Source organism: Sorex araneus, chromosome 5, assembly GCF_027595985.1.
Source record: "Sorex araneus isolate mSorAra2 chromosome 5, mSorAra2.pri, whole genome shotgun sequence".
NCBI lineage: Eukaryota > Metazoa > Chordata > Mammalia > Eulipotyphla > Soricidae > Sorex > Sorex araneus.
The window spans coordinates 161,447,647-161,591,825 of NC_073306.1; the positions used below are offsets into that span (position 1 = coordinate 161,447,647).

At 44.6% G+C, this 144,179-nt stretch overlaps 2 protein-coding genes across 4 annotated transcripts in view; one reads left to right on the forward strand and one right to left on the reverse strand.

The window, feature by feature from the left end:
• The first annotated feature begins 6,271 nt into the window (after window positions 1-6,271).
• RBPJ (recombination signal binding protein for immunoglobulin kappa J region) lies at window positions 6,272-105,810 on the forward strand. Of its 2 annotated transcripts, XM_055139594.1 has the most exons (12): window positions 6,272-6,516; window positions 47,179-47,358; window positions 63,667-63,705; window positions 71,877-71,972; window positions 82,370-82,535; window positions 87,794-87,968; window positions 93,201-93,338; window positions 93,477-93,589; window positions 99,506-99,646; window positions 100,607-100,762; window positions 101,263-101,366; window positions 101,494-105,810. In XM_055139594.1, the coding sequence occupies exons 2-12, from the start codon at window positions 47,342-47,344 to the stop codon at window positions 101,807-101,809; spliced, it is 1,461 nt and encodes a 486-aa protein (XP_054995569.1). In that variant the 5' UTR covers window positions 6,272-6,516; window positions 47,179-47,341; the 3' UTR covers window positions 101,810-105,810. The 2 variants fall into 2 exon arrangements, with proteins under 2 accessions (XP_054995569.1, XP_054995568.1); XM_055139593.1 differs by lacking the exon at window positions 47,179-47,358 and having other exon boundaries at window positions 101,494-105,809.
• Window positions 105,811-136,210: 30,400 nt separating this feature from the next.
• The window catches only part of CCKAR (cholecystokinin A receptor), a 10,761-nt gene continuing 2,792 nt past the window's right edge, over window positions 136,211-144,179 (reverse strand). For both annotated transcript variants that reach the window (XM_055139445.1, XM_012932604.2), the window contains 3 exons: window positions 142,389-142,650; window positions 139,243-139,370; window positions 136,211-138,133 (listed from right to left, as the gene is read on the reverse strand). In XM_055139445.1, the coding sequence (XP_054995420.1) occupies window positions 137,613-138,133; window positions 139,243-139,370; window positions 142,389-142,650 (911 nt within the window). In that variant the 3' untranslated portion in view covers window positions 136,211-137,612. The remainder of the gene's footprint in view (window positions 138,134-139,242; window positions 139,371-142,388; window positions 142,651-144,179) is intronic.

A 144,179-nucleotide genomic window follows, 5' to 3' on the forward strand; every position in this document is an offset into this window, starting at 1 on the left:
CCAGGGATAATCCCAGGGCACCTCTGAGTGTGACTCAATACTCTCCCCTCTCAGCCCCCCTAAATGTGGGAGCACACCAGCATAATAACCACAGACATCACAACCATATTAACAGCAATGTAGGGAAGGACATGGAAGGGAGGGAGGGAATACAATGATTAAAAACAGAAATGGGAAAAATATAATACTACTATAGCAATTACATTATAGATATTATTCTATGTACTTTAGGCTTAATTAACTTTTTTTTGGGGGGCGGGGGACACACCTGGCATGCTCAGCAGTTATTCTTGCCTCTGCACTCTGAAATTATTCCTGGCACACTTGAGGGACCAGATGGGATGCCAGGGATCAGACCTGGGTTGGCTGGGCAAGCTGCATGCAGGACAAATGTTCAACCCACTGTACTCTAGACCTGGCATAATTAATTCTTAGAATCCTCAGGACAACCCTACGAATTTTGCGCTATAATCAGCACTTTATGAGTAAACTGAGGCACCAGCAGATAAATAACTAATCCCAGATCTTACCTAGAATACACAATATTTTGCTAGAACTTGTATTCTTTATTATGAGGCTGTTTAGTAAAAATTTTAGTGTTTTGTGACCAGGGATATAGTACTGTGGGTAAGGTGCTAGCTTTGCTCATGCCCTACCTGGGTTGGACCCCCAGCACGGCAAGTGGTCCTCTGAGGACTGCTAGGAGTGACCCTTGAACAGAGTCAGGAATAAGTCCTGAGCACAACCAGTATGGCTTCAAAACAAAACAAACAAAAAATGTTAATGTTTCAGTGAGTTATGGGTGGTACAACTTAATTTTGGAATAGCACTGTTGAAATGTGTTGTTGTATTTAAATTACCACAGGAAAACATTATGACTCCTCTGGGATGCGCTGACATCCCATGTCCTATGTCCATTAAATGGATAGTCAGACTCCTCAGAATAATTTCTTTAAAGTTTAAACATGCTATTTACGTTTGGAGTGATAACTCCGTGGGCTGAGAGTGTGCTTTGCAGGCTGGAAGCCTGGGTTTGATCCCAATACCACAAGGCTCCCTAACATTGCCAGGTATGACCCCCCCCACCTCCAACCAATGAATAAAGGTTTTAAAAAGGAAAGAACATTTTATTATTTTTCTATTTTCTAATCAAAGGAACAATATGCCATTATTTCCAATCAAAGGAAGGAACAGTATGCCATTATTCCCTTTAGTAATCCAACAAAGAGTCTTAGAACTTTCTTTAAGGACAATGGCATTAAACTCTCTTAGAAGAGGCTAAAAATGCCTGTTATAGCCAGAAGTGGAGTTTTGGCCCACATGTTCTCTTTGAGGATGTAAGCTGGTGGGACCCAGGTTATGGGGATACCACTATTGTGCCAACCCCTCTTTTCACTCTGCGAGGATGCCTAACCCCCTCCTACAGGCACCCAGAATCCACCAGTACTGAGGCTCTTTCTCACCTCACATGCTGTTTCCTGTACTTCTTTTTTTTTTTTCTTTTTGGGTCACACCCGGCGATGCACAGGGGTTACTCTTGGCTCATGCACTCAGGAATCACGCCTGTCGTTGCTCAGGGGACCATATGGGATGCTGGGAATTGAATCCCAGTCGGCCAGGTGCAAGTCCAATGCCCTCCCTACCTGCTGTGCTATCGCTCCAGACCCTCCTGTGCTTCTTATGCTTCCTCCTTCCCCGTCTTCTACACTCCCACTTCACAAGTCACCTCAGAAGTTGTCTCTGGAGCTTGAAATGCTGTGCAGTTGGGGTAAAGCACTTGCCTTGCAGGTGTGAGGCCTTGAGTTTGATGTCATAAAACCAAACAAAAGTCATCTTGGCAAGGTTTCCCTGGATGCGTTTGGCACAAGATTCCAGTTTCCTCCTCCGGTGCTCAAGGCCATCAAACTCACAACTCTGAGAATCACACTGCAGCCGGTCTGTTGGGTCAGCCAGGCAGGCCCCGAGGTCTCTGAGTCATCTTTGCAACCCTAGAGATGTCTTACATGGACACAGTGCCGGAGATTTTATCCCCCCATCCCTCTGTTGTTGCAGTTGTTCTGGTATTCCATGGTCCTGGACCTGGTTTCAATGCCTTCACACTGGTGTGCTGTGAGGTGGTACTTGTGGCATGAGAAATCCACCAACAGTGCCAGGGATTGCACCAAGCAACTTAGGGTAGTGCCGGGAATTGAAGTTGGGCCATGTCCCTGCAAGACTAGTGGAGGTTTCTTTGTCTATTTATGCTTTTTGGGAATTCACACCTAGCAGTGTAGATGGAGGGCTACTCCAGGCTCAGAGTTTGGGAATTGCACTAGGAGGAAATTGGGAGGCCATATGGTGCCAGAGCTCCTGCAGGCAAAACATGGGCTCAGCCCTTTGAGCTGCCTCCCTGCCTGCACCATTACCCCTGCCTTTTCAGTGCTAGAAATCTAATCTGGAGCCTCATACACAAGGCAGATGCTATACTGCCGAGTCCTAGTAGGGATTTAAAAGCTGTTTGAATAGACCATGAGTTCAGAGTGACCAAAAAACTGAACAGTGAAGTATGGTAAGTTTTGTAGTTTTTGTTTTAAGATGGTAAACCAGGCAAATAAACTTTCCCTTTTTTCACATAACTTCTATTAGAAAATGATTCTAGGCGAGAGAAATGCCTCAGTGGGCTGGAGTGGATGCTTTGCATGGAATAGGCCTGCCTTGGATCCCTGGCACTGCAGAGTGCCCCAAGCACTGCTGGGAGTAGCCCCCGAGCATCACCAGGTGTGAGCCAAATGACCTAAGTAATAATAATGTAATGACCATTACATTATAATAATTGCTATAACAATTATAGCAATGGAAGAAAGGAAAAACAATTTAATTCATTATTTTCTTCTTGCATGTTTTCTTTCTTGCTTGCTTGCTGTTATATTTTGAATAGACAATTTATGCATTGGTACAAAATTCACTCTAGATGACTGTAAGTTACCTCTGCACCTCTGTTCTCCAGTGCTCTGACTGCTGAGGCCTTTCTCAGAAGCATTCACTGTGAGTTTCTTGTATGTACACCTTCCAGGGTACTTGGGACACCTATAGGAAGAAAGTGTATCTCTCACTGCTTTGCACTTACTTGCACTGGGGATCAAATCCAGTGCTGCACACATGCAAAACATGTGTTCTATAACTGAGACACATCCCCTGTACTTAAAAACAGCCCTGCTTTTTTTTTTCTTTTTCTTTTTTTTCCTTTTTGGGTCACACCTGGCGATGCTCAGGGGTTACTCCTGGCTTTGCACTCAGGAATTACTCCTGCCGGTGCTCAGGGGACCATATGGGATGCTGGGAATCAAACCCGGGTTGGCCGAGTGCAAGGCAAACGCCCTTCCCGCTCTGCTATCTCTCCAGCCCCCAGCCCTGCTTTTTAATGTTATACCACATCTAAAATGGAATGCCTATTTACACATACACTCACAGAGCAAGGAAAAACAAAACTTTTAAAATTTGTTTTTATTTCCCACCTGGCTGTGTGTTCAAGCACTTACAGCTTGCTCTGCATGCGCAGCAACCACCTTACTCCCTATCTCCTTCACCTCCAAAAGCAAAATGTATTTGTTTGTTTGGGGGCCACACCCAGTGCTTCTCAGGGCTTACTCCTGGCTCTGCACTCAGGAATTACTCCTGGCTGTTCTTGGGGGACCATATGGGATGCCTGCAATCGAACCCAGATCGGCTGGATGCAAGGCAAGCATACCGGCCATGCTACCTCTCCAACCTACAATCTGTAAATCATATTAGTGAGGGGAAAGAAGATAGGAGCAGGGATATAGGTCTGCATACTTACATTTGTGAGACCCCGGTAATGATCTGCCGCACCATGAAGGAAAAACGGAAACTGCTATATGCCGTTTGCTTTATTTTATTAAAATTTTTAAGTGAATCACTGTGAGATACAGTTACAGAACTTTCATAATTGAGTTTCAATCTTACAACGGTCCAACACCCATCCCTCCACCAGTGCACATTTCCCACCACCAATCATCCCACCTCCCATGGCAAGCACTTTTCTTCTTATGCTCTACTTTGGGGTATTATGGTTCGCAACACATACACTGAGAGGCCATCATGTTTGGTTCTTTACCCACTTACATCTCCCATCCAGAGTGATCCCTCCAACCATCACTGTCACAGTCGTCCCACTCTATCCTAGCTGCCCTCTGGCCCAGCACTTGAGGTGGGCATCCCCATCCAACGTGGACCAATCCTGGCCCTTGTTTTTACTCTCCTTGGGTATTAGTCTCACACTATGCTACTTTATATCTAGGGCGATTGTTTCCCCTTAACATTTCAAAGTAACCACCCTAGATATAAAATCTATACAATGCGACAAAACAGCTGCTAGCCCCCTCCTTCCCCCCTGGAGGTCAGCGCATACATGAGACAGAAAATCAATGCTAGTAAGAGAGTCACTAAGGGAACTCGAACGTATTTTAAGGCAAGTAAAGTGGTGGCTAGACTGGGTGAGTCAGAGGCATGACTCAAACCGGACTCTGAGGGCCATCAACTACCCGAGGCCCGTCGTCTATCACATTTAAGGAAAGTACCAGGTTCGTGGAGGGCGACAGGAAACCTGGGGGGCGGGGGGGGGGGGCGTAGAGGAGGGGCGCCTCCTGCCCTGCTGGTAGCACATCAGCGCAGGCTTCCCCTTCTTCGTAGGGGCTCCCCGTACCCTTTCATCTGCTACGAGGCGTGTCCGGGCGTGCGTGAGCGTTCGGGATATGGGGGGGGGGCACACCCCCCCCCCCAGCCCGCTCCGGCGCGCGCGCCCGGAGCTGCTCCCGGGCAGACACCTGTCCCGCCCGAGCTCCGCGAGATTTGGGGGGAAAGCCTAGGCAGCAGCGGGCGCGCTCTCGCGAGGTTTAGGAAATTTCCCACGGCCCGTGTTGTGTCTGGGCCGCGTAGTGGAAGGCGGTGGGAAGGAGGTGTAGCGTGAGACTGGGCTGCCCGCGCCGGGCACATGCGCACAGGCGCTCGCGCGGGCCGCGCCGGTCCCTCGCAGCGCCTCGGGCAGGTTTCGGGCAGCCGAGTCCAGTTCTCCGGGTTTTGGGGCTCCCTGCGGGAGGCAGTGCTGGATCTGGGAATCTCGAGGAATTGAAAGGGCAAGGGTGGGGGCGCAGGTTGGGGGGGGGCGGGAGACAGGCGTGTTGCAGGTAGGAAGGAGGGGCAAGAAGGGACGTGACACTGTTGTATGAAACGCCCAGGTTTGTTCAGGGGGCTTCCAGATTTAGGTCACCCGAAGAACAAGTCGGGCCCCCAGCGTCCTCCTCCTCGGCTGTCCCAGGCCCACCGGAGGACCTGGTCTGTTTGTGCCCCCCCACCCCCCAATCCGCCTGGGTTCTCACTAGGCTGGAGGTCGGCTGCAGCCGCCGCTTTGCACCAAGAGGAACCTCTGGCCCGAAAGCGGGGTGAGGGCGTGGGGGAACCCTCGCAGGTTTTGCCTCCGGTGAAAGCGACGGAGCGCTCGGGCATGTGTCTGCGCGGCGCCCGCCGAGACCTCGGCCTGACCGGATCTCACACGCGAGGACTTGAGAAAGCGAAGGCGGCGGGCTCAGCCCGTCCCAAGTTTTCCGTTCGGAGCGCTCTGGAGGGGCGCGCCACTTTGCAACTTGTCTCTGGGTTAGCTGAAGGGGCTGGCGGGGTGGGGTGGGGGTAGGACGGCGAGAGAACGCACGAAGGTGGCAGTAGTAGTAATAGTAGTAGTAGTAGTAGCAGCGGCAGTAGTAGTAATAGTAGTAGAGCGAGAGCGAGTAGTAGTAATAGTAGTAGCAGCAGCGGCGGGCCGGCGCCTCGCCCCAACTCGGGGCGTCCCGGTGGCTGCAGCACCTATCGCTGACATCCGTGTCCCGGAGGCGCCCAATGAACGTGTGAATGAATGAAAAGGGCTGGGAACCCGAGGGAGCGGGAAGCCGCTCGGAAAGCACGCAGCAGAGGAGGAGTTTTCTCCAGGCCTGTGCGGCGCGGCCCATTTTCCCAGGACCCCTCCTCCCTCCCGCGCGGCCCCGCCCCCTGACCCCTCCATTCCCCGTGTGTCCCCCCCCACCCCAGTGCAATCCCCTCCGGTTTTCCTCCGGCTCCGCGGACGTCCCTCCGGGCGCGTCCCAAAACCCGGAGAGAGGAGCGCGCCCCATGGCCCAGCGGCCGGGCCGGCCGGCCGAGGCGCCGCCTGCGCATGCTCCGGCGCGGGGGTAGGTTTCCCGGGACGGCGGGCGCGCAGCCTTCCCCGGTCGGCGGGCGGCGCGCGGCGGGCGGCTCCCGGCGGCGGCGGCGGCGAGGGGCCGAGGCGCGCGGGGGGGCCGGGCGGAACCGAGGAGTGAGGCGAGAAAAAAAAAAAAGAAAAAAGGAAAAAGAAAAAGGGAAGGGGCGGGGGAGGGAGCGAGCGAGCGAGAGCGAGGGAGCGAGGGCCCCGGGCTGGCGTCCGGGGGAATCTCGCGAGGGTTGGAGTTTTGGCGAGAGTTTGTGGAAGATGGCGCCTGTTGTGACAGGGTAAGTCTCGGGGCAGCGGAGCGCCGGGCACCGGGAAAGTTGCGGGCGTGTCGGAGCCCCCGGCGGGCGGCGCGCGGGGCGCGGGAGGCGGCGGGGGCGGCGGCGCGCGCGCGCGGCGTTGCCGACGTTGGCGTTGGCGGCGGGGGCGGCGGGGTCGCCGTGCGCTGTCCCGCTCCGCGCCGCGCCGCTGGGCGCTCGCGGGGCTGCGGCGCGCGCGCGAGGGCGGGCGCGGGGCGCGGGGTCCCTCGGGCGCGGGGCCCGCCCGCCGAGCCTCCGCCGGCCCGCGGCAGCTTTGTTTCTCGCCGCCGCCGCGGGCTGCTCGCCCGGCCGGTGCCCCCGCGGCCCCGGGCGCTTTGTCTCGGCTCGCCCCCCGGCCCCCCCCGCCCCGGCCCTTTGTCTCGCCGCCGTGGGCGCTTTTGTCCCACCCGGCGCGCCCCGCATCCCTTCTCCATCGCCTCCCCGCCGCCCGCGGCCCCGGCGCCCGCCCGGGCCCCTTTGTTGTGCCGCGCTCGGGAGCGCCGGGACCTGCCCCCCGCCGCCGCCGCGGCTCGCTCCTCTGCCCCTGCCCTGCCATTATCCTCCCCCCGTGTGGCCCCTCACCTGTCGGGCCCCGCTCCCCCCGGCTTTGTCTCTCCCGCCCACTGGCTTACTCGCCGGGCACCCCCTTCCCCCGCCGTCAGCGGCCGGTTTCATCCACTACCCGCGGAGCCCGCTTGGCCGAACTGTCGCAGCCCCGGGGACTCCCAGCTGGTGCTCCTCGGCCACAGGCAGACCCTTCGTTTTTTTGGGGTGGGGTGGGGTGGGGAGGGTTTGTTTCAGTTCAGTTTGATTTCCTCGGAGCTCCTCCTCTCTGCACCCCCTTTCTCTCGGGATTACGGGCGCTCACACCCCCGCCACCCGTTTTTTCCTCTCGGGAGTACAATGTCTAGTTTTCTGTGCCGTCCCTTTTGGGTCCGTGGTGGTTTGGCTTGGAAACGGCAGCCCGGGGAAAAATTTAAAAAAAAGAAAAAAAAAGCCTAGTTTCCTGGTTATTGCACGTACACCCCCCCCCCGCCCCCGCGCCTCAGCCCAGCCCCCTTCCCCACGCGCGCGCGTCCCGTTTGGGGTTTGACTGCCCCCGGGCCAAGGGCAAGCTGCGGAGCCGCCGTGCGTCCGGGTTACCCCGAGGGTGTTGTGGGGAGGCTGGAAAGAGGTGCAAGGTGTTTCTGTTTTGGGGTGGCAGGAAAGTTTCAGGGGGATTTGCGTTTGGAGGTGTGATGAGCCGTCCGTGCGTTTTTGATGTTCAAGGCTTGGGAATGTTTAGGTGCAGAATCTCGGTGGGCGCTTCCCCCCCACCCCCCGTTCCCCGTCCCTCTTCCTTTTTTCTGGACCTCGGGTTCTGAATATAGTTCTCTCCGGGTAACGTCTGGCCCGACAGGAAAAGGGAAGGCATCCTGCTTGGGAAGCTGGTAGCCTTGTCTCAGTTGTGAAGAATAGGTAGTTTGCACTCGGGTGCTTTTTCACTCCGCCGTTTGTAACTGCCGTCCAGCCCCATCCGTGGAGTGGAAACGAGGAGAGCGCGGAAGTGTGTTCGCAGTTGATGGATGCGGCTGGTTGAATCTTTATGGAATACATTCATCAAATGCAATTAAAAGACATTTAAGTAATAGCCTTAAGCCAGGTAAAGAGACTTTCTGATGTTAAGGGAGCTTTAAGCTGTTCGTAGTTCTTATAGTAATGTTAAGAGCTTGTAGTTGTGTGAGTATTGGGAGAGGTGTGGGTGTTATGGCTTGAAGGTTCAGGTGTTGAACTTTTAGGATTACCGGGACTGTTAGGCTGAATAAATTGTTTAGGAGTATCCCTGTCCCCATCCCCTTTACTGGTTGATCTTTACTTTTAGAAGATACGTTTACCCATTAAGTCACTTGAAGTGAATACACCCATCTAACAGGATGTACAAGAAAGATGTAGTGTGAGGAATTTTGGTACACTGGAAAGCATTCTTGTTTGGGGGTTTTTGGATTACACCGCTGCTGGCTGTGTACTCACGGTTCGCTCGTGGCCTTGCTTAGGAAATTAGGGCCCAGGTTGAATTTGGAGACGGCACTTACAAGACCAAGTGCTTTATCCTCTGCGCTCCCTCTTTCGTCCTGGAAAATACTCTTTCTGAGAACCTTGATAAGAACTTGTTTAAATTTTGGTATGGGAAAAACATGTCTGAGAATTGGTTCATGTGGTTTTGATGAAAATTGGCAGGCTGGATTCTGTGAGTGCATTTTCTCGTTTGTCTACTTTTCTCCACTGCATAATGGTTCATTTGAAGGCAGATTACAAGCACTGTATGCACAGTGTAAATATGGTATAGCTGATGGCAGATATTCTGCTTTAACCTATGAAGGATGATCACACACAAAAATAGTATTTTCAATTTGAGTTTTTTGTTTCTAAATCATCTTAAGGCCTTAATTTGCACCTCCACTGCCCTTCTCTAAATTATTTCAAACAGGATATTTAGGAACAGGATGAATTGTGGCTGGGAAAGTTTCATTTTAAGAAACGAGTATTATTAAGGCTTTGAATTTATTGTTCATTTAGATAGCAGTGTGTCTGAGGAAAGGATATTTGATAAAAAATACGAGGCCCACCAGCACTATGTTCAAGTCTAATATGCTTTTAAGTATTAAGTTTCAAGTGCTTATTTTGCTAAAATATTACTTATTGTTCTAGACCAACGTATTTTCTATCAGTGCTTTTTAAGTGGCTAAGATAATAAATGGTTTTGGGAAAAGTCACTCTTGCCAGCTGTTAATTCATTAGATAATCCTTGGCGCAATGGGTGAATAAGGCATTAAGGGGAAAACGGTGTTTGAAAGTTCTTTCAGGTCATATTTCTCGTATTTGGTCATTAAAAAAAATTTGAAAAACCTAGGGGTTGGCTTTAAGCATTATTTTGCATTTTGTTTCTTCCTAATAGTAAATTTCATGTTATTTCAACTAGGGGCAGTATTTTCTCATAACTAAAAGCTGTTATTTTTGGCAACTGGCTTTGTGATTATTTCCAAGTTACTCTACTTCCCCTGGGCCAATTTCCTAACTCTGTAGTAAAATGGGAATCATAACTTGCCACATCTGTACAGGATTGCTGTGCTTTAGGGTTTATAGAGAGCATCTTTGGATGAAGGTGTAGTTAAAGTCTAGGAATTATTACTGAAACAAATTGAAGTGAAGTAGGTCATATTTTATAAGAAGTGAAGTAGAAGGTTATGAACTAAGTTCTTGGCAAGACACGGTGGTGATAGTGAAGAAATCAAAATATCTATAATAACTTGGGTAATAAAATAATAAAATTGTGTGTCCCTGTAAGCTTAGTGAGAGGTGTAAGTAAAACTGTGTATATTCTGTATAAGAGACTAAAGATCTGTCAAACAAATGAATTAACATTGTAAGATTATGGGATATATATATGTATCCTATAATCTTATATATCTCTCTCTCTATATATATATTGCTATTTGGGTCACATCCAGCGATGCTCAGGGGTTACTCCTGGTTTTGCACTCAGGAATTACTCCTGGCAGTGCTTGGGGGACCATATGGGATGCTGGAGATCGAACCCGGGTCGGCCGCATGCAAGGCAAACACCCTACCTGCTGTGCTATCGCTCCGTCCCCGATTATGGGATATTTTTGCTCTGTTTTCTTTATGTATAAAAGTGACAGCAAGTATTTTCACTGTTACAGGCCAAGTCTTTTAATACAGTAAAGACTAATTTTGAATACATAGTTTCAAAAATGCCTTGTCATTTACTTATGGAGTTAGTTTCTAACTACCAGGAGCATAATTTCTGATTTTGCATTTGGGCGATTGAACAGACAAAACTGGTTGCTTCTCTTTCCTTGGTAATTGATATCCCCTCCCAGCTCCTTCCCCAAAACAGGTTTCTGGATTTCTCTCTCAGACTAACTCTTTACATCTAATCGCTGGAACTGATAATTTTCTCTCCTGAAAAACCTGTCTCCTTCATCCTCACTCACAGTTTGTGCTCTCATCATTTCTTACCTGGATTACTACAGCCTGGCAGACTCTGACAGCTTCCTCTTTCTGCCACTAGATCCGCGCAATCCCCCTCCCCCCTCCCCCCTCCTTTTATATAAAATCCAGCTTCTCCACAGTCTTTCTGTGGAACAAATCTGGGCACTTTACTCCTTAGCTTAAAAACCTTTCAATGGCTCCCCCTAGCAGCCTTCATTAAGAGAGGCAGCAGAGTGGAGAATTTATACACATTGAGATTTATTCTGAACTGGATCCTGATTCTGTCTGTTACTTAATCTGAACTGGGTTCCAAGTGGGGTCTCTGATACTCTGCAACATAGACAAATGACAGAACTTTTGGCATCTTCCATCAGTAGTAGGATGACTAGTCTTAGATCAGTGAATTGCCTGTCACATAGCAAATACATATTCAGAAAACATTTGCAGAGCATGCAGGGTTCTTCAGTCCAGTGCTCCCCTGTGCGTGTAAATGTCATAGTTACGGGGTGATTATTCAAGACTCAGCTCTGAGGATGTTCTAACCGGATCTACCAGGCTGACTTAAGTGCCTCTCCCAGGTGTTGCTGGTATAATTCTCTAGGACATGTCCTGCTGAATTTTAATTGTCTCTCACACCCAAATGCTGTTAGTTACTTGGTTGTTGATATCATTTATATATTCTTTCCAAAGACATTTCAAAAGAGTGTTTAGAACATTACAGTGAGTCAATAAAGTTTCATGAGTCAAGGACTCAGTCCCAACTCACCCCCCACCCGCCAGTATTGGGGGATCAGGGAGGCGCCTCAAGGCATGGGGCTGAGCGAGAGTACAGTGGGTAGGATGTTTGTCTTACATGCAGCCTACTTGTGTTCGATCCCCAGCATCCCATATGGTCCCCCAGTCACTGCCAGGAGTAATTCCTGAGTGCATAGTCAGGAGTAACCCCTGAGCAAAGCTGGGCATGACAAAAAAAAGAAGACTCAAGGCATGGGCCCTCACACTTGCCAGGAAGGTGCTCTATTGCTGAGCCGAATCCCTTCCCAGGGACTTGATATTAGGTTAATTATTGTAGACAGAATTAAATAGTGCATGTTAAATATATTTCAGTATGTCATAATATATATCTTAAATTCCCTATGGAGCCAGAGTTTCGAGCTGGAGCAGTAGTACAGCAGGTAGGGGGCTTGCCTGGCATGCAGCCAACCATTTTTTTTTTTTTGGCTTTTTGGGTCACACCCGGCAATGCTCAGGACTGACTCCTGGCTGTGCACTCAGGAATCACTCCTGGCGGTGCTCGGGGGACCATATGGGATGCTGGGAATCGAACCTGGGTTGGCCTCGTGCAAGGTAAACGCCCTACCCGCTGTGCTATCACTCCAACCCCTTCCCCCCCTTTTTTTGACTGCCAACCTGTGTTCTATCCCCAGCATATATATGCTTCCTCCAGCCCCACTAGGAGTAAGTCTGAGCACCGTTGGGGTCTGACCCCAAAACCAAAAAAAAAAAAAATCCATAATTTCATTCAGTAGGGAATTGGTGATTTTAGCCACACGCAATCTCAAAGGTCCTATGAGTGTAATAGTAAGACTCTTAGACAAATATTTTTAGATTAATAGAAAATACTGTTTCATTTGTGTAGAACTGATAAGCGCATATCATCATTTCTGTTTTTAATTGTTTTGGTTCTGGGAGTTGTACTCAAGGCCTTGTATGTTTGTATCATACTATCACTGAGCTTTATGGCCTTGACCCCAGAAGTTCATTGTTTAAGTTTGGTTTTTCAGGGCCACACTGGCAGTGCTCAGGATTTACTCCTGGCTCTGTGCTAAGATCACTCTTTGAAGGGCTTAGGGGACCATGTGGGGTGCTGCGGGTAGAATCTGGATCAGCCCCATACATGGCATGCACCTTGCCTGCTATACTGTCTCTCCAGCCCAGAGTTTCATTGTTTTAAAGTTTTTAAAGGATATACCTTAAACGCGTCCTTTAAAAAAAAAGACTGTTTTGGGGGACCTATGCCATTGAATCTAATAACCTTGATAAAATAGAGAAAATCATTTTTGTTGTTGTTGTTGTTTTGGGGGCATGCCCAACAGTGCTCAGAGGTTTCTCCTGGCTCTGCACACAGGAATCACTCCTGGTGGGCTTGGGGTCCATATGCAATACTGGAGATTGAACCTGGATTAGCTGTGTGCAAGCCAAGCACCCTACTCTCTGTACTATCCTCAGTCCTCATTTTTGTTGTATTTATCTGTCAGGCACATATGACTACTAAGAAAAATATGTGGCACTATAGAGGTCAAATTAAACTTTGTGTAAGTGATTTGTAAATAGTAAAGTATGCTGTACAGATACTTTAATTATAGCAGTTGGCTTCTGGTAACTTTTCACAGGTAGAGTTCAAGGTGGACATTTTAGATTGTGCTCTGTAGTTTGTGGGTCATGCTTTGGGAATGCAGCAGAGGCCATAGCCCTTGATGTCTGTCCTCGGCATTTTGAGGAGATGTATTTGGTATGTTACTGCTTGTCATATATGCTTGAGAACTATAGCTGTCATTGAATCACCCTCAACTTCTCAGGGCTTACCTCTTATTAGTCTTGCTTTTTGAAGAACTTTTATAAAGTTGATGCCCAGCTACTGCCAAATCTCAGACACTGCTGGTAGTTCCGGATATCCCCAAGGTCTGGCACATCCTGTTGCATCTCTTCTGGCTCTTTAGACCCGCTTCCCCCTTGGAATGATATGTATCTGAATGGTGTGAAAAGGGAAGTGTAATTCTCAAACCCTGATTTAGTACTAGGGAAAAAGTAAGCAGAGGAGTCACTGTGGCTTAGTTTGGGGTGACTGGTAATAATTGCCTGTTCCTGCAAATACCTGTGTAGGTTTGTGAAGGTTTATGAAAATGCATAGCAATAAAAAGGACGACATTGCAGATTGTTCATGTTCATTTGCAGTAGTAGTCACGTCTTTCTATGTTCACAGAAACAGAAAGAAACCACTGCTCCGTAGGCACCCAGTCCTTGTAGAAGGACGTTCCTAGAATGAAAGATGCTGCACTGTGTTGCTGGTGAGCTGGGATGATACCTAGAAAATCAAGTCCACCCTTTTTATTTTACTTACAGGCTTTCAGTAAATCCTTATGAGATACAGTTGCAAAGATATAGTTACAAAGTTGTCCATGATTGGATTTCTGTCATATAATGTATCCATCCCTTTGGCTTGTGTACATTTCCCTGCCACCAATGTCCTGGTTCCTCTGGGATCTCTCCCTCTCCCTCCCTACCCCCCCCCCCCTTTTGGGGCAAGGTGTTTTGCAATGCTGTTACTATCACGTATATCACTGTACCTCCTTTCAGCACTGAGTTCTTATCCAGAGGGATCATTTCCAAAGGTCATTGTCATAGTAGCTCCTTCTCTGTACTAACTGTACTCCCCCACAACTTGTGGCAAGCTTCCTACCATGGACCAAGTTGACCCTTTCTAGTTTGCCTCTACCTCCTTTTCTGTATTCTCCAGTTTTAACTTGACCGTGGCTAATTTATTGTGCATTGTTAATTAGATGATAGAATTATAAATGAATAGGAAGTTTCCCATAATAGGTTTAGGTTGCTTGACGTAATTGAAATAGGATATTTCTCCCTTCTTAAAAACTGCTCATTGGACTCATTTGAGGGATATAAAAAATATAGTACAAGACTAATCCCCAAGGATAGTAGAAACAGGGATCAGGAGGAATGTCCCAAGGTTGGAAGCTTGCCACAAGTGGTGGGGGGGGGAGGACCACTAGGATAGAAAATGGGCTGCTGTGACAAAGATAGTTGGAAATGATCACTCTGGAAGGAACTGAGTGCTGAAAGTAGGGAAAGGGACAAACATGATAACCTTTCAGGACCTGTGTTGCAAACGATAATGCCTGCATATAGAGGGGTGGTGGGGGGGAGAGAGAAAGAGAGGAGAGAAGAGAGAAACTACAAGAGAGACTGGGTGTGTAGGGAGTGGGAGGAAAACTGGGGCATTGATGGTGTGAAATGTGCGTGAAGGGATAGATGTTGAAACATTGTATGACTGAAACCAGGTTGTAACTGTATTTACCCATAAACAACTTTGTAACTGTATCTCTCAGTGATTCAATAAAAAAAAAAAAACTAAACTAGAAGTAACAACTGCTGGCCCACTAAGATTGCATTAGTTTTATTCAGCATTTTTAAAAAATCTGACTTTTCAGAGTATCCAATTGGCTCGCAGCAAAATGGAGTGGAAGGTACAGAGAGTGCCTCTGGACCCATTGCACTAACATATAAATTGCTGTTATCAGTATACCCGTGTAGGAATACATTTGTTAAAATTGATTACCTTAGTATGACAGTGACACACAATATGTTCTCACAGAGCCCAACATTTACATTATTAGGGCTCATTCTTGTGGGGGTTGTACAAAAATACAGTGTATGTACCATTTAGTATCATCCCGAGTACCCGTATCACCCCTCAATCTTGTTTTCTATGCCTGTTCTATTCCTCCCTTCTCCTGAATCTCAAGCAGCCATGGAAGTTACTTTTTTTCACAGTTTTCAGTGTTTGTAAACTTCTCAGGATATATTTACATTTTGTTTTGAATTTGAGATTTTTTTATGCAAAAAAAATCTCAAATTCAAAAAATTATATAGTCCACAGAGTTCCTGACATACACACCAGCTAGAGGAAACCAGAACATTGAGGTCCCTAGACATGAGGTAAAGGTTAAGGGGAATGAAGACTCACCGTGCTCCTGAGGCTTCCCTTTAACACTGCTTTCCTACAGTGTATTTAGGAAACAGCCGAGTACCGCATGGGTCTACAATGTTGCTATTTATTACCTGGCAAAGATGGCTAAGAATTGTCTGGGGAAGCTCGTGGTTTAGGCAAGGGAGGGAGAAGTGCTAGCAGGTGTGTATTACTGGTGGGAACACAGGTGTGGATGATTTTTGCGTGAGAATTTGTGAAAGAGATTTGAGAGTTAAAGAGTGGAGGAGATATGGCTGGATAATGGTTGGGGGCCTCTTGGGGGAACTTCTGTGCTCACCTTAGCAATATCACGCAGGGGCGAAGGTGGGTGGGAGAGTGCCCAACGTTTGAAAGAGGTGAGGCTGAAGGTAAGGAGTGAAAAGGATTGGAATTGGTGGGAGAGACCACGAGAGAAATAAAAGAAGCTCACGTCTTGGTGTTAGGTCTGGGAATGGAAGGATAATCGGTGGCCAAGAGGGCGCCACTTACTATGTCTTAACATTGTCTAAACAGTGGGAGAAAATGAACACTTGATGGTAGTGGTGTTCGGGTTAAATTAGGTAAAGTAGCATAAGATGGTTTTTTTTTTTTTTAATTTGTTTTTGGGGCCTGGGGAGTAGTTGTAACTAAAATGGGGAAAGTCTGAGTGAGGTGGAGAGAACCTACCTGAGTGCCTTGTTCTTTTTATTGTTGTTGTTTGGGGGGGGGCACATCCGGCGATGCTCTGGCTGTTCCTGCCTCTGCACTCAGGAATTAATCCTGGAAGTGCTGGCACTGGGGGACCAAATGTGATGCTGGGTCTGACCCAGGTCCAGCACATGTACGGCAAGTGCCTTATGCCATCCTATCTTTCCAGCTGTGGTTTCTTTTAGTTTTTAAATAAACGGGGAGTGCTATCATTTCATTTGTCTGATTTTCGGCCATACCTGGCTGCACTTAGCGGTTTCACCTCGCATGATATGCAAGGGTGGTTCCCAGAGGTGCTGGCCAGACCGTGTGGTACTGAGGATTAAACGTGACCTTTGAATGCGAAGCATGCTGCAGTCCAGCCCTTTTAACTATCGCTGTGGCCCCGAGTACTTTTCTACTTGCTTGTTTTTGCCGTAATATTTGACACTGCTTCACCTGCCATTGCTCAGCTGCCAGGGCTCTGCTTGGGGTGGGGAGGGAAACTCAACCCACCCACTCCAAGGGGCCCCTGTGAAGACAGCCAGGCGCGAGGGCAAGAGACTCTGACAAGTTCGGACGAGCCTCATGCATGAAGGAACCGGCAGAGGAACCCAGGTGTTCGGGACCTGGGGCTGAGATCTCCAAGCCTGCTTAGATGGGGACTGGGCCTCTTCTGCTCAGATCCCCCATTTTCCAGTAGCTAGGCGGTCACACCCAGCAACTGCCCCTGGCGCCATGTAATCCCATCAGTGATCAACATCCAGAGACTATAAAACCAAGCTCCCAGAAGCTTGGACATCTTACAGCCTAGTTCTCCCTCTCGGAGAACCTGGCAAGCTACCGAGAGTTTCCTGCCCATATGGGAGAGCCTGGCAAGCTCCCCGTGGCATATTCATATGCCAAAACCAGTAACAATGACGGGTCTCATTCCCCCGACCCTGAAAGAGCCTCCAATGCGGCACTGTTGGGAAGGATGAATAAAGAGAGGCTTCTAAAGTCTCAGGGCTAGAACTAATGGAGATGTTACTGAGATTGCTCGAGAAAATCGACCATCAACAGGATGATGATTTGACATTGCTCTGCAGTTACATGACTGTATCTCTGTTGATTAGCTCTGTGTAGTCAGTGAGCTCTGCAAGGACAGAAGCAATCTAGCTTACATAGTTATGGAGCAGCCGAATGTTCCTTGCTTGATGAGTTTGATTTGACTGGATATCATAACATATAGCACTAGCCACTAGGTGGCACTTCTTCTAAGTGTTGAGGTTGACAGTGTAGATTTGACTACCTTTATTTGTTTTGGGGGACTACACCTGGCAGTGTTCAGGGGGCCATGTGTAGTGCTGGGGCTCACACTGCAAAGCATGCATCAGTCCTCTGAGCTCTCTAGCTCCTGCTATAGACTTGTTTCTTCCCGGGGTAGAACCCAGGGAGAAGTTGGCTTTCTTGGATTATGATACAGTTTTTACCATTTATGCTTTATACTTTTTGAGGTGGAATGTAGTAAATAGAAAACTCTGTGTTAGAAAATAGAAAAATGCAATGACATAAGAATACTGTTCTGTAGAAAGAAGTGAGAAGAGACTAATTGAAAGTTACCTGACCAAATGCATTATCTCTAGATGTTTATTTATTCATTTCTTTAGCTTGGTTTTGGGGCTGTTCCAGACTGCACTTGCAGGTTGCTCTCAGCACGGTGTTCAGTGACTACGTGGTGCTTGGGAACTGAACCTAGCACCAGCCCTTAGTTCAGTTTTTATTTATGTCAATTAATCATTTATTGTGCTTTGCCTTAACTGTACAAGGCAAGTACTTTACTGCTCAACACCTAACACCACACATTCATTTTTTTTTGGGGGGGGGGCGGGGAGGAACATACCTGGCACTGCTCAGGGGTTACTCTGGGCTCTGTGATCAGGAATTACTTTTTACCATATGGGATGCTGGTGACAAATGCAGGTTGGCCACTTGCAAGGCAAGCTCTCTCTGTAGTACTATAGGCCCCGATTATGATTTTAAGAAATTCCCCTTTTCTTTTTTGTTGTTGTGGTGATTGAGGATTGTAAGCCCTTGGTTGTGCTGTGTGAGAGATTCTACCATGACATGGTGCTGCCAGTCCCAAATAGCAGAGCCATTGGAATTAAATTCACTGCCTGTGGATGTTACCAGGATCATACTCTTGGCCTTACATTTCCATGACACTTTCCTCTTGAGCCATTCCTGGACTTTAGGGTAATAAAGTGTTAAATTGTTTAGATATAGGAAACTTCAAAGCTGGAACATAGTTTTGTATTCATATGTTTTCAAGGCATCACTTAAAAAAAAACTTTTTTTAAAAAATTGAGGGGCGCACCCTTCATTTTCTTCTTTTTAATTGAATCACCATGAGATACAGTTACAAAGCTTTAATGTTTGAGTTTCAGCCATACAGTGATCAAACACCCCTCGCTCAACCGGTGCACAATCTCCGCCACCAATGGGCCCCAGTATACCCCCCCTTTCCAGCCCTCCCCCTGCCTCTGTGGCAGATAATTTCCACCATACTCTCTACTTTTGGGCATTATGGTTTGCAATAAAGATACTGAGGGACTATCACGTTTGGTCCTTTATCTTTCAGCACACATCTTCCATCCCGAGCAATCCCATTCCTTCAACCATCATTATCTTAGTGATCCCTTCTCTATTCCATCTACCTTCTCCCCCAGCTCATGAGACAGGCTAACAGTACTCCTGGTTCTTGTATCTACTGTCCTTGGGTGTTAGTCTTATGTTATTTTATATTCTACAAATGAGTGCAGTCCTTCTATGTCTGTCTCTCTCTTTCTGACTCATTTCACTTAGAATGATACTCTCCATGTCCGTCCATTTATAAGTAAATTTCATGACTTCATCTCTATCAGCTGCATAGTATTCCATTGTGTAGATATACCAAAGTTTCTTTAACCAGTCGTCTGTTCTCAGGCACTCAATACCCTTCATTTTCTGGGACTACTCCAGATCCTGCTTGGAGCCCATCCTGCATGCAGAGCGTGGACTCCAGCTGGTTGCATTACCTCTGCCCCAGCAATCACATTTAAATAATAGGTAGAGATTTTAAAAAATGACATATGCTCTGGAGTGATAGCACAGTGGGTAAGGGCGTTTGGCTTGCATGCGGCCGACCCAGGTTCAATTCCCAGCATCCCATATGGTTCCCTGAGAACCGCCAGTAGAAATTCTTGATTACAAAGCTAGGAGTAACTCCTGTGCATCGCCAGGTGTGACCCAAAAAGAAAAAAAATGACATATATTCAGTGATTGAGTTGGGGAGTAGTTCCTGGTTTGTTGTTTTGCTGGGATATGTATGTTGATTTTTCTATTCTTTGATTTGTGTACCACTCATCTCTTTTCCCATTCATGTGTACCTTGACCAAGAATACCTGTCTCTTAGCCCCACACCTGATGGAGCCCTCTTGCTGGTATTGCATAATAAAGTGTGAACTCTGAGCCTTCCAGTTCTTTCCTTCTTTGCTGCTTTCCTGTGCTTTTTGAGTGTGTGTGTGTGGGGGGGGAGGGTGTGTGTGTGTGTGTGTGTGTGTGTGTGTGTGTGTGTGTGTGTGTGTGTGTGAGACATCTGCTGGTGCTGGGGATTCAAGATTCAATTTGGGTGTTCTTCATAAACCTCAGGTCCTGTTTCCTATTCTTTCTGCTGCTTGAGTTCTTGTGTTTGACCTGCCGGGTTAAGCGTCTTGGAGAAGAGTCCTTACTGCATACCGCTTCTGCTCTCTGCCTGTCCTCACCCTTGGGCTCACTCTAGGCTCTTCTGCTGTTCTCCCTACCTTTTTAGTTCTGCTACTTGTGCGTTTAGCTTCTGAAGTCTCTGGAAGAGAAAACGAAAGTACAGAGAGGGGAGTAAGGGGGGGGGGGAAGAGACTTAGGGATGGAGGATGCAACTTGCAATTTCTCACTGAAATAGGAGCTGATTTTATGGCCTTGATTTTCATACAGTGATTTTCCTGATGTGGGTTTGTTGCTGTTTTGTTTTGGAGCTACACCAGAGGTCTCTGTGGCTGCTCCCAGCTCCGTGTTTGGGGAATCTCCCCAGGCTGTGCTATTCTCCAGTGGCTGGAGCTCTGTCTTCAGCTCCTTCGTGCTGTGATCTTCCAGACAGTACTACTCTGTAACTGTGCAGTTCATCACATCTGTCATCAGTGTTTATCCAAATGTCAAGGAACGGAATCCATTTCAGTATTCCAAAATAGTAGGGATAATATTTGATAATTTACTTATACTTTATAATAGTATTGAGTCATTCGATTAAGTGTATATTATTGAATTGCTAAGAGCTGCTGCTGCACTATTGGAAAGTTAAAAATATAAACCTCAGTAGCACAAACTCTCAGGTCATAGAACTTTTTTTTTTTTTGCTTCTTAGGTCACACCCGGCGATGCACAGGGGTTACTCCTGGCTCTGCACTCAGGAATTATTCCTGGTGGTGCTCAGGGGACCATGTGGGATGCTGGGATTCAAACCTGGGTCAGTCACATGCAAGGCAAATGCCCTACCCACTGTGCTACCACTACAGCCCTGAAGTTACTCATTCTCGCCTTCAGCCATGTCATAATATGATGCACAGTTTTCACATACAGTCCCAGTGCAGTGTGTCAGTTATTAAGCATTTTTAAATTAAGTACCTTAAATCGTCAGCTTAGGTGTGTAGTTACTTTTAGCCTGTCTTTATATGTTCTGGGGTAATGATTGCAGTTTGACCTAAGTTAATGTCATCCGTCTGCTCTTTTGGTGGGGGCACACCAAGATGTTCTGGGACTCGCTCTGGGTGGGATTCACAAGGCAATACAGTGCCGAGCTTGTGCTCAGTCCTTTGTGCTTTCCCCCCTACCCCATGTTCTCCTCTCTTGATTACTCTTGTGATTGGAAAGATAATATTTAGAAAAATTCAAAAGTTATTTGTGGATCACATAGTCAACTGCTACAGTCTTTCACCATGACATTAAATATAATAACATCTTTAATTTTGTTGTGTTTTTAATGCACAAAAGAAAAAGGAGAAAGAAGGAAAGTCCCTCCCATAGAGGGAGACTGGGGGTGGGGGATGGTGGTGTGGAAACAGGGACATTGGTGGTGGGAAATTACACTGGTGGAGGGATGGGTGCTGGGTCATTGTATGACTGAAACCCAATTATGAACAGCTGTGTAATGGTCTATCTCACGGATATTCAGTTAAAAAAATTCTTTTTTTATAAGTAGTGTGGAGTTCATGCCCACTTCAGTCAGTTTAATCAGTGACTGAATACATTGCAGTACTCCTATGTTACAAAAAAAAAAATTATTCTAATGGAAATTCCAAAACTACTTGTAAAAAGCATAAATATTCTGGAGCTGGGAAGATAGCTTCGAGGGCTACTTCACATGCTATGCGTGTGGGACACTTGACTCTCTCCCAGCACCACAGTGCTCCCCGAGCACTGTGTTGGGAATGACCACCAATCTGCTGGGGGTGAGGGCCCTTCCCTCCCCGACTCTCCCCTCCCTGCTCCTCTGCATAATTACAGCAATATTAATTGAATGCATAACATTTCATTGTATGGATGTCACAGTTTATTTGCTCAGTCTTTGGCTCGACAGTTTTGTAGTTTGACAGATGTCCTCACGTTTTTACTCACGTTACAAATATTGCAAGTATAGTGCCTTTTTATTATTTTTTTGGTCTATATGCATATAGCCAGTTTTCAGCATTTTAGAGTCATGATTCTACTAAAAACTTACACCTGTATGGACCACAGTGACATGGCTTTTACTAACAACCTATCAAAAGAAAGCTGAAGAAAATTTTCCTTGTGCAGTGACATTCCGAGTCAGGGAGCCTCCTGCATGGGGAGGGAGGCCAGCGCCAGCCCTGGGCACTACTTCCTACTCGCTCTTTCTGAGTTTATTAGTGGGGGGTTGTGTCCTTCATGTAATTTTATATAACCTAGCAGGGTATTTTGGGGCTGGGAATGCTAATTTAAAAAAAATATAGATCAGTGGTAATTATTTCTTTTTATTTTACGTGAAATAATATTTTTATTTAGGAAATGAGAGTGGCAGAGAGGTGGGAAGGGAGAGAGAAGAAGTTACTTTGCCTCCCAGGAGTCAGGCGACTCTAGAATTAAATTGAGTGTTTTACAAGGACTTAAACAGGCTCACCTGCTATTTGATAAGAGTTGGGACTGCGACCTTGGTCTCACCTGGCAACTCCCAGTGATTGAGGATATGTGGGCATTCCTCGCTGAACACATGGTCAACCTTTAGGTTCCCATCAGCATAGGACTGGGTGTGTTCACGAACCAAAGCCAAGAGAACAGATTTGAGGCAGGAAGGTAAAGTTGAACGAAGAATTTCATTTATATGGACTTAAAAAAATTCTTGTTTTTGTTTTGGGGCTTCATCTGGCAGTACTCAGGGGCACTCCGAGTTGTGCTTAGGGGACCCTGTGCATTGCTGGGGATCGAACCAGACTGGCCACATGCAAGGCAAGTGCCTTATCTACCCCCCTCCCCCCTACAGGGCTCTCTGCTCCTTAAATAGATTCTTCTTTTTTTATTTTATTTTATTTTATTTTTTTTATTAGTTTATTTTTAATTAGAGAGTCATCGTGAGGGTACAGTTACAGATCCATACATCTTTGTGCTCATGTTTCCCCCATACAAAGTTCGATAACCCATCCCTTCACCAGTGCCCATCCTTAAATAGATTCTTCTAAAGAACACGATTATGTGGGATCTTTGTTTTCATATTTCAGTATGATATTGGAAGGAAGGTGTGAAAAACACGGATTTGTTAGTGGTCCTGAAACAACAATCTGTTGAGGTCCAATTTGGTGATACCTATGGTTTACTTTCCCCCTCTTTTTAGCATAATAATATCTTTTTTATCTAGGCACTAAGTTAAACATGATACTTTATGAGTCATACAACTGAGAAAATTAACTCCAGTACCATATAAATGAAAGATGTTGCTATCAGTAAATACTTATTACCAGTAAATATCAGTAAAAAGTCTCAATTGAAATTTGAGTACCAAAATTACTCTGATACATTTAACAAATTATATTGGTATGCTTTTAAACTTTGTTGGACTATACTGTAAATGTTATTTTAAAGTTTTTCCTGTCAAATTCTATTGTTTTTCTAACACAGCAGCTGTGGACGTGATTTTAAAAACTGATGAGCATGTAAATGATGAGCCTTTATGGAGCAATGAAAGACTGTTCACAAATTGTAGCCACAGTTGGAATGAATCTGTGTTTGTTATCTGTGAATCCCTAGGCGTGAGTGTGTTGGGGAGTGGAGGAGGGGGGTGGTGGAGTGTGTGTGTGTGTGTGTGTGTGTGTGTGTGTTGGTGTTGGGGTATGGCACAAACTGAGGGAATGCTCCTATTCTGGTCATCTTCGGGCAGTTATTACGGCTACTACTCTTAGTACTTTGAAGGAATTTGGGATATTTATTTTGAGAGTGTTTTGATGAATTTTTTTAAATGTGTTTGGATATGCATTGAGGTAAATTGTAATTTCAGGATTTCATGGATATGGTTTCTATCATCAGATACTTTTGCTCTCAACTGCTGTGAGATATTGTACTGTGGATATTGTTTTGCCTACACTTACTGCCTACCTTTTTAAACCTGTGACTCAGGACATAAATTGAATATGGAGGGGGTGTCATAGAAAGCTGGCAAAAGTGAATGATTTCTGAATGCTACAGCCAAAAATTTATTAAAAATCTTGTGCTCCTCCCATGTTGCATTTCTTGGGTGAAAAGGGGTGCTCTGTTCTAAAGCAGATTTTTTTTCAGGCCATACAGTCCAAGGACAGGTAACAGCCTCAGGTGCAATTGGGGCATTTTCTGTTTCATAGATTAGGGTCTCTGGTGTGCTGAGTAATATATATTTTTTAATTCCTTGAAAAGCAGACAGCAGGCCCCAGATGTTTGGGAACCTCTAGCTTGGAGTGAAGTATTTTATATGTGGTCAAGTTATTTTGTTTTTGCAGCTTTTAGTCTAGTGTAACAATTATAACAATAGCCTGTTTTTTTTTTTTTGTTTTATTTTGTTTTTTCTTGTCACACCTGACGATGCACAGGGGTTTCTCCTGGCTCTGCACTCAGGAATTACTCCTGGCGGTGCTCAGGGGACCATACGGGATGCTGGGAGTTGAACCCGGGTTGGCCTCCTGCCCGGCAAACGCCCTACCCGCTGTGCTATCGTTCCAGCCCCCAAAGCCCCCAATAACCTGTTCTTAACAGGTTATTGTACTGTACAGACTGAGATACTTAACTGCAGAGTGCTAGAAATAGTTTTACTCGGAGAAAGCAAAATACACCTGCAGCTGAGCTATAAGAATGTGATATTTTTTTCAAGGCAATTAGAAAATAAGTTTCTTAAAGGAGGCATGATTCTTAAAACGTAATGTTTGCAGGACGTTTATTAAAGAAAGAAGAAGTGTGAAATAGTAGAAACAAGTAAGGACCAGCTAGAACCCACTATAGATATGGGGTTATGGCCATAATTTCTGAAAGTTAACATATATGTTTACAACCTGAATTATCTATGTATCTAAACTTTCATTGTGGAACCCTTTATTTGTAAAGACTGCTTAACATTCCTCATTATCATAAATTAGAAGTACTTTAAAAGTACAGGTTGCATGTACTGTTAGCAGAACTTTCTGTTGTTAAAGTTAGACTCTAGTAATTAGAAGAGTTGAAACCTTGATAGTGACATCTGTTCTTTTATGCGTGGGACATGTTTTCAGGAGAATTTTATGCACACTAAATATAAAAATTTTGTGAATTGTAGTTACTATCCACAGTTACTTTTAGATAGAAAAGCATTCCTGGTTACTTACTTGTGATTCATAATCAAATTTTTGTGGAGCAGATGCCAGTTACCAGTGGAATCATTAGCCAGAAAAATATTAGGTGGTTAGAGAGCCCTTTGTGTAACATTTAATGTTAATTTCTTGGCTAGTTTATGTGAATAATTAAAGTTTTGAGGCAGTTACAATTTCTTTTCTCCTTCTGGGGCTTCACAGTTGTCATTGATAACTGTAATCACTAGGGAAGTGGAAATATTACTTCCATCAGACAGATGGCTTTCCTAGCGGTAGGCCTGACAGTGCCTACTGAGGTTCTTGTTGACGTTGGACGCTTTCCTAATCACACCAACCTAGTGTACTTTTGGAAGCTCAGACCTATTCATAGAATAGAATGTGGATGTTTCAGTGATTTTAGTAAACTTGAGAATTCTGTTAGCTGGGAGTGTATAATTCAGTGCCTTCCTGGGCCTTCCTGGGCCAATCTTTTTCTGGGGAGAGGCATTTCCAGGTAACGATGACTTGTTGCGATGCTGAGGGAAAGGCACATGGTGGGGGGAGAGAAATGAAACGTCCATGGGTGGGATGAGGTCCTGGGTTTCCTCTTTGATTCCACAGTACTACAAATACACTAAGACCCAAAATGGAACTTAGGTTGAGTTAGTGCCGTTTCTGTAGCGTTGTGTAGTGTCTCATATATTAACGGGAAGTCTGCATTAAGGAGTTGGTGGAGGGAAAACACATTCATAAATTAGATTATTTCTGAGGGAGTGGGCTGAGACTCTACTTGACTTCTCCTCAGGAATGACCCAAGGTGGTGTTCAAGAGACTGTATTTAATAGCTGAATCTGACTGTGGTGTTAGCAAGGCCACTAGCCTTCTCTCAGGAACCACTGTTTAAAAAGAGAGTTTCAAAGGTGCCTTTCTGCTGTTATTTTTTCTCTTGTTTTTAGGTAGTTTTTTGTTTGTTGCTCTGCCAGGGCTACAACTCAGGTCCTTACTTATTGTGAGGGGTGAAGTGTGCTACTGACCATCTCCCTGACTCTTAAAGATACTTTGAATAGGATGGTGGAAATCCTTTTTTATTTTTGCAAGTGGGCGTGTGTGTGTGTGTGTGTGTGTATGTTTGTGTAAGGGTATTTGAATAACATTTTATCTTTTTAAAAAAATTTTAGTATACATAACCATCCTCATTATTTTTATATTGTTTTTTTGGGTCACACCCAGCAATGCTCTGGGCTTGCTCCGGGCTCTGCTCCCATATAGGATGCTGGGGATCAAACTCGGGTCAGCCGTGCACAGAGTAAATGTCCTACCCACTGTCGTATCGCTCCAGCCCTCCTCATTATTACTATTTTATTGTGGTGTCTCTGCAGAGGCCCTGAAATATCTGGCTGGCTTAAGGGCTCAGTGCTTGACCCAGGGTCACTGATGCCTGGGGGGCTGTGGAGGAACACAGGGATCTGCTGCAGTGCTGCCCTGTCTAAACTATACTCCTTGCCCAGATTCATTGCCAGTAAATGTGTATCTAGACACTTGGGCTTACGATAGTGTCAACACTGTGATTGCACCAACCCTGCCATCAGAATGCCAGCATTCCTCCAGCACCATCTCCAGGTCCCTTCTTGTCCTCTCCCCGTCGCCAACTCACGGTACACAGACATACACACAGACACACACACACACGTGTTCTCACACACACAGACACACACTCGCAAACACACACGTTCTCCAGGCAGACACACACACACACACACACACACTTGTGTTTTACAGGCAGACTCGGTCAGGTTCAGGGTCTGTTATCATTGGCTAGTTGTTTTTTCCCTTACTGCCTTTCTTTAGTCTACTTGTGAGATCACTTGACATTTTTGTTCAGATTCTCCCTTTCACTGGGTGTGCTCAGTGTGCTGCCTCCTTGTAATTTAACCCAAGTTGCAGCTAACCACAGAATTTCTACTGTGGAGCAGTATTCTGTATTTAGTGTATATACACTGCAGTTTCTCTACAATTTCTTTATCCACTTGTTTTGTGGTACCTGGGCTTGGCTAATGTGACATGGAACAGCTTTTTGAATTAGTGGTTTTTTTTTTTTTTTGAGGTGGGGTGGGGGGATATGCACCATAAGTGGACTCGCTGGATCATATGGAAGCTCTAATCTTAAGTTTTTGAGAAATCTCCACATTGTTGTCCATAGAGACTGAGCTGGATGCCGTCCCATAACAGTGAATGTGGCTTCCTTTTTCACCATGTTTCCCTCGAGTCCATCCATAGTAGCTGTTCCTTTCTGATAGAGGTCTTTTTTTTTTTTTAATTGAATCATCATGAGATACAGTTACAAAGTTTTCCTGTTTGAGCTTCAGCCATCTAGTGTCTGTTGGAGGTCTTTCGCACTAGTGTGAGGAGATTGCTTATGGTTGTTTTGGTTTGCCTTTTCTTGTTGATAAGTATTTTTTTTTGCTTTTTGGGTCACACCCAGCGATCCTCAGGGGTTACTCCTGGCTTTGCACTCAGGAATTACTCCTGGCAGTGCTTGGGGGACCATATGGGATGCCGGGGATCAAACCTGGGTCGGCCGCGTGCAAGGCAAACGCCCTACCTGCTGTGCTATCGCTCCAGCCCCACTTGCTGATAAGCATTGAACACTGTTGTATATACGTTTCTGTTGGCCATCTGTCCTTCATTATTAAACAAGTTTTTTTGGCTAATATTTGATAGTCATTTGAAGGTGCAATCCCTTTTGATCTTTATTGCTATACAAATACAGTGGCTTTTGCAAAGTCGTGGTGCAGTGATGGCTCAGTGCTCGACCCTGGATTCCTGTTGTTTTAACATTTTAATGTTGGATAGAAAAAAACCACAAAGTAATTTTTCACTTCACTTGCTAATATATTAGTCATGGTGAAATTTATACCTAGGTTTAGGCTGTTGTTGATTATAGATGTCAATTTATTTGAACCCCTTTTGGACTATTTTGCTGTTTGCATTTTGGTCATGTTTACTCATTAGGAGCCATGTGCTAGATGAAGAGGAGGCAGAGGCTTCCTGCCCTTTACTTACTGTGTCTGGGATGTTAGTATTAACTCTACTACTTGTTTTGCAGGAGTAATCTGAGGGTTCAAGCATTGAAAACAGGCAGTTGGGTCTGAGGCAACAGATCTATGAGAGCATCATTGTACGCTTTCACTTTGTGGGACACCTGTTCCCATAGGCTGCAATCATCTGACATAAACTTGAGTTGGACTGATACTGTCAGAGATTTTGCTTTTTTTTTTTTTTTGGGTCACACCTGGTGATGCACAGGGGTTACTCCTGGCTCTGCGCTCAGGAATCACCCCTGGCCGTGCTCAGGGGACTATATGGGATGTTGGGATTTGAACCCGGGTCGGCTGCGTGCAAGGCAAACGCCCTACCCGCTGTGCTATCTCTCCAGCCCCAGATTTTGAGTGCTAACTCTGTTCCAGGTACTAGGCTATATAGGAGGACAAAACAGACACACACATACAGTTCTCTTGCAAGTGACCCACTTTTTAGTGGGAGAGTTTAGATAAAAAAAACAAACAAGTAAAATATTGAGATAAGGGCTATGAGAGAAGAGGAAGTTGCAGGGCATAGGATGGGACTATCAGGAAGTTACTCCAGCTAGATAACATGTTCCTGGAAGGGATGAGATTTCAGCTAAGAGACCTTAAGGATAAATTGAGAATTTGAGGCAGGTATATATGTGGGGGAAGAACATTCCAGCAAGCAGGAACAGCAGATGTCAAGACCCTGAGGCAGTGTGCCTAGATTAGGTAGTATGGAATGTGAACACAGAATACAGATGCCATCAGAGATGACTTGTGATATGGACCTGAACAGTGGCAATTACAGGGTGGCCATTATTTGATAGGAGAAATAGATTTGAATGTGAAATTGGGGAGTGTACAATAGAAAAATTTCCTTGAATGACTGAATTTTGTACAGCAACATAAAAGGTCAGGCTTGCCAAGTCTTGGTAAGAAATGTGACTTTTAATTTTTTTAATTTTTTAAAATGTTTTATTTTATTTTATTTTTTTTGCTTTTTGGGTCACACCTGGGAATGCACAGGGGTTACTTCTGGCTCTGCACTCAGGAATTACTCCTGGCGGTGCTCCGGACCATATGGGATGCTGGGAATCGAACCCTGGTCTGCCGCGTGTAAGGCAAACGCCCTACCCGCTGTGCTATTGCTCCAGCCTCAAAATGTGACTTTTTAAACAGCTATTTTACTTTGCTGTTTAAACATCTATTATTTTAAACATCTACTATTTTATTTGCCTAAGTCAAAAGAAATTATATAGGAAGTAAACTTGCCTGGAGTAAACAAAAGTGTCTTATGCATTAGTTTGGTGTAACATAAATAAGCACTTATTTACTTTATTGTGTTAAATACATAAATTTTCAACCAGCTCTGTTCGTTTAAATGATAAATATGGTAATGTATAGGTTAGTGTGTAATCTGACACTACAGTATATGCTAAAAATATTTAAGTAGAAGCAAATACAAAGTCTAGTACAAAGATTCATGTGAAGAATTCTTTTTTTTTTTTTTTTTTTTTTTGCTTTTTGGGTCACACCCAGCGATGCTCAGGGGTTACTCCTGGCTTTGCACTCAGGAATTACTCCTGGCAGTGCTTGGGGGACCATATGGGATGCTGGGGATCGAACCCGGGTTGGCCGCGTGCAAGGCAAACGCCCTACCCGCTGTGCTATCGCTCCGGCCCCAAGAATTCATTTTTTGAACAACATACTCAAGTATCCAAAAAGTATGTGAAAGGGTTTCTTTGAGAATGGCTTATAGTATGAATAGTTAGCAATGGAAATCTGTATCAATGTATCTGCTTATGTACCTTTTTTTCTATATAAATAATGTTTTGATAGGATATTGATGTTTGGAAATGCATTCATACTGGATACTTTCTCTTGGGTCATCCAGTATATTAACTCATTAAGATCCCTTCTATGATACCGTCTTCTCTAATTCTTCAGTTTAAGAAGGTATATTAAGTACTTCGGGTATGTACAGTAGTGGCGGGGTGTTTGTTAGCTCATTTAAATGTCATTCCATGTCTGCTTTGGGACCGCAGTGAGTTGTCATTGGCTTTTAACAAAGATTAGCACAAAAACTGCATTTTCATCCTAATAGTAGCAGATGTAACACTGAGACACTGTGCCTCAGTATGTTTTATATGTACACACACACACACACACACACACGTATTTTTTCCTGTGATATATTCCGAGCTTTGCTCAGGTCCTTTTCCTGATTCTGCTCAGCAATGATCCCTGGTACTGCTCAGATCATGTGTGGTGCCAGGGATTCTGATCAGGATTGGCTGAATGCAAGGCAAATTAGTGCCTTACTTCTGTACTACTTCTCTGACCCACACATTACTACTCTGTAGATTTGTATCTACATACTAAATTCATGGGGATTGTCTTGTCAAATGCCTACAGGGGTTTCTTCCATAATGCCATATATTTCTTAATACATCTTGTTTTACAAAGTCACTGTCATCCTGTTGCTCATCGATTTGTTCGAGCAGGCACCAGTAACGTCTCTCATTGAGAGACTTATTGTTACTGCTTTTGGCATATCCAATATGCACGGGTAGCTTGCCAGGCTCTGCCGTGTGGGCTCCATACTCTCGGTAGCTTGCTGGGCTCTCTGAGAGGGGCAGAGGAATCCAACAAGGGTCGGCTGCGTGAAAGGCGAACACCCAACTGCTGTGCTAAGTCTTCGGAGCTGAGATCTGAAACAGGCTACTCGAAACCTGGTGAACTCCGATCTAACCAAGCAACAGCAATTCTAATTTTTAAAAAGTTTGGGCTGGAGAAGTATAGGGGTTAATTCTCTGTAGGTTCCTGTCTCTTACCCCGGGTCTGATTCCTGGCACAGCATATATAAATCCCTGAACGCTGCCAGGGATCAATTCTGAGCCCAGAGCCAGGAATAACCCATGAACACCACCAGGTGTGACCCAAATACTAAATAAAATAATAAACACTAGCATTTGTTTGTTACATGAACAGCTATCATTTGAGTCTTAAACCGTGGGCCTCCTCCTTTCCATATTTTGGAAGGGCACTGCTTCTATGAACTTAGTTTCATTAACATTAAAAATCCTGTATTGGCTGGAATGATAGCACAGAGGGTAGGGCGTGTGCCTTGCATGCGGCCAACCCGGGTTCGATTCCCAGCATCCCATATGGTCCTGTGAGCACTGCCAGGGGTAATTCCTGGGGGGCGGAGCGCGCCTCATGCAAGCGCCACATGCTCACTGCTGCACTGCCTGCTCCCGGTTTCCAGACATCAGTGACCGTTGGGTCCTATGTCGCGCCGGGCCCTCCAGAGGCTGAGAGGGGGAACAGCACGGGCAGGAGGAGCCCCTCAGGCCCAGTGCCCTGCAGTTCGTCCTCCGTGATGATGACAGAGCGGAAGAAGAAGCCGACAAAACGGAAGAAGATGGCCCCAGATGGGAGCCGGCCGGCCGGCGCTCCCGCCCCCCCAGAGAAGGAGGGCATTCGAGTCAACAACCGCTTCGAGCTGATAGACATGGAGGACCTGGAGGAGGGCCCGTGGTGAATGGGGAGAGAGCTGACTGTCTGCTTGTTACCCCCACTGTGACATCGGGCAGCAAGAGGAGGGCCCGGAGCAGAAGTGCGTAGCCCGGGAGCGATGGAGGGGTTTCTGGCAAGGCCACATCCCTCGAGCAGTCTAATGGCAAGTGGCAAACTTCGAAAGAAGAAAAAGAAACAGAAAAATATGAAAAACTCTGCAGGAGAAAGCTGGGAAAATGGGCTAAAAGATATTGATCGCATCTTGGAGAGGATCGAGGACAGCAGCGGCCTGGCCCAGCCTGGCCCGCCGCCCCTAAGCACCAAGAGGCACATCCTCTATGTGGAGCACAGACACTTGAATCCAGACACAGAACTGAAGAGGTATTTTGGTGCCCGAGCAGTCCTTGGGGAGCAGAGGCCTCGGCAAAGACAGCGTGTGTACCCCAAGTGCACGTGGCTGACGACCCCCAAGAGTACCTGGCCCCCGTATACCAGACCAGGCTTATCCATGCGACTGCTGGAGTCCAAGAAAGGCCTGTCGTCCTTCACGTTTGAGCACAGCGAGGAGTACCAGCACACGCAGTACAAGTTCCTGGCTGCCGTGGACTCCATGGAGCCAAACAACATCGTGGTGCTGCTCCAGACCAGCCCCTACCACGTGGACTCCCTCCTGCAGCTGAGTGACGCCTGCTGCTTCCAGGAGGACCCAGAGATCGCCCGAGATCTTGTGGAGCGAGCCCTGTACAGCATGGAGTGTGCCCTGCACCTGCTCTTCAGCCTAACCAGTGCTGCCGGCTGGACCACAGCAGACCTGAGAACAGGAGCTTCTACCTGGCTCTCAACAAGCAGATGAGCTTCTTAGAGAAAAGAGGCTGCCCCGGCACAGCGCTGGAGTACTGCAAGCTCATCCTGAGTCTGGAATCCGAGGAGGACCCCCTGTGCATGCTGCTGCTGGTGGACCACCTGGCCTTGCGGCTCGAAACTACAAGTACCTCATCCGCCTCTTCCAGGAGTGGGGGGCGCACCGGAAACTCTTCGTGCTCCCCAACTTTGCCTTCTCTTTGCCTTTGGCCTATTTTCCTGCTGAGTCAGCAGTCAGACCTGCCGGAGGAGGTCAGCTCTGCCCGAGACCAGGCGTTTGTCCTCATCCGCCAGGCTTTCGTCTTGTTCCCTGGACTGCTCATGCCATTGTTGGAGTACTGAAGTGTGCGACCCGACTCTGCTGTGACCAACCACCGCTTCTTCCAACCTGCGGCTGAGATAAGCCAGCCTTCTGCGGTGAGCCAGCTGGTGAGCCTGTACTTCGGGCAGTCCCACTTCCTCTGGAAGGAGCCGGCCACCATCAGCTGGCTGGAGCAGAACGCCCACGTGGTGCTGCAGGCTGTGGACGCACCATATGGTCCCCCAAGCACTTCCAGGAGTGATTCCTGAGTGCATGAGCCAGGAGAAACCCCTGTGCATTGCTGAGTATGAACAAATAACAATAAAAAATAATTCTTTGTATATAGCCTTCTGCCTTAATTGTTTTGGTAGTTGGGGATGTTTTGCAGCCACATATTCTATATTTTGTCAAGTATGTTAACCTAACTTAAATAGTATCTTCTAAAGCCACTAAATCAAACCTATATACAGTGAAAGAAAATGGTTTTGTGGATTTTCAGCTTTCTCTTAAAATGCGCATTTACTTCTAATTAAATTTTTAATTGTGGGACTAGAGCACAGCAGGTAGGGCGTTTGCCTTGCATGCGGCCAATCCAGGTTCGATTCCCAGCTTCCCATATGGTCCCCCGAGCACTGCCAGGAGTAATTCCTGAGTGTATGAACCAGGAGTAACCCCTGTGCATTGCCGGGTGTGACCTAAAAAGCCAAAAGATATATATATTTTTAATTGTGAGGGCTGGAGTGATAGTGCAGTGGGTAGGGCATTTGCCTTGCACGCGGCCGACCTGGGTTTGATCCTCAGCATCCCATATGGTCCCCTGAGCACTGCCAGGAGTAATTCCTAAGTGCAGAGCCAGGAATAACCCCTAAGACCGCTGGGTGTGTCCCAAAAAGCCCCCCCCCAAAATTGTGAAAGGTTTGTTTCCATTCTTCTAAAATATTAATATGCTAGGAAAGATCATTTATGACCCACCGAAACTTTCTTTTATCCCAACACTATTTCTCTATTACTCAGCTGCATAAGAAGTAATTTACAGCAGAGAAACCCATTACATTAGAAAAGACTTTTTGTTCTGATTTGAATTGTTAAATGCATAGGTGAGTGGCATAGAAGTATTAGTTTTGGAATTAGAAAGATCAGACATTGAATTGTGGCTCTGCCATTTAAATGTCATTTTCTGCAAGTTACTTGACTTATTGAAGCTCAGATTCTCTTTATATAATGGAATTATCCGTAGAATGGCAGTAAAAAGTGAGATAATGCTAGGCAATATTTTTTACACTCTGAATTTAATAATGTTAATTACCTGCAATTGTCACTTATAATTCACAGTATTCTTAAGAGCATGACATAACATTTACCACTACTAAAAGGCTTTCACTAAATTGAACTTTTTTTTCTTGCCTTCTCTCCTTTGTCATTGCCTTGTCTCTGTTGATGTGGTGGTAGCTGCTCCGTTGTAGTGTCACATGGGGCACCCTGCCATCGAAGCTCTGGGAATTCCCGGACAGCAGAATTGGTAGACTGGGTGCAGGTTGGCATCAGTGATTGAACTCAGGGCTTCATGCTTTCAGGGTATTTGCCGGCTAGCCATTGCTTGGGGTGACCTGAGTTCTCTCCTTATCCTATGTTCAGCATCACTTTGTTTTGAGTTATTCCGTGTACTGTTACATATTTGTAATATAGGTAGGCTAGTTTATGTAGCTGCTCCCCATTTGATGTACAGTTGTGTTTTTCTTTTTGGGAAATGATACAGTAAATTTCTCTGTACCAAATAGATGTATTTTTGTAGGACTTAGTAAAATTAAGAGCTGTAAAGATAGACACACATATGCAAACATGCATGCATACATGCATACACCTTAGATTTGAACAAATGCTTCCAAATTGTTCTCCAAATGATGGTCATAATAGCTAACACCCCTGTGCATATGTTTGTGTGTTTACACGTATATAGTAGGGCATAATACTAGATTTCAGTAGGAATTGGAAAGAAGGGGAAAGCATAAAGGCAGGGCAGCATAGTAGATGAAAGTGGGAGTAAAAAAATCTGGTTGGTCTGGTTGGAATGTAGGAAGCACGAGAGGCAATCTTAGGGAAGATGAATCCAGAAAGGTGGGTCGGGCTGTAGGTGTCTTCGTAGTATGCTGTTGCTCAGAACCCCAGACTTGAATAGATATGGAGGTCTTTCAACTTTATACTCAAGCTCTGTTTCAGAGATGTGCGCAATAATTGTGTGAAGGCCAATTTTTTGGTGAAGTAGATTGGCTCTGAGGCTATTGTAGCAATATTAGGCCATGGTTAAAGTTGTGGTGTTAGCAGTGAAGGAAAGAGCGTAATCACATATGAGCAGTGACTCCAAGTTAAAGTCATTATAAGATTTGGAGGCTTAGAGTAAGAAGAAAAAAGATAGAAATAGTGTAACTGTTTTTTAAGTGACTAGGGGTTGCTTTTAAAGAAGATAATAAAAAACAGAATGAAAGATAGGCTTGGGAAATAAAGGGGAGATTTGCAGAAATAATGGAATAAGATAAATTTTCTTGTAGATATAATTTTACAAGATGTGTTCAGCTTTATTGTGGTAATCACATAGCAAAATTAGATAACTGTGCTATTCATTGGTTTTAAGTAAATTCACATTGTAAAATTTTCACCACCTATATCATCTTCCTAATCTGGAACTCTGGCCCATTAAACAGTAGTTCCCCCATTTACCTGTGCCCAGAATCCTACTGTCTATGAATTTCACTGGTTTCAGTTGTTCAGATACGCAATATTTGCCTTTTTGTGAGTGATTTATTTTGCTTAGTGCAGTGTCTTCAAGCTTTATCCAAAGTATGATAAAATATTTCAGACTATTTCTTTTTGGGGGGATGGGAGACATACCTAGTAGTGCTTAGGGCTTCCTCTTGGCTCTATGCTTAGTGATCATTTCTGCTGGAGTTCTGGGGACCATATGAGGTGTGGAGAATAGAACCCAAATTAGCCACATGCAAGGCAAGCGCCTTGCCTGCTATGCTCATAGATTCTGCCCCTGAAATATTCCTCTGTGTGTGTGTGTGTGTGTGTTTGTGTGTGTGTGCGAGCGAACTTGTGCTTGTACGCATGCATGTGTCTGTGTTTTGTTTTGGGGCCACACCCTGTGATTACTCCTACCTTCTTACTCAAGAATCACTCCTGGCTATGCTCAGGGATGTCAGAATCAAACCCTGGTCAGCTATGTGCAAGGCAAGCGCCTTACCTGCTGTACTGTGGCTGTGGGCCAGTATATTTCTTTTTTTGAAAAAGGGGCCCAAAGACCAGGTAGTGTGCTGAGCAGGGCTTATGCTTATACATTGGATAAGATAAGTGATCATAAAAATAGGGATGAGTGAGTTTGCCATCAAGTAAGTGCACCCTCTTAATTGTGAAATAGTCTCCAAGACCATGATTGGTCTGTGACGATAATTTTCCAGTTTAAAACGAGAACATGAAGTAAGAATAAGTCCATTTTTATTTTAGCAGAGTTGTAATTTAGACCCACGGCCTGAAATTGTGACATGCATTATTAATACTTTCAGCGCTGCTCCATCTCCAGAAAATGTGTTATGCTTTGGAAATCATTAACATACAATTTTTCTTGGCATTTCTTTCCTATTAAAACATACACCTACATAAATTGCGGCACATCAAAATGTCTTAACAGTTGGCCTTGGAAAATTGAAATCCATGAAGAGAATACAAAACATATATGAAGAATAGCAACAGAAAATTAAGACAGTAGATCAAAACAAGTGTCCCAAGAGATTTTTTTAAATTAGCTGTCTCAGGGGCCAGAGGTGGTACAGCAAGTGAGTCATGTGCCTTGTACACAGCTGACTCGGATTTGATCTATGCCCCTGTATATTCATGGCTCTGAGTGCTTCCAGGGGGCCCAGTCATGCCCTTCTTCCCCCACAAACTTAGTTGTTATTGCTTACTTTCTTTTGGTGTGTTGTTGCAATGGTATGTGTGTAAGGGCAGGATTCCTGTATACATGCTTGGTTGTGGTGCTTATGCACTTGGCTGTGGTTCATACATCTTTTTAGTTGTGGGGCTCGTATAAATCTGATTGGATGTGGCTGTCAATTTCTGTGGTCCCAGGGATCAAACTCACAGTCAACACTTGCAGTGTAAGTTCTTTAGTCACTGAGCCAGCAGCCACCTGGATTTTGTCTTTGAATTAGTCTTCATAATTAGAGGATTTTTTGGTTTTTAATTTAGTTTTGGGTATGTAACTGATTCTGATATTTATATACATTGCAGAGTGATCACTACAGTAAGTCAGGCTAACATCCATAACTAACTACAGTTAATATTTTTTTCTTATCATGGCTTTAAGTTTTACTCTCTCAGTAACTTCCAAATACACAATGCAATACAGTGCAGTATTAGTTACAACACTATCTGCTCTGATTTACCTATTTTGTAGCTTGGAGTTTGTGCTTTTTAACTACCTTCTCTCATTCCTCATCAGCCCCCACTGCTTCTCTTCTGTTAATCAGCAGTTTTGATTCTGTGAGTTTGGTTTTTGTTTGTTCGTTTTTCAGATTGCTCCTATGAAACTGTAAGGGTTTTTGTCTCTGTGTGGTGTATTCAGTTGCATAATGCCTTTGAGCTAAGGTTCATTCGTTTTGTTGCACATGGTGTAAGATGTCATTGGAGGGGGCGGTGTCTGGAGGTGTGGTGTTGTAGTAAAGAGTAAGCCTCTTTGTACACGTTTAAAAAATTATTTTTTTAAATTTAGGGCGGGAGGTTGATTCTGTTCCTGGGTATGCTCAGGGCTTACTCCTGGCTCTGCTCAGGGGTCACTGTTGGTGGTGGTTAGGGAACCACATGTGGTGCTAGACATTGAACCATGTGCAAGGCAAGCCTTAAACCATGTACAAGCTCTGACCCTCATACATATTTTCTTACTTAGTCCATGGATGTATGTGTGTTGGTTTATAAATCATGTTTGCTACTGTAAATAATGCTGTAGGGAGCATGGGGCTGCATGTGTCTTTCTTTCCGAGTTAGTGTTTGTTCTCTTTAGGTTGTTACTCAGAAGTAGAGCTGTTGCATCAGACAGTGGTTCTGTTATTTTGTGCGTGAGAGGCACACGTAATGGTGCTCAGGGCTTGCTCCTGGTTCTGCACTCATTTCTGGTAGTTCTTAGGGAATCCTATGGGGTTCAGGGATCAAACCTAGATCTCTTACATGTAAGGTAAGCCCCCTACCTGCTATTCTCACTCCGGACATGATGGTTCTATTTTTCAGTGTTTGGAGACTCCCTACACCATTTTCCCATAGCACCTGCACCAGTGTACATTCCCAACAGTAGTCCAAAAGGCTCCCTTTTCTCCACATCCTTGCCAACACTTTAAGGATAACTTCTGACAGGCAAAGTGATAGCTCATCATGGTTTTCTTTGCATTTTTCTCACGATTAGTGATATAGTGCTCTTTTCTATTTATGTTTTGACTTTTTGTATATCTTCTTGAAAAAAATTTGTTCCAATCCTCTGCCCATTTTTAAATTGTTTATTTTTTTGCTATTGAGTTTGTGAGTTTTAAAAATATAATGATTAAAACCCTTTGGAAATTTTCTTAGACATTCTTACCTTTCTTTCTTTCTTTCTTTTTTTTTTTTTTCTTTTTGGGTTACACCCAGCGTTGCACAGAGGTTACTCCTGGCTCATGCACTCAGGAATTACTCCTGACGGTGCTTGGGGGACCATATGGGATGCTGGGAATAGAACCTGGGTTGGCTTCGTGCAAGGCAAATGCCCTGCCCACTGTGCTATCACTTCAGCCCCTCTTATCAAATTTTTAAACTCTTGACAGGTTTGGCTAATTATTAAAGCACTTGTTTTTAAAAAAATTTCAGGGGCTGGAGCAATAGCACAGCGGGTAGGGCATTTGCCTTGCACGCGGCCAACCTGGGTTTGATTCCCAGCATCCCATATGGTCCCCTGAGCACCACCAGGGGTGGTTCTTGTGCAGAGCCAGGAGTAACCCCTGTGCATCGCCAGGTGTGACCCAAAAAGCAAACAAATAATAATAATGAAATAAAAAATAATAATTTTATTCATCAAAAGAGAAATTCTAACTTAACGCAAGAGTGATGTGTCACATCTCCCTACATTTTGAAGAACACTGATTAATCGCATTCAGTTCTGTGAGAGGAGTCTTGCAGGTGTGAGGCTGGCATGGCCATTAGTCCCATCCTTGGCGTCTCACCACAGCCTTGAGCCCAGTAATTCTGCTGTTTGGGGTTCCCTCTGTCACAGCAGTGGGTGTGAGTATTACAGTAAAAAGTGTCAGCACTGCAGCCAGGTTTGTGGGACTCCCCATACCTGTCACTGTAGAAACAGGGAAGGGACCAAAATATCAGAGCAGATGGAGAGGTGGGATACTTCATGAAAACTACTTGAGTGGCATCTAATACCAACTGCTGAAGACGTCTCAGATCTTCATTTCTCTCCTTTGGACTTGGACTACAAATCTTGGAGCCGTTGTTGTTTTCTTTTTTCTTTCATCTGCATGGTCCAGTATGTCCTAAGGTGTTGCCAGCTAGTTTTGTCTAATAAGTTCACAGTTGGACTGGGATGGTAGCGTAGAGGGCTACTGTGCATGTGGCAGGAACTCCTGGCACCTTGTGGGCCCTGGAGCAGTGCTGCCAGGAGTGACCCCCAAGCTGTGTAGGGGTAGCCTTCGAGTACCACCCACCCGTGTGGTCCCATATAAAACTTCAGAAGCGTGCAGTTGTAGCCCGTGACACTTCTGCTTAGCTGCTTCCCTGGTCCCTACCGCTTCCTTATCTCATGCTCAGCAGCCGGTCTTGCAGATCTTGCTCTGCCTAGATCTGTATCTTCCCCATTTAGAAAATTCAGAGTAAAATTCCCTAAATCTTCTTGATCTGTTTGTTGTCTTTCCCATGTCCAAGTGGGAGTATTTACACTCCCATACCCAAACCCACCTAAACACACACAAACTCAGTTAAACTCTGAACTCCTAATGCTCTTTGTAGGTTCTGTGTGATATCGCTGTCTCCTGACTGAAGCACTCATAACTCCTGTTTATCCACCTCGGTGAGGGCTCACTTAAAATTGCACCCATCCTTGTCTTCTTTGTCTCCATAGCATTGACCACCACCTGATATGATGCTCTAATTCAGTTCTTAGCTCTGTGTTGCCAAGTGTGGTCTGATTTGTATATACGCTGAAGCATTTTTCAAAGGGACCAACACATTATACATATTCAAATAATTGTTGCACTAATTTGTCAAGAGAAAGACTACATGAAGGCATAAGAACCACAGATTGGATCATCACCCACAAGATTGGAATGTATTTAATGTGAGGTTTGTTTTTTCTTTTTGCTTTTTTTTGCATCACACCTGGCGATGATCAGGGTTTACTCCTGACTTTACACTCAGGAATCACTCCTTGGTGGTGCTCAGGGGACCATATGGGATGCTGGGAATCCAACCCAGGTTGGCCACATGCGAGGCAAACACCCTACCTGCTATGCTATTGCTCCAGTCCCTAATGTGAGTTTTTAAAATTTAAAGCTTGGGGCAGGAGTGATAGTACAGTGGGTAGGGCATTTGCCTTGCATGCAGCTGAACCTGATTTGACCCCTGGCATCGCATATGGTCCCCTGAGCACCACCAGGAGTAACTCCTGTGTGTAGAGCTCTGAGCATTGCTGGATGTGACCCAAAAAGATAAAAGAGAGGGGGGAAAAAGAAAATGTAAAGCTTAAGCATTCTTTGAATGTTAACATATCCCTAGGAAAATGTATTGCTTTATTTTATTTTTACGGTGCTGGGGATTGAACCTAGGTCTTTTTATGTGCAAGGCATGTGCTGAGCCATATCCCCTGCTGTTTTGTTTTGGGGCCACATCCAAGAGTACGCAGGCTACTCCTGGCTTGGTTGGTCAGGGTGCCGGTTGCAGTGGTGCCAGGGATCGAACCTTAGGCATGTGCTCTAGCCCTTTGAGCTGGCTCCGAAGCCCCTTCATTTGGATTTAAAAATTATGGCATTAGCCTACATGTACCTGATTGTGCGTTCAGAATTACTAAGTCCTTTTGCTTGCTGGAAGCAGTGTTTTAAGTTTATGCATTATTTAGGGATTATTGTGGGCTTGTGCAGGTATTATCTATAAGAGAAATTGTGACGAGTCCGAAGTTCCATATCCAATAAGTTTCTATTCCAAATACAGAACATGGTCAGCACATTTCTTATATTCATGACCTCAAATCTTTCAAGTGACCACACTTCACTTCTCTTTTTCTTTGGCACACCTGGCGGTGCTCAGGCTCTCCCCCAGCCTGTGCTGGGCTCGGAACCCAGGGCTCCTGCGTGCGAAGACTGCTTCAGTGCCTGGAGCCATCTGTCCAGCCCCCTGCTCTAAATTCTAATTTGAGATGTAGAATTTTTGGCATTTTTCAGTATTTTTTCTCAGTCCTAAAAATGAAAGAAGCGCCTGTTGATGTGTTTGATTTGAACAAATACACAATAGTGTTGATAAGTTTACTACATTCCTTCCCTTCTCATCCTTGTCACTTTTTTTTTTTTTTCTTTTTGGGTCACACCCAGCGATGCTCAGGGGTCACTCCTGGCTCTGCACTCAGGAATTACCCCTGGCCGTGCTCACGGGGCCATAGGGGATGCTGGGAATCGAACCCGGGTTGGCCGCGTGCAAGGCAAACGCCCTACCTGCTGTGCTATCACTCCAGTCCCCCTTGTCACTTTTTGAACCACTGTTATTTCTATTGTTATTTTCCCATTTTTTGGGTGGGGCACACCTGGCAGTGCTCAGGCTTGCTCTTGACTCTGGGTTCCGTGATCACTCCTGGCAGTGCTCCGGGAATCATAAAGGATGCCAGGGATTGAACCCAGGTCTGCTCGTGTCAGGCAAATGCCCTCCCTTAAAGCTTAAGCGTTCTTTGAACGTAATTACTCGCTGTACTACATCTTCGGCCCCATGAACCACTGTTCTTTCAGCTCCTGATGTCCCACTTCCTGGTCTAGCTTTAGACTCCTGCGAAGATAACAACTTGTCAACACTAATCCAAATGAAAAAGGATTGGGGAGCCAGGAGTAAGCCCTGAGCACCACCGGGTGAGGTTCCCCTCCACATCCCAACCACCCTTCCCAAAATACAAGTATGGGAATGTGCACTTGCACCCATGTATTGTCAGCTGTATTTATATTTAAATCATCTTTGCTGTGCCACCTAGAGTTCAAGGGGAAAATGCAGGTGTATTTAGGTGCTTCCAGCTTTTAAAGCTGTATCAGTGGTACCCAAGAGTGCGGGTGTTAAAGCACTTGCCTGGCACATGGCCAGCCCTGCTTTGATTCCTGGGATTGTATCTGGAGTGACCCCATCCCAGCACTGCAGCATGTCTCCCCAAAGCCTGAACAGATACATAGACATGAGGCAATTTTACTGAAAATTAGGAGTCTGCAGTGTTTTATAGGGACCATGGACACTGATGCTTAATGAGGTGGGCCTAGTGCTTTTTCTGTTCATGCTTGCCTGGTGGTGCAGGCCTGGCATTTCAGTGCTTGGACAGTGCAGTGGGTTGGCTGGATTATGCCTGGTGACTATATTTGACTAGGATCTAACTCAGGCCCTAAGCATGACAGACATCCATGCTAGGTATGCACTTGACCACTGGTGCTTTCTCCCATGCATTCTGTACATTGTTATTAAGGCCATGTCCAGTGATGGGACCCTGGAGAATCTGGGATCAAACTGGTCATCACATGTATGGCACGTTTTCTTAATGTGTGAGCTACATCCCTGGCCCCAGGATTATTTAAAGAAAAGAGCTTTCCAGTTGGAAGTTCATTAAAAGTGAAATTATCTGAATAACTACTGTAATTGCTAGATTGCAAATGTTATTTTAGTGACAGGTCCCACTGATTCTGAGGTTAGCTTCTTGGTGCTATGTAGTTGACACCCGCTTACTTGCAGGGTGTAGTTAAAGAATACAGTCGGGGCTGGAGTGATAGCACAGTGGGTAGGGCATTTGCCTTGCACGTGGATGACCCGGGTTTGATTCCCAGCATCCCATATGGTCCCCCAAGCACCACCAGGGGTAATTCCTGAGTGTATGAGCCGGGTGTGACCCAAAAAGCAAAAAAAAGTAGTCTTAGGATTGGGTAGATGGCTTAAAGGGCTGTGAGAAGCCCCAGGTTTGATTTCTGTGCACCACCATCAGATGTGACCCAAAACAAAACGGTATAAAACAAACTCAGGTTTACTGTCAAGAATGGAAATCAGACTTGGTCATGATTCTAGAAAAGAGCCACTGAATGCTACACATCTGAACCAGTTCCGGGTTTAGTTTTACATTAGAAATTCTTACTGTATTGGGGCCGGAGCGATAGCACAGCGGGTAGGGCATTTGCCTTGCATGCGGCCGACCCAGGTTCAATCCCCGGCATCCCATATGGTCCCCCAAGCACCGCCAGGAGTAGTTCCTGAGTGCAAAGCCAGGAGTAACCCCTGAGCATTGCTGGGTGTGACCCAAAAAGAAAAAAAAAAAAAAGAAACTCTTACTGTATTACCTTTGGTAAAAACTAGGTCTTTGGTTGAAATTCCTATATTAAGTGGTTTTCATACTTTTGATAATAACAATGGTTACTTTTCTGTCATCCTTTAGAGTATTTCTAAATACTTGATAAAACTTGCCTGAAAACTAACATCTGTAGATTTTGCTTCATCAATTTGATATTTAGTATTTTTCTTTTTTTTTTTTTCTTTTTGTGTCACACCTGGCGATGCACATGGGTCATTCCTGGCTCTGCACTCAGGAATTACTCCTGGCGGTGCCCAGGGGATCATATGGGATGCTGGGGATCGAACCTAGATTGGCCTCGTGCAAGGCAAACGCCCTACCCGCTGTGCTATCGCTCCAGCCCCGATATTTAGTATTTTTCTTATAGTTTTATTTTGGAGGGGGAAGGTGCCAAGGAGTGGGCTCAGTGCCTCATGCATGTGAAACATGTGTTTTCCCCACTGAACCACAGCCCTGGCCCCTTCGTGCAGATTTCTTGTATCTAATATGCTTGTGTGAAGTTGATTTTGGTTAAAACACCACCTTGAGTTGGCATGTCCTGGATTGAGTTGAGGCACTTAGGTTAAATTTGTCTGTCATTCCTAGTCTCATTTTTGCACCTTACTCATATAGCATACTCGTATGATAGTTTTATGTCCCTGTTCCTGCTGTTCGGGGGGTGGGGCGGAATAGTATGTGCAAAGACCCATGTATGTGCGAAGATGGAAATACCATGGGGATATTTGGGAAACTGTACAAAGTTCTGGATTGCTGAAATGAGCTTTCCTCTACCCCTTTCCCGCTGCTTTTGAAGTGACCGGGTCTTAAACCTGCTTGCTGGGAGTGACTGTGATACTCTGATTCTGGTCCCAGCACTTGGTTTTGTTGCACTTGCCTGAGTTGCACTCATGTGGCTACGTCAGAGAGCATATACTTTGTCACAGTGCTCCTCAAACTGTGCTCAGCACAGGGGATAGCACCAGAGATGGAACTCCCTGCTTGCAAAGCACTTTTAGCCAGAGAACCATTCTCAGCACCTGTAATATAGATCATATTTGCGTGGTCGGAAAAGACCTGAGTCTGGATCAGAGAGACAGTGTGAGAATGTATTGTCTGGGTTGGTCCTAGGGCAATCTGCATCTCATACCTTTTTTTTTGGGGGGGGTCACACCCAGAGAGGCACAGGGGTTACTCCTGGCTTTGCACTCAGGAGTCACTCCTGGCGGTGCTCAGGGGACCATATGGGATGCTGGGAATCAAACCTGGGTTAGTTGTGTGCAAGGCAAACGCCCTACCCGCTGTGCTATCATGTCACTCCAGCCCCATGCATCTCATACCTCTTTCTTAGTTTTGTATACTTACTAAAACACAACTCTTTCTTGGAGTAAGTCTACCTCGGTACATATTAAAATTGCAAATTTCTCTAATGTCTTTTAATGATTTCAGGTTTTTCATTGAGATTTCTGGTGTTTTGAGAGTAACCATCTAATTGATGGTTGAAATAGCAAATGTATGATTAAAGACTTTCTGAAATACTTTCTGACTTTAGATTCTTTATTTAAAAATTTGTTCTGTAGGGGCTGAGCGATAGCACAGCGGGCAGGGCATTTGCCTTGCATGCGGCCGACCCGGGTTCGATCCCTGGCATCCCATGTGGTCCCCCAGGCACTGCCAGGAGTAATTCCTGAGTGCAAAGCCAGGAGTAACCCCTGAGCATCGCTGGGTGTGACCCAAAAAGCAAATAAAATAAAATAAAATAAAATAAAATAAAAATTTGTTCTATTTGTGTGGGTTGGGGTTAGGACCACATCTACCAGTGCTCAGGGCAGTTCTGGCTCAGTGCTCAGGGAGCCATTTGTGATACTCAGGATTTGAAACAAGGTTATCTGCATACAAGGCTTTAATCTCTAGACTGGCTCCTCTTAAATTTTGTTACCTTTTGTTAAGAAAAACAAAGTACAGAAATAAAGGGGATATCACTTCTCGGTCCATTATTTAGAGGGTGACCCAGTAATTGGTTTTGTATTGTGTAATCAATTTTGTGTTTTATTATGTAATCAATTTTGTGTTTTATGACCAGCATTTTAGCACACTTATGACAATAGATTCAATGTTTGTTGGGTCTTTATGTAAATACTTTGGCTGCAATAAAGTCAGAAACCTTGTTTAATATTTGTGTATGGTTAAAAACATTTTTATTTGTACTTTTAAAAATAGTCTTTGCATTTACTAGGTATTTGAGGATCCTTTTCTCCCCACCAGTAGAACTGAAAACATACTTAAGAGGGTCCACTTGCTAAATGTTCCCCTTTTGTCCCAATTTGTCCATTAACCCACCAATTATTGAGACCAATCTTGGTTTCATTAGAAAAGGAGCAAATAGCTATGTGTAAGAGCCCACCGGGTTATTCAGCCTGATACTTATCACTGTATCACTGTCATCCTGTTGTTCATCGATTTGCTCAAGCGGGTGCCAGTAACGTCTTCATTTGTCCCTGTTGCGTGCTAGTGCAGCCCAGTGGCATCTGCTCGCTCCAGGAACATGAAGAGCACATTGCTGTTACTGTTTTTTGGCATATCAAATACGTCACAGCTTGCCAGGCTCTGCCGTGTGCTTATTTAGAAATAAAAAATATATGCCTATAATAAAATAGGAGTCTGAGAGATAGAACAGGGGTCAAGGTTCTTACCCTAATGGTGGTTACATTTATTTGGAGTAACAGGACATGGGAAGTAGTGTTGCTCTCTTCCCAGGAGGTTGTACACATGCACTGTGTGATCAGGTGGTTTGGCACCAGAGCAGGGAAGGGTGGGATGATCTGTGTTGGGGTGTGTCTGAGTGTGTCTGGGTCAGGGCCCTTGTTTTTGCATTAGTTTCTTCCCACTTACTCTGGGTAGGTTTTCTTCAGTTCTTCTGCCACTATCAGCTTTCTAAGAATGAACTACCTTTGTAATCTGTATGCCTCACAATATGCAATAAATAAAAATCTCAGGAATATTTAAATTTTGTGTGTGGGGTAGCACCAGTTGAACCTGGTGCCTTACACATCAAGACAAGTGCTTTGCTGCCCAGCTCTATCCCATATTTGGATCTCCCCTTTTTAGTTCCACTTTTTACTTTGCACATACTTTTTTAAACCCTGCTGGGAACCTTTATCATCTTTTTCTATTAACCTTTAGCCAGCTATTCTGCAAAGTGAAAGTATCAGAAAGTCTGCCTACTTTGTTTCCTTGGAAGCCCCTTTTATGGCTTGCTTTTATTTAAAAAAAATCTGATTAGTCATTCTAACAATTTTAATTGCTATATGACATAAATGTTTGTATATATTGATGATTCATCAACTAGTTTTATTTTGTGTAGCTTGTTTACTTTATTTGTAGAATGCCAAACTTGCAAAAGTAGAATGAATGCTTAGATTTCAAATGTGCTACATATAGACTTCCTACTGTAATCGCTTTAATACGAGTGAAATATTTTTCATGGCATGTATGTAAAAATGGTAGGGTGGGGAAAGGAGGAAAGGACAGATGACTGCCAGGTCAGGCACTGAGCAGCAGTAAAACTTAATAACTGTCTATCTGGACATATAAAGGAAGTTTTAGGAGCTCCAGCACTTTCCAGTGCAGTGACATCCGTGGAGTTAAAGTGATTCACTAGTACTAACTATGGGAGCAGGGTGCTGGGAGGACCCCTGCTGTGTCTTAACAAGCTCCCAATTTAGTTGTGATTTTTCTGCTCTCAGTCAACATGGAAGAGAATATTGGTCTGGCAGCGGTGTGTTCACACCTTCTTTTGGGTTATTTTTATTCCTTGGAGAAGAAAGCTGAGGAATTTTACAGAGTTTTGATTATCAAGAAAGCAGGCGATGGCTGAGATTTTGACCCATGCCTGTAGCTTTCCTTCAGGGAAGTCGCAGGAAAAACAACTCGGTTACATAGCAGTAGCAACAGCAGCATGTTTCTCTTAGTCATGGCAGCAGTTAACACTGTACTAGTGGCTTCACATACCAACACTTAAGTCCTTATGTTTTGTTTTTGTTTTTAAGTCATTGAAATTATGAGACTATCATTCAAATGGAAGCATTATAGTTCTTCGGAACCATTATGATCTCAAAAGGAAAGAATGATACAGATACACTGGCTGAGGTGTGTTGAGGTGCATCGAAGTGTTCCCAGCTGTGCCTTCCCTTAACATGTTCTTGAAGTACCATGGCGTGGATTAAAAGGTATGCTTTAGAAATCTCCTGGTGACCCCCAGGTTCATAGAATGAATACTCATGATTCCATATTTAATACGTATTTTAAGAATTTTTTGGTATTTTGATTGCAGGCATGGTTGATTTATGACAGTGTTTTGTTTAAAAATATCTCACAGGCTGGATGTGGTTTTCCTTGGTTGGTTTTTGGGGCGACACTGGCAGGACTGCAGGGCTGCTCTGGATGTGTGCCCCATGCTTGCTCCCTGCAATGCCCGGGACCCTGCGTTCAGTTGCGAGCCAACTTCCTGGCCCTGAATGCACGATGTTTACACCCCAGCCCCCACTTCTTTTTTTTAAATTTGAGATAGGGCTATAGAAATCACTAGGGTAGGCATTTTCCCACATTTATTTACTAGATACTTGAGGGATTATTCATGTGTTATAATTATTCTTGTAATTATCTTTCTGCTTATAGACTAGTTTCTCTACTGTGATGCCATTTTATGGTAGCCCACCCTAAAAGAAACAGTTGATATGTTCCTTCATTTGGGCGCATTAATTTGACCAACCAGATAACTCTTGCCTAAAGCAATTATATTTATAGTTTGTGCTAGGTTTTTACGGAGACTTTTTACTGAGAGGAGAGTGAGTATAAATAGTGTGATTCTTACCCCTTCAGTGTATGTGTGCAGTGAATCTTCTCTCTGCTTGTGGTATGCGGTTCCACTGTTACTTGTGGTTTCCAATAGTGGTAATTCAAGGCATCTTGCTACCCACATTACCATCAAAATTCTTTAAGATGTTTATGTTCATAACATTTTATTTGAGTGATGTAGTCACAACTATTTCTTAATTATTTGAAATCTTGGAAACCTTGTAATTTTGTACTATCTGCTTTCTACTCAGTATTTTCTTAAGGGTGGTGGAAATGAATCAACTCTGGAACAATGCCAAGTTTATGTTACATTGACTTCAGAATTGTTTATTTTATAGGTAATAAAGAAAATACATTGGGAAGACAGAGGTTGAAATCATGGATAGATAAATTGAATAGAAATACACTGGTGCAGCCTATAATTTACCAAACTATTTTATATGAATACTCTTTTGACATGCCAACAGTCAAATTGTTTTTCTAAAATGCCAGCAGTAAAACTTTTTTTGGGTCACACCTGACAATGCACAGGGGTTTCTCCTGGCTCTGCACTCAGGAACTACCCCTGGTGGTGCTCAGGGGACCATATGGGATGCTGGGAATCAAACCCAGGTCGGCTGCATGCCAGGCAAACGCCCTACCCGCTGTGCTATCACTCCAGCCCCAGTAAAACTCTTTGGGGTAAGGGCACCACACTCAGGAGTGCTTGAGGGGTCCCTCCTAGGGGAGCCAAGCTGGGCTGGGGTTTGTATCAGGACTTCTGGTATGCAGAGCATACGCTCTTGCTCTTCGAGTAGTCACTCCAGCCCCTGAATTCTTATGGAATTTGGTTATTAAACTTGTGAAAAGACAGCTTTATATTAAATTCCAGTCTATCATGACAGTGATCTAATCAAGCTCCACAGGAAAGCTCATTGCTTATTAACTCAGGCTTTGTTCCCCCAACCAGGTATTGTATAATAGCAGCTGCCCTCTGAAAAGCTCTCCTGACAGTGGGCTGGGAGTTCACAAAATATGTTTCTCTGTGATATTTGCCATTTCAACTTAAAATCTCACATTTGGGGGGATAGCAGTTCTGTGTCTGTCTGTTTGAAGAACACAGTTGAGAAAGCCTGTTCCCTTTGAAAGTTGTAGCTTAGTGGTTTAAAAGCCTTAACTTAGTTGCCAACCTGTTTTTCAGGTCTAACACTTGAGGTTTTTTTGGACAGGCTGTAAGAAGGATCGGGGAATGTATACATATTTATGTCAGAGTTACACACAGTACAGTTTTGATCAGGTAGGAAGCCATTATTAGGTAAATGGTGATGAGTAACTTTCATGTCTTTAACCTCTTGCGGGGGAGAGAAGGGTGTTTTATACATTGAATCTTATAACTTCTCTTGTGATCTGCCTGGAATTAAATAGTCCCTATTTCATGTTCCCAATTCTTTGATTTCTTCCCACCTTATTTCCCCACCCTCTTCCCAGCTCATTGCTTGGGGCCCATGCTGGCTGGGAGACCCCCATGACACCCGAGCCCATTGAGCTCTCTCCCACCCCTTTTAGTCTTTGTTCTTTTCTTTTCTTTTTTTTTTTTTTGCCTTTTGGGTCACCCTCGGCAATGCACAGGTGTTACTCCTGGCTCTGCACTCAGGAATTACTCCTGGCGGTACTAGGGGGATCATATGGGATGCTGGGAATTGAACCCGGGTCGGCCGTGTGTAAGGCAAACACCCTACCTGCTGTGCTATCACTCCAGCCCCATTAGTCTCTGTTCTTATCAAGAAGGTGATCTCTAGATTGGTAATGTGTTTTTGATCCTCCAACCCTGCTAGGTTCATTTTTGTGTCCTCTTTAATTTGTATTTTCTATTCATAGGTTTCTGCTCATTCACTGTTGTGTCAAGGTATTAAGGCACCAGGCATGTGGTTCAAGGCACTGGGCTTGTGTCTGGCTTGTGTAAAGTCCTGGGTTTGATCTCTGACACCACATGATGGCCCAGTACTTCTGGGTCTGACCCTGAGGCCTTGAGCACTAGTGCCAGATGTGACCTTCATAGCAATAGTGACCACAAAATTATTCAATGAGTTATGATAAATGTTAAGACTGTTTTAGAATAGAACCTAGAATGTACTGAGTGTAAGGGTATTTCTGGGGTGGGAAAAAACAATTTTTTAAAGACAAATTTATTTGGGGGAATGAAGAGAAGGAGAGAGATACATGGCCAAGAGAATTTGGGCTTCTTCAGAGAGAAAAATGCCAAAAACTTAAAAAAAAATGCTGATCAAAGCAAGACACTTGTGGACATGATGATTGAGCCCTCCCCTTTTTTTTCGACTAAGTGAATGCCTTCCATTGTCACAGATAGTCTCTGAAGTGATAATAGTTTTATTTATGCCTTGTTGAGTAGTGACCAGGATAGATTTCAGTCTGGCTTGCAGGAATATACCATACTCTCTATATGACCTTCAAGAATTCCCTGCCATCCCTTTCATTTGATTTTGTTTTTTTTTTTATCCTTTTCATTTGAAGTAAAGATTATTCCAAGAAAGTAAGGAGTTGAGGAGAAAGGAGACTGTAATAGCATGTCTTGAATGGTATTGGATAAGGCTGTTTTATCAGGTATAAAATATACTTGACAGTGTAGTCTATATAGCCTGTTGCCAGGCATTCTGTGCTTATCATCTCATACATCAGTGGTTTGCAAATTGGCAGTGGCAGTCTGGTTTGAACCCGGTTTACTAAGTAGCTTTCACCCTGTGTCACTAAACAATACAGGAAGGACCACTGTAAGGAATGCCATGATTATATTATACAAGAGAGTTTGGTAAAATTTGTGTTAAGAGGAAGTCTGGCTAATGAACTGCAGAAACGTAAGTTCTAATTATCATCTGGAAACTTGGAAACTTACACAAAATGGCAAGAAACAGTGAAATCTGGTTTTTGGAATTTTTTTTTTTTTTTTTGAGCCACACCCAGCAGTGTTCAGGGTTTACTCCTGACTGTGCACTCAGGAGTTATTCCTCAGGAGACCATACGGAATCCTGGGAGTCGAGCCCGGGCTGGCCGTGAGCAAGGCAAGTGCCCTACCTGCTCTCCTGTTGCTCTGGTCCCTGAGTTTTGGTTTTATGTGTGGGTGCATGTGCAAAGTTGTGCAATATTTTAAAAATTAAGCAAGAGATTTCTCTTTCCCAGTTATAGGGAAAAAGTTAACTTTTAGAGCCCGGCAAGCTACCAAGAGTATCCCTCCCACATGGCAGAACCTGGCAAGCTCCCCATGGCGTTTTGGATATGCCAAAAACAGTATCGACAAGTCTTACAACGGAGATGTTACTGGTGCCGCTCGAGCAAATTGATGAACAACGGGAGGACAATGCAGACAGACAGATAATAGTGGCATATGTAATTTAAAAAATGAAATGAAGTCCACCCATTTATTTTCCTATTTCCTATTTCTTAGAGTTCTTTTTAACAAAGCAGACACTTCTTTAATTTGGAAGGTAAATATACTATAATGTTGCAAAAGAATTAAGTATAAATCAAATATGTTCTAATACTTAAGTTAGTCAAATGTTAGAGTTTCTATTTTTGTAAGGATTTTAATAAGATTAATTTTTTTTTCTTGAATTAGTTCTTTGTACCTACCACAAATGCCCTTATGACAGCACATATTTGCTTTATAGATTTATTGAAGATAATAATTGAGTTCCTGGTGAATATTTTAAATTATGCTTTAACCAGGGCAATATCAGGATGTGTAATTTTAAGATTGCAGCTAAAATAGTTTCTTTCTCCTTCCTTAGAAAATACTGAGATCAAAACTTACTGCTGTATTGTTTTATAGCAATAGAATCTATACATTGCTTTTCTGCACTTTAAAGTTGGGGGGGGAAGGTGGAGTGAAATCTTTGCCAAATTAGGAGGCCAAAAATAATAGGCACAGTTAATCTTTCTCGGTAAATTCTTACAGTTGAGTTAAACTTAGATAATTCCTGTTCTGTTTTGTTTGCTATATATTTTACGTGGAAACCATGTTTTGAAATTATAGATTACCCTCAGTCAGTGGGTCAACTCCCTCCCCTCCGGTGGTTGGTTGTCTTTACATCAGTGTAGTCAGACGTTGCTAGTGGTGGAGGCAGAGAACACGAGACCCTTGGATCTGCAGAATGTCAGAGTTGGGTTGTTTTTGCTTCCTGGATCCCTCCTGGATCCTTCCAGTGCCCTAGCATGTGGTTGATTCTCCCTGACCATCCAGTTCTTCCCGCTGTTACCAGTGGATTGCTTGGCGATTCATAGTTATTTTAGTTGTGTTTATCCCCAGCTTCATCACTGTCTGCGTCCTATTGCTGTGACCTTGTGGAGAAGGAAAAGTTTTACGCTGTCACTTTGGTCTTTTTTTTTTTTAAAACTGATCCTTTTCTTTGATTATCATGCTTAGGAGCAAGTTGTCTTTTTCCTTTGTTAGATTTATCCCTCCTGGAGTGTAGTTTAAGAAGGAAACTAAACATTTTGGTGTAATTGGCCTAGGGTTGAGACCAGTGGCCAGAGGCTGCATCCGAATCACACATCTAGTACACGAGAAAGATCTAATACATCACTCTGTTGATTACTAGATATGATTCCAGTGTGCTTATGGTTATTAAAAACAATTCAAAATCATCCCCAGAAATGATTACCTTAATTTTAAGACTTTAAAAAGATGTTTTGGATTCTGAAGATAAAGCTTAAAAGCACTTGGCAGTGTTGTTAGCATTAGGTACTCACTCAAGCTAATTTCTGTTTTGTCACTTTGAAAAATACTATTTTGCCTGTCTTTGAGGCCTGGAAGATGTATTGAGTATTTTAGAACCCTGTCTTAAGTATGAGCCTATTTGAAAAGTGGAATTTGCCACTGTTTTTTTTTTGCCACAATTATTATGGAAATCAGGGAGATCTCTCCTTCTGAAAAATTACAATGAAGTCAGTTTTCCTTGTACTATTGAACCTTTAGATTATGAGGAGAGTCTGGTAGGTGAGCAGGAAAATAGGCCTGCATTCTCTCTTTGCATGCCCAGCTCTAATGCTGAAATGAAGGCTCAGGGCTTTCTCTACGAAGCCCGTCCGGCCTCCCCCAGAGCCGGGTTCTTACACAGCAGAGACAGGGAGCCCCGCAGCTCTGTGAGACGGTGAAGTGGGAACTCATTGGGATAGAGAGTGTTTGCTTTCCTGCCCACCACAGATCTTCAGTCTCACAAACAGCATATGATCTTTAAGATAATGACTGAAATTTGGAAAGACTGGTCGGAAGGACAGCCACTTCTTTCTCCTCCACCCTAATGGTTTGTCTTAAGGAATTTTGTGGGGAGACAATGCATCTTCAGTGCATTGCTTTGTGATTGAAATATGTTCGATCACAGGAGGCAAGTAAAAATGATTAAAGTATATAATCATATATGCTGCTTGGAGAGGCTATGCAGCTAGACTAACCAAGTGTGTTTGAAATTTAAATTGACTCCTTTATTATAAAGAAATTAACCTGTGAGAGGGACGTTTTAGAGGGTCATAGATGAAGTAGAGAAGGCATATTAAGGATATATATAAAACGGGTGGTTTGGAACAGGTAGAATCAAGTAACAGTGGCAAACTTTGAAATAACAGCTGTTGCACCCTGTCAGGAGTCAAGTTTTGATTCTTTCTCTCCCCAGCTGGGCAAATTTTGTTTTGTTACTACTGTGTCCCTAGCCCCAAGACCATACGTGGTCATAGTAGATACTCAGTCAGTATTTATTTAATGAAAACTATTAGGTTCTTAGACCTGTGTTTTATCCTGTCATTTTCTTTTCTTTCTTTTTTTTTTTTCTTTTTGGGTCACCCGGCAATGCGCAGGGGTTACTCCTGGCTCTGCACTCAGGAATTGCCCTTGGCAGTGCCCAGGGGAACCATATGGGATGCTGGGATTTGAACCCAGGTTGGCTGCATGCAAGGCTAATGCCCTACCCACTGTGCTATCGCTCCAGCCCCCATAATCCTGTCATTTTTTTATGGACCAGTCTCCTAATTTATAAATGAAGAGTGAATAGCTCTTTATAAATTAAGAGAGAATATGGACGATTTTGTTGTTGTTGTGGATTGGGATTTGGCTCACATACCCGGCAGTCCCCAGGGATTATTCCTCTTCATTCAGGGGTCACTCTTGGCAGTGCTCAGGGGACCATATGGGGTGCTGGGTACAGATCAACTGCATGCAAAGTAGACCCTAAAAGGAGTACTTTTTAAGCTAATTTTTAATTTTCATTGAAGTTTAGGTACTGTGGTTACGATCATGTCATTAACAGTTATGATTTAGCTGTACGAAGTTACTGCACCCTCACCATCACTAGAGTGCCCAGTACCCTATGCCATTTCCAGTTTACCTGATCAGTGCCTCTATACCCGAAACCTCCTCCCACCCTGGCCCACTGTTTGGTAGTCTCAGTTTTGTCGTCCAAGGCCAAGAGTTTGTCATCATTCATACTTACTTTGAAGTGATCTAGTTTCTACCATTTGTCATCGCCAGGCTGTTTTGTAAGTTAGGGTTTGTAAGCCTAAAACAAAGAAAATCTGAGTGCAATAACTAATGTTTAAGGATATTACCGTGGATTATTCTTACACCGTGTCCCTTGCCAGGTGTTTTTTTACTCATTAGCCAACCCAGTCTTAACAAGTACCTCTGCAAATTGTTAGAATTAGCATTCATATTTATGCAACTGGATGCCGAGGTCTTAGAATAAATATGAAAAGTAAGTATGACTTGGAATTTGGAGGAGCAAAACCGGAAATTATATAATGATTCAACAGATTTTTCTCAATAATCAATTTAAGTGAGGGGGTGGGGGTAGAATGGTTCACTTCTGTGCTCATATCCTAGAAAATGATATCTCAAATCTGTATTTGAGCTAAAAATTTTCATTTTGGGTTGACAGATGTGGGTGTGTAGGGGGTGGCCATTGATTATACTTCGTGGTCCCTGAACCCTGCTTTGCTCTTTTATTTCTTATTCACTTGGCCGACACTTCCTGAGGCATTCTTTTTCATGGCATTTCTGCTCTCTTCTTTCATTCCAGTGTTCTCTCCCCTTTCTTCCTTTCCTACTCACTTCAACACTTTCCTTTCCTTATATACAACAACCCGAATAAACAGGAACTTGCTCTACTTTCTTCCTCTTTAGAGGAATACGTGAAATGCGAATGTGTTTTCCATGAAATGTAAGTTTGAGAATTTGGCAGGCCAGGAGAGAAGTGAGGATGCTAGGAAAATAACATAAAGCATAGGTTCTTGGAAGTTATTTAGAAGTGAAGAGGTTGAACCATCAGAGTAGTATATCTCTTTCATATCAACGGTTGTGTGTGATCACGAGATCAGCAGGGTGAAATTTTTTTTTTTTTTTGGGTCACACCCGGCAATGCACAGGGGTTACTCCTGGTTCTACACTCAGGAATTACCCCTGGCGGTGCTCAGGGGACCATATGGGATGCTGGGATTTGAACCCAGGTCGGCTGCGTGCAAGGCAAACTCACTACCCGCTGTGCTATTGCTCCAGCCCCTGAATTCTTGAGTGATACTAGGAAAGATTAAGGCAGTGATGAATAACCAGGTGAAAAAGCAGCAGGAAAAATTTCTTTTTTAACTTTGATTTTTCATTTCAAAGTTTAAATTTATACTTGGAATTAAGGATTTCATTAATATTTAAGCCTTATATGCCTTATACTTAAAGCTATGATTCTTGAGAATTTTTTTGTATTGTTACTTTTCTTTTTCTAATATATATCTCGCTATTGTAGCTAACGTTGATGAGAATATAGTGTGTTGTGGACTAGAGTTTGAAAATCCTATGTTAGTATCACAATACTCAAACCAAATTTAATGTGAATAATTGCATCCGTATATGGCTATGGCCATTTTTCTCCATTGTATGCTTTCACTTCAGTAACAAGACCATGTTATCTTAGTCTAAGAGTTAGAACTTAGAGATCCAGTGTTAACAGTTTTCTGTGTTTTTTTCCTTGTGGAAAAAGGAAACTTGGTTATATTCCTTTAAAGGGCTTTGGCTTTGACTAACTAAGCCCTAGGTCTGTTAACAAAACCAGATTTTACTGTTTTCCTTTACCATAACGACATTTCATCCTTGGGAGTCAACAGTTTTGATTTGCCGAGGAACCATTACTAGGTTAAAAAGTGCAGTTGCCCTGGGGTTTGGTTTTGTTTTAGCCACTCCCAGGCTGCTCGGAGATTGCACCTAGCAGAAGTGCCCAGGGACATGTCTGGTGACCGGGAGCATGTTCAGGCCCCTTGCGTGCAAGGCATGCAGTTCCAGCCTCTGAACCATCTCCACCGTCAGGCCCGGAGTTGATTGCCAGCACCGTCATTGGGAGTGATCCTTAGGCACTACCAGGCGTGGCCCCACAACAAAACCAAAAAGAAGTAAATTTTAGAAATAAAAATTTCCACATGATAGGCAGTATAATGAAGAAAACATTATCAGTGAGTTGGGAGAGGGAGGTCATGCCTATTTAGGGGTGGCAGGAAGGGGTCAGGACCAGATTATGGTTTCCTTTTTAATTTGTATGTGGTTCTTGGGATTATCACCTGTAGTATGATCAGTATGTTCTCAGAAGCAGGGAACAGCCCTACTTTCTGACTTACTTGGAGACTGCCTTCCTTAGGACAGTTCTTGAGAACTAAGTGAAACACACAGAATGTTCTGTTTGTTGCCAGCTGCTTTTTGATTTGTCTGCAGGAGGCTAGTTTAGGAAACCCTGGGCATGTTTGTTTTGGTGGTGGTGTGTTGGCCACATCTGGCAGTGCTGCCACATGGGACAGCCCCTAGCTCTGTGCTCCGGAGGTTAACCCTAGCAGTGCTGGAGGGGACCAGATGCTGTGCTAGGGATCGAACTGCCTTATCTCCTGTGCTCTCTTTCCAGCCTCTGGATATAAGTATTGATGAGCGTTTTTCTCTAACTCTGTTGACTCAGGGAATGAAGATATAAAAAGCAAATTAAGAATGCAGTCAATGACAACTGTCAGTGGATTGCTGTGATGGGAGCAGGAATGAGGGGCGGGGGGGACACATCTTTAAAACATATTACATTATCTCACGGCAACATGTACTTGGAGATGCTGGTGAGAAAAGGAAAGGTAAGAATTTGCCACAGTGGTGCTCATTAGGTGAATTATCTTCTCAGTTTCTATTTAATTTGATGTAGGGCAGTTGACTGGATCCTAGCTTCTTAAACTTGGGTTTATGTCCCCTTATGGGTTGTGTAACTGAGTGTAAGGGGTCACAAAAAATCCTATTTGGCTCTGAAATATATTTACTTGTGGTTCATTATCAGTAAATGTTTGGGTTGTATACCTACTCTATGTACCCAGGATCACACAAAAAGTTGCTGGGTTTAAAGGGATCTCTAATAGAAAGTTGGACACTCTGATGCCGAGCAGGTACCACCAGTGGGTCACCCCCAATGTAGTTTTATTAGCACAGACCTGTTAAACAGCCCTGGACTGGACTGTATAACTCGTAAATTCACACCAATGAATGCTTCGTACTTAAGTCCATTACACTCAGAGAGTGCAGGAAGCGGCAAAGTAAATGCTTGGCCTGTAGACCCAGTCTGAGAGTCGTCTGTACCTCGACAGTCTTTATCTTTGTTTTCCTCCAAGGTCTTTGCTCATTGCAAGGTTAAGTATCTGAAATACTGACAATCTGGGTTTTTAATCACTTCATGGTAAATGCTCGATACTGTGCTTCTCCTTCACCTGTGCTGAGCAGCGGATCCTCACAGGGTTATTGAAGCATTTGTGGGTGCCGTGTAATGCAGATTGTGCGGTGCACCCTTCCTCTACCCTTCCTTGGTGCTCCCTTGTGTGTTGATTATTCACCTTTCTAACCCTGGGGCCTCTTAGCCCCGAGGCTAAGTGAGCCACTCAGTTTGCTGGGCCAGCTTTTTTTGGTTCCAGCAGTGTATGAAGATAGTGTGACAGGTTAATGCTTCAGCTACACGTTGGCTGAAAGCCATGTTTTAAGCTTTTGAATTGTGGTTAAGAAGACTTTAGTGTGGTTTTTGGCTTTTCCACAAATGTTGATTTGTTTATTATGATATGGCATGTGATAACTGAAAGCAAAGTTAGCAATGGAAAGAAAATGTATTGTTTTGGATATTCACACTCAAGTAAAAAGGTATTTCCTTATTCCTGCAGTGGTGTTATAACATTTTAAACATTTCTTCCCTATTCTGAACCTACTGTCTTTGTTGAATGTTCTCCCTTTAATATAAGGTCCTGTTTTACATGGTTTAAAAACTGGTTTCTTGGAAACATCTTAACTCTTTATAGCAAAGCTGAGTCTTTAGAATACCAACAGTGTATTAGAGCTTTGATTGCTTAAAAAAATGGCTAAACATGGATAATGGCGGTTGGGTTATTTACCAACAGAGTAACGAAAGTAGAAAACACATCTTTGTTAAACTGAAAATGTCTGTGTAAAATTTTTGATCTTTTTCAACTCAGAAGAAATGTATTTTACATAATTATGATCTACAGGGTAAACACCAAAGTTATGAGAATCTCTTAGTCCCTGTTGCAATTTTAACATTTTTCCTTGTGAGGGAAAATTCAAGAGTAATTGTCAAATTTATGACTTGTCTGTATGCACACTTATCTATATGTTTCTGTGCATGCAAAATAGGGCATTGCTTCTATAGCAGATGTCAAGATTGCTTGAATTTTAAGTGTTTGTAGTGTTAGCAAACATTTTTACTAAAGAAAAATTTACTTTTCATTTTTCTAAAATTTAGTCAGTAACCGAAGCATTAGAAGAAAAATGAAAAAAAGTTTACTTTCACATCTTTTGTTGATCCCATTACTGAGGCAAACAAATTCCATGCTTATAGAGTCTTTGCTTTGGTTCAATTTTATGTACTGTATAATCGTCTTAAAAAGTCAGACCTTGGACACATCTGAGCCACGCGTTAGCGGCTGCGTGACCTTTTCTAAAACCTAAAAACATACAATCTTTTAATGAAAACTAATTATCAATTGCCTCCTTATTAGGGTTATCTTGTTGGGGATATAACTCCCACAACAATAGTGAGTTTTGTGTTGAAATATGGAACGTAATCAAGGTGAAGAGAAATAAATTGAAATTCATCAGTTATACAGTTGGGGTGGGGGTGGGGAGTATACCCGGGATTTTGGTGGTGGAATATGGGCACTGGTGAAGGGATGGTGTTTGAATACGGTATAACTGAGACATAAACCTGAGAACTCTGTAACTTTCCACATGGTGATAAAATTAAAAAAAAAAAAAAAGTCAGACCTTGGGACCAGAACAGTAAGAACAGCAGGTGAGACACTTGCTTTGCACACAGCCGGCCTGGATTCTGTCACCAAGTCCCACCTGGATGAGCCATGAACACTGAGCCAGGAGTAAGCCCTGATCACAGAAGATGTGCCACACCGTGGCCACCTTTCTTACGTAAGCAACCAGAACGGAACTCCAGATTGAAATCCAGATGTAAGAAATTGCATCTTAATGCAGAATAGAGGGGAAATAGTGAACATTATAGACTAGTTATATTTGGATTAAACTCACCATTTTCTAGTTTCTTTTCTTTTTTATTTAAGGCCGGGAATATGTGGCACATACCTGGCACTGCCCAGTGCTTACTCCTGGTTCTGTTCTCAGGGGTCACTCCTGGCAGGGATTGAGGGAACCATTTGTGGCGCTCTCAATCAAACCCAGTTTAGCCACATGCAGTGCAAACATTTTACCCACTGTACTCTCCCCAGCTCTACCAGTTTTAAAAGCTGTTTCAGGGTGTATTCTTTTTCTTTTTCTCTTTCTCTTTTTTTTTTTTTTCCCCATTTTGGATTATACCCGGCAATGCACAGGGGTACTTTTGGCTTTGCACTCAGGCATTATTCCTGGCGGTACTCAGGGGAACATATGTGATTCGAACCCAGGTCGGCCGTGTGCAAGGCAAACGCCCTACCTACTGTGCTATCACTCCAGCCCTCAGGGTATTTCCTAAGTTGATCTTACTGTGTAATGATAATAATAAATTTAAACCTACCTTCAAACTTTGGTTACTTATATGGACTAGGATCCTGTTTCTTGCAGCTAGATGTTTCTTGTTTCCAGTTCAGTGCCTGACACACAATAGGCACTTAAGTGATGTGCATTAAATTTTTTTTAAAAAGGATCTAGGAAGAAGAATTATCATTTTCTCCTCTTTATCTCAGTTTTAGGTGAAATACAATAAGTCATTTAAAACTCAATGGAAACATTTTAATATTAATTTATATCTTCATTTTCCCATGGCAATGCATGATTAATTTTTTTTAAGTGCATACTCTTGTGATAAACAATTTAACAAAGCAAAGAACTGTAGTTATTCGTAGTTGCCAGTAATAAGTAGGAAAGAAGACTGTTCTGCAGTTTGGATTGAGAATGAAGAGGACGATTATGTCATTGATATAATGTTTAACTTTCTTTACCAGAAAATATATAAATTCTGGAATGGTAAAGCTGAGGACCAGAAAGCATTGTCTTCCAAAATTTCATTATTGAAGTTTGAAGGTACTAGGAAGATCAAGAAAGAATTTTGTTTCAAAAACCAACTTAATTAAAGTGAAGTTTATAATTTATATAAATATATATAATATAAAATATCTTATACTTAGTATTTCATATTAATAAATATTTGTGTTTTTATATTTTATATTAAATATACTTTATATCTAAGCACTAGAGTACAAAAATCATAAATGCTTAATAAAGTGAATTTTCATGAGCATGCACATGTGGCCATTGTACAGATGAAGAAAGAGTATTCGTGTTCCAGTAGCCATTCTTGTAGGCCTTGCCAGACTCAGCTCCCTGTCAAATATTGGCTTAGTTCTGAGAATTTTTAAGTTTCTCATATGCTCTCATGGTATTACAGCTAATATGGAATCATTCTGCAGTTCATCTGATCCATTAACACTAATTGCGATTTTTGTTCGTTTGGGGTTATGTTGGATGAGGCAGTGGGTGTTCTTTTTGGAGGGTGATACCACACCCAGTGGTTCTTAGGGACGCTTCCTGGCTCTATGTCAGGGGTAGGGCTTAGAGGACATGAGGTGTGTGTGTGGGGGGGGGGGGGGGGATTGAATCTGGTTCTTCTACATTCTCTCATCCCTTTGAACTTTTTCTCCAGCTCCCTATGGAAATTCTTGTCCTTGTCTCTGGTACTCATTCATACCCATTTTGGGGTATAGCATTTTGACTATTTTTAGCTTTATCCACGATGATACCCCAGATAAAGTCGAGAGAAACAAATGCACACACACACACACACTTGGTTGTTATTGTCTTGGTAGGTGCCTCTCTGGCTCTCTTGCTCAGGATCACTTCTAGTGGTGCTTCAGAACCATGTACGATGCCTGAATTGAACTGGAGTTGGCCATCTTTGTAAGCATATTTTTACGCAGTCACAAATTTTCTACCTATCTTAAAAATTCGAGGATTGGAATGGCCGGAGTTCAAAAGATATTGCCATTGCCAAAATAAAATTTCCCTATAGTTCATAAAAGTTCCTATTTTTCCATTTTATACCAATTCTGGGCATTATCATAATTTAAATTTATAACAGATGATTTTTTATATAAGAACTATTTTGCCAAGAAACCAGCCTTGGACCCTCACATGTTTCACCTGAGTTTTTTTTTTTTTTCTTTTTTGGGTCACACCCAAGGATGCTCAGGGATTACTCCTGGCTCTGCACTCAGGAATTACTCCTGGTGGTGCTTGGGGGACCATATGGGATGCCAGGGATTGAACCTGGGTTGGCCGAGTGCAAGGTAAACACCGTACCTGCTGTACTTTAACTCCAGCCCCCTCATGGGTGTTTTTTTTTTTTTTTTTTTTTGCTTTTTGGGTCACACCCAGCGATGCTCAGGGGTTACTCCTGGCTTTGCACTCAGGAATTACTCCTGGCGGTGCTTGGGGGACCATATGGGATGCCGGGGATCGAACCCGGGTCGGCTGCATGCAAGGCGAACGCCCTACCCGCTGTGCTATCGCTCCGGCCCCTCATGAGTGTTTTTTGATAGGTGTATCACCACCACTTCTGAGGCAAGCAGTGGTTGAATGAGTGACTTGATCTGGAGATTAGTATGCCTTTTCATTCTGATTTAATGTCAGTTTACAGGATAATTGCCACATACAAGCAAACACGCTTTTATTATTTATGGATTTTGGCCAGCCCAATAGTTCAGTGCATCTCATCAGATTGGTTGCACGCAGGGCGAGTACTTTGCTTAACCCCCGAACTATGTCTAGCCTGCCTTCCTAGCTTCTTAAAGTGGGCTGTGACCCGATATGTAACTGAATGTGGGGCGGGGGTTGGGGTGAAGGGGTTGGGAGAATTTGACAGTAAACAGTTTCTGAACACAGTGACCAAAAGCTTGCCCTTGCCTATGTTGCAGAGGTGTTCAGAGAGGAATGAATTGAAGAAACCCTATTCTAGCCATACATACCGTGAGAAAGGGTGGGAGAAGCTGGTTTCTTCCCTTAGTTGAGGCTAGCTACACATCTGTCATGTCTTTGAAACCTGCCCCATAGAGCAGCTATTCTGGTAGAAGTGTGCTTGACAGCGTGATAGTCTCAGAGAATACGTCTTGCCCAGATAGTAGCCAGGAGTGTAGATTACACTAGGCCAAGTTTTGAACATTATTGCTGTTCAGTATTATTCTTAGGGTAAGAGCAGGTCAAGCTTAGAAATTAAAGTACAAAAGAAGACTTGCTTAATAGGCTACTATCTGCCACTCAGTGATAATCTTCATTGTATAATATATAAAGTATATATTAAAAACATGTTGACATATTAAAGGGAACATATATTCATTGCTTGTAAATTAAGATTTTATAAACATAATTCTGAAATTATGCAGCAAAAATTACATGGGATGCTAAGGCCTTTGTTATCAAAGTTAATAAGTACATGGAACGTAGCAAATATAAGAAAATCTTAACAGTAGGCTCTGCAACATATAATTGTGCTTATGAACAAATCACTTAACCTGTGTATTAGCAATCTTGCTTAAAAAGAAAAATAAAAAAAAATCCTTCCTGGTTGGGTGCAATGCCTCCACCATCTCTTCTGAGAGACTTCGTTTTCTGCTTGTTCTAGGTACACTGATCTCTGGGGGAGGGTGAGGTGCATGTAAGTGCCGGGGTCCTGCCGAGTTCTCACATGCTGGACATGAGCTCTGATCCTTGAGCTGTCTTTGATCCTTGGCATTCTACGTGTTTAAAATGAGGCCAGTATGTACTCACAGAATTAGGGAGATGGAAGAAGGTTGTATATAAAATTGTGTAGCTTAGTGCCTGGCACCTGTTTGTTCTTCAGAGGTCACATCACTTCTTGGGTTATGAGGATTTTTTCTGAGAAAAAAAAATTGTGCAGTTGAAAGTCTTTGGTCGTTTTGAAGAACCCTGTCATCCTCATCTAATCAGTTGTCACTCTGTAACTACTGTTGGGTGTTGCTTTGTTAAAGAAGAGTCGCTTTGAAGTCTGCATTTTGCTATTTCTGATTGTGAGTCTAGTGTTACAGTGTCAGAAAAAGGAGGTTGCATGTTGTCAAAAATATTGATAGTGAAATGTCACAACCAGTTTACTTTTCTCTCTAATTTTCTTTTACAGAAAATTTGGTGAGCGGCCTCCACCTAAAAGACTCACTAGGTAAGTATTATATCAGCTGTTTTTCAAAAGAATGTTAGATCCTGTTACTTTAGAAATTACGTGAAGCACTCTTGAAGGAAAGTTATTTAAATATTGGCATCTAGATCATAAACTCAATCCAGTTCTGGTAATCTCCACATTGGTGCCCCGCCCCACAAAGTAAAATAAGAGGGTATAGTTCAAAGGGGAAAATGAAACCTTTCAAGAATTAGTCTCCAGCATTGTATAGCTAATATGCAAACGGTTACAAGAAGGGGATCATCCTCCAATTAGTTGCGTATAGCAAGTCATAATTTGAAACTTGAAAAATACATACGATACTTCTAAAAGAGTTTTAAGGAAAGTGCAAGATTTTAGCTATTTAAAAATTTAGAATAATAATGGTAAAGTTTCATGTGCAAGGCAGTATACTCTGGCATTTGTATCTGTTACATTTTGATCACTACCAAGTCTAGTTTATATCCAATATACCATATAGTTAACAGATATATTGCTCTAATTATGTAAATTAACTGCAGTATATGTTTTAATTACACGTGTCAAATTAAAAATTTTTTGTCCTGAAAATGATAGCAGGATATCTTGCAATAATGTAAGATACCTAGAGTGAGTGATAATCGGCATTTTTAATATCTTTCAAGAAAATTGTGTGTGTACATAAAACTGTGAGTTTTTTTTGATTGTTTGTTTTTGGGTCACACCCGGCATTGTACAGGGTTTACTCCTGGCTCATGCACTTAGGGATAACTCCTGGAGGTGCTGGTGGAGGGCGGTGTGGGGGAGACCGTATGGGATGCTGGGAATCGAACCTGGGCAGGCCGCCTGCAAGGCCGAGTGCAACGCCCTACCCGCTGTGCTGTTGCTCCAACCCCTGTGTGTACATAAAACTTTTGGCATCTGTTGTACCATTCTTTTTAACTTTTTAACTTCACTTAAATGTTTATCTTCTATCTCATTCTCTCTTTTTTAAATTGAATTGCCATGAATTTAAAAGTTAGAAAGATATTCATGATTGCATTTCAGGTGTATATTATTCCAACACCAGTTTCCTCACCAGTGCCTGTTACCCTCTATCAGTGTATGTGTCGTCTCGTGTCCACCCTCAGCCTGCCCTGTGGCAGACACTTTTCCTCTTCCCCACAGTCCTTCCCTAACGCATCCCCCGCACCCCCACTCCACCCTGCCTTATGCCAAGCTTCCTACTGAAGTTCACCTGATTTTTCCTTCTATTGCCACTGGGCATTTGATCTTCCCAAGAGTTTTCTTTCTGTTCCACACATGAGCGAGATCATTCTGCATCTATTCCTCTCCCTCTGGCGAGTTCACTCAGTGTACTTCATTCTGTTTCATGCTCTTGTTTTCCATTGTCTTCACACTCTCAGTTCTTCACTCTGATCATCCTTTGGGTTATTTTCACATTACTACCTTTTTTTTTTTTTAATCTTTTAAATCTTTTGGGCGTCACACTCAGCTTCTCTGGGCTTACTCCTGGCTCTGTGCTCTGGCATCACTCCTGGAAGCTCTCACAGGTCAGTGTTTGATACTGAGGTTTTGACCCCAGGTTGCTGCTTGTAAAACAATCTCCTTAATCCCTTATCTCTCTGGCCCTGGCATTGTAACTGTTTTTAAGAGGGCTCTGTAGGAAAAGAATGGTGGAGGCAGGCCAGGATGACACACAGAAGAATCCACCTTAAAAGGGTCTCCTTTGGGGCCCGAGCGATAGCACAGCAGGTAGAGTGTTTGCCTGGCACACGGCCGAACCGGGTTCAATCCCTGGCATCCCATATGGTCCCCCAAGCACTGCCAGGAGTAATTCCTGAGTGCAAAGCCTGGAGTAACCCCTGAGTATTGCTGGGTGTGACCCAAAAGCAAAATAAATAAATAAATAATAAAAGGGTCTCCTTTGTCAGATCTGGGCCACATTGATCATCAGAGTGAGTCAATAATGATAATTATGGGTTAAAACTGTTAGGAGATGTTGACAGAGTAGAAGTATACACCCAGTTCCCTTAGCAGAGATGCCATAGATTTTCCATGTGCGAGCCCCTGAGTCCAGTCTCCTTCTGTGCACTGAAGCATTGAGTCCACATCACCAGGGGTAAACCCAGCTCCAGTCATGCCTCATCTGTGCCCCTATTCAGAAGCAGACAGTGTGTTCACCGGATGGATGCAGGGGATCAAGCTAAGCACCCGATAAGCCCGGAGCACCACTGCATGGGACCCAAAATGTCCTCCCCACAGATAAAGACAAAACAAGAAACCCTGAATTTCTTTTAAAGAGGGCAAACTCAACCTTACAGATTTTCATTATTATAAAAGCTTAGTATGAAGTAAAGTTAGCAAAAATAGTTGGTATAATACAGAAAAATAAAATGTCAAAATGAACTTCCAGTTCTGTGATTTGATTTTAAGTCCAGACTTAAAGACATTTCCCCTTATCTTTCTTCTTTAACCGTATTTTCCCATTTTCCCCTTGAAGAGTTTGCCAGTAGGAAAAATTTTAGTATCTTTTTTAGTTAAACCTATTTTAAAGGGTTTTTATATTTCTTTTTCACTGGGGGGGTGGCGGATATGCTGAGTCCTATTTAGAAAAAGTTTCTTTCCATTAAACTCTTTAAGCCTGCCCTGGTCTCTTCTTACCCGTCCTTCAGATGAAGCAATACTGAAGAACATCTTGTTACTTAGAGCAGTGTTTCTCAACCCTTGCCTTCCCTGGCTCCCTTCCCTCCTTGTTTTCTTTCTGTGGTTCCCACTCCTCCTGGCTGGCCTCTAGTCAGGGAAAACCACCCATTTCTGTGGTTTTCACCTGTGCTTGGGACCCACAGCAGCCATATGGTCCCCTCTGAGAAGTGTTGATTTAGAGGATGATTTTGGGTAATGTTTCAAGCACAGCTTTGTTCACACTGAGTTTAGATTTTGATTCAGAGTGTAATTGTAACACTGTGGCAGAGAGGTAGTCCTGCCGGTGTGGCACTTGCCTTCCATGTAGCTTGATCCCCAGCACCCCGTGTGGTCCCCTGAGCCCACCAGGACTGGTCCCGGAGTGCAGATCATGAGTAAGCCTTGAGCATCGCCAGGTGTGACGCTGTTCCGCTCTGAAAGTATCTTACACTGTGTGCTATTCGGTATTACTGTGGACTTTCCTTTTTTAACAGATGCTCTTGAGAAAGTCTATGTGCAAATGAAGTGTTAACTCAGTTGCACAGTACAGTCTCCTCCCAGCCGAGGGCTGTGTCTAGAGCGGCAGCAGTGCTGAAAATCAAAACCCCGGGTCTCAGTGAAAGCCAGCGTTGGATGGAAAGCACATGGCATTGCTACCTGTGTTTCTTTAAAGCATAGTCTCTCTCAAGATGCAGGAGAAGAGTAACTGTTAGTTACCGGAAGCATAGTTTTAATGTGCTTTTTGTTTGTTTTTGTGAACCACACCCAGCAGTGTTTAGGGGTTACTCCTGACTCTGCACCAGGAATTACTCTTGATGGTCTCAGGGGACCATAGGGGAGGCCTCGATCAAATCCAGGTAGGCAGTCGGCCTACCTACTGTACTGTTGCTCCACCCCTGATTTAAAAAAAATTATTAAAGCACCATGAGTTGCAAAGTCATTCATAATTGGGTTTTTGACATACGGTGTTTCATCACTGACCCTGCCATCTTGACAGTCACTTTTCACATTTGGTTGTCAAAGTTGGGGCCTCATGATTTCATTGTTGGTGACTCCTGGCTTGGATATCGTGCTCTGCCGTTTCTTTGACACCATGAGTGTATCCTAATCCTTTTGGCCCCTGCCCACATTGCTTCTCATTCATCTCTTCTCCCCTTCTTCTTTCGGCCCCTGGTCTTAATGTTTGACATTCTACTAAGTGCCTTTTCCTTATTGAAAGATGTTATTTTGTAAATGACTGTTCCAAGTACTATAAATGATTATGTTATGCTTCTGTGGTTTTCAGAAATTCGGATTATAGGTAGAAAAAGAAATGACAAGGAGCACTAAAGTTGTTAGCTTATATCCGTTTATCAACATTTTGAGATCTAAAATCTTTCTTAATGCTTCCAGTCCGAGCATTTGCCATGAGATGCAAAGGGCTCTAACATAACTATTCAGGGGAAAGGTGGGTTAGTGTGCAGCTTACCTGGCATGCTTACAAAACGTGTGTCTTGCAGGTTTAGTAAGATCCTTTGCTTCAAATCCTTTTCAAGTTTGCTCTTACACTTATGTGGAAGTCCTCAGTCTCTATTCTTCTCCCACTCTTTTCTAAGAAAGTAATAATACAAAGTTTCCTAATACTTGGTATTTGTCAGTTTCTGGGGCTAACTTCCTTTAAATCCCCACTCTACCCTTCCCCACCTTCCCCTCCCCCAGTAATATGGGACGTTACTATCTTTTTTTTCACAGGTGAGAAAACTCAGATTTTATGACAACAGTTAGCATTCAGACCCATCCTGTCCATGTCATATGGAGCAGCTCATAGCATCACAAAACTCCTGACAATATGATTTTGTCCTCAGGCTGTATTTGAACATTTGAATCCTGGGCTCTCACTGTCGTCTGGGAAAAGTTGTTTAATCTCTTTCCCTGTAAACTGTGCCTATTACTGTGTTGCCTGCAAACTGGTAGTCACAGTGCTGCAGGGACCATGCATGGGAACAACAGAGGCACAGTGATTGCTTAATATTAGCTCTTTTAGTGATTCAAAACATTTAATAGAAGTTCTTTTGCATGTATTTTTGGGGGTTTGTGTTTTGGGCTACACATTGTTTCTCTGGCTTTGTGTTTTACTGTACATTTGTCTCAAAAGGGACAGAAGAGAATAAGGACCTTTCCATTAGGGGCTTTGTCATCTTGGGAATGATCGAATTCCAAACCGAATGACAAACATCAAGTAGTTGCTAAAGAGAGAGACAGTAAATGCCAGTAAATTTTGTGGGGGGGAAAGTGTTTGCCACTTGAGATTTTTCTTTTTAAGTCTAGAACAGCTCTGCAAGCTTTTGCCAGGAGTGAACTTCTGTGCCAATTTCGTGAATAGTCTTCAATGCCTTTATTTAGATTTCCTCGTCCACCTTGATCTCTGTAGTCACTCGGCTGATTTAGCAACACCTTGACTTTGGAATGTCTTATCATTGTCTTCCTGTCCAGGCTGCAGTTCCTGTCCTGTCCCCCAGCAGGTTTGACAGTGTTCTTGCTCAGTTTCCACCCTGGGAGTGTTGGTGGCCAATGGGACCATCATTCATGAATTCCAGTATTTGCTGATTCTTTGATACTGGTGCTCAGTTGTTTCACTTGTCCATCGTTAACTTCTTTCTGTGTTCTTTAGAGGGTCTTTCCAGAAGTTCACTCCTCTTACGCATTTGTCATCACCGTGGCCTCTGTCATTTTACAGATAGTTGGCAGGGCTTTCTGTTACTTGGCATCTGTTTTGCATTTGTAGAATTAGTATGACATGAACTTCAGTAATATCTTGCCTTTTGTTGTAACCCCCTTTGGACGTTTTTTTCCAAAACATTTAATAATGGTGTCACTTTTCTCCTTGCCAGTTCTTTCCTGCCTTCCGTGAACATATTTTCTTCTCCTATTACTGTTTTCTTCATAGATTTCATTTGCTTCCCTGACTTCATTTGCGAAAGGTTTACTATTGAGCCCCACATTTGCAGCCGAGGCTCCTCGCTGGAACTTCCTCTAACAGCTTACTAAATACTTCCAGCTTGGAGGTTTGAGGTGCTTCAGACTTGACATTTGTCAAATTGAACCTAATCGCAATACACCCACTTCTTCCCAACGAAAGATATAAAGCATTTATTATTAAGTTGTTCCCATCGTTTCCTCTGCTCGTTTATTGCAGCTTGCTCATTGTGTCAACCTTTTTTTTTTTTTAACTTTGTCTTGTCTATTTCACAACTAGAATTAACTCTAACTAGGAAAATTGTATGTTTAAACAAACTTAAGGGCTGGGAATGTAGCTCAGCAGTAGTGCATTTGCTTGGGTGTGCAAGGCCCTAGGGTTTGACCCTTGTCCCATCCCCAACCCCACACACCAGGATGTATGGACAGGGAGAAAGCTCGGGGAGCTAGAATACCTGCTTTGCATGTGGAAACTAGAGAATTGGACCCCCAGCATGCCACAGTCCCTGAGCACTGTCAGATGTGACCCCAAACCCAAAAGCAACAAACAGAACAATCCAAGATCTCTTACTACCTTATGAAAATCCGAGTTCCATATCTTGGTAGAGGCTTGTTGTTCCTCTTAGATTCTGAGTTTTTCTTTAAGTCTCTTTGTTGTGTTTCTTGCTACCATTTTTATCATTTGTCACCAGGTACATTTGAATTAGCTTAAGTTCTCATTTAATTTTACAACTGTCGTATTTTCTTCCCCCTTTTTGTTGTTGTGGTTGTACAACATGATGTTTGCTGTGGTATTTACTGGGCGCAGAGGGGGTCACGCACTGCAGTGGCGGTGTTGATGATCATGGCTCACAGGGGGTGGCCCTCTTGGCTATATAGTGCTTGCACATTCTTAGATGTGGTGTTTGCTGAGGCTGCATGCTTCTGTTGCAGTGCTCTCCATCAGAGACTGCACGGAGGTCCCGGACAGACTCCTGCTGTGGGGCCACAGTCAGTGCATGTGGGTAGTGCCTTGGGCTTTCTGTTCCCACTTTTCCCACTGACTCTTTCCTTACCCTTTCCTTCTACTTGCTGCATCTACTCCTTTTCTTCCAGAATTTAGCTTTTCTAAGAATTTTCTTTCTTAGCACAGTATAATCATTTATCTGATTGCTCCCCCCTTTACACAGGTATTATTTACGTAAATAATACCTGTGTAGATAATAACAATTTGTTTTCCAAAGTGTTTTGACTGGACTCTCTTGACCTCTCTTATTTGTGGTAGCAATGAGTTCTCCATCTGTAGAGCCCGGTGTTGCCTACTTTCTTGCAGGTTTCTCCTGGGTAATCTGGGTGGTACTTATGCTGCCCTCTAGATTCTCATCTGATCCCCTCGGCCACTCTGTGGGTCATTTTTATTTTCTGTAACTGCCAGCTAGGGAGTGGAGGCCAGATCAGTTTCTCCTGTGTCCCAAATTATTTAGATCCTTAGTGCTAAGGGGCCTGCCACTCCCCACCATTTAATAACTTACTGTTGTCGTATAGCTGTGCTCCTATATATTTTTTTGTTCATAATACAAGATTATTAAGAGTGTTTCTTGAGGGCCCAGAGAATACAGCAGGTAGGGTGGTTACCTCACATGTGGCCAGCCTGAGCTTGGTCCCCAGCACCCCGTCTGTCCTCTGAGCCTTGCTGGAGTGCTGGGCGGCTGTGCCAGGAGTATTACCCAAAGACTGCCGGGAGTGGCTCAAAAAAAAAAAAACAGAAGTGTTTCTTGATTATTGTCTGTAGAACCATCTTTGCTTTACATTTATATGTAAACCCCCAAGAATTTGGATTCTTCTAATGCAGAATTGTGAAACTATGGTATTGCCTAGCAAAATAATTGAGGGTGAATAAATACGTTTAAGACATTGAACTTTATCACTTTATCTCCAGCATTTGCATAATAAATAGGATAATTTCTCCTTGGGAAAAATTTACTTTTTCCCCATACGTCTATTCGTTCTTTCACTAATTTGAGTTCACCTTTAGTAAATTTTGTGTATGTAATAGCATTCTTTGGCATATGAAATGCTATAAAAGCAGGGGCTATAGCTATTTAAATGCCAGTCTTTTCTTAGTCTTTACATAGGTCTGTTATTTTAAGAACATGTAATAATAAATTTGGATGACCTAATGATTTGTTATGACCTCATCGTCAATGAAAACTTCTCTAATAAATAGCTGTAGAGAGCAACTGGTAGTAAACTATATTATTAAGTACAAAAGTATTGCATGTCATTAGTTTTATACACTAAATTAGCAGTATACATAAGTGATTTTAGAAGTTGTAATGTGGTTAATAGTTACTCATAAATTTCTCCTAGAATGGGGGACAGTTTCTTCTTTTAACAAACAGCATAGAAGTGAAGTTAGTTGCTTCATTGTATAATTTTCCTTAGATTTAGTTTATGGGTTTTGCAGTATTTTTGTTTTAAGATTTGCTTGTTTAAGATAGTCATAAGCATTATTTTTATTTTAGAGGCTAATAATACTCCAATTCAAAGTCTAAAATGTTCAAATTTTATTTCAGGGAAGCCATGAGAAATTATTTAAAAGAACGAGGCGATCAAACAGTGCTTATTCTTCATGCAAAAGTTGCACAGAAGTCATATGGAAATGAAAAACGGTAAGATGATTGTTTTTCTGGAGGATAGTTAATTTTAACTACCAACTACAAACATGGTTTCTATTATTGGATTGATTTGCAAGCCCAACGTGAAAAGTAGGGCATTTGTTTCCATTAAAGGGGAGAAACAATAGTGATTTGTGGCATAGCAAAGATTATCCCTGGCTAAACCCTACTTTTAAAGTGAAATAGTTCATCATTTCATGGGGGCAGGGGCTGCATAATGTTCCTTAAATATTTTCTGTAGCACATTAGTTCATTTACAGAATAGTTTTCCCAATTCAGTAGAAAAGTGGTTTTATAGACAACAAGGTAAACAAATCCTGAGTCGAACTGTGGAGTCGAGAGCAGAGAGCACAGTCCCCTGCCCGGTCTCTGTCCCCCTCGTGCCCGCCTGCTCAGGCTAAGAACGACAAAGCAGACATAGAAAGATTGCACTCATCTGTGGAATATAAAATAACAGAGTAGGAGACTAACACCCAAGAATAGTAGTATATAATACCAGGAGGTTGGCTCCATGGCTTGGAAGCTGGCCTCACACGCTGGGGGAAAGGCAGCCCGGATAGAGAAGGAGACACTTAGTAAAATGTGGTTGGAGATCGCTCGAGGGAAGGGAGATGCGTGCTGAAAGTAGACTAAACACGATGGCCACTCAATACCCCTATCGCAAATCACAACACCCCAAAGGAGAGAGAGAACAAAATGGAATACCCTGCCACAGAGGCGGGATGGGGTGGGGTGGGGGGTGGGATTGGAGTGTGGGAGGGATACTGGGTTCATTGGTGGTGGAGAATGGCCACTGTTGGAGGGATGGGTTCTTGAACATTGTATGAGGGAAACACAAGCATGAAGATGGGTAAGTTTGTAACTGTACCCTCATGGTAACTCACTTATTAAAAAAATAAATAAAATTAGAAGAAAAAAAAAGAATGACAAAGCAGTTCTGGATGATAGCCACCCAATCCTGTCCTTGTCACTTAGAAATAATAGACTGTGGAATTGTAGTACCTAAGACATTTCAGCAGTTTTGATGTATATGTTTTGCTTGTTTTGTTTTTTTGAAATACTTGTTTTGTTTCTGGGCCACAGTGGTGCTCAGGGGTTAGTCCTGACTCTGTGCTCAAGGATCACTCCTGGTGGGGCTCAGGGGACCATATACAATGCCAGAGATCGAACCCAGGTAGCATGCAAGCCAAGTGCCCTAGCTACTGTACTTTCTCTCCAGCCCTTTTTGTTTTTTTTTAGAATTTTATTACAAGTTTCTTATATTTGCCGTTCTGACATTGTTTTTATTTTAAGCACGAAAGACCTCCTTTTGGGGACAAGGAACATTTTGGGAGGTGGCTAGACAGGCACTTACTGAAGGGGCCAAGGAATGAAAACTCAGGTTTGAATACGGATTGAAAGGAATGAGCTGAATCAGTTTGTGAGATAAAGGAAACCTTACCATTTGCATTAGAAAAGGGAGGGGATAATGTATAATTTATAATGTATGTAATTAACTCTCATGATAGATGACATTCTCACAAACCTCTATATCTCAGCTGAAGAGATGGGAAACTACTTATTGAAAATCAGGTTCTCAAAGAGAAAGGCTATGACATGGCTCCCTTTTTTTCATGAAGTTGATACTAGATAAAATTGAATCTCTGTACACTGGCAGATGGCAGATTATCTAACACTTTCATTAGCTGAGAGGACTTTAGAAGGCCCGCCTTGAACCTCATAGTGAACCCAAGGAAGAAATAGTTTCTCTCTATATAAATCAGCTCTAATCAGGAGCCAGGCACTGATTGTTGTGGAAAAGTCTTACACATGTTATTACTTATTCACCTGTGTATTTATTGGGGCCACACAGAGCAGTGCTCAGAGACTCCTCCTGGCCCAGTACTCAGGGGACCATTTGCTTTATCAGGGATCCAACCTGGCTCTAGCACACTGAGCTTTGCCATCAGCAGCTGCCGAGTCCCCCCACCCCAGCGCCCTACTCACACACCTTTGAGACTTAAGAGATACTTATTTCTCATGTCCTGGAGGCTGCCAGCCCAAGATCAGAGCATTAATATGATCAAGTTCTGGGGAAGAGGCTCTTCCTGGTCCAAGGAAAACCTTCTAGCTGCAAGTGCAGGGGATCTCTGCGGATAGAAAGCCACTCACCCCACTCATGACCCAGTCACCTCTCTGAAGACCCACACTCTGAGGGGTAGGTTCAAAGTAGGGGCTTGGGGAACACAAGTATTCAACCATACAGTGATCCTGTCTATACCTTACCGAGTCAGCAGACTCCCCGGCCTCATTTCAGGATTTAAATTCTCGTGTGAAGTGGCCATGTTATATGTAACTCCCATTCTTTGAAGGTATTAAGGATTTCTGTTATTCAATATGATCATTTTCACTGTTTTTTGGAGGTGATGGAGCCAAACTGGTACTCCTGGGTCTTTTTTCTTTTTCTTTTTTTTTTAAATAAAGTAGTTCACAATATTTCATTACATTTAATATTCAAACACCAGTCCCACCACCATTACACCTTCCCACCACTATATTTTGGGTGTTTCCATACCGAACCCCAATCTCTGCCCCAAAGCAGAACTGAAATAATATATTTTGTATTGTTTGTTATGAAAAATTGCTGAAGATGCTACAAAAATGTATCCTTGAAGGAAAGAGGGTGAGGATTATTGTATTCCACCCAGAGGCCATTAAGCTCTTCTATAAGAGATCACACTAGCATGTTGCTAGAAGTTGAGCCTTGTGTGCTTTATACACACACACACACACACACACACACACTCTCTGGTTGCCTCCTACTTTGAACCCCATCAAATGTGGTGCAGTCCTCTTGGAGTATTGGTAGGGTGTGTGGTATGAAGTGTGGGTTGACTGGTGGGTGAGGCTCGGCGGGAGCCTGTGGAGAGCGGCTGTGAGCGTGGCAGTTGTTGAGTTCTGGAGGTTTTCAGCTGCTGGGGCTGCGTCCCTTGGGGCGGGGAGAGCTCTCACCCACCCCACTCTGGGTCGCCCTGAGTGAAACAGCCTGGCGCGGGGGTACTCCTGGGTCTTATACCCAAATTCCTCCCTGTCTCCCTCTTTAGCAGAACCTTCCAGTATAGTAGCACTGAGGATGGAGCTGGCAAACGTGCCTGAAGAACACAAGTTTGGGCAACTTTACTTGCCCCATGTGGAGCCTTTTTTGCCATTAGCTAAGAAAGACCAGGAGTGTTTACTGTTTGCCTTCCCACTTGGGCTGTAACCACCCTCCCCCCTTTTTTTTAAATCTCTGAATTCCTGAAAATGCATTTTAGTACAGTTAGATTCAGCCACTAATCCATTCATGATTGAATAAAGCATTCTTTATTCATGATGGCTAGGTACCGTGCAAACAGATCTTTACTGGGAATTTTAAGAGTCACTGTTACCTAATACTTGAAAGGGTAGTTGACGCCCATTGGGATAATAGAAGGGAAGAGCTGCTCAAACATTGATGTTCAAGTCCAGATAAGGTTCCTGTTTGTTAGACTTGTTAAAAATAAGTGAGCACAAAGCTACGCTGGCTTTACGAGGTTAAAATCTTAAAGGTTATTATTTTTTTATTATTATTATTGTGGTCACCTTTATTTTCAGTATCTATTTCTTGGCTATGGTCTGGCTAGTTTAAAATTTTACCCTTAAAGGAAAGTTAAAAACGTTAAGTTTCTCCTCTCTGAAGAATGAAGCGAATGTGATGAGACGGTCAAAGTAACTACTTACTGTTGCTTTACTTGTATTATTAAATTTTCTATTAGTTTTACAATTGAGGTGGAAGCTTGTTAAAATAATTTGGCATTTTATAAAGTGTTCCTAGCAAGGGGCTGTGAATGTAGTCCAGCCTCCTGGCCGGCAGTCTTCTTCCCGGCAAGGTCTGGTCTCCGGCTGGCAGAGGGCACTGTGGAAAGGCGATTTGCTTGCTTTCCTGCCTGGGCCAGGTTCTGGTTCTGAAACCAGCTAGAGCATAGGATGCAGGGTAGCCTGAGGACATGGCCTCAGTTCTCTTGGCGTAGAAAATAACTCCTGTGAATGATGCGAGAAATATTTAGTCAGGAAATTTTGACCTAAAATTTTAAATTGTTTTTGATAACTAACTTTTGTAACATAATGAATTTTTATTTGCGTAGCACATTCAGTACCCAGTTTGTGTTAGCTGTTGATTTAATTTTTTTTCTTTAAAGAAAGTCTTTTGTGATTGAAAAATAGACTTTAAAACAGATTATTTTGGGTAGAGGAAAATTTCCTTTTAAAAAATGTGGAAATGCCAGTCGACAGGCTAACATGCCTTTAGCTTTGTATCAAGGGAAGTAATTATGCTGAGGTGAAGGGTGGCCTGTGATGCTGTTGAGAATGTAATAAAGCTACTTAGGTAGTCAGGAGGTAAGTCTGAAATCATCCTGAGGATGTGTTAATTGGGGTAACAGTCGTGTGCAAAAAGGTCCTGTTTGGTCTTTGGGGTTTTTTTAAAAAATGGAACTGTCATCAAAGGGTAATTATGATTCTGCAAAGGTAGTAAGAGAATGTAAATGATTTGTTTGGATTTTGTTTAATCTAATTTATTTTCACATTGGACTAAATGAAACAGCTTCTTTGACCCTCTTAAGTCATTGTTCAGACCTCCTCAGGATTTGAGGAAAAAGTTGAATGGTTGTCTTTTAAGACTGGATTGTTTGATCTAGGAAGTGATAAAATCATGAATGTGAGCATGTTGCCCCCAAGTGGCAAGGAAGAAAACTGTCATAGTTGTTCCCAACCTGCTAATGTGCAAAGAGTTATTTTGTAAGATATGCTTTTCTAGCTGCTGTGAAGTTCTGTAAGGTATTTTTTTGGCCACTTTACTCTGACCAGTTATTCAAATTTTTAAAAACTTACTGATTTCATACATAATTACAGGTATATTTAAATATTTTTCCATTAATTAGGTGACCTTTAAAATATATCTGTATATATGTGTTTATATAGTTCTACCCCCCTTAATTTCTTTTGCTTTTCTCATATATATGGAAATATATATACTTGCTATATATAAATATAATTTATATTTATAAATAAATAAAACCATATAAATGTATATTTAACATATTATATATTTGTATATAGTCATTGTCATCCCGTTGCTCATTGATTTGTTTGAGCGGGCACCAGTAACGTCTCTTGTTGTGAGACTTATTGTTACTGTTTTTACTGTTTTGGCATATCCAATACACCACGGGTAGCTTGCCAGGTTCTGCTGTGCGGGCACAATACTCTCGGTAGCTTGCTGGGCTCTCCGAGAGGGGCGGAGGGATTGAACCCAGGTTGGCCATATGAAAGGCGAATGCCCTACTGCTGTGCTACTAAATATATACTTAATGTATTATGTATAAATATATAAAATATTTTAATATATATTTTGCCTATATAAATAAACATACATATGTAGAAATAAACATATGTGCCTGTTTTTCTATTTTGTTAAGATGAAAGTTTCATTTATTCTCTATTATAGTGGCAAGGTACTGAGAGTATCCTGCCTGCACAGCAGAGCCTGGCAAGCTCCCTGTGGCGTATTCATTATGCCAATAACTGTAACAATGCTGGGTCTCATTCCCCTGACCCTGAAAGAGCCTTCAATGTGGTAACATTGGGAAAGACGAGTAAAGAGAGGTTGCTAAAATCTCAGGGCTAGGACGAATGGAGACATTACTGGCGCCCACTTGAGCAAATCCATGAACAATGGGATGACAGTGACAGTGATAGTGGCAATATTACAATGTTTAAGACATGATTTTATTATTATACTATAGAAACATTAAATTGTATTATGTTGCTTTTTACTTACATCACAAGTATTTTGTATAGTTTTAGAGGTGATGTATAAAGCAAGGCGTAAAGGCAATTGAAGAGTCCTCTTTTTCTGATGCTTATTGGAAAGTACTTTTTATTTATTTATTTTAAATTTTTATTGAATCACCATGTGGAAAGTTACAAAGTTCTCAGGCTTATGTCTCAGTTATACAATATTCAAACACCCATCCCTTCACCAGTGCCCATATTCCACCACCAAAAACCCCAGTATACACCCGCCCCTCCACCCCCAACTGTATAACTGATGAATTTCACTTCATTTTCTCTTTACCTTGATTATGTTCCATATTTCAACACAAAACTCACTATTGTTGTTGGGAGTTTCCCCCCAAGATAGACAGCCCTACTACCAAGGAAGCATTTGATAATTAGTTTTCCATTGCTGAGAATGAAGAGATATGTAGCCCCACTGCTCCAAGTACATAACTCTTTTTTTCCCCCTTTTTACTTTTCCTTTTTTTTTTCCCCCTCATCCCCCTTCCCGAGCCTCATAGAATGGTGGATGCCACGCCGCGTTTCTCCCTGAAAATGGGAAACAACCAGGAAAGAGGGATATTTCCTCTTTTCGGCCGGCGTGGGGCTGTTGCTTAGTTCACAGTCCAGAGAAATGGCTGCTACTTTGATTACCTTCAATATTTCAAAAAACCTCACTGTTCTTATTTGGAGTTTCCCCCCCGAAGTCAGACCTGTTAAAAAAGGAACTGTTTAACATTGCTGACAACTGCGTCTGCGCGGTTTTGAATTTCTGTATAAAGTCCAGGGAAAATTCTGCCAGAAATTGCATAGTCCATCTCACAGTCCCAGTGCATTGCTGTAAGAAGCTGCACTGGATGCCCAAATGTGTTAGGTCTCTGGAATCAAAGTCTTTAGGCGCAGAGGGTCCGGTTCACTCTCAGCAGCTCCGAATTTATCTGGGCCGAGGGCGTGCCGGTTACACCCACTTCCCATGATTTCCTAGGAGCCCCAAGTGCAAAAACCGTATACCTCTGGGTTAGAAGTCTTAGAAGATGGCTCCTGCCATGTGGATGTTGCTGCCGCCACCATTTTCTGTGCAGGAAGACAGGGTGGGGAGGAAAGATCCACCCCTGGGCAGCACAGAGTTGTAGCCCAGCTCACAGTCCCAGTGCATTGCTGTAAGAAGCTGCACTGGATGCCCAAATGTGTTAGGTCTCTGGAATCAAAGTCTTTAGGCGCAGAGGGTCTGTTTCACTCTCAGCAGCTCCGAATTTATCTGGAAAGCACTTTTAGTGTACAGCTGCCATCTCTATTGATTAAGAAGTTGTCCAGGATGGAATAATAGTGCAATAGGTAAGATTCTTGCCTTGTACAAGGCCAACCTGGGTTTGATTCCCAGCATCCCATATGGATCCCAGGGCCCCACTAGGAGTGAGCTCCCCTTCCCCCCATTAACAAAAGCTGTTGTCAACCCACTATTATCACCATATTCCTGAGAAAACCAGAGTATTCAGTCTTTATAATTTTAGTTCTCTTTATCATACGTGTGCGTGTTTGTGTGTGTGTTTGTATTTTAACTATGTGAAATAAAAGTTCCTTTTGTGTTAAATTGTTTAGCTGTGATTTTTGTTGTTGTTATACTGTTCTTTAAGCACAGTTCTTTAAGTTTCATGGTTGGAGTATCAGTATATTGAGTCTTACTACCAGTGTTTAAATGCTAATAGGAGACAAGTTTCCAAAAGGAAGCTATTTTCTTTTCTAATCTCCTGGTAATATGCTGGCTAGGCATTTGAGTGAGTGCCATGGTGAGTATTGGGCAGTTCCCAGCTTTGGAAGCAAAACTGACCCCTGGAGTGGATTTAATTCGGACCAACTCCAGAACTTGCCCCGCTAATCCAGGCCTCCCTTCAGGCATGGAGTGACCTGGAGCTCAGCCATGCTGTGACCTGCGTGCATGGTCACGGTGAGAGTGTGCAGGCACGAGGACCACTTGGATTCCGCCCTGAGGGTTGAGAGAAAGGTGGGGGAGCACCCCCTTGCCTTTCCTCTCGGCTGCAGGGCCGAGCTGCTCGGTTTCCCCTGCCTCTGGCTTCACTTCCTCGCCTTCTCTTTCCCTCTTCTGTGCTGTCTGTAGTTTCCCCGCTGTCTGTGGAGTCCTTCCTCTTGGAGCTTTTGCTCTTGCTTTTCCTCTGCTGAAATCCCCTCACCCACGATGCTGAGAGCCTTGGGTTTAACTTGTGGCTCCAGGTTTCCCTCCTTCACCGGGATTGTTTCTGTTTGGGGGCCACACTTGATGTACTGGGGGCTCTCTCAGACCTGTGCCTGGGGTGGGCGGTGTTCAGCGGGCCATGCATGGAAACAGACCTGGGCTCTCTGCTCTGAGAGCTACTCCCTAGGAGCTACTTCCCACCCATCAAGGCCCCCCTCAAGGAGCCACTTCCTGGCCACCCAGCTGTTCTTCATCTTAGGTGCTCCTTTCTCGATGCTGTACTTTAGCCCTCCGGTACTTAACGCCAGCTAACAGGGATATATTGTTCTTTTGCTCATTAAAAGATGGGGCTGGGGCAGAGCAATGGACAGTGGTTAGGGCTTTTGCCTTGCATGTTGCTGGGCTAGGTTCAATCTCCAGCATCCCATATGGTCCTCCTCTCTTGCTAAGAGTGATCCCTGAGTGCAGAGCTAGAAGTCAACCCTGAGCATCCCCAGTGTGCCCCCCAGTAAATAAATTGGCAGTAAGGGGCTTCTCCTGTTATAATGTGAGTTCCATCAGAATGGAATTTTTAAAACATCAGCAAGAACCTAGTACCTGGCACATATGGAAATAATAATTTGGTAAATTAATGATAATTAAATAAACCAGTTTGCTTCTTGTAAGTAATATATAAGTTGTTTTAAAAGTAACCTTTGATTAGAGTTGAGCAAAAAAAGTAGGTGCCATTAGGGTTTTGGATTCTTTTCAGTCAAGATTATTACAGGCCCAGAGGGGAGGCAAAAGAGCTGCAGATGCTACACCTTTAGGAAGAGGAGAGCCCAAACCAGGCCAGGGGTGGGTGCGTGCGTGCATGCGTGTCCGTGTGTCCGTGTGTCCGTCCCCTCTCTAAAGTGCTCACAGGTGTAAAATACTGGTCAGATGTTAATTTAAGGAATTTCACATCAAGGTTGATTTCCGGCATCTGTGGGCCTGTTTATAAATGACAAACACCAGCCCTGCTTTCTACCTCAGACTGACTGGGTTTGTGGTCAGGCTTTACTATTCCCTATTGTTACTGTATCAGTTATAGACCAATAACTGGTCTATAATCTGGAAGAATTAATAAAACTTCTCTGTACCCAAAACAAGACAAGAAGGAGAACATAACCTTGCGCATAAGGGCTGTGTTTCAGTAAAGAAAGGAGGGGGCTTCTATGGGAAATTATGGGATATTCACACTGTATACTGCCTTCATTCATTTGCATGACGCAACTTGTCTGGTATGTCCATTTATTTAGCCACTATTTGGATAGTTATTTGAGTTTTCAGACCCCTTTACGAGACATGACATACACATTTAAAGCACATAGAAGTCAGCGTGTGTAATTGAGAAAAATGAAATTATACCCTACATAAAAACTGGAATGATGGTCTGAACTATGTAAAATATAGGGCTGGAGCTTGACTTTGAAAGTTTGTTTTTTTTTTAATTGCTAAGGAGAAGATTATAAGGAAGTCATTCTAGCTGGAAAGAATTTGTGAGGGTGGGTTTTTGGAAACTAATAAAACAAACCTTTAGGTAGTGGGAGGTAAAAGGGTGCAGTTAATTGTTCTTTCAGCCATCCACAGGTTTCCATATAAAATACGGCAATGCAATGATCCATTTCACTTTTAATTCTAAATTGTATTAAGATTTTGAGGGTTTTTGCTTTGGGCACTGCTCTAATTCTGTTTTCCAGGTTAATTACCAAATAAAGTTAAGTGTACTTATCCATAACAATATTGTAATTAATGAGACATCATTTGCAGTAACCCTTAACCAGTAATCGAAGGTTCTGTGGGGTTGTATCTTGTAGCCCGTAGGATACATTGGATTTACATATATCCAGTAATTTGGAATTCTGAGCTGCAGGAAAATTTAAAGAGAGGTTTCTCTGGTTTAAAAAGTGTCTTTTGTTTGTTTCGGGGCCAGTGCCAGCAGTGCTTCAGGAGTTACTCCTGGCTTCACACTCAGGAATTTCTCGTGGCTGTGCTCTGCTCGGGGATGCTGGGGGTCGAGCCTGGTGGGCTGCGTGCAAGCAAGCACCCTACCCGCTGTACTATCATGTTAGTCCCCTAGAAAGACCATCTATTCTTGTCTAACTGATTATATGGCCATAATTTAGTTGAGCCTGACCTGCATGAATGTAATCATTGTAGAAGTCTGATTCTGTGCTGTGGGTGCCATTATGTGTGTGACAAAAGACTTCAACAAAATGTTTCATTAATAACCACTTCTGGTACACAGGATTTTTGTATTCATATGTAAAAAAAAGGAATTCCTTCTTTAATCTAATTGCATTGTTTCTGGCTGGGGGGACCTTTTTGTTTTTAATTGCTTCAGGTTTTTTTGCCCTCCTCCTTGTGTATATCTTATGGGCAGTGGATGGAAGAAAAAAAAAGAACAAATGGAACGTGATGGTTGTTCTGAGCAAGAGTCTCAACCCTGTGCATTTATTGGAATAGGAAATAGTGACCAAGAAATGCAGCAGCTGAACTTGGAAGGAAAGGTAAGACTGTGGGGGCCCTGAAAGGCACCCTAAAACCAGAATGAAGCTTTCCTCTTCATTTTTATGATGGTAAAATTTTGTCTTTACTTATAACTGGTAGCATTTTTTCCCTCCCCCTTTTCTCTTTTTCTTTTGGTAGCAGTTTTTAAAATATATGTTAGAGCAATTAATATGCATCTCAGTTGTGGGAGCACAAACTATTACCAGCTAGGGGTGGCACACAGTGAGCTACTTCACCTGTGGCGGTTTCTGTAGACTGTGAAACACGTTTCTCCTGGAAGCCGGTTACAAGGTTGGGGGCCCATTGCTTGTTTGTTTGACATGAGTGTGATCTTCAAATCGGCCCGCATAGGGGGGCTAGAGAGATAGCACAGTGGTTTGGGCAACTTGCCTTGCCCGAGGCTGCCCCTGGTTTGATGAGCCCCAGCTCTGCGCTTGGTCTCCTGAGCACTGTCAGGAGTGGTCCCTGAGCACAGATCCAGGAGTAAACCCTGAACACTGTCCAGTGTGACCTAAAATTACCTTTACTCAAAATAAGGGTGTTTTTGAATGAAAGCGATAAATGAGTTTTGTCAATTTTTGAATTTGAGCTGTCATATATACCTACCTATAGTGTTCAGAAATAGTGCTTTATTGGCTTAGCATTCAGTTATGTTTTATATTAAAGTTTGGAAAAGGATCTGTTCTGATCTCAGTGGTTTCATCTTTTAAAATTGTACATACAGAGCTATTTTCCCATTCAGTAAAGCTTTGTTGAATATCTTACTATTCATTTTCTGTGTTGTAGTTGGTTCAGAGGGGTAGAGATTAGAGGGTAATTTTCAAGGCTGGAAAAAAAACTTTTACACTCAGTGAGCTAAAAGTTTCAGTTACTTTATAGTAACTAATTACTAAATATCCTTAATAGCGACATTGAAATTTTTATGCCATTTTTTGTGTCTATAGTTTTTATCTCTAAGACTTACCAACTGTATATTTAAATTATGTCTTGGATAAAGTTATTAGAGTAGAGATTGTTTCATCTTAAAAGAGAGCATTAAAAAGTATTAAAAAGTTATGGCTTTTGAGCCAAAGTAAAGCATCTGTTAAAGGAGTGGATTTGATCTACAGACCATTAGGTATGTCTTTTTTATTTTACTGTTACATAGAAAAATCTCAATTATGCCTCTAAGCTGTACATCTAGACATTTGGTAGTGTGAATGATTAACAGATCAGATAGATAATGAGAAGACAGGGATGTTAGCTACCAATGTCTATAACTATTAAATGAACTTCATTTTGCCTTTAATCAGTTCCAAGAAAGTAATTACCATGTTACCTCCACTTTCTCAACACCTCAGGTTTAGTATATCTCCCAACTTCTATAGTGTCCTTTCTTCAAGACCTAGAAATTTAGAGAAAAATAGCATATATATGATATTTATGTGTATGTATATATATCACAGTTAAGTTGATAATCGTGACTTTTTTAGTAATATTTTGGATCATGGATTTTATTTGTTTTAAATTTCTCATTTTTTATGTTTTACTTGTTTGGAGGGGCTGGAGCAGTAGGGCATTTGCCTTGCATGCGGCCAACCTGGGTTCGGTTCCTCCGCCCCTCTCGGAGAGCCTGGCAAGCTACTGAGAGTATCTCGCCCGCACAGCAGAGCTTGGCAAGCTACCCGTGGCATATTCTATATGCCAAAAAACAGTAACAAGTCTCAAAATGGAGATGTTAACTGGTGCCCGCTCGAGCAAATCGATGAGCAACGGAATGACAGTGACAGTGACCTGATTGGGAGCTAAATAAGAGATATAGTATGAATTACTTCTACTCTAGTTAATTCCTGTTCTTTCTCTGTCCAACACATCTCTCCTAGTTATAGTGCACTTCCTGTTTTATTTTATCCCTTTGCCTTTCTTGCTAACATTTTGTTTCCAGAATTCAGATTCCACATTGATGTATTTCTACAGCATTTTTTTTTTGTATTGCTTTAATTTTATTTGATTGAGGGGGGTACACCAAGCAGTGCTCAGAGCTTACTCCTAACTGTATTTAAGGATCCCTTCTGGAAGGGCTCAGGGGATCATATAGGGTACTGGGGATGGTACTGGGGTCAGGTGCATGAAGGCAACTGCTAGTCCTATTGCCTGAAAACTGCTCTACAGCATTATTTTTATTTTGCAATATTTGATCAGATACTTTCCATTTCAGGGCAAATGTTCTTACTAAATGATGATCTTGTTTTAAAACTTTTTTTTTTTAGGTTAAACTGATCATTACTTACAGAGAGATTTTGTATATGCCATTTTTTGTTCTTGAATTTTCTTAACTAATTTAGTTTTCTTGGTTTAGTGAGGCAAAGTATCTGTTTCTCTTGCTTATATTCTCAAAACCATAATTTTTTTCTGAGCCTTTGACTTACCACCTTTTTACTTACGAAATTTGAAGTTGATCATCAGTGACCTTGTAGATTTTATTTATTTATTTTTTAAGTTTTATCTCAGAAAAGGATTTGGGGGATAGATTCCTTCTACTTCCCTTTAATTAGGGCTGTTACTCCTCTGGTAAATAGGGATGTTCCTATTCTTCCCAAGGAAATGCAGCATTTATTTTTTCCAAACAAATCCAAATTCTTTTTGTGTTGGCATGATGACCCAGCCTCAGATCCAGCCCTCTCCCTTTCCTGTTTGTCTCTGTAGCTTATCATTTATTATGTGTACTTTACATTAGGTTTTAGCATTTTTTTCCTTTCCTGATGTGGATTGTGTCCGTTAATGTTAACACACTCAAATGAATCCATCCTGCCTCCTGTGTGGTTGAGGAGACACATGCCCAGCAGTTCTCAGGGTACTCCTGGCTCTGCTCCCAGTCTGGAATGCCAGGCAGATGCCTAAACACTGTACTGTCTGGCTCCTTAAGAAATTGCAGGGGGAGAAGGGGGCGGGGGGAGGGGTGTTGTGATTTGTTTTGTTTTTCTTTTTTGATTATTTTGTCCTTTGAGGTTGGGGGCTGGGGTCTGATCTCATTTTAAAGTTTTTTCATTAGAATAATGGTGTTTCTAGTATCTAATTTTTGTGGGGTGGGGGTTTTGGAGGCTAAGCCTGGCTGTGCTCAGGGCTTAATCCTGGTTCTGTGCTTAGGGGTCATAATTTATTTTTATTTTCTCTACTTGCTTTAGTGTATTCCTGTCCATTTTCCTAGACATTGTCAAACATTGCAGAACAATTTTTTTTAGTTGAAAAATAATTTTTCTTTTTGGGTCACACCCAGTGATGCACAGGGGTTACTCCTGGCTCTGCACTCAGGAATTACTCCTGGCGGTGCTTGGGGGACCACATGGGATGCTGGGAATTGAACCTGGGTGCAAGGCAAACGCCCTACCCACTGTGCTGTCACTCCAGCCCTGCAGAACAATTTTAGTGTTGAGGCTTAAGTTGAAAGTTGGTCGGACTCTTCCCCCCTCCTCTGCTCTCTCGTCCCAATGCCTTCTCTAATTGCCGTGTGATTCTTGGGTGTTGGAGTTGTATGGAATGTGTTACCTCTGTCTTCTTTCTTATCACCATTAATTTTATCTCAGTTTTGCTTTCTTCAGAACAACCCTATCAAAGATTTTATTGCACCTTTTGAATATGTAAAAAAAAATCAGTTGTATAATATTCAGGTTGAAATCCAAATGGTTAGTAGAAACATTGTTGATTGGTAAACAATTATGTTACTTTTGTTCTGCTGCTAAAACTGTCCAGTGAAAATTTAAATCTTAAACATTATCTCCTAAATGAGTGGTATTTGGCCTGCTTTTTATACACACAGCAGAGGCCAGGGGAAACAATTTGATTGACCTAATTTTATTACTTATTTAGGCTTTTTGGGTCACACCCGGCAATGCTCAGGGGTTACTCTTGGCTTTGCACTCAGGAAGTACTCCTGGTGGGCGGTGCCTCAGGGGACCATATGGGGTGTTGGGAATCAACCCAGGCTGGCCATGTGTAAGGCAAACGCCCTACCTGCTGTACTATCACTCCAGCCCTAACCTAATTTTAAAGTAGAGCATTGTGATAAATATTTTATTGGGGTGTATATATATGCTTATATATATATATACACACTCATAATGTACATGTGTATATATATATATTTAAGTATAACACTGATATCTATTTTTGGTAATAAGCATTAAAACATTTAATTAAAATAAGCATTAAAACATTTAATGCTTAAATTGTGTAAATATTCTTTATTTTGGAAAAGGATGAATAGTTTCATCCTATCCCTAATTGATAGGGGTCAAGTAAATAGTTAAGATTTAGATTAGTCAGGCTGGAGAGACAGTACAGAGGGTAAAGAACTTGCTTTGAATGCAGCCCACCTGGGTTTGACCCCCAGCACTCCGTAGAGTCCCTCAGCATGGAGAGGATGTGATGGGTGTGCCTCCCCCCAAAACTATAACTGGGTGGTTTTTTTGTCATATATATAATTGAAGTAGTAGCGTTTTGAAGTATTTTTGCTACTTTGCAAGTGCTGTAACTTTTTGGAAAATTGACTTCGTTTTTAAAGATTTTTTTAAAAAATTTACTTTCTGGTAAACTGATGCATACTGCATTTATTTTTTCTAACAATTACATGTACTTTTGGATTTACATGTACTTTTGGTGATATAATGTGAGCTAGCCCATTAAGTAAAGGTAATCATTTTATTTGAATCAACCAGAAAATACTGGAAGTATAACTTTAAAATCCTTTTATGGCATTAGATATCTTTTATATAATGATCTCTTACAAAATTACTGTGTAGTGTTACTTGTTTTCCTTATATCTACAAGTGGGTAACACTAGTGTTTTCGCTATGTAAAGAAAAGCACAACTTTGAGAAGAGTATCTGCTAAAAACTAATCCACTTGAGTTCTAATGGCCATTTATATCTTTTCCTTACTGAGATATAATAAAGAATACTTTTAACTAAAAATTCTGTAAATTACTGCTTTAATAATGATAGTTCTGTGAAATACATGTAAAACTCACCACCATTTTAACATTTTACAAATTTGCCAAGAGATTTTGTATTTTTTTCAATTTTAGGAATTTTCAGTAATTTCATTTCAGTAATTTTTAGTTGTTGAGATCAGTTTCAGTAACTTTTATAGTGTATTTTATCAACTGGACTTTGAAATTACTGATTTTCAGCCTGACAAAACTTAACTACTTGTCATAATGTGTTGTCTGTATGTACTTTTAAATTCTTTGTGCTATTCAGAGCTTTCCTTTCCTCTGCAGAATTATTGCACTGCCAAAACGTTGTACATATCTGACTCCGACAAGAGGAAGCACTTCATGCTGTCCGTAAAGATGTTCTACGGGAACAGCGACGACATCGGTGTCTTCCTCAGCAAACGGATAAAGGTCATCTCCAAGCCTTCCAAAAAGAAGCAGTCATTGAAAAATGCTGACTGTATGTGGACTTTTATTTTCTGTTTGTCCTCTCTTGCTATTAATTAGATAAATTTGACTTGAAAAATTTTAAATCTGCTTTTCAGACGTCAATTTTATTCTTAAATTTTTTCTTTCTAATTTCAATTTAGGCACCATGATTTGCATTATTGTTAGTGTTAAGCTTTCTTGTATTAATATAGTCCCACCCCTCACCCTCCACCAAAGTGCCCACTACCCTCCTCTCTTGCCCCACTGTTTGCCCACCCACCACTTCCATTGCAAGCTTCTCCTGAAGACCACACCTGTTTCTGTTGCCTCTGTGCACTTACAATTTCCTTACTGTGTTTCTTTATACTCACCTATGAGGGAGATAGATTCTCTGTCTGTCCCTCTCCTTCCTGACTGACTTCATTCAGCTTAATCTCCCGATGAGTCCACATAGCTGCAAATTGCATGATTCCGTCTTCTTCCAGCCAAGTAGTCTTCCCTTGTGTATATGCCATAGCTTCCTTTGCCAGTCATCTGGTCTTGAACACTCGGGTTGTTTCAAGACTTTAGCTGTGTGGATATTACTGCTACTAATAATCTTGTGGCGCTCACTTTCCCCTACTTTCCCGTTATTAGTAGTACTTCATTCTCCTCTTCTTTTCTTTCTCTCTGATGGAAAGTATGTATGTATCATACCTGGTCCCAGCCAGAGGTGGCTCTTCACTGTTCCCCAGAGGCAGTAGAAAGTGAAAGGTGGTTTTTCCTCCCTTCTTTTGCTGCCCAGTGCCTAGAGGAAGTGATTTGACATCGAGTCTCTTGGGCCAGTGATGTTTAATGTTCTACACTGCCCTTTCCACAAGAATTGTTCGAGTAAGATGTCTGCGTTTCTGAGAAACACTCATTGTCAGACGAGCATTGGCAGGCGGTCCTGAGCCAAACTCCAGTGAAGTACTGTTGCTCTGGCAGAGACTGCTGTCTCCTCGGCAGATCTTTCACTGCCCTTTCTACCCCCTACACCTACCTTTATTTTAATTTTTTTTTTATTGTGAAACCTTTCAAACTTGCATCAAAGGGCAGAGTGCTGAAAGATGACCAGACTCGTGGCCGTCACAGATTTCACTCAAGCTCCATTATCTCCAGCACCATCCATTCCCAACAACTGAGTTACAAATCTCAGCTGGCCCTTCCAGCCAATTTCTGGAGTAATGCTCTCAGATCATTTTTTTCTTTAAACAAATTAAAGCCAACAGGGGCTGCAGCGATAGCACAGCAGGGAAGGCGTGATTCCCAGCATCCCATATGGTCCCCAGAGCACCGTCAGGAGTAATTCCTGAGTGCAGAGCCAGGAGTAACCCCTGTGCATCGCTGGGTGTGACCCAAAAAGAAAAAAAGAAAAATGTAAACCCAACAAAGTTACAGTAGCACTTTTTGTTTCTGTGTTTTTCATTTCTTTTTTGTGCCACACCTGTTGGTGCTCAGGACTTACTCCTGGTTCTGTACTCTGGGTCCCTCCTGGCGGGTCCCAGGGGATCAGAACCTACTTGCCGTACATTCTCTCCAGCTCCACATCCCCCAACAGTTCTTTAAGGCCATTTAGTAAAACTTACATGCAGATTTGTCACTTTGACTGATTTTTCACTTGAGAGGGCTGGAACTAGGACTGGGAAGTGGCAGCCGTTATGGTGGATACAAAAAAACATGTATTTAAAAAACAAAACAAAACAATGCCTTTCCTAGAAGCAGTCTGGGGGGTGGAAGGCAAATGAGGTGGAGGGCAGCACTGGTGGAGGACAGTGAGTACTGGTGAGGGCATCAGTGGGTGCTGGAACATTGTATGCCTGAATCCCAGTCACAAATAACTAATTTCATGGTGACTGAATTTAAAAAAATTTTTTTTTAAAAAAGAATACCTTTTTACAATTTTTTATTTCAACAAACCTGGATCCAGATCTCTTTAAATTTGGAAAAGCCCCACACATTTAAAACTAAAATTGTTTATTTTCTCCACCTCTAACTTTTTTTTTCCCCATTCATGCCATTTGTTGGAAAGAAAAAAACCAGTTATTTTTCTGTACATTTTCCATATATTGGATCTGACTTAATTACATGTTTCTCATATTTTCCAAAAATGGTGGTTAGACCTAAAAACTTACTTATAATCAGCTGGTCTGATGTATTTCATTTCCATCAAATCAAAAATCATATAATATCTGCTTATCCCATGTTTTGTCATAGATTGTTTATAGTTAAAATTGAGCTTTAGTTAGCCTAATCTCTCCATTATAAAATTCCTCAGCAACATTTTGCCAGATGGTTTTAAAAGCCATTGATGGTGTCTTCAGTCTAGTATTCCAGGAAGAGCTGCAGAATGGTGATTGGTCTATTTCTTTAATTTGTAGCTTTCTGCATTTGCTGTTTGCTTCATGTGTAGCATGTAGGGAAAAAGCATGAACTCATTACTAATATGCAGAATAAGTGTATTCTTTTAAGGTAACCTTGGTTTTAGAATTTTTAAAATTTTACTGGCTTGATTTCTTTTAAATTTCATTTTTGTATGACTCTGTGGTATTTATACACTAGTTGGTTCTTAATTGATGGAATCATCATCATTTTACTATGAAATTCAAAGATACTTAATGTAGACAGAGTTGTACCATGAATCCATGTTCCTCTTCTCATTTCAGTGTGATCTTAACTTTGGGCCAGTCTTGATTCAGGGTTGGGGCAGGGCATTGGAAATCAAAACCAGAGCTTCATACATGCCAAGCATGTGCGCTAGCACTGACGTACATCTCCAGCGTTCTATGCCAGTCTTATTTTACCTGTGATCTACCTCTGCTTTCCTTTCTTTTGTTTCAACTTTATGCAAATGCAAGGCACCATATCATCTGTAAACATTTTACATATTGCTAAGAAAAGGATCTCTATTTTTTTTTTGGAGGGGGCTTTGGTCCACAGAACCCACAGTGCAAAGCATGAGTTTAGATTATTGAGCTCTTTGGCCCTTGCATTTTTAATATAATCACAATACCATGACCACATAAAACAATTATTTAAACAAATAATTTTGTTATTGTTTTTTGTTTTTTGTGGCATCGGAGATCGAACCAAGAGCCTCACACATGCAAGGTAAATCTGCACATGAATTAGCTATTAAAGATCTACTGTCAGCTAGGGTTGTTTGCCTTGCTTGAGGCCAACCCACATTCAATCCCCCGCCATCCCATATGGTCCCCTGAGCCTGTCAGGAGTGATTCCTGAGGCAGAGCCAGGAGTAAGCCCTCAGCCACCATAGGGTGTGGCCCAAAAATTCAAGAAGGAAAAGAACTCCTGTTAACTTTGTTGAGTTGAAATTTGTTTAAAGAGAAACATTTATTTCCTGAGAGCATTACTGCAGAAATGGCTGTTGGAAGGCCAGCTGATAAGACTGGATCCCAGCACGTAGTTGGAAGGAGGAAGCGGTGTTAGTGCTGAAGCCGCCACTGCCCCTCATCCCTGGCCTGAGAAATAATGTCTTGGTGTCATCAAAGAGCTAAGATTTGGGTTTGGGGTTTTTTTCAAATCTGTTTTTCAAATCATTTTGGCTTAAAAGTCAAATAAAGTTCCACCAGATAATATATTATGTTGGTATGTCCTTGAGAATTATTGCATGTGGATTCCCTCTCAACCTCCTCACTTTCTCTTTCATTTGCAGTTTATTCAAGTGGCTAAATCATTTGGGAATTAGAGACTTAATGAAATTTTGCCAATCTCATTTCCTTGTTCTAGTTTGGTGTATTTCTTATAAATTGTTCAATGTTAAGAAAAAACTATTGGGGATAAATAGATCAGTGGGTTGAGTTTGCATACATGAGGGGAGACTCGGGGTCAGTCCCCAACAGCGTATGGGTGCTGGACACCCCCACCTCAGCAGTGTGCCAGTTTCAAATCTCACAAGCGCGAGTAGTAATTTATAGTTGAGGAGCAGATTGAGGGGATCCGTGGGTAGAAAATGACTAAAAGGTGATACCAAGGGGTAGGAGGATTCTTACTACAGGCAACCCAGGATGGTCAGATATAATCAGTGGGAGGGGATTGATCACATATCACAGATGGGAAGAAAACGTGGCTGGATGCTAGCAATAGCCCAGCTCGACAGGCTGGTGACGGAAGTCTGACCAAGAAGCCTCTTCAAAGAGGACTTAGAGGGATCTGCTCAAGGATGGTCAGGGGGAGAGGCTTTGTTCATAGTTAATTTAGAAGCGTTGTCAGGTTTGAGTTTGTTGGTTTTCGGTCCCTTGTTTCTGGAGAGTAAACTCTGCTTTAGCATGGTGGAAGCTTCGTGCCTCGGGAGGCATAGAGTGGCATGTAATTAGGTGAGCTCCAATGCAGGTGATAGATTTTTACTTAACCTTATTAACTTTTATTTCTTTTCACATTTATTTTTGATGGCAGAGAATATAATTCGTTCTTGGAATATGGTTTTGATTACATAGATGAGAATTTTCTCCCCAAAGAAGTTTCATGCAATGCTGTAATTGGAGAGTTTTACAAGAATGCAGAATCCCTAAAAAAACAGTATCCTGCAGTAATTACCATCAGCTCTGGTAACCTGCCAGACTGTATTCTATAGATTGGCAGTGAGCAGAGGCCCGCAGGAAACGACATAGGAGAAATATATATACACCTAATGGGACCAGTTTTCAGAATGTCTGACAGTCTTCTCTTCCACTTACAATACTCCATCCAGAAAGATACTGTCTTATTAATGCATTAGGATTTATTAATCAGTTGCTCCTGAACATTTATTTTAAGTAATCCCCCATTAGAAAATAACATTGCATTAAATATATGTGTAGCTTTCGTTTAGAAATGATTTTTGTGGACACATTTTGTGTCCATTAAGCTGAACAATCTTAGTAAGAGTTACCATTGACTTTTGCAGCAGTAATTACGGCTTACTCCTGGCTCTGTGCTCAGGAGTCATTCCTGGTGGGGTTTGGGGGACCAGATAAGGTGCCAGATACTAAACCTGGGTTGGCTTCATGCAAGGCAAGCCCCCTACCTGCTGTGTTCTCTTTCCAGCCTCATACCCTTGTTTTCTTTTGTGGGGGTGGTATTCATCTATTTCCTTGGAGGGCAAAAGAAAATTAACAGGGTCTTAATTATCAAATTACAACAGTAATTATAGCTTGCCCGATGTTGGTCTCTCTTTGCACCACCCCCCTCCCTTTTCCGTTTTTTCCCTCCACTCACATAACAAGAGCTGTTTGTTTTCTTACAGTATGCATTGCCTCAGGAACAAAAGTGGCTCTCTTCAATAGACTTCGATCCCAGACAGTCAGTACCAGATACTTGCATGTAGAAGGAGGTAACTTCCATGCCAGTTCTCAGCAGTGGGGAGCATTTTACATTCATCTCTGTGAGTATAGCAATGGGCATTTGTAGTGTGAGTGAGATGGTAATTTTTTTAAATAATAAGACATGTCTATATTATATTTTTCCATACACATTAATGATCTCTGAAAGATAATTGTTCCCCCTTTTCTCCCTGCTGTAGTGGATGACGATGAATCAGAAGGTGAAGAGTTCACGGTCCGAGATGGCTATATCCATTATGGGCAAACTGTCAAGCTTGTGTGTTCCGTGACTGGCATGGCACTCCCCAGATTGGTATATGTGGCTTCATTTTTTTCGTAATGATGACATGTGTAGTAAAAATTAAGAGAACACAAACCCACGACATTTAAATGTAAAAATCCATCACAATTTAAGGCATTTTATCACTCATGAATGCCATTTGTAATTGACAGTTGTGCCCCACCTTATATTTTAACTGCTTTCATAATAGTTCACCAATTTTTATGAAACCATTTGGTGGTGTTTTACCTTTTAGGGTGCATGTTCAAAAAGAACACTGTAACAGTGCATTATGATTTCTCTGTTTAATGAATGCATATGTTATTTTAGTTTTAAAAGGTAGTTGGGATTTCTGAGAATGTTTGATTCAAAATCAGGTGGTTGTGTAAGTGAAAGAGCACTAGTATTGCTGTTCTGAATATGCTTTATATTTATCTCTGGTAAGATGCTTCATTGGCTGGTATTCTCTGGGGCCATTTTAGTAGGGATTGTGTTGATCTGTAATTAAGTAAATGCATCATTTCTTACTGTTCATGTCATGTTAGTGTTAGGTGATTTTTTTTTCTCATTTCAGCTCAAGCAAAAATATCTACAATGTGGTAGTACTAATTTATAAAAAGTTGAAACTGGGACAGATTTTATATATATATATGTATATATATATATAAAAGTAGGGCATAAAGAAATGGAAAGACACAAACAGGAAAACAAAATCAACATTTACTCCTCATTTTATGATATGCCCTTTCCCTAGGGGTAATGCTGATTTGCTTCGGCACTTAATGCATATTCTAAAGCAGCATGAACCAGGCTGGAGAGATAGTACAGTGGGTGATGCATTTGTCTTGCACACAGCCGACCCTGGGTCTGTCCCCAGCCCTGTATATGTTCCCCCAGCAAGCCAGACATGCTGAGCACAAGGCCACGAGTAAGCCCCGAGCACAGCTGGGTGTGGCCCCAAAACACACACACACACACAAACCATGATTCTGAGGTGTCTTTGATCAGCAGCAATTCATAGATCGACCACTTAGAAGACAGACTCATCAGAAAATTGTTACATGTGAAATGTCTCTGGTCTGTCATGCCTGAAAGTTTTTCATCTTTATTTGAATATTTTTTATATTCAAAACTGTGAGTGTGGTTTTTAAAATGTTGCAATAGGAAAATAATCTTATAGACTTCCTTAGAAATAGTTGCAGCACCATCCTTACTAATACTTATTATTGTGCCTTCATGATGGAAAACTAGTTTATTCCAAATTGTGGAAAGGCCTTTGATGGTCTGCACTATTTTGTGCCTGCCTTAGCATTTACATGCAAATTTACTTTTATTTTCTGAAGTAAAATAGTTTTATTTAGAGAAATGTGAGCAGGGAAGGGGGGTGAGAGAGAATTATTTGCTCAAGAGAGAATATGGATTTTTCCAGAGGGCAAAGAACACTAAGTCCATATCTCAGGTGGAGATGCATCTGGATTGAAATGCAGGCGAATCCCCAAGATGGAGACTAGATCATAATAGTGATTTCAACAGAGGAACATTTGAGCTTGCCCTCTCCGCCCATGGAAGTAGTATATAACTACAATGCTTCCTTTAAAAAGGGGACATGCCTTAATAGCAAAGTTGGGGTTATTATTTTTTGTTTTTGTTTTGTTTTGTTTTGTTTTGTTTTGCTTTTTGGGTCACACCTGGCGATGCACAGGGGTTACTCCTGGCTTTGCACTCAGGAATTACCCCTAGCCGTGCTCAGGGGACCATATGGGATGCTGGGATTTGAACCCGGGTCGGCCGTGTGCAAGGCAAACGCCTTACCCGCTGTGCTATCTCTCCAGCCCCTATTTTTTAATTATTATTGTTTAAAAAAATTTTTTTTGAGCCTCAACCAGCCTTGTTCAGGGGCTACTCCTGGTTCTGTGCTCAGGGTTCCTTCCTGCTGGTAAGCGGGGACCTGAGAAGTCCACATGTAAAACATGCACCCCAGCTCCTTGAGCTCTCTCTGGGCTCTCAGAGTGAGCGGTAAGCACATCTGGGGAGTAGTGCTGTGTTTGGCCCACACCTGGCATTGCGTGGGGGAGCCACGCTTTGGGATCAGGCCTGGCGTTCCCTCATGCAATGCATGCTTTACATGCGCTCAATCCACTGAGCTCTCTATCCTGCCCCCAAAACCCCAGTCTTTATACTTAACACTCCATATTTACACGTTCTTAGCTCTGTAGTTTATTAGTCAGAATATTAGGTCTTCTGTTTACTCCACCACTACATTGTGGGGCCAGAGGGGAACAGTGTGGTTTTTAAAGCAATCATGTTTCTAAAATAAGTCTGTTAAGCTATTGAACTCCAGCTAAATGTTCCCATTCAGTGGTAGTCTTAAAGCCTATACTTAGATCTAACGAGGCTGGATTTGAGGAAATAATTGATTTTTGGATGATATAAATTTGAAGCAGCTTCTCACTATGTTTCTCCGCTACCCACAAGACTGTTACTTGTGTACCCCACTGTCTGTCCATGGCCAGCAGTGCACATGTGGAAAACAGAGGCTGGGCTGGCTCCAGGTTTTCTTCCCCACAACACTTTTGGGAATAGACACTACTACTGCTCTAGCTCTCACCAATTAAAAAACCCCGAAACATGCACTAAGCTGGGATCAAAACTTCGACTTGATCTTCTTGAATTATGAAGCAGAAAGAAAGAAATAGGGGAAACCAGGCAGCGTGAAAGTAATCACCTAAGCTCTGCACGTGACTTCTGTAGTCATAGAGCACCAGAGGTTGCTCCAGTCGGATCTGGTCATCGTGCCAGCTTTATAGGTGATCAGTAGGGTATTTCCAGGATTTTCAGATTATGGGACACAGCTCCGGAGTGATAGAAGGCATCTATCTTGAGCATAGTTCCTGGTGAATACATAATAAATGTTGGCAACGTTTATGCCACTGATGAGTTCACCGGAAAGCCCCTATACTTCTGGAGTATCTGAGCTGGAGTATCTAAGTGCCTGAAGATACGGGTAGGGGAGAGGCGAGGCTCCTGTTGGTCGGCTAGATGTGCATGGACTCTGCCTATTTTGAGAGAACTTCAGTCTTAAAAAGGATTTCACACTAGGACACTTAATCTGATTGCAACTTGGTTGTGGAGGGACAGTGTTTTTCCAGGCTAAGCCCTCCAAGGAGGCTGACATACTAATAACTAAGCTTTGGGACCACTGGGGTTCGAACCCAGTTTGGCCTTGTGCAGGCAATTTGCTCTACCTGCTGTACTGTTGCTATGCTTCCCCCCCCCCCCCAATTTTTTTCTTTTTCATTTTTGGTTACACCCAGCAATGCTCACGGGTTACTCCTGGCTCTTCACTCAGAAACTACTCCTGACAGTGCTTGGGAGACCTTATGGGATGCTGGGAATCGAACCCGGGTCAGCCGCCTGCTGTGCTATCACTCCAAGCCCCCCTCCCCAATTTTTAAAATATAAAAGTTGGGACTTTTGTGTAGTTAATTGTGTCTTTTAAAAAAAAGTTCTCTGCAAGGGGTGAGTCAGTAAGTCAATGGTAATAATTTTAATAGCACTGTTTTAGGTACTTTTTCTACATAGAAGTCATTTAGTAATCACAAAATTTTGTAGTAGTTACTACTGAATATACTCATGCTACACAAGTAGCATGAACCTTCTTTGTGCCTTGAATTGTCTAGATCAAGTGTTTCCCAGCCTTTTCCAACCAGCACACTTAAGACTTTGCTTCTTTTCAGTTGCCCCATGTAATACCTGTTGACCCTTTAGTTTTGTGCCATGTTCCTACATTTATGCAGTTTTTCACCTGTGGCCTTTTGAACTATCCCAGTGGCCCCCAGAGTCCCGTTAGGAAACACTGGTCTGGATGCTATAGTTACACTGGTGAACGAGACATTCAGTTAAGGAAACGTCCCATAAAATGTATTAGAAGTTACCTACATTGTTATGAGTATAAAGCTAGAGAATGGGAGTAGGGTAGAGTGGTCAGAGAAGTCCTTTTGAAGTGGGGACATTTTAAATGACCAGAATCAAGTCTGCTTGGGGAACATTTCAGGTATAAAGAATTTGAAACAGGACAGTGTAAGCACCAGTCAAAAACCATCCTAGCTGTTGCCAGGAGAGGGAAGGTGGGCAGTGGCAGGAAATGATGTCATCTTGGGTAGCAGCAGCTTTGGTTATGATTCAGGCAAGGGTTCGTGTTGCTATCTTAGACCAGGATTGTGCAAAATGTGGTGGCAGGCAACTGGAGTATTGGAAAGTAAACTTAAAAAAAAAATTGGACAAATTAGATGAGTGGATATGAGAGTCAAGGATGACTGGGTTTTGCACTTAATTTGACAGTGGAGTCTTTATTGTGGAGCTATGAGATAGAGGAGAATTAAGTTGAGGATGAAACATAAAATTTAGGTTTTGATTCTTGGTATCTGGCTGTGCAATTCTTGGCTGAACGTAGGAGAGCGCATGGGACTGAAGATCAGACTTGGGAGTTGCCACCCTTGCAATAATGCAGGAAGGAGAGTGTGGGGAGAAGAGAGATGTGAGGACCTGACTTGGGTGCCCCTGAAAGACCATGTCAGAGCAGGTGTACCCCAGAAAAGATGCCTAGATCAGCTCATAAATGGAGAAGAGAGAAATGCCTATGGATTCAGCTGGAAGTGATTGTCTCGAACAATGTAGCGGAGATTTGGAGCAAAAAGATTTCTGATGAGATTTCAGGAAATTGAATGTGATAAGAGGATGTGATATAAAAAGAGAAGAGAAACTGGGTGATCCAGTTTCCTTAACAGGTAGTTAAGGAAACACTTCTTGACTTTTGGTTTTAGATGAAAAATAGTTTCATCATTTTTCTTTGCTTTTGGGAATCCTTTTCATTCCAATTATCAAATGCTGAGGGATCACCTTCGGTATTGTTTCTGTGACAAGGAATCTTTCAGGTAGCCATGTATGGATTGTGGAAAGCTGCATTATAAGATTGTGGAATGTAATAGAGAAAGAATTCTGGCTGGGCAGGCAGCCATACTCTGATCCTTCACCTGCCATCCAGGTGATTTTGAAGTTCTTTTTTTAAAATTTTTTTTAAAAACTCCCCACCCCAAGCCCATTTTCTAATCTTCAAATAATGCTGCTTCCGTCCTGTTTTTCCGTCCCCAAGGAAACTTGAGAACACTCTTGTTAGCCTTTAGAGAGAAACTTCTGTGAAAGTTGGAGGTTTCTTCAATATATATTGGAGGTCATCTGAACTTAGCCCTCAAAATATGGTTCATTTTGATGAACAGCATTAACATCACCCAGGAATTGTAAAAAATACAGTCAGGCCCCACTTGAGACTCACAGGCTCCGAGTCTGGGGTTTGAGATTGAACCCAGGGCTTCACGTGTGTGACATATGCGCCAAGCCAGACACCCTGCCCGAATGGAGTTTTAGTTAGGACTCGGATGGCTTTCTGCACAGGAAAGTGGGGAAAGCACAGTTTTAGAAATAAATACCTACCTGCCCTGTTTTTAAACATTCATAGAAAACGTGACAGATGCTGCCTCTGACATGCAGTCTACAAGCATTTTTTAATACCTCACCTGGCCATTTGCAAATACTGTTTGTTTTTTGGTTTGGGGGCCACACCTGGCAGTGCTCAGGGGTTACTCCTGGCTCTCTGCTCAAGGATCCCTCCTGATGCAGCTTTGGGGAATGAGCCTGGATCAGAAAGGCCAGTGCCTGGCTTTCTCCCGGGGCCCTTTCTGTGCATGCTAACGTGCAGGTGTATGACACACCACTAGGATAGATTGCTGTGTAGTGTAGCTCTTGTGAGTTTTTGTGCATGCTGACGTGTGCAGGTGTATGGCACTCCACTAGGGTATACTGCTATGTTGTGTAGCTCTTGTGAGCTTTCTGTGTATTCTTGGCAGGGACTGAAATAAAGCTCTGTACCTTTTCTTTTTTGTTGAAACAAAGATAATTAGGAAAGTTGATAAGCAGACGGCGCTACTGGATGCAGATGATCCTGTGTCACAACTCCATAAGTGTGCGTTTTACCTTAAGGATACTGAAAGAATGTACTTGTGCCTTTCTCAAGAGAGAATAATCCAGTTTCAGGTACGTCTTTAAACTACTGTTGAGATCTAGATTTATACATACAGAAACATGATACTCTTGGTTTAAAATTATTTGCACCGAGTACATGAAGTATGTTTATAACTGTGTCTCAGGGTCCTTAACTCGATGGTCCTTCAATCTCTAAACTGTGAAAATATTCTCAGGGAAGTAGTCAGCAACTGTCTAGTCCTGGGGAAGCAGAAAGCCTAGAGTTTATCCAAAAGCGAATTTGGGGTACTAGGTAAACCATCGGATCTGGCCAGACACTGGTAAGCTGCATGCCTAGGAGGGGAGGGCACATCTTTCTCAGGCTCGCATTGTAGTCTTCCAAGATACTAAGCAGGAGATATTTAAAAAGCTAATCTTAAACCACATATCTTCAGCAGTGTTCACAAGGATACCTCGGGCAAAGGCATGAATCGGCCAATCAGACTTTGATGCAAAGCTTTTATAAACTGTGGTAGCCTTTTCCCAGAGAGAGAGGCCATTCAGAGGTTCTGGGTCCAGCCTCCCTCACGTGTTTCAAAGTCAAGTAGGAGGATGACAGCTGATAGCTAGCAGGGTTCTATGTTGCTGAGCACGTCAAGTTTCTAGCTGGTTCTTAGCCCTAAGAGTTATAAACTGCGATTTATGTCGCAGATACTGATCTTTAATCGACTTTCTCTAATTAGAGAAATTAGAGGTACTGGTGTACTTCTAAATGGCTATTCTGAAGGTGGTAATACCTCCTTAGGTGGATTAGTCACTGAAGTTATTTTACACATAAAATAAAAGTCGCTGTATATAAGGTTTCTGTATTAATGTTTGGTTTGTGTGTCTTGATGGATTAGCAAAACACACATGTTAATGTGTGAATGTGTAAATATTTTCCATATTGCTTACCTTTGAGTATTGCTTTATTCAAATTGTCTTTTAAAAGTCAAGTATAAAATCAGTTCCAAAACATTTCTTTTTCATCAGGCCACTCCATGTCCAAAAGAACCAAATAAAGAGATGATAAATGATGGAGCTTCCTGGACAATCATTAGTACGGATAAGGCAGAGTATACGTTTTATGAGGGGATGGGTCCCGTCCTCGCCCCAGTCACACCTGTGCCTGTCGTAGAGAGTCTTCAGGTGAGACCAGCTACTCACACCCTGACTTGAGTCCTTCACTCCTAGCTACAACTTGACATAGCTCTGTTCTATAGTAATTTTTCTCTCCCCCTACCCCCTCCCACCAATTCTTGTATTGTGGGAATTTTGTTCTATATCATTTATTTAAAAAATGAAAGTAGGGACATACTTAATGCAGTAAAATTTTAATTTAAGTCAACTTTATCAGAAGATGTTTTAGCTCACTTTTGATGATCATGACATTTAAAGGATGTGTTCACTTGTATTGGGGGGGGGGCATCTTCTTATTCTGGTGGTGTTGGGTGTTAGTCCCAGCTCTGTGCTGGGGAGGAGTCGGCGCTTGGGCTCCAGCTAAGGTCTCTTGCCCGCAGAGCAAGAGCTTTACCCCTGTAACATCTCCAGCCCGAAAGAAGCTTTGTAAGACCCTTTCCCCCCCTCATACTTCAATGAAAAATGGAAAGTTTCTTTCTAACATTGTTCTGGTTTCCTTTGAATTGCAGTTGAATGGCGGTGGGGATGTAGCAATGCTTGAGCTTACAGGACAGAATTTCACTCCAAATTTACGAGTGTGGTTTGGGGATGTAGAAGCCGAAACGATGTACAGGTATGGGATAAAACTTTTACATCATCCAGAATTTTTCACGGGTCCGTGAGCTTCTCTCTGGGAGCCAATTGATCTGTCTCCACGTGGCTTGGGCCCTGCTTTGAAGTGGTTTCTCTTTCCCCCTCAGGTGCGGAGAGAGCATGCTCTGTGTTGTCCCAGACATTTCTGCATTCCGAGAAGGTTGGCGATGGGTCCGGCAGCCTGTGCAGGTCCCAGTAACTTTGGTCCGCAATGATGGAATCATTTACTCCACCAGCCTTACCTTCACCTACACCCCCGAGCCCGGGCCGCGGCCACACTGCAGTGCAGCGGGAGCAATCCTTCGAGCCAATTCAAGCCAAGTGCCCCCTAATGAAACAAACACAAACAGCGAGGGAAGTTACACAAACGTCAGCACAAATGCAACCAGTGTCACATCGTCCACAGCAACAGTGGTGTCCTAACTACCGTCTTTTTGCGAGGACTTAAACTGACTCTGGAGTGCCGTCGCGAAACGCTGACAGGAAAGAGAGAGAAAAAAAAGGAAAGAATAAAGGAACAATCTTTTGTGGTTTCTTGGGAAAACTTTTCATACCAGGTGATACTGTTCAAAACCCCATTACCTGCAAGTGCTGATTTGAAATGCTGAAGCCACAGTAAAACAAAACAAACATCAAAATGTACGAACCGTTGGAAAAATAATAGATTTTTTTTCGGCTGTTATTTTGGTTGGTTTTTGTTTGATTTTGTTTCAATGGGCAAGAAATAGAGATGTGGCTGAAATAAAGTTAATCAAACTAGAAGACACAAATCTAACATTAGTTTTTATGGACCAAGGAACTTGTATAAGCTTTAGTAAAAGGTACATTTTCACCATACCTTTTTTTATATCCCAGTATATAGTAAACTTTTGTTACCAAATAGGCCGTTCTCCCTGCCCTCCTTGGAGCTCTTGCTCTCCAGTACGTTCAGGTTCCGAGCCTGACCTTGCTTGTTGAATCTGATTACCGTATTCTTCCAGGTTTGGTTTGGTTTTTTTGGTCAAAGGCTGGAACTGTTCTTTCTTTCTTTTTTTCTTTTCTTTTTTGTTTTTTTGCTGAAATCTTACAACTTTACATGAGTCAAACATTGTTTGGATTTCAGCAAGTTAAATCTTGTAAAAGCCTACTTTTTTTTTTTTAAGATTATATGAAGTCTGTGCAAAAGCTTTAAGAAATGCCTCTGCCTTGCCTGCAATACATGCAATGTTCGTTAACTTCGTCTCTATCCTCAAACACTGTTGCTACTTATTTCTGTTTTCCTTTTTTTTTTTAAATGTATTTATAGTGGTAATCCAAGATGTTCTAACATTTACATGAAATTAAATGTGGCCGTTGAATCCTTCACGAGTTAACGGCACAGAACATGTTTGTACCTGAAGCGTTTCTCCCACTTTCCTGTGCGTAAATGTGTCGACATGCTCCAGGATCTGTTCGGGTTTCCCCCTTCCCAATCTTGTACATAACTTGTATTATGTGTAAGTTAAGCATTTTATTTTGAACTTGGAATGTTCCCATTGATTTCATTCGGCAGGGTGTTTTCTGCCTTGTTGGCAATGACAAAAAAAAGTAAAAAAAAATCATGAGAAGTATTTTGCTGCCAGTTGGTAGTAGGTGCCCTTATTGTATAATTAGGACTATCTCAGCAAAGCATGCTTTTATTTTGTTTTATGTTGGTAGCGTAGGCCAAAACGTCATTGTAACTTTAAAACCAGACACTTTTATTAGATGACCAACTAAAATGGCTGGAAGACAGTACACAGAAACAGGTGTAGTGAGATTCTAAAAGTGCAAATGTAACTTATTTTTCCTTTTCTCACTCCCTGCACCCCGCCCCCTTTTCTGCCTTCACTTCAACACTTTTCCCAAATGTCTGCCCAGAAAACATTTCTTTTCCGTTCAGTTAAGATTTGGTTGCGTTCAGGGTTGTGTCTTGGCCTTGCATGCCGAGCTCGCCAGTCTTACGTTGCTTCATTGCTGCACTTCACTTATGCCTTTGTTCACTTTCTTAGAAATTGCAGCAGACCCATGGGCTACATTTAGTACAGGAACTACATGTGTGCTGTTGTAAGACACAGTCTAGTAGTACAATCATCCTCCTTAGAGTAAAGACTACCTCTAGATTGTGGTAAGCTTTTACTGCCCCATAAGACAGGAGCCACAAGTACCTTATGAATGCAAAACTGTAACACACCCGCACCCCACCCCCCACCCCCCATCCCTTGTTTCCTTGCAGAACGTTTGTCTTTCTGTTGTTCTGGACTGTTTGAAAACATCTCCATCAGACTTGAGAAACATTTAGTAGTTTTTCTTTTCAACTTTGCTCTCTCCCTTCATTTTATTCGTTTTGCTCAGACCATGCCATTGTAAATATACTTCCTGATATCTTTAAATTGCTTTTCCCTCAGTTTCCAAGGGGGAAGTCATTTGTAAAACACGTTAGTGGTTAAATCCAAGTTATTGTGCTTTTCTCTAACTGTACGCCTTTTTAATTACTCACAGGCTGCATTATACTTATATAAATATATATAGCCTTCTCGCTCCAGATCTGCTCCCATCACTCGCCTCTCTCGTGAGCTAATCCTGCCTCAGACTTTAAATCTGTTTTAGTGGTCAAGGGCAGAACTCATTGTGGCCTTATCTTTCTTTGTTTTAACTGTTTACCGGCTTTTCCTGCAAACTTGCTTACTTCTGAGTAGTATTTATTCTTTTCTCTGTTGTGTCACGGAAGTAGTCTTTACACAGGGCGTTTTTGTTCAGTGTGTGGGATTGTTTTCAATGCTGCTTTACTTTTAATGGGCCACAAATTGTTTCCTCCACTTCCCAAGTTTGATACTTACTTTAAAAGTTATATTAAATTAACTTGTAACAGATGAGATGCTTTGGAAGAACAAATTATTCCTTATCTGGCTTGGCAGCTCAAAATAAATCTTCAACGTTATTATGGCTTTATTAAAAAATGACATTTACTTTTTTACTGTTTAACTGTTCTTTGTTTTTTGGGTTCTTTGTTTCCTTCAATAAGATAATTGAAATATTAGACTATGATCCCTTTTTCTGTTTTCCATGTCCAAAAAGTACATGTGAAGGAATTCACCCTCTTCATATTCTTCATATCACAAACTAAAGACTAAAATGATCAGTCTATTCTACTTTTTTGTTGATTAGCTGCTGAAAAAAATCTTTTCCATAGTTTTGTCCTGATTTCAGTATGAATTCACAGGAGATTGTGGCCCAGTTGTTGGAGCCCCCAGTCCCCTCCCCGCTTAGGGCGTGAAAAGCAGTGCGGGCCTTCCTTCCAGAGAGAATGTTTAAACGATGACCTCTTCCGTTAGGGATTTGTTTTTCCCCCAGGGTTGATTTTTTTTTTCTTTTTCCAAATTAGAAATATACCATATGCTCCATGGCTCTATGCAATGCCCAAAAATATGCCTCGCAGATGAGTCTGTGATCCAGTGTGGCTTCATTCCCCCGCTGACTTGCTCACACAGCGTGGGAAGGCAAGCCAGGGCCCTGCGTGTGGAACCCCCTCTCGCTGGGAATGAGTTCCTGGTGGACACGAGTGTCACACTACACCGGCTGCTTGCTTTTCTTCTTAGATGGTGGCGATTCATGGGATCCTCATAGAGAAGTGTCAATTCGTGAAATATTTGACCTCTTAATACACAGACCTGTGTGCAGTCAGAACTGGTTAGGTTTTTGCTTTTTAAGAAATGAAGTTGGGTCTGTCGGTGGCCTCACAGGAAATTTCCAATGCAGTTTTTTCTGGAACTTAAACTAACTAGCCATGTTTAACCAGATAATACACGGGGTGGGGGGCGGGGTGTTGGGGAGGGGCTCTTTTTAAAAACAAAATGCTATTCAATTATTAACCAAGTTTCTTTTGATTTCAAAAGCAGCTGTGTTTCTGACGAGTACTGAACAAATGTGTGTAATTTTCCGTGCCAGACTTTTGACTTTGTTTTCAAGCACTGTAATGTGGGATGGATGATTAGAAACAATAATATATTAGGGTTTCTACTTAACCCTTTCAGGACTGAACTGTGTATCTCCTTTGATTAATTTTTCCCTGTGTTGTGATGTTTGCCAGCATTCAGTACTGTGTTGGTCCAGATGTAGGTTTATATGCTCATTTTTAGCTTATTTCTTGTACCTTGCAGCATGCTTTATGCATTCAGTCCTTAAGGGGTTTATTTTACAAACTGTGCGCCTGTAAGGTTTATTAGCAATAAGATAGAAAATCGAGCAAGTTTATACCATAATTTTGTAGAAAAAAGAAAAAGAATCTGCTCAGTTCCATATTTCACCCCCTGAGAAACTTGCAATATGGGCAGTTTCATGGAATAAATAAAAAAGAAATGTAAACCATTGTAAAAGTCTTCTGTTGGGTGTGCCTGCTGCATGCATCCCTGCCTTTGATTTCAGACTATCATAAAGATCAGTAAGTTCCATGCCGCAGTTTGTGTACGACAATCTCGCCTTGCTGTCTACTTCACATGAAACCCAGCACTGCACCTGCTTCCCTGCCAGTGTTTCTAGCCTCCTAGCTCCTTGTAACGAGAATTTTCTTTCCCCCTTCCGTACAAATGAAGAAAAGGGGGCAAGTCCCACTTCAGGGACACTTCAGGCTAATCAAAAGAAAATTGAAGAGCATTATTTATTTTGCCCCAGCTTGCAATTTCCAATATTAGATTGCCATTTGGTTCGGTCTGGGACAGAACAGAGACAATTTTTGGTAGGGATTCCTTATCAGAATGAGTTTGGTTAATATGGAAACAAAGGAAGAAATTGGGCATTTAAAAAATTGTAACATTCATTACTTACCTGACCCACTCCAAAAGAAAAAGTACATTTGTTATTAGGATTTGGCAGAAGACATTTTGCTCTAATAATAGTGATTGTTCAATGAATAAGAAACATGGGTTCACTGGAATTGTGACTTTAAAGGCAAACTGATCTTGGTCACTTGATTTAGAATTTAGATGAAAATAACTTTATATATCCCTTTCATAAATTGCACTTGGCTGCTTTCTAAGTAGTCTTCTCAGACTCATTAAATGTTTGTTTATTCAGTGAACCTCTAGATGCTGGCTTGTTAGAGCTAGATTGAAAGGCAAAACACCTGTTTCTGTGCTCAAACACAGAAATGAGCACAGAAAATCCTAGAAAGATACACTACAGATGAAACCCTGAAGTAAAGTTTAGGAATGGAGCAGCAGTCCAGCACATGGCCGACCCAGGTTTGACCCTCAGATCCCCTGTGCCTGCCAGGAGTGACCCCTGTACGCAGAGCCAGAGGTAAGCCCTGAGCACCACCAGGTGTGGTCCCAAAACTTTAGAACAGTACAAAACTAAATAAAGCTTAGTGACAGAAAACAGACAGATGAAGCTGATGGAGGAGAGAGATATATATTTTTTTAATCCTACAGATTGGAACCTGGAAGTTTGAGAAGAACAGGACAGAATAAATTTCTGTTAGGATCTGAGAGTGAATGGTATTAAGGATAAGCTTGTTTGTGTGCCTAGCACATAAGTGTACTATTACCTAGTTAAAGGTGTTACGCACTTGATCCTCTGAGCACTGTGGTGAGTGAAGCAGTGGGTGACTAGCTACCTTCACAGCAGAAACCATATCATCTTGGTTTATAGATTTGGCTTTCTGGCATAGAAAATGAGGAAAATCTACAAGAAAACACTAAAAACATTTTTTCCCCACAATTATTTTTGTGGGGAATTTACAGCATGTTTCAGGAGGGAGAACTTTAGTGCGAATGTCATTCTGTGAGAAAAATGTTTAGTATAGAGTCTATTTCTTTTTTTGTTTTTGTTTTCCTGGCAAGCTACCCGTGGCGTATTTGATATGCCAAAAACGGTAACAAGTCTCACAATGGAGACGTTACTAGTGCCAGCTTGAGCAAATTGATGAACAATGGGACAATTGTCTTGTGGGGCTACAGTTTTTGGGCCATACCCAGTGTGCTCAGGGTAACTCCTGGCTCTGCACTCAGGAATTACTCTTGGAAGTGCTCAGAAACATGTGGGATGCCAGGGATGAAGCCCGGTTGGCTGTGTATGAGGCAAATGCCCTCCCTGCTGTACCGTGACCTCCGACCTCCTGAAGTCCTTATTTCTAACATAATGATTGTGGTCCCTGCTTTGCATCTCCTCGCTCACTGCTGTCATTCATACAATTAAATGTGTTCTTCAGTTATTTCTGACCCTGACTTAGCCCATCAGGTGCTCCAGGTGCTGGACAGTGTAATCTCACTAGTATTTATTTCAACTCAAATAGTCTTCACAGATTGGCCCCTTATGTAAAAGAGTGTAATGAATCAGTCCTCACCGCCCTGTCCAGCCATTTATTTTCCTAGAACTAGCTTCCGGCAAAGTGGTCTTTGTCCTTCTTCAGCATGCAGTGCAATAGAGTGATTCTGGATTTCTCTGAGTAGCTAAGTTCCTATTATATGTACTCAGATACTTAAGTGACAAAAAGCTGCCGGTGAAAATAGTGGTTTGAGCATTGCTAGAGAGTAAGTAGCTGTAAGAGTTGTGAGTTGGGCATATGCCAGTAGCTACTGGATTTCAAGGGTTCAAATGTGATTTGGTGAAAGAACATAAGCTTGAGAATATTGGAATTGCAGCTGTTTGCCTAAAACACAAATGTTCAGCTCTATTTCTGGTTGGAATGCTCTAATACTACAAAAATTATAAATTTTTAACTCAGGGGGTGCTGTTCTCTGAAAATGGCCACCCAGACGGTCTCTGGCTCCTTCTTAAAAGAGGCTCATTGAGAGATTCATGCTGACCTTCCCCGCAGTGCTCACACACCACACGAGTGTTGCATTGGACAAACTGTACCAACAGAAGTTATCAAATTTCATACTACATCTCAGCCCCCTCTGCCAAAGAGGAGCACTGTTTAGGAAGCCACCAGATGGGGAGAAGCAGAAATTACCTCAGCATCAAGGTCAGCTGAAGGCAGGAAGTCAGATCAGCGTGTTAGCACGGGCCAGTTCTGGCCACCTTGCTGCCCTGTGCCGACAGAACAGACCTGACCCTGACAAGGCCTGCAAATGAGCGTCCCACCCTGTGACCTCGTGGAACTTAATTCTATCCTGCAGGCCCTGCCGGGAGTTAGCGCTTCCACAGGAAATGGAGAGTGGGCACACAAAACGGCCAATGGCGGGGCTCTTCCTAAAGACTAGATTGCAGTTGCAGTTTAGTTGGACAGCCATCCAGTTACTCACCTGCTCTTTGGGTTTCCTCCATTTTAATTCTTCTTTTTTTTTTTTTTTTTTTTTTTTACTTTTTTTGGGTCACACCTGGCAATGCACAGGGGTTACTTCTGGCTCTGCATTCAGGAATTAATTACTCCTGTCAGTGCTTGGGGGACCGCATGGGATGCTGAGAATCGAACCTGGGCAGGCGGCATGCAAGGCAAATGCCCTACCCGCTGTGCTATCACTCCAGCCCCTGCGTTTTAGTTCTTGGGGATTCTCCAGAGTTAACACGATCAAGGAATCTTGATTGAGGAAAAAGTCATTTCACTCACTCATGGATTGTTTTATGGTCACTACTAGATCCTCACTACAAGCTTTTGGGCTAATTTGTCTGCTTCTCAGGTGGAGAGACAGGCACTAGGTGGGCCCAGTTCTATGTTAGATTAGGAGAGCCGGGAGTGGGAGCACACCTCTCCAAGCAGTGAGTCAAGGAGGCTGGAGGCAGCCCTGTGGCCAGGCTCATCTTCCTTGGGACCTTTTCTTTCAATTTTCACATTTTACACTGAAGAAAAACTCCTAGAGACGGTGAAAAAACCCAAATTGGATTTTTGATTTTAATTACTTTACAAATGTCAAGGTTGACAGGTTATAAATGCTGACGTTCTGTCAAGTTACCGGGTGCTGTATTTTACATTTTGTCTTTAGCCCTGACCTTTGTTAATGGTTGAGCATCTGTAGCCAAGCCTTCAGAAATCTCACAGCCTTACAAAGACAATCTTCCAGGAGGGGATAATGAATGAGTCCTCATCTTTTGATAGATTGAAGAGTCAATACTAGCTGGGGCTGAACTTCTGAACCTCCCATGTTGACGTTAGAAGTTCAGGGGGCTGGAGAGAGAGTGCAGCAGAGGGCACTTGCTTTGCATGTGGCCGACCTGAGTTCGGTCCCCAACACTATATATGGTCTCCCCACAAAACAAGGACCACAGTCCAGAGATCAGAGTGTGCAATTGGGATCCAAATGGTGCTCGAATCAAAGCAGCCTTGGGTGGCTGGTTTCTGTAACCACTCTACTCATTCTTTTTTTCTTTTCATTTATAAGTGGAGGCATGACAAGTCTTAGGAGACATAGAGACATAGCCGAGCTGAGGTTCTGGTTAGCCTTAAGACCCAGCATGTGCCTTGGCTGACCATCGGCCTGGCTTTTTAGTCAGAAATAATGACTGGTTAGCTAGAAAGGATTCTGAGAGAATAGTGGCAGCTCGCAGGTCTGCAGGAAAGCTAGGGTCGTGCAGAGAATGAAGGCAGCCCCTGTGTGTCAGGCAGCCTGGCTCCACAGAGTGGTCTTGTCCGAATCTGCCCTGATTTTCAAACTCACCTGCTCCGTAAGGTCCTTGCCCTTGCATGTGACTGACCCTGAGTCAGCTCCTGGCCCCACACATGGTGTCCTGAGCACCACCAGGGGTGACCCCTGAGCACCATCAATGTGGCCCAGTCCCCCTCCCCAGATAAAATCACTGCAGATTCATTTTGCAAATGAGAGCAGCTGGTCTTGCAGCCTAGGTCTCTGGCATCTCCCTGCACCTCCAAAGGAAGTGGTCAGTTCAGGGAGCCTGTGGGGATTTTAGGTTCTGTAACGAGAAGCCTTGATTTTAAACCAATCAAGAAAGCTAGAATTGGAGCCAGAGCGATAGAATAGCGGGGAGGGCGTTTGCCTTGCACGTGGCCAACTGGGGTTCGATCCCCAGCATCCCATATGGTCCCCCAAGCACTGCCAGGAATAAATTCAGAGTGCAGAGCCAGAGTAACTCCTGAGCATCGCCAGGTGTAACCTAAAATAGCCCCCCCCCCCCAAAAAAAAAAAGCTGGTATTACCCCAGAAGGAAATTCAGATGGCCAGGATGGGGAACCAGACGCTAGGCAGCCATTCTAGAGGACTGGGAACAATTCCATCACAAAATGCGGTAATTATACTCCATGTGGTAAAGGCTTTACATGAGATATTTATTTCTCAGATGTCTGTGAGCCAGTTTACTAATAGGGCATCTTAGGAAAAAATATTCAGGTCATAAGTGTCATGAACAAAACCCCTCCCTTCTCCTGCCCTCCCTAACCACGCCCCTTTGCGCGGTGGAAACTTAGGAACTTGGACCAGCTTCACTTCCTCTGGAGCGAAGGACTCGGACCACTGAGAAACTTCCCGTGGGCATCAGCAGATGCAGCAGGAAACGGGAGAGCGCCTGCGTTGGTCAGCTGAGAGGTCAGCTAGTCAGCTCGTCAGCTGAGATGCAGAAAGCTGGCGTTAGGAACAATGAGATCGCCCCCACAGAAGAGCAGGGCTCTCAATCCCACTCCCTGCCCGAGACCAGCTGCCCCTGAGCTCTTCCTGTTTCCCGGAGTTGCCTTTTATTTGGAAGGCTCCTATCTTCTGCAAGTGGCTGCCTAAGCTCTGTCACCCTCCCTCACCTGGGACAGGTGAGGACATTGCATTTTTTAGGCGGTCGCCACAGTTTCACAGTTTGATGTGGCAAAGCAATGAATCATTCGGGAGGCGGCCACAGAGGGGCAGTGGGCATCATTCACGTGTGTCTGGCTCTCAAACCCGAGACGGCTGGTTCTTCCCTCAATTTTGAAACCCTTTGCCTCAAGCTACCCGGCTGGAGGAGTGATCCTTGAGCACAGAGCCAGGAGACTAAGCCCTGAGCACAGCTGGATGTGCACCTCCCCTCCCCTACCCCGTCATCCCTCCCCCCCCCCCCCCCACCAAAGGTTCCTGGCTGGTTCTGTTGGTTTGTTTTGAAAGCGACACACGGGGACCGTGTGGTGCTGGGCCTTGAACCCTGGGCCGCCCACCTGCAAAGCAAAGCATGGGCACAGGCATTGAGCTGTCCCGTTTCTGGGTGTTCGTTCTCACTCTGCAAGCTACTGAGAGTATCTCGCCCACACGGCAGAGCCTGGCAAGCTCCTCATGGCGTATTCGATATGCCAAAAACAGTAACAACAACAGGTCTCATTCCCTTGACCCTGAAAGAGTCTCCAATCGTTGGGAAAGATGAGTAAGGAGAGGCTGCTAAAATCTCGGCTGGGACAAATGGAGACGTTACTGGTGCCTGCTCGAGCAAATCGATGAACAATGGGATGACAGTGATACAGTGATACCCACCTTCCAGAGTGATCTCTGCTGGGCTGGGGGAGGAGTGGGGGTGTCGCATATTTGTATGGGGCCAATTCTCCATTCCTGGCCAGGAGAGTCATAGCCCTTCCTTGCTTTCTGCTGATCCATAGGTACCCCACACTTACCCTGGAATGAACCATGGGGCCAGGGATATGGCTCAGTGATTGGGCACTTACATCACATGTGTGAAACCAAGTTCAGCCCCTGGCATTGCCAAAAATAAAAAAGTGAACTGCTATTTGGTCCCCATCTCCCCTCTGCTCTCCCTCCTGGCGAACGGTGCCTTTATTTTCCAGTTGCTCATGAAAAAAAACGTGAAGGTGTTCCTGGTTGTTTCCTGCCCTCCTGCCCATATCCAGCGCACTGGTTAAACCAGAGACTCAGAGCCCTGCTCTTCCCACTCCCCGCCACTGCCACTGTGGACTGCCACTGTGGGTCTGCTTGGATTCCTACATCTGTTTCCCAGCGGTCCCCAGCTTCCGCTTTTGCTCTTTTACACTTTGTGAGACTCTCCCTGCATTGCTCCAAGCCCCCCACTGCTCAGCACAAAGCCACAGCCTTGGTGTGTGCAGTGAAGTGCTCTGTCACTGAGCTCCGTCCTGTCTTTGAAGGGGGTCTCCCCACCTAAAGCCTTCCAAAACCATGGCCCACCACACAAGGAATCATCTCAGTGCTTAACTGTTGAATGGATGCAGTTGACGTTTCATGAAAGGCATAGTTTACAGAACTCAACATTCTCAATTTTTTTTCTTTGTGCTGTGCTAGAAGTATAAATTATTTTTCAATATGTACAGATCTGGGACAAAAAAAGTCTTGCAATGAGGGGAGAAAACCTTAAGTTTTACATTGTATCTATTTTTTTAGAAACCATCCAACCCCAGTGGACATTTTTCAACTTAAGGTTTGCATAGCAAACCTTTTAATAACCTTGGAATCTGTATGGTAGAACAATTTTTGTTCTACATTTTTTTTATAATTACATGTTTTCTATGTTAAGCATATTTTCCAGTTGTTTTGTCTATAAAACTGCCTATCAATATTCTTAATGGTTCTCTGTATGATTTTGAAGGTTTCTACCTGTATATAATAGTTTTTAACCAGCACAATAAATGACTATATATGGTCTTAAACCAAATGGACAAAAACCCCAAGAGAAGTCTGGCAAAAAAGTTTTTCTAAGTGTATTCAGAACCAGTCACATCATAAATTCGGGGTGCTTCCAGTTCTTGCACGTGGTGTAATAAAGGAATCATGAGTGGGAAAAGTTTGAGGCCCAAAGAAAGTACAGAGAGTAGAGAGTAGGGCACTTGTCTGGCACACAGCCTACCTGAGTCCAATCCCTGGCACCCCATATGGTCTCCTAAGCACCAACAGGAGTTATCCCTGAGCACTGAGCCAGGAGTAATCCCTGAGCACATCTGGGTGTGCCCCCCCACACACATACACACCAAAATGACACACACATACTCAAAAAACAGCAGCTCTGACCTAAAGGGAAGGTTTGGTTTCTCTTTAAGTCTGACCCTCTCTTTCCCCCCAAATCCCTCCACTATTCACCCATTTTGCCCAATTTTGTTGCACAGTTGGTCATCAGATTGTCTCAAAAGCATCCATATAAACTGCACGATGGAGAAATTCAACAGGCCTAAGGAAAGTCCAGCAGGAGGAGAGCTGTGCATGGAGTGTACGTCCTTGTGAGACACCCAAGCCACAGGCGGCCAGAGAGGGGCTTTCACCTTCGTGTAACGGGGGGGCTCCTGAGTGCTGCTCAGGGGGCCTCAAGCCGCACTGCAGTTATTGGACAGTCGGCGCCGTTGTTCCACGTGAAGGCCAGAGGACGCAGCTTGCTGCAGGGCCGTCCCCTCGATGCTGGGGGCTCCGTAGTGCTGGGGACTAAACTTGGATTGGCCTAGCAGCTCCCTGGCCCCGGGCAGGGCGGAGAGAGCTGGAGAGAGTTCCTGAGCCCTGTTCCCGTCCGCAGGGTGGGGCCTGCTGCGTCCGTGCAGCTCACAGACCCGGGCAAGGCCCGAGGATAGAGGCTCGCGGGACAACGGTGCAGCCTGGAGTCCTGTCGGGCTATTGGCCACCTCCCCCTCCTCACCTGTCTGCCTCATGATGATGATGGTGCATGTTCCTGCGTGAAGGTGCGTGTCCTGCCATGAAGGTGCGTGTCCATGCGTGAAGGTGCATGTCCCTGCATGATGGTGCATATCCCTGTGTGATGGTGTGTGTTTCTGCATGAAGGTGCGTGTTCCTGCATGAAGGTGCATGTTCTTCCATAAAGGTGCGTGTCTCTACATGAAGGTGTGTGTCCCTGCGTGATGGTGTGTCCCTACATGAAGGTATGTGTGTCCCAGCCAGGTGTGAGACAAGAGGGCACTTGTGTGTCACACAGGTGCCATGTGGATGGGGAAGGCAGGCAGGGCCCGAGTGAGACGGAAAGGGCCCTGGCATCCCGCATTCTCACACAGGCCAAGGCCAAGCAGAGACAAATAAAGAAGGAAAACGAGAAAAGGGCTGGAAAGCAAATGTTGACATTCAACAGAGGCTCCTTTGAGCCAACAGAGGACCTGTGTAGCCAAACACAAGCCGGGCTGAGCGGGGCCTCCGTGGAGATTAGCGTCTGTGTTGTAGATAAGTTACAGGTTGATTATGACACTGCATCTCGGCGGGGTTAGTCAGTCTGTTGGGCAGCCCGAGGAGGCCTGGGGCGCTGTGGGAGCCTCACAGCCACAGACGCATTGATCGGTGTTTCCTGAGGCTGCCAGTGCGGGGACAGACAGACAGACAGCCACATCAGAGCCCAGTGCAGAAAGGCGCGGGAGGCTGAAATGCGATTGGGTCCCCCCGTGCGGCCCCCCAGAGGCAGCAGGTCAGGAAGACCAGGCCTGAACTTCTTGAGCCAGAGGTAAGAGTAGAGAACAGGAACCAAATGCCCAGGCTATGGCCACTCATTGGTGGACGGAAGTGGAAGTGGCACTTCCACCCCTAAGAGAAGTGAAAGCAATCTGCACAGTAGCTGTCTCATGTCCCCAATCATGAGGTGTCTGTCCTAACATGGGATGGGAATGTGCTGTGCTGTGTGTACAGGTATGAGATGGAACGGTGCAGTCGCTGTACACAGTCGTGAAACCATTTTTTGTGGCGGGGGGGGTCACACCCAGCAATGTTCACACCTGGCTCTGCACTCAGGATTGTTTGGAGTACCATATGGGATGCTGGGGATCGAACCCAGGTCGACTGCGTGCAAGACAAACACCCTACCCGCTGTATTATCGCTCCGGCCGTGTGCTGCCTTTTTTATTTTTATTTTTATTTTTTTATTTTTGCTTTTTGGGTCACATCCAGCAATGCACAGGGGTCAATCCTGGCTCATGAACTCAGGAATCATCCCTGGCGGTGCTGAGGGGACCATATGGGATGCTGGGATTTGAACCCAGGTCGGCCGTATGCAAGGCAAACGCCCTACCCGCTGTGCTATCACTCCAGCCCCAAGTGCTGCCTTTTTTAAAGAAAGGATCTTACGGGACCGGAGAGAGTCCAGTGGGTAGGGCACTTGCTTTGCATGTGGCCAACCCAGGTTTGATCCCTGGCACCCCATTTGGTCCCCCAAGTTCACCAGGAATTATTCCTGAGCACAGAACCAGGAATAAGCCCTGAGCATCATCAGGTGTAGCCCAAAAACCTAAAAAGAAAAATTATCTTACAAATGTCATCAAGCTGAAATTGTTGAGGTACATCATCCTGGATGATCAGAGTAAAGCCCAAATCCAATTGCCTGGATATTTGTGAGAGACACACAAGGAAGATGAAGAGGCTACGTGAGAACAGAGGGTGCTGGGCTGGTGTATGCAGGGATGTGGAGCAGAAAGGGGCGGGATTCTCCAGGAAACTGCAGGAGGAGGGGCCGTGGAAATAGCTCAGAGTGTGGGTTGCGTGCATTGCATGTTAGAGCCTGAGTTCTCCAACCACACAGGGACCCTCTGGGTGACCCCCAAGCACTGATCGGGAGCACTCCCAAACATTACTGGGTGTGGCCCCAGGCCTAAAAGAATTATGAGGGAGTAAATTTCTCACAATTAAGTAAGTTTACAAGAAAACAAGTTGGAGATGTGCGTCTGCTTTTTGTTTCCTTATGTTGCATGATGATCCTGATCCCACTCTACCTTTATGAACGTTGACGCTGCAATCACCCACGGGGTGAAAGCAGGGGGCTCGGACCCAGAGTAGCACGAGTGGTGGGGTAGCAGAGAGGGTGCCCTGTGCCCTGACTGGGAGCCACTGCCTGCTTATAAAAGTGCTATGGAGCAAGCCTCGAGAAGAGCAAGCACAGGCGATGACTTCCGTAAGAAAGCACGGCTACACTAAGATCAAGGGCCGGAGAAATAGTACAGCAGGGAGGGCGGCATGAGGCTGACCCAGGTTCAATTTCTGGCACCCCATGCACTGCTAGGAGTGATCCCTGAATGCAGAACCAGGAGTAAACTCTGAGCACCACCAGGTGTGACCCCAAAACTGAAAAAACAAAAGCCCCCAAACCAATTAAAGGTGTCCTGAAAACATGCCTTTGTGATATGGAGTAGATACGGGCGTCAGTTGGGTCAGGTTTGAGACTCTCTGGTCTTCGTGCCCGTGGTCCTGCGGTCATCTCCAGCCAGGTCCTGGCTTCTTCCCCGTAAACAGCTTCAAAGGAATCTCCTGGCGAGCCTGTGCCTTGAATCTGAAGTGGTCTGGACTCCTCTCTACTACTACTCCCAGTTGAATGATAAGCTACTCCTGTAATGTGGACTCCCCCGATAACACTGCATTGCATTTATGTGTGATTACCATGAATTGTCCAGTGAAACCTCTCCACTTAATGGTGGTAGTTAGAGCCCACGACCCCAGCCCACCGTGTAACGCCAGCTTGCGGTAAAGAAGAATCATGGCACATTCAACTGTGGCCCTAGTGGCCTCTCTAAAACTGACATAAGTGGCTTCAGAATTGGTCGCAGAATCCAGTACCTCTGTCCATCTGGGGGTGTCTCTGTATGTTGACTTCCATTTGGCTGATGCACCCCCACAACTCACACAAATAGCAGCAAGAAATCTCTCGTGTGGCCAGTGCTTTTCTGCAAATGAATTCCTCGTGGGTTAACTCCATCTCAATTCACTTGTCACTGAGGGAGGCTTTTGACAGCCTGAGCAGAGCTCAAGGGCAAGGACAGAAGTCAAAATTCTAAAAGTCGGGGGTGGAGTGATAGTACAGTGGTTAGAACACTTGCTTTGCATGTGACTGACCAAGGTTTGATCCCTGGCACCACATATGTTCCCCCAAGGACTGCCAGGAGTGATTCCTGGCCACAGAGCCTGGAGTAAGCCCTGAGCACTACTGGGAGTGCCCCCCACCCCCTACAAAAATTTCTATGGGTCTGGCCAGAAAAATATATCCATGGAGTGATGCATGGTTCTGCACTCAAGAGTCACTCCTGGCAGTGCTGGAGGGGGGGGGCCTATCGGATGCCAGGGATTGAACCCGAGTCAGCCACGTGCAAGGCAAACTCCCTACTTCCTGTACTATCACTCCAGCCCCCAGGAGGGCCAGGTTTGATCCTCCCTGAGCATCATGAGGAGTGACCTCTAAGCACTGAGACTGAAGTAACCCTGCGCACTGCTACTGTGGCCACAAAACAAAAGCCTGCAAGGGGGTTTCTGGGAGTGATGGTGAAGGAAAGTTTTCCTTCATCCTTGGTCCCCTTCACGTATTCTGTCTCTTGGAGACACAGGGTCGAGCTCCCAGACCCCAGGATCTCTGCTGACCCCATCCTCACCCTTCCCTTGTTCCTTCACAGCTGCAGGGACAGGAGTGATGGGAGGCCATCTTGCCACACTCAGCAGTGAAGAATCCCGGCCAGTGGGCGACGTAACACCGGAGAATGCTCCAGGCCCCAAACCAAGCCAATAACACCGGGGTGCCCCAGATGGAGGAGGTCAGTCTCCCACCTTCTCCAGATGGAATCCCAATGACACTGAGCTTCTACAAACATGGTTCTGGTATGTGGGGACCAGGACTATTTCTCCGAACTGCGCAGCCACATAAGGGCCGCGCGACCTTTCTTGACATACAAAGTGAGCAATGGAAACTAGATGCCCTAGCATCTGCGCCTAGAAGGCAGGCTTGAGTGGCGGTGTTGAATATCCAAACAAAATATAATGCCCAAAACTATAGAGAGAGCCCCAGAGGCAGCAAACCAAGTTTGGAACCCAGCGGCTTCTTGCAGAAATGCCTCTAGACTGTGAACTAAGCTATGACCCCGTGCTGCCCCCGGAAGGGAAAGGTTTTTGTCCCTCGGCCTTTCCTTTTGGCTGTGGCGGCATGGTGACTGTCATCTTTCAGAGCCCATTGGACGGAGGTACGAGTTTGTAGTGGCGGGGCACGCGGGAAATCTCGGGATGGGGGTGCGGTACTGGCGCTGCTCCCCGCCCAGACAAGACCCTGAGCGGCCGCCCACAAACAGCTCCTGCACTCCTGAATGACCATGATCCCAGAGGCACTCAGGCCAATTTCAGAACTCGGCGGCTTCTGGCAGAAATCACTCTGGACTTAACTACTAACATACCAGAAATCCAAAATCATATATTCTTCATTAGCAGCAATAGAAAACAAATCATAAAATGGTGCCTTTTTGGCAGGTCTGATTGTTGGGGGAAAATTCCAAATAATAATAGTGAGTTTTCCAATAGCATAGCGGGGAGGGCGTTTGCCTTGCAAGCGGCTGATCCGGGTTCAATTCCTCTGTTTCTCTCAGAGATCCCGACAAGCTACCGAGAGTATCCAGCCCACACGCCAGAGCCTGGCAAACTACCTGTGGCTTATTCGATATGCCAAAACCAGTAACAACAAGTCTCACCTTGGAGACATTACTGGTGCCCGCTCGAGCAAATCTATGAACAACGGGACAACAGTGCTACAGTGCTTTCTTTCCAAACATTGAACGTAATCAAAGTAAAGAGAGAGTAAAATGAAAGTCATCTGACACACAGGCAGGGTGGTGTGGGACGGGGGGTATACTGGGGTTCTTGGTGGTGGAACATGTGTACTGGTGAAGGGATGGGTGTTTGATCATGTATGACCGAGACTTAAACCTAAAAGCTTTGTAACTGTTCTCACGGTGATTCAATGAAAAAATTTTTTAAAAAAAGAGTGATGGGGGGACCCTCCTCTGGGAGCAAGGGCCCTCTACAGAGCCAGAGACTGCTGTGGCATAAATGGGTGCCCTACCAGGAGGGCAACCTGCCCAGTCTGTTACTCCGGCAGTCCTGGGGGCAAGAAGACAGGCTTGTCTCCAGTGGAGGCGCCTCTTCAGAAAGGACACTGTCCCACTGTGCAAGGCCAGAAGTGCCACCCAAACCCCCTGACCTCAGGGCAGCTCCTGTGACTCGGACCCACTCCCAGCGCCACTGTCTGAGCACCAGCCTTCCTCCCGAACCCGAGGCAATAGCTTCAGCTCCATCACTTCTTCTTGGGGAATGATGCCAAGAAACAGCAGTGGGAGGCGAGCTCGGGAAAGAGGCAGGCAGAAGTGGGCTGTCAAGTGGGCGTTGTTCCGGCCAACCAGGGTTCAGCTGGCTGCAGGAGGAGCCGAAGGTCAACCCAGCAGGGCAAGTGCGGACGCCCCTTTGAGGAAGGGCAGGGGACAGTGGGGGTTCTCCCCACCCTGGGGAGAGGAGTTTGCGATTTTGTAAAAATGTCACCTTGCAGGTTAGGGGGAGTGGCTGGAGCATACACTTTGCATGCAGGAGCCCCAGTTTCCGTCCTGGCACCGCGTGGTCCACTGACCACCACCTGGAGCAAACCTCAAGTACTGAGCTGGGGGCAGCCCCCATGCACTATATGGCATAGCCTGAAAGTGAGTTAGAGAGAGAGAGGGAGAAGAGAGAGAAGGGAGAGAGGGAGGGGGAGAGAGGGAGAGAGAGAGAAAGAAGAGACAGAGGGAGAGAGAGAGAAAAAGAGACAGAGGGAGAGAGGGAGAGAGAGAAAGAAGAGACAGAAGGAGAGAGGGGGAGAGAGGACGAGAGGGAGAGAGGGAAAGAGGGAGAAAGAGGGAGACAGGAAGAGGAAGAGGGAGAGAGTGTGGGAGAGTGGGAGAGAAGGAAAGAGGGAGAGAGGGAAAGAGAGAAAGGGAAAGAGGAAGAGAGAGGGAGACAGAGATCCCACACCTTTTCCTCTGCCCTCACGTCCTTCCCCGAGTCCCTTCCTTTCGCGGGAACTCCCAGCCCTGGAGATTTGTGTGGGTAATGGTTGGTCCTGCTCCTCCTGTCTCGGTTCCTAGGAGGGTGAGCAGCTGTCTCCAGAGCAGGGAGGTGGGGTGGGTGGGCATTGGAGGAATCCTGCTTTCACTTCTTCAATCCCCCAGCCCTGTCCCCAGGCACCTGAAAGAGTGACTGTCAGCTGGCAAGGAAGAAGCATCAGGGAGCGAGGGGGAGAATGAGCCTGTGCCCGCGCCCATGCCTGGTGGCCCAGCTCAGACGCAGGCGCCACGCTTAGGAGAGAGAATGCAGCTCAGTGGCGAGCCTGGCTCCGGCCCGAGGCAGTGCCCACCACCTTTTGTCCTCCCCGTGCCCTGGCCAGGGAGGGAGTTGTGCTAAACTCCTGAAAGGCCCAGGACCCCTGCCGCCTGGGGCGCGTGCAGTCTGTGGAGCCTCGCCATGTTCTGAAGAAAGCTTTCCCAGAGGAACAGAGACAGAACATTCCATCAGCATCGCCCAAAAGGTCGTTTGCGGAACCACCCAGGGCAACCAAGTAAGGTGGATGAAAGAACAAAGTCCTTCCAATCCTGTCCCTCACTCCCTCAGTCCTTAAAACCAAACACGCCGGCTGAGAATGATCCAGAGGCAGCACAGAGCACTGTCCCAGAAGCCCAGCCACTTAACATCCTGCGACTCTTTCCACACCAGGCGGGAAATCTATGCTCCTGACCAATAGCGAGGCCCCTCCGTTCCGCGGCCAGGCTCTGGTCCGATGCAGCGCCGCCCGCCCATTCACTCTCCTTCTGGGCTCTGCCATTTCCAGTGTGTCACAGCCGAGTGCCTGGTCTGGCCCCTGGTCCTGCCACTCGGGGGTTATTACAAGCTTTGTCGTTACCGCACCTCTTTATGGAGCTTCCTCTGAGGAGTGGGGACTAACGGTCCTACACGTGGGTGGGAGTGGCGGGAAGACAGATGAGCTCTAGAAATGTATTTAGGACGGTGCCAGGCAGATGCCAGGCTCTGAGTGTCATTATTGTTTCCGTTTTCACCGCTGCCCTGCCCCCGATGGTGCCTGGTGTCTGTATTTCCGCCCCAGCATCCCTTTTCGGCTCTTCCCAGGGGAGGAATTTCAGAGGGCGGGGGAGAAGGGGGTCTTTTCTGGGGCCAGAGCGCAGCCACCACCAGGTCTAGGGAAGCACGAGGCCCAGGTCTAAGTCAGTCGGGTCACCGTGCTTCCTCTCCTTGCGGTGGTTGGTTCGGGGCTTTGTAGCAATGTCAAGGTCGTCCCATCGAAGGGATGCCAGGACCTGGCTCTCCCCCAGGCTGTTGGGGCTGAAGCTGCCTGGAACTTTCCTGGGAGTGACACAAGCGCAGCCCAAGGCAGAGCTGACTTAGCCCCGGAGAAGCCCAGGCCCAGGGTGAAAGGTTAAATCTCGTTCCCAGCCCTTCCGTCCCTGGCTAACGCACGTTCACTGGCCTTGAACCGGAAACGTGTGTCCCCATACCCCGTCTCCACGAGGCTCCTGCCACCTGCCTGGACCTGGACGAAGCTCCAGGAGAGTCACGGGGGGATTAAATGATGTTGCTGCTCCCCAGGGCCCAGAGTTCCAGAGGGAGACTGTGGGTCCCTGGCACTGTCCGCTCCCCCTGGTGGGCTTCCCCAGCCCCGGCTGTTACACGCTTGCCCAGAGTGCTTGGGAAGGAGAGCCTTTTCCTCCCGCAATTCTGGGCAGCCCCACCCACTGTTTTTTTTTTTTCCTTTTTGGGTCACACCCGGCGATGCACAGGGGTTACTCCTGGCTCTGCACTCAGGAACTACCCCTGGCGGTGCTCTGGGGACCATATAGGATGCTGGGGATTGAACCCGGGTCGGCCGCGTGCAAGGCAAATGCCCTCCCTGCTGTGCTATCGCCCCAGCCCCCAGCCCCACTCTTGTGTTCGCCTTCCGAAGCCGCACGTAGCCTCTCACCTGCTCTGAGAGGGCTGTGGTGTGCGTCTTAATGGAGGGGGCCTCCTTTCTCCCTCGCTGCCTCCTCTCTCTGGCCCCTGCGCTGCACAGATTCTGCAGAGGGGCTGGGTAGGTAATTAAGACACTGGGTCTATGTGCGAGGAACTGCAAGCGCTAAGAATGGCTGTCCACGTAGTCGGCCAGAGAAAGACACAGACCCACGTTTCACGAGACACCGAACAAAGAAAAAAGTCGCCCCTTCTCCGCAAAGACTGGTTTGGTTCGGGTACATTTTCCACTCCTAATCGCCATACCCACTCCACTCCCCCTGCCCCTCCCCCCAGCACCCTTTAGCGTGTGGGGGAGGGAGCAGGAGGCTCTACATTCTAGCACATTCCACTGGAAAGCCGCTGGGCCAGACTATTCAGGTTCTGAATTCACATTCCGGGCCCGAGCCTCTGCACACTTTCCATATTTCAGGCCCAATTTCCTGCTTCTCAAAATCACAGACTAGGCAGGACTATCCGTTAAAACCAGCAGAAACAGCACATCCATCACATCACACCGGGTATTGGCTGGAAATGTCACGAAGTCCTAATTTATAAGCTACACTTTTGAAGCCCATTATCCATCTAAGAAGTTTATGCTCATTCTTTAGAAAATATAATATTTCTGTGAAGTCTACGTAATAAATCATGTTTCCATAATTTCCTGCAAATTTCCAGTCTCACATGGGCACAGTTAAAAGGTAGATTTAGAGGATTATGATCATACTAAGTGTTGGCCAGTAGATGGCAGCAAGTTTAAATGGCGTGAGAAATAGGTTTCCTCGCCCCGGAGCTGGGAGTCTGCAAGCCTCCAGCCTTGCTCTGGCTAAATCATGAACCGCCCCTGACCACTATGTGTCTCCATCTATTTTTTTTTTTTTTTTGCTTTTTTTGGTCACATCTGGCGATGCACAGGGGTCACTCCTGGCTCCGCACTCAGGAATTACCCCTGGCGGTGCTTAGGGAACCATACTGGATGCTGGGAATCGAACCCGGCTCGGCCACATGCAGTCAAACGCCCTGCCCGCTGTGCTACCACTCCAGCCCTATGTGTCTCCATCTTGATGAACAACTTTGCCAAGTCCAATCTCATTTCTGCAGAAGCTGCTGTAAATTGCATGTTACACCATGCACTCATTATCAGCCCAATGTAGATGGCCTCTGGTGGAGGCTTAAAAGCAGGTATATTGAGGTGCAAAGCAAAAGTGTTACGAGGAACCTGCAAGACTACTTCCGCTTCCCTAACAGCCCCACGTAAGCACAGTCACCGAGAGTGAAAAGCATATTCTTTTCCCCAAAAGTGAGGCCTGCAGCTGAGAGAACACTTCCTTTGTGGAAGCTTTGCTCGTAGCTTAGAAGTGATAAAGATTAACATGTAAGTGCAGATGTCATTTCGGCTATACTTTTTTGCTTCTCCGGGGTATATTCCCAGCAGTGGTATTGCTGGGTCAAATGGGAGCTCAATTTCTAATTTTTTGAAAAGAGTCCACATTGTTTTCCAGAAGGGCTGAACCAGTCAGCATTCCCACCAGCAGTGTAGAAGGGTCCCTTTCTCCTCACATCCTCTCCAACAGTGGTTGCTTATGTTCTTTTGGATGTGTGCCAGTCTCTGTGGTGTGAGGTGGTATCTCATGGTTGTTTTGATCTGTATCTCCCTGATGATTAGCGATGTAAAGCACTTTTTCATGTGCCTTTTGGCCATTCGTATCTCTTCCTTGGGAAAGTTTCTGTTCATTTCTTCTCTCCATTTTCTGATGGGGTTGGATGTTTTCTTGTAGAGTTCAACCAGTGCCTTATATACCCTTGATATCAACCCCTTATCTGAGGGTATTGGGTTAATATCCTTTCCCATTCTGTAGATTGTCTTTGTATTCTGGTCACTGTATCTTTTGCGGTGCAGAAGCTTCTTAGTTTACTATAGTCCCGTTTGTTTATCTCTGTTTCCTCTTGGTTGGTCAGTTGCGTGACATCTCTGAAGAAACCGTTGGCTTCAATATTGCCAGAATCTGGAAAAAACCCGAGTGCCCGAGAACACATGACTGGTTAAAGAAACTCTGGTACATCTATACAATGGAATACTATGCAGCTATTAGAAAAAAATGAAGTCATGAAGTTTGCATATAAGTGGATCAACATGGAAAGTATCATGCTAAGTGAAATGAGTCAGAAAGAGAGAGACAGACAGAAAAATTGCACTCATCTGTGGAATATAAAATAACAGAGTAGGGGACCAATATCCAAGAATAGTAGAAATAAGTACCAGTAGGTTGGCTCCATGGCTTGGAAGCTGGTCTCACATGCTGGGGAAAAAGGCAGCTCAGATAGAGAAGGGAACACCAAGTAAAATGTGGTTGGAGATCCTGCACGGGAAGGGAGATGCGTGCTGAAAGTAGTCTAAAGACTGAACATGATGGCAACTCAATGCCTCTATTGCAACATCCAATTGGAGAGAGAGAGATCAAAAGGGAATACCCTGCCGCAGAGGCAGGGGGAGGTGGGGGGAGATGGGATTGGGGGGTGGGAGGGATACTGGGTTTATTGGTGGTAGAGAATGGCACTGGTGGAGGGATGTGTTTTCGAACATTGTATGAGGGAAAAACAAGCTCGAAAATGTGTGAATCTGTATCTGTACCCTCATGGTGACTCACTAATTAAAGAATAAAATAAATTTAAAAAATATAACAACTTCAAATGATATTTATTTCTGGTTATAAAATCAAAAGAATACAAACATAAAACCCAATTTTTAAAATAATAAAAAAAAAAATGATAAAGATTGCTTCAAGGTTGGAAGCCTGCCTCATGAGTTGGGGGAGAAGGCAGCTGGAATAGAGAAGGGACCGCTAAGTCAATGATAGTTGGAGGGATCACTCGGGGTGGGGGATGTGTGCTGAAAGTAGACTAAGTAGAGGCCAACATGATGGCCTCTCAGGATCTGACCATGATGCCTCAAAGTAGAGAGAGAGTAGCACTGTCCTCCTGTTGCTCATCGATTTGCTCAAGCAGGCACCAGTAACGTTTCCACTGCAAGACTTGTTACTGTTTTTGGCATATTGTATACGCCAGGGGTAGCTTGCCAGGCTCTGCCAATTAGGCGGGATACTCTCGGTAGCTTGCCGGGCTCTCTGAGAGGGACTGAGGAATCAAACCCGGGTTGGCTGCGTGCAAGGCCCTACCCGCTGTGCTATCACTCCAGTCCAGAGAGAGAGAGTAAGAAGGAAATTGTCTGCCATAGGCAGGGGGAGGGATGGACTGGGAGGGGGAATATTGGGGACATTGGTGGTGGAAAATGTGCACTGGTGGAGGGATGGGTGTTCGATGATTGTATGACAATCATGAAAACTTGTAACTGTATCTCATGGTGATTCAATTAAAAAAAAAAAGAAAGAAATGATGAAACAGGGCCAGAGAGACAGGACCAAGGTAAGGCACTTGCTTGACATGTGGCTGACCCCGGTTCAATCCCCCGCAGCACACATGGTTTCCTGAGCACTGTCGAGAGTGCCATCTGAGCACAGAGACAGGAGTGAACCCCGAGCAGCAACAGGGATACTGCTACTGCCCCAGAGAGGCAAGAACACGTTGTGATTGTGTGCGAGCCGGCACTCGGAGCTGCCCGAAGAGCACGGAGCACAGATGGAGTGGCTGGTGCGGAGTGGGTTGCTTAGATCTGCCTTTCAGCCTCTGCCATCAGGACTGCTGGTGTGGCTGATGGTCTGAAACGAGGCCCCTCTGCCAGTGCTAAGCCCAGGATTCTGGGTTCCCAAGTGGCGAGACGGACAGAAACACTCAATCGATAGTGCAAAAGCAGGAGGAGTTTCATTCCAGTGTACTGGGGTCAACTATCTCACCCACAGAGTGGTCTCTTGATAGCGACCCCGACTTCAGGCAGCAAGCGGCTTATAGAGGACTTGGCTACATAGGCAGTACATGCCTTGTTGTTTCAGAAAGAATCTTACGTAGTTACCAAACAAAGGTGTTTGGCAAGTGTCTCGGGTAACAGTGGTAGGGCAGTAGTCAAACAATAGTTCCCAGTAACAGTTCATGGTGACATAGGCTACTCATTCTTTTAGGGTTAACAAAAGACAATTTCTGGGGCATTTTGACTGGGGCAGAGTGATTGATTGAGCCCACTTGCTGGGCCCAGGAGCTTTGCCAGGTGGGTTCAGGTTGGCTAGTTACGCATTGTTTTATTGCTGGGAAACAAACTGTTTTAGTTCCCGAAACCGAACCGGAGGCCTCGCTGATTTTGCTGGTTTCTGCCGCCTGTCATGGCGTTAGTGTCACCCTTACACCAGCTGCTCAGAATCCAGCTTTGTTCTGTTTCCACAGGTACAGCCTGGAGGACTGCCCAAGGGAGGTGTGACCCTCGTCGACCTCAACCAGCCACCTGGGGCTCCTGTTTTTGCACGATATCCAGTGCCCTGAGTGGCGACCGTATTCTGGGAGGCCCAGCTGGGAGCACTGGTCTTCGAGGCAAGGAGGTGAGGAAACAGCAGCCCCCTCCACCCCCCACCTGCAACTCTCTCCCCGACTCTCTCACCGCGGGGAAGCAGCCCCGGAGCAGAGACATGGCAGGGCTGGAGCTCAGGGCTGGAGGCCCGTCCCTCACAGGGGATCCAGCACTGCCAGAGCCCCCCGCTGGCTGGACCCAAGCCCTGGGGAGGCAAACTATGGGTGGACAGTAAAGATGACCCAGTGGGGAGTAAAGATGACTCCAGAGGGGGTGGGTGAGATTCCTCCCCGCCCCAAGGGACCCGGCCTGGGCAGCCAAAAACCTCCAGAACCCAACCGCCGCCACGCTCAAGGCCACTCCCACATGCTCAGGCTGAGCCTCACGTACGAGTGAACGTATTCCTGGACAGCGTGACACATCAAAGGACACTCCCTACCCATTCTCCATAAGTGCCACACCGCATTTGGTGGGTTCAAATAGTAGGCAGCAAATCACAGAGGGAAATATATATATATATATATATATATATATGTATATATATGCATATATATACACACACATATATGCATATATACATAGTTTCAGATGTGTATATGAAAGCTCACATCAATCTTTAACAGCATGTTAGTGATATCCTAAAGAATGTCTTAATGGCCCCTGCCAAAGTAGAACACTCTTCACACTGTTCCTCTATGGATACTTTTTTGTAGCATTTTCAGCTGTTTTTCCGTAACAGACAATGCAAAATATATTATTTAGGTTGTGCTTTGGGACAGGGATTGGGGTTTGGGATGGAAACATCCCAAATACGGTGGTGGGAAGGTGTCATGGTGGTGGGATTGGCGTTTGAATATTAACTGTAATCAATATTGTGAACTACCTTATAAAATAAAAATATTAAAAGAAAAAAAAAAGACGCAGCCAGTGTGGGAAGAAGGCCGAGCTGCAGAAGCCTCCTCCGGACCCTGACGGTTCCGGCAGCGAGACAGCACTGCCCCTTCTCATCCCCGCCGCTGGCCTGGCCCACGCTCCCTTGTCCCAGGCCTGCAGTGACCTCCTGCTCCCCTGGTCTGCCCTGACCCCTGCCTGTCCCTCAGGCTGCAGTCCAGACTCCTGATGCAGAGAAGGGTGGCCTGTGGGGCCAGCACCAGAGTCCAGGGTCCGACTCTGCTCAGTGCTGTCTGGCACGGGGCACGTTGCTTGACATCTCTGTGCACTGATTTCCTGCCCTAACATTGCATCCCTTCCTAATGGTCAGATGAACTGTGTTGCTAGAAATGTCCTTCTCAAAACTGTTTTATTTAATTTTGGTGTTGCTGAGGATTGCACACAGGGCCTCACACACGCAAGGTCAGTGTTGGATCACTGCCACTTTGAGTGTCCCAGGGTGAGCAGCCCGGAAGCTTCCGTTTCTCTTGCCCTCTCAGCCCCACTCCACATATTTGGGGTGCATCCCTCCTCTCCTGCTTTTTCATGGCCTTGGGGCCATGCCACCTGGCTGTGCTCAGGGCTCACTCCTGGCTCTGTGCTCAGGGCTCACTCCTGGTGGGCTCAGGGCACCGTCTGGGGTGTCAGGGATCTACCCCGGGTCGACTGTGTGCCAGGTAAGCAGCCTGGCTGCGGGACTGTCTTCGGGCCTGTATGCTCTGTTCTTCACGTGTCGTTGAGTCTGCCTGTGTGTTTACTTGGGGGCTCCGGTTTCTCCTGCAGAGTCCAGCCAGGCACCTGACCGTGGTCCCTACTCAAAGTGTGGAGTTCTCGTTGGGGTCGGTCCATAGAGGGATCTCGGTGACTCTCGCCCTGCCCTCCCCTCCCCTGCCCTGCCCACCCCTGCCCTCCATTGCTGTCCCTGTGGCGACACAGAGTGCCACACACCACACTCGGCCTCTGAGCTGGCCAGGGTCCCGCATGTCAGTTGCGGTGTTTGTGTGTCCGTTTGCGGGGTGTCACCCTCTCTCACTGTGATGCTCGCACATTCTGGGTGCGGTCCGTGGGCTGGGGGCGAGCGGGTGTCACACTCCGGGCCACAGTGCTCCGGTGTCTGGTTGCAGCACTCACTTTCATTGTGCTGTGCTCATACAGCAGACATCACACACCCTGTGGCAGCACGGGGGTGGGGGGCTTGGACAGCAGAGGTGCTAAGGTCAGGCTCGGGACATGTGGGCAGCAACGGGGATCCAACTCGTGGCCTCACGTTTGCACGGGAGGTGTTTCAGCCACCTGAGCTCCTCCATAAGTCTCTCGGCGAGGCGAATGGCTGGACCCGCCGTCGGGCATAGCCACCTTTTAAGCATGAGAAAAGGCAGGGGTGTCCGTCATTAGGACAGACAGTGGGGAGAAGCAGGCGGGCTTCACCAGCCTCCCCCGGCCTCTTCCTGCAGGAGCTGGAGTCTAGCCCAGAACCCACCTCCTGAGGCCTGTCTAGTTACCGAGGCCGGTGGTCGCTCAGGCTGTCTGGGCTCGCGCTGGGCTGTGCTGTACCCTTGACGTGATATTTAAACGTGGGTTTTTAGATTTCATAAACAAAAGGGCCTGGGGAGTTTCTCTGGAGCCTTCTGCTGACATTCGGCATCTTCCTGAAGACACAGGCACCTGCACTTGGGGATCCGGCCAAACTCGAAGGGTAGCCGGGGCTGTGTGTGTGTGTGTGTGTGTGTGTGTGTGTGTGTGTGTGTGTGTATGTGGGGGAGGGCTCTTCACACGCCAGCTGCAGCTTCTGGGGTGGAGCAGACAACCAGGAGACCCAGGACTGTGCTTCCCATTTGCAAACGCCCCTCTCCTCTGCTTCTGCTTCCCGGGGAGCACCTTCTGCGGAGAGCCAGCCGACCGGGGGCACAGCCAGTCCGGACCTCTTTGGTGCTGGGTGAGTCTGCTCGGAGAAGGGTCTCACTGGGGCACTTTGTCTTGAGGTGAAGGTCACGCAGACCCGGCTTGTGGAGCCCTTGGTGCCCCGTGGCTGCTTGGCAAAGCCGGGTTGGTACTGCCGCCCAGGGGGTCCAGCTGTTGCCGAGGAATCAGTGAGCCACACAGGACTGCATACGTGGGAGGGGAATGTACGGCACTGAAATTCCATCTCAGAGGGAGGGTGAGGGGCTGAGATGGCTCAGGTAGAAAGGCTGGGCAGGGGCAGGCAGAGGGGGCGGGAAGGTGGGAAGGAAGGAGAATGTGTCACATTGCTCGGATGGAACAAACCCCAAACTCAGTAGCACACACTGGGCATCTGCATTCATTTTTGATGACTTTCGCCTGGCCCTACCCTCCACTGCTCTTATGAGGACCATGAGTTGCGCCCACACCTGGCTATGGTGCTTGCACACGGGAAACTTGGCTGTGCTCGGGGCTCACTGCTGGCCCTGCGCTCAGGGACAACTCCTGGCAATGCTTGAGGTGGGGGTGAGAGCATATGTGGTGCTGGGGATCGAGCCCCCATCAGCTGCGTGCAAGGCAAGTGCCTAAGCCCCCATGCAATTTCTCTTACCCTGTTTGGCCCTGGCTTTAGCTGTGGTGCTCGCCAGGCCTTGGCTGCAGTGCTCCCCACGTTGGCCCCCCTCTGGCAGTGGCACTTGCACATGCATCATCAGGGCAAGCTCCCAGCTCAGCGCAGGCACAGCTATGGGTGTGGCAATCACCGGGGTTGCACTTCTTAGCCCTGGCCCTCATGAGGGGTCGCATTTTTCTGCCGTGCACCTGGCCTCCCTGCTCTGGAAATCGCGTGCAAGGGGCACAGACAGTAGAGTTGCCAGGATCATGCTGGCACATGTGTGATGTTTGGGGTCTGAAGGGGTGGTGGTGTGATTACATCCCGGAGATGCAAAAAAAGTACTGTAGAAATGATATCTGCACACTTGTATGTTTACTGCAACACTATTTACAGTAGCCAGAATCTGGAAAAAAACTCAAGTGCCCAAGAACAGATGACTGGTTAAAGAAACTGTGGTACATCTACACAATGGAATACTATGCAGCTGTTAGAAAAAATGAAGTCATGAAATTTGCATATAAGTGGATCAACATAGACAGTATCATGCTAAGTGAAATTAGTCAGAAAGAGAGGGACAGACATAGAAGGACTGCACTCATCTGTGGAATATAAAGTAACAGAATGGGAGACTAACACTCAAGGATAGTAGAGATAAGGACTCGGAGGATTGCTCCACGGCTTGGAAGCTGGCCTCACATGCTGGGGCTGTTGAGATAGAGAAGGGACACCAAGCAAAGGATGCTTGGAGGGCTTGCTCAGGATGGGTGATGCGTATAGTAGACTATAGACCGAATATGATGGCCACTTATTACCTGTATTGCAAACCACAACACCCAAAAGGAGAGAGAGAGTAAAAGGGAATGTGCCTGCCACAGAGGCAGGGCAGGGGGGATGGAGTGACGGGAGGGATATTGGAAACATTTGTGTTGGAGAATGGGCACTGGTGGAGGGATAGGTACTCAATCATTGTATGACTAATCACGAAAGTTTGTAAGTCTGTAACTATATCTCACTGTGATTCATTGAATTTTTTTTTAAATGAAGGGGTGACGGTGTGCTTGAGAGGCGGGCATCCCAGCCCTTGGCCTGAACATTCCAAAAGAAGAGAGACCCAGCAGATCTGCAGACTCTAGAACCCTGGTCTTGAAGATGGAAGGTCATGTTGGCCTCGGGAAATGGAAAAAGCTAAGAAATGGATTCTCTCCTAGAATTTCCAGAAGAAATGGGGTCCTGGGGAAGAGTCTCACCTTCTCCCACACAAACCATTTTAAAATTTTTGTTTGTTTAGTTTTGGGGCTACACCCAGCTATGCTCAGGGCTTACTCTTGGCCTGACCCTCAGGAACCACTTTTGGTGGGGCTCAGAGGACCACATGGGGGTACCAGGGATTGACCCCAAGTCGTCTGTATGAACGGCAAGCACCTTCCCACTGTACCATCTCTCCAGTCCCATTTTAGAATTCAGAGCAGGACTGCAAGGGACTCTGTTTGTGTGGTTAAGTTCAGGTCAATGTGTGCTAGCTGCAGCAGGAAGTGAGGACAGTTGGGGCCCTTATTTGAAAGACTTGACCCCAAGTGAGCAGCTATCATTCAGGGCAGTGGCAGTCTCCAATGCAGTCGCGCTATTCCTTGCCGTATTCAATTTCCCATCTCAGGTTCCTGACCGTCCTCTCGCCCCATCTCCAGGAGCCCCTGGATACGGTTGTCAGATTTAGCAGACGGGAATGCAGCATGGCCCCAGCAGGCTTACAGAGAGCACTGCCGGCTGGCGCCCTGTGATCACAGGCAGGGCTGCTCTGTTCTCGCCAGGGCCCTCGCCTGGCCGGCGCCCAGGGGAACACCTGCTGGAGTCGGTCTGGGGATCAGCTGGCTGTGACCCCGGGAATTTCTCAGCTGGGCCGCGAGCGCCTTCGCCACCATTTGCGTTCCCGCTTGCCTATCTTGTTTATTTGCCTGCGCTGGCGGCTTCCTCGCTGCAGCTGCACTTCTGTGCTTGATGGGACCCGGAGAAGGAGAGACAGAACAGTGCGGGGAGCAGGTGTGGGAACTTAGCTCCCGCGGTTCCCTCGGGGGCCACGCAGGGCATGTCTGAGGCTCCATCTGCCCAGACTGGCGGGGATGCTTCCCGGTCTTCAGAGTGAGGGTGGTCGTCAAATGTGCGCCCTTCAGAGATGTGTGCTGGTGCTGGTCAGCGGGGCCCACCTTAACAAAATACCACAGTGGGCATTGATTTCCCTGGAGTTCTGAGGGCTTCAAGTTCAAGTTCAAGTTGACTTCCCCTTGCTCCCTTTCCATAAGAATGTCTGTGTACCTGTAACTCCCTAGTGTCTCCCTGTGTCCAATCTCTTCTGTGTATGGGTGTGTGTGTGGGGGGGGTATATGTACTCCCAAGTGTGTTCACGGGATCTGGGGGCCCACTGCTGGTGATACGCCACCAGCCAAACAGATGGACTCAGTCTCCAACCCAGCGATGCGATGCTGGGAACTCAGCCTCTGAGCCCCGTCCCTGGTCCCCAGTCTCCTCCCTTGTGAGGGCATTAGATTGTGTTGTAACTTGTCTCTCTTCAAATGGTTTTGTTGTTGTTGTTGGGGGCAATGCTCAGCAGGACTTGGGGTGCTCAGGTAGTGCCAGGGATTGAACTTGGGTATCCTACATACAAAGTATGTGCTCCTGCCCTTTGAGCCATCTCTTTGGCCTCAACCATTTTGCAGTGAGGGTTGGGTCACACCTGAGGCTGCTCAGGGCTTACTCCTGGCTGTGCACTAGGGATCACTCCTGGTGGGCTGGGGCAACTGTATGGAAAGCTGGGAATGGAACTCGGATTGGCAATGTGCAAGGCAAGTGTCCTACCTGCTGTGTAATTGCTCTAGTCCTTTAACAATATTTTTTTGGTTTTTTGGGTCACACCCAGTGATGCACAGGGGTTAGTCCTGGCTCATGCACTCAGGAATTAACTCCTAGTGGTGCTAAGGAGACCATATGGGATGCTGGGAATCCAACCCGGGTCGGCCACATGCAAGGCAAATGCCCTACCTACTGTGCTATCGTTCCAGCCCTCCTTTAACAATTTTTAAGCAGATCTTTTTACCTTTTATTTTTTAATTAAAAATTAATTATTTTAATTTGAGACACTATGATTTACAATAATATCAATGATAGGGTTGCTTGCATACCACATTCCAACCCCACACCCTTCCCCAGAGTGTCCCCCACAGCCTCGCTCCATTTCTAAGGAGTGTGTATGTGTGTGAGTGTGTGTGTGTGTTTGTTTGATTGTGTGTGTGTGCAGTGCTCGGGACTGAACCCAGAGCCTCCCACCTGCCAGGCAAGTGCTCTACAATGGTGCCCTATTGCCAGCCCCCTTGGAGGTTTAGATGTACGATCATTCCCTGAAGAATCTACACCCCGCCACCAATAAAGACAATGCAGAACTTCTACTTCTACTTGCTAACCCCCTGGCTCCCCCCCAACTCTCTTCTGTCTGGCCCTGCTTCCTTCCACTGTTTTCGGAGGGGCTTTTCCCTCTCCCTCCAGCCATGGCCTGCAAGCCCATGTTTGGATTCATTTCTTCCCGCATGTGTAACCGAAGGAATCATAAATCATGCCAAAGCCTCTTGGCCTGCCCCCAGGAAAGGGGCTCTGACTCCAAATACCAAGATGAGAGCAGTACGGTCCAGGCGCCTTGACGGCCCTTCCCTGGATTCCTGTCTCGGGAATCATCTCCGCGGGTCCGGGAGGCAGAGGAGCCTTTGTTTCTGCAGAAGCAGTGGTTGTTTCTGAGCTTCCTGGCCCCAATAGTTGCTTCACTATTCTTGGTCTCGGGGGTCTGCAGGAAGGGCCACATGCACCTCTAAGATAGTTTCCCCAGAGGTGGAGAGAGAGCGCTCAATGGGCTGAGTGCATACTTTGCACGCAGGAGCCCTGGGTTCCATCACTGGAACCACATGGCCCCCAGAGTACCTGAGCACTGAGCATGGGAGTAGCATCCAAATACTGCTGGATGTGGATTGACTAAAAAATAAAAGGAAAAAACACATAGAGAGAGAGAGGGTTGGGGGAGACAGACACAGCCAATAGCTTCTTATCCTTGGGGGAAAAGGACCCCATCTCCCAACAGACTGATGCATTTTAGGGGACACAATTCCAAGCCTAACAGGAGGCCTGCAGGGCCAGGTTTTCTGCAGATCTAAATGCTGGGTTCTCTGGAGAAGGGTTCAAAGACTTCTCCACACTGCACCAGACTCTAGAAACTTCCACACTATCCCCTTCCCCCAAGAATGGGCCTCCTCACCGAGATCCACCACTGTGGACAGAAAGAAGATTCTCCCGGAAGCAGAGAAGGCCGAGCTGAAGTCAGTCACATTTCCTGAGCACTTGGGATGCACCCAGTGTGGCGTCTCAACACAGTGAGAAATAGAGCCCAACACCTATAGCCACCGAGGCTGTGAGGTTGGAGGGAGGGGAGCCTGGAAAGACATGACGAGTGTCACAAGCCATCGTGACAGTTGCCTGCTCACTACCTGGGTGCAAGTCTCAGGTGTGGGGACAGCAATCGGGGGTCCTGGGGGTGCAAATGAGATCAAGACTGAAGATAGGATGTGTGCTCCAGTTCTCTCTCCCCATCCTGGGACCAAGTGCACGCCCCATGAAGGGACTAGAAAGTACTGGAAACCTGGTAAATCTATTTTCTTAATGCTGCCAGCAGCTCTAGTTCAAATTCAAGTTAGTGATCCTCCTCAGTATAAATAAAGGAAGCTGGCTCAACAGTGCATGAGGAAAGCATTATGTTATACATATTTTTAATTGCACAGATAAAACAAGCCTGTGGGTAGTGTCATTAGCAAAGGTCAGATCTGCATTTTGAGAGGTAATCACTCCCCCTGCCCCCATTTCTTTTTTAAATAAGATTTTCATTGTGTGAAAGACCTTCCAATAAATTTAGTGACCAGAGGCATTTTATGATTCCAACTCTGGCAAATCTCATTTATATTTTTATGTGTTTTAAAAATAACAGTAAAGTATAGCTGCTGGATAAAACACAGGGTGTGTTTTATTGCAGGGACTATACTTCTCACTAGAAAAAAATGAATATTTTAAATCTGAATGTAGCTGCTAATTTAAAATTAACTGGTCAGCCTATATTTTTCTCCGTAAGGCTGGCAGCTCAATTTTAAGGCAGCCTTACCATGTGAAACATCCAGGGCTTCTCAGTAATGGGGCAAGGCAGCTGATTTATCTCCATTTCTCTGCTAGCGCTGTCAGCAGGGAAGACTTCTACTTCTGGCAGGAGGTTCTCAGGTTGTGTAAGATTTATTCAAAGGTCTGAGACATTTTCATTTTTTTACACTTTAATCTGACTGTTTTACTGGATTATACTTCTCCTTTCAGGTCTTTGAGAAAACTGGTAAAACTATCAAAATTAGTTTGTAGTTGGAGAAGTAGAAACACTAGCATCTGCAAAGTTCCCAAGAATAGCCACCTCCTCAATCATCTCTTCTCGGCCAGTCCAAGACACCCCCCCTACTGGAAAAGTAATAGGTTCCTGCCATTGGTAAAGGTCGAGCACCCCTCTGCCGAACACCCCACTCCTGCTGTTCCCCTTCCCTTCCACAGGGAGCCTTTCTTTTCTTCATATTTGTTTGGTTTCATTAGGCTTTATTGGAGGGACCATGCCCCGTGTCACTGTCACTCTCAATTTGTGCTTGGTCATTCCCAGCGGTGCTCAGGGGACCGTAAGGTGCCAAGGATCTCCAGGGTACAAAGGGACAAAGCAGGTGCTCAGTCAAGCAAGTTTTCTCCCGGGCCCCACATTGATTTTGTTTGTTTGGTGTTTGGTTTTGTTATTTTATTTTGGAAGCCTTTCCAGAGGAGCTCAGGCAGGCCGTGAGGAGGGGGTGACTTGGCCAGCTGAACTGGCCATTCAAAGAGAGGGACCAGGAGTGAGAGGCGACGTGGCCCTGGAGTGTCGGGACTGCCCTGGCCAGCTCAGCTGTGTTCAGAGGCTCCAGGCCACACCCAGCAGTGCTCAGGGGTCCATGTGGAGCATCAGGCCTGATCCTGCCTGAACCCGGCCCCTCTCCATGACTTTTAAAAAATAATTGAAATCGCTGGCCCCTTTATGTTCTGAAGAATCAATCAATCGTCAGAGCCTCAAGAGCAGGAAAACAAAGAGCTTTCGCCTCAGAGACTCAGAGGCAGACGTTATGAAGGTTCTTTGCTAATCACTTGCTTGTACTCTGACACCGGCATATACACTTGTTTTTATCAAAAACATCAGTGTTCATTTATTGAAGCAGACAAGACAACTTTGCCCTAAAACAACACAAAGGAATTAAGAAATATCGACAGACACATTCGACTCTGGAAAGGCACTGCCTGGTGCCTGCACATATAACTCATGCCTTTTTTTTTTTCAAACAGATTTTTAGATTAAAGAAGCAAGATTTCGATGTAACATTGCAAAGAAGTTCACAGGAAACTCCAACTGTTGTGAATGTAAATGACATTTTTCAATTTGAATTACAACATCTATTCACTATTATTTTTCTTCTCTATGAACATACCCCAAACTCTGCTTATATGGAAGTAACGTACGTGTATGTTCAGTTTACACTTGTACATACATAAAATGCAAGTAGTGCTGCAAACAGAGATAGTATTCAAAGGCATAGGGAGATTCCACATTCAAAAAGCCCTACATTAATTGTGTCAAAAATATGCCACCTTTATCCTTCCTTTTGCCTGACAATTTGTGGCAAATTGACACAAATCCCTTTCTTGGTCAGTTACACAGGGGTCACTAGTCTCCTTCGTACCTAGAGGTCTTTGTGGAAAAGAGGAAGTGTCCCATGAGTATGAGAATTAAGCCGAGGCACACCACCACGTAACGCTGGCGTTAGTGAAGTAGTACACATGAAAGCAGCAATTCTAGATTACTATGGACCGCCTGGCACTTACCATTCCTGATAGGAGGCAGAACTGACCAGCCTGTACTTCCCTGTGTGAAATCTGGCAACTCCTTGGAGATGAACACCACCTTTGCCACTTCTACCTGGCTCTTTGCCTTGGGTGCTCTTTTCTTTTTAGAAGTGTAATGTCCAAATTTCATCTTTGACCCAACATTCCTTAGGTGGTTCCAAAGATATCGCAAAGCACATCTCTGAGCGTCCCTGACCACTTCCCCCGGGAAAGTCAGGCTGCCCCCTCCGTACAGAAACGGCCAGAAGAGGGGTTTGTTCACCTGTGGTCCTGATGCTACGGAGCGGAAAAGAACACGGACAAGAGAGAACAGTGTACTCTCCAAGGGCAGAGCGGACTCCCCACAATTCCGCAAGGGCAGAAACAGCAGAGCATGGAGGGGGAAAGGAAGCCCACCCGCCTTGGAGGTTCTAGAAGCTTCTAACGTGGAGCAAGGCCTCATCCCCGTTTGGACACGGGGCAGTTACATTGGCAGCACTGGCCCCACTGACTCCTGGCACTGGCCTGCAGCGGTGCTTTCGGTGACAAAGGCTGCAGGCAAGGTGTTGCCCCGAGTCACGGACCCTGTCCTAGTGGGGTCCCAGCAGAGTTCCCCCCCGAACCCGGGGCCTTCCTTCTGCTTCCTGCCGCCTTTCCTCCTCTCTTCCCCACCCGCGCCCCCCGCTCCAGGCCCCACCCGGCGACCCCGCCGCCGCCTCACGGGGCGCCCATGTGGCTGTAGGAGTACCTGGACAGCGAGGCGCCGGTGGTCCTGCCGTCCTCCTCGTCGGCCCCCTCGCCGCGCGCCCCTGGGGGGCCGGGCTTGGGGCAGCAGGGGAAGGTGGCCAGGAAGCCCAGGCGGAAGCGCTTGTTCATGAAGCAGTAGATGATGGGGTTGACGCACGAGGAGGTGTAGGAGAGCAGCAGGATGAAGGAGATGGGCGTGCCCGAGAGCAGGCGCTCGGCCGAGGCCGTGTCGAAGGCGCGCCAGGCGTTGGCGCTGAAGATGGGCATCCAGCAGAGGAAGAAGAGCAGCACGATGACCATGAGCATGCGGATCACGCGCTTCTTGGCCAGCAGGTTGGCCGCCGAGCTGCTGCTGCGGATGCGCGGTATGCGGGCGCCGGGGCTGGCGGGCAGCGGCCGCAGCTCCACCTTGCGCGCGGGCCTGGACTTCTGCAGGTAACAGCCGTCGCTGTCCTGGTACCGGCTGCCGCTCCCCGGGCTGGCCTTTCGCTCTGGGTGGGCAAGCGACACGGCTTACTGCTGGGGCGGGGTGAGAGATACCCCCCGCCCTCCCAGTAACCCCAAGGTTGGGGTTGTCCCCTGGGCAAAACAGTTTAGATCTTTCAGAATGTGATCCCGGCTATCAAAAATGCGCCCAGGCAAGGGTGGAATAAAAACAGTGATATACAATTAAAAAATACATTATATATGGTGTTTGTATATAGTAATAATGATAATAGTGATCCTAGCATACTTATGGTGATGGCTAGGCATGGAAATGACAAGATCAATATCATCAGAGAATGGATATTCACACACACACACACACACACACACACACACACACACACCCTTTGTTCAGATACTCTGGAAAGGGGTTCTGTTGATTTGGGAATTTTCAAGATACCTTTGACTGCCAGGAATCTTGATAACAAGCAATTTGGGGGGTTTGATTTTGGGCCACATCAGGCATTGCTGAAGACTTAACTCCTGTCTCTGAGCTCAGGGATCAATCCTGGTGGAGGTACCGTATGGGATACAGGGGATCAAACCTGAGTCCATTGCAAGCAAGGCAAATGCCCTACTTACTGGACTATCCCTTCAGCCCTGCAATTTTTCTTTTCCCCAATGAAGACGTTGTAGAGAGTAACTTATATACAGGGTAAGGAGCTGAGTAAAGGGGTGGAATGAGGATGGGGGTGGTGACCCCAGCACAGGTTGGGGCAGATTTCAGTGGTTAGTGGATGGGGTCAGTGGGGAAGAAGTGAGGTTTTGCGACCTGCAGTGAGAATGAAAGCAGGAGGAGATGTGCTATAATTTGTTGCAAGGGTGTCCGTTTGAAGGAAGGGTTAGAAGGACTTTAGGACACATGACTCTTGGCTTATAACTGGATTCTCTGTGTGAGTAAATTTTATTCACCCTCTTAAGATCAATAGTTTCTCCATTTTACCAATGAGAGAATAGAAGCGCTGGCTGTCTTGACCATTTATAATGCAGAGGTTTCTAAGAATACGTTTCAGACTCTCTAATCTACTCTGTTCTCTCCAGCTGTGCTTGTCAAAGGTACAGAAAACAAGCTTTGGCAATCTTTTGCATAAACATACAGATAAAAGATAGTTACCTCTGGCAGACTTCTTCTGGTTAGCATCAAATTTTATGCCTTGGTAAAGTTCCAGAGAGATTAATCCATATGCCACCATCATCACAATTCCAGGAATAAGAAAGAGAATGAGTAACAGGAACGTGTGCCTGATAAGATAAAAATGAATTCTATAACCAGTCATTCCAGTATTTCAAAGACATGCAGTGGAATGAATCGTGCTCACCTCCATTTTGGCCAGTTTGAGCAAATACGCCTTGTACTTATTATCCCCCAAATGATGTATTTAATACCCTGAAAATTCCATGTCACTCATTGGAAGCTGTTACTTTCTCCCGTGTTTGCAGATAAGTCTCTTACAGAAGATAAATTGGAACGTTTTGGCGTAAATCTGTACCCAGATGCAACTAGTCTCATCCATACAAAATGAATGAGAACTTAAAAAAATCAACTAAATTAATTATATATAAACAAGGCTACCAATAATAATAGTTTACCTTTATGAAGAACTTATTAAATGTGCTATGCACTGCAGTAATTTTATATGAAATGATATAGCACCGTAGCACTGATGTCCCGTTGTTCATCAATTTGCTTGAGCGGGCACCAGCAAAGTCTCCATGGTGAGACTTCATGTTACTGTTTTTGGCATATCAAATACTCCATGAGTAGTTTGCCAGGCTCTGCCGTGAGGATGGGATACTCTCAGTAGCTTGCTAGGCTCTCCAAGAGGAACTGAGGAATCGAACCCGGGTCAGCTGCGTCAAGCTTACCTGCTGTACTATCGTTCCAGTCCATGAAAAGGTATATAAAATGAAAATAAAATACATGTGACTGTATACGATATTTCGCATCTATACTTAGCTTTATTAATACTTAACATATTTATATAGTTCTTCATAATCATCATCATCATCATCATCCCATTGATCGTTGAATTTCTCGAGCGGTCTCAGTAATGTCTCCATTCGTCCAAGCCCTGAGATTTTAGAAGCCTCTCTCTACTCGTCCTTCCCAATGATGCCGTATTAGAGGCTCTTTCAGGGTCAGGGGAATGAGACCCAGCTTGTTACTGGTTTTGACATATTTATACACCATGGGGATCTTGTGAGGCTCTCCCATGTGGGCAGGAAACTCCCAGTAATTTGCCAGGTTCTCCCAGAGAGAGAAGTACGCTATAAGATATCGCACAGATGCGAATATATAGTTATGTCTATTTAATTCCCACAATAAAATGCCTATTTTAGAGATGAGAAAACTGAGATAGACAGATAGATAGTTAAATGATTTATTCAAAGTCACTCAGTGAGTGACAAGGGAATTTGTACGCAAACAGTATGATTTTAGAACCCTGGCTCCTAAGTTTTGCAATATACCACTGCTGGCTTTATCATGGAATGATCAACACCTAGGTGGGCATGCTGAAGGACCTCCTGGGTTCGGCACAGCGTGGCACTCCAGTTGTTTCTGACCCCTGTGCACAGGGCATGCACATTCTGCGGGCTGGAAGCACAGGGCTATGCTTGTCTTGAAACGTGTTCAGTTCCTGAGGAAGAGCGGCCTCCTCCTGCACGAGTCTGGCCTGTCACTCACTGTCACAATCTGGCATGTGGAAGCTCGCATGCTTAGGCCATGGAATTGTCAGAAGCTCAGGGTGGCCGGGCTCTTTCTCATTGCAACTGGACGTCTTTTGATAAGATTTCTTTATAAGCCTTGGAAATGTCCTTATTTTTCTTATTTACAACATAATTGGTGTGTGTGAATTAATCGGAATGAAAAGCAGAAGATGAAAAAAAGCAGAGATTATCTTTGGAACCATCTTTCAATGCTTAGTTCTCTGCTTCTAAAACATGCTTGGAATTAGTGAGTTGAAGCTGTGCATTTGTGTCTAGACAGTCAATGGTGTTTTCATACACATATGCTCATTTGAATCCCAATGAGGGAGGTAAAAGATATCTGTATTATTAACTTCTTGCCTACATCAAGAATTTGAACATCAGAGAAGCAACTTGAAATTGTCCGATGTCACCAAGCCATTTATCAAAGAAATTATTGCTAGCTCCTTGCCTTTTTGTTGCTAGTGAAGTATTCTGTGCAAAGACTATAGTATTTACTCTGTGGAAAAACACTTGGGATTTTGGGGCTGGAGCTATAGCACAGTGAGTAGGGTGTTTGCTTTGCACGCAGCCGACCCGGGTTCAATTCCCAGCATCCCATATGGTCCCCGGAGCACCGCCAGGAGTAATTCCTGAGTGCAGAGCTAGGAGTAACCCTTGTGCATTGCCGGGTGTGACCCAAAAAGGAAAAAAAAAAAGCCCACATGGGATTTGAAGCTCTAATTTCAATTCTTTAAAAAATTGTTACCCTCCAAAGCTTCTAGCTGAACCCCCTAGATCATCTGTTGCATGCTGCATGGTGACTAGCACAGAAGCCTCACTTCCACACTTGGCTTATTTGTTAACTAATTTATTTGTCTTGGTTTCAGGCCCACGTGCCGTGCTACTCAGAAGTTATTCCCAGCTCAGTGCTCAGGGGTTACTCCTTGCAGTGCTCAGAGGACCATGCAGTGTGGGGAATCAAACCTGTGCCACCCTGCACCCGCCTCACACAAAGCATGTGCCTCAGCCCTCTGAGCCCTTGCCAGTCCTCTTCTATCCTTGCCATCTTGAGAGACTAACTTCTCTCTGTCTCCACTTCCTCATCGGTAACATAGGGCCGATAGTAAACTAATGATAAAACATATATTCTAGGGCTTTTGAAGATTGCTTGAATTAATATGTGCAATAAAGTTTAACAACACAGAACACTAAACTTTTACTGTCTTCATTCTTCTAGGAGGAATCGAGAAAGTTCTTTTCCAAAGGTCTTCAGCAAACAGATTCCTGGAGACTATGGACAATCCCTCTCGGTTTTTGGAAAAAGTGTAAAATAGGTGCTGGAGAGGGAGTGCAGAGCGCAGATGCTCGCTGTGTGTGTGGTCAGCCCGGTTCCATCTGTGGCACCACATTCGGTTCCCTGAGCACCACCAGAAGGGAAGCCTGGGCTCAGACCTAGGAGTAAGCCCTGAGTACTGCTGCATATGGCCCAAGCTCCATCCAACACCCTCTGCATCCTCAAAAAAGTGAAATATTATGACACATTGTCCTTGGCGACCACTGTGACCTTACCAGGATTGCTGCATGACACCACTGGGGAGCAGAAAGCGGCACATATTGGCGGTTTGGTTGTTGTTCTTGGTGAAAGGCACCAGGTTGCTGTAAATAGGGTACGGAGTCATGATGGTGAACGAGAGAAACCAGGTAGCAGCGATCACCTTCAAGGCGTGGGATTTTGTCTGCCAGACCCGGGACTGCAAGGGCTTGCAAATGGCACCGTATCTCTCCAGAGATATGGCTACAAGATTAAAGGTGGATACGCTCACAGAGGTGCCTGCGGCAGGAACAAAGACCCGGGTTAGGTCGGCTCTGAAATACAAAGTTATTTGCACATTAGCTTAAGCATTTTGAATCTGTGCAGATTTTATGGCAGGGGAAAGTGCTCAGAGGGTGAAGAAATATCACGGGTGGATGTTTGACAAATGCTTTCTACCCAGCTTTGTTTCCCACTGGAGTAAGGCAGTTAAAGAACTGCATTTGCAAATACATCTGAATGCTTATTTTTAGATAAGCTTATTGAACTCTGATTTTAATCAGACTCCTTCCCCGGTGGCTCATTAATTAATAACCCAGGGGATGAAAGATGTACCAGTCCCACAGAAAAGGTTTCTGAGTAACCCACAGAAAGGCTTTCATTCTGAATATCAAGCCCCAAACCCTGGAATAAAAACACATCTGAGGCAGGAGTTGCCGTGTTCCCCAGACTTAGCCTAAAGAGTTGATGGCATTTAGATGAAGGGGACAGCACAAATTCCCCAGAGCTAAATCTGTCTAATGACACCATTGCATCATGAGCCCCCGACAGGGTGGGCGTGCTCGTCTTTCCTACATCTCAGGAGTTTGAGGAGTGCTCACTGTTAGAAACTGCAGAAAACACAAAATTGAAGAAAGGATCCGAATCACTACAATTAGAGAATGAAGTAGGATGAAGTAAAATGACTGTTTGCAATTAGAGAAATCCAACAAAAATCAGCTCAGGTACTGCAGACACTTTCAAAATCATATAGCCCTTTTTGTGTTGTTAAAAACATTTTTATTGAGGCTGGAGTGATAGCACAACGTGTAGGGAGTTTGCCTTGCATGTGGGCAACCCAGGTTCTATCCCTGGCATCCCATATGATTCCCTGAGCACCGCCGGGAATAATTCCTGAATAGCTCTAGGTGTGACCCCAAAGGCAAAAAAAAAATAATGTTTTTATTGATGTAAAATATAACTAAATGTTTAATTTTATTTTGAAAATGTATTTTGGTCTGGGGGAGGGTGTTTGTGACTGAGAACACTTGAGGCTGTCTCCTTTGTAATCTTCAGAGATCACTCCTGATGGTGCTGAGAGCCATAGGGTGCCAGGCATGCAGAACCTGCTCTCCAGGTGCTCGAGCCGTCTCCCCGTCTCCTACCTCCCAACCAATCATTTCACAGTAAACACAGTGAACGCATTTAGGATATTATATAACTGCAGAGGTGTCTGTTCTCAATTATTTTTCTTTTTTCTTTCAGTTTTGGGGTCACACCTGATGGTGTTCGGGCTTCCTTCTGGACTTACTCCTGCCAGGGCTCAGGGAGGACCATATAGGGTGCCGGTGATCCAACCCCTATTTGGCTGCATTCAGGGAAAGAGCCCTACCCCCTGTACTAATTCTCCGCCCTTGCTTTCAAACATTTTATATAATCTGGTTAGGTTCTTAAGAAATATTGTATGTCGATTTACACATGTATGTACTATATACACGTATATGCGCACATGCATCTGATGGACCTTGACAACTTAAAGTTCTATGAGATTGTAGCCATGGTTATGACTT

Excerpts from the sequence above, each read along its gene's own strand:
- RBPJ (XM_055139593.1), top strand. The coding sequence starts at position 6,497 with ATGGCGCCTGTTGTGACAGG. Across the intron at positions 99,647-100,606 it reads AGAGAATAATCCAGTTTCAG|GCCACTCCATGTCCAAAAGA; the intron begins GTACGTCTTTAA and ends CTTTTTCATCAG. Across the intron at positions 100,763-101,262 it reads CTGTCGTAGAGAGTCTTCAG|TTGAATGGCGGTGGGGATGT; the intron begins GTGAGACCAGCT and ends TTTGAATTGCAG.